The sequence below is a fragment of the Xyrauchen texanus genome, chromosome 40 (assembly GCF_025860055.1).
Source record: "Xyrauchen texanus isolate HMW12.3.18 chromosome 40, RBS_HiC_50CHRs, whole genome shotgun sequence".
NCBI classification, from domain to species: Eukaryota; Metazoa; Chordata; class Actinopteri; order Cypriniformes; family Catostomidae; genus Xyrauchen; species Xyrauchen texanus.
In genome coordinates this window covers 17659736-17803914 of record NC_068315.1, presented here as the reverse complement: position 1 = coordinate 17803914, position 144179 = coordinate 17659736, and the positions used below count along the sequence as shown (strand labels likewise).

Sequence of the window (144179 nt, the reverse complement as noted above, 5' to 3'; positions counted from 1 at the left end):
CCTATGACATCCCTCAGATATTAAATAAATTCATCTTTGTCATAATTTTTAAACTGATTTCACTGTAGTTAGACTGGAGAAAATGTGGTCACTTTAGAGCTATGAATGCAAGCATCATTTATCTGAAAAAAGGTATGCTTATAAGACATGCTTTTAACAGTTGAATTAGAAAATATTACGAAAGTATGAGATTTAGACATATGAGACTAAAAACAATAAAACATTTTGTGCTCACAAAGCTGTGCAAACTATTTTATAGGCTATATCAGGGACAGCAGCTCCTTTCTAAATCAAGTGTCCTATCCATCCATACAGTATGTTCTCTAAAAATACATATTTAGGCTTCTCTTCAAAGCAGTGACTGTCCTCTCCATCATACAGATCCAGGAGGGATCAATTATTCATGTTTAATGCACTTAATCAGGGGCAACACTATATATACCTGTAATCTGGTGTATCCTCCTCTCCAGTGCACCTGCGCTTTGGGCAGTGGGACATGAGATATAGTGACCGCAGTGTCCGGGCCTCCAGGCTCCTCCACTCATCACGTAGTCATAATTTGTAGGGTTATTCAAATATGTGTAAACGCAATACACCTACACCAGGTAAAAAAAAAAAATAAAAAAACACACACACATTTACATAAGCACAAACAGCTATAAGAAACAATGGGGCATCTGTATACCCAACATCCTTACCTTTGAAATAGGTTCTTATCTTTTTTTTTTTTTTTTTTTTTAACAAACATGTGCTCCCTTTCAAAGTAAGCTCCTGTACGGCTCACATTTCTGTAGGAAGAGAAGCAACTTCAAATGTCAACGCATTGCAGAGGAAAGTGAGGAATATTTTAAAACCCATGGGGTTTCCCATGTTTTCCCAGTGCACAGATTTTAGTCATGTTCCCATCCAGCTGACTGAACTGATGGGCAGAACCTGACAGACAGAGAAAGAGACTGATAGAGGCAGAACCAAAAGAAAGTCAAGGACACAGTGAATGTGAGGACAGAATAAAAGATTGAATGAAAGCTTTGGATGGCAAAATATAAAGCTGCCTTTGTGTATTTTTCAGATGACAGATATCACAGTGCCATTTGAGCCACTTGAGACCATTTCAAAACATTTAAGGGTAAACCAAGGTGACAAAACATCAAATCGCTTTTCAAATCACTGTTACATGCAATGCATAACTAAACGAAACGAAACCTCATTAAGTCTGCCAAATGCAGTCTGGATTAAAATAAAATAAATAAAGAGCCTTTATCCAGTAGCAAATCCTATTTTTAGGTGGCAAATGCCAATGTAGATTAGAATCAACTTCAAACATATACTGCCCCCTGCTGCCTAAAAGCGCCACTTCAAACTACAAGGCAGTAGCAATGAACATCATGAAGCCTTCGAATAATTTATATCGCAATAACAAACACACCACATGTTCCGATGATCCAATGAGAATACAATCAAGGGCTTTTTTATTTATGAGGGCTGCCAAAGCAAAAATAATGATATCCTGTTTGTTTCCTGACAATTAGTCAGATAAAGAAAGACCGTACACATTTTATAAATGCTTCTTTGCCCAATTCATTTTGTCTCTATGGTAACAAAAAAGGAGAGTAATGAAACAGTGCTCAAGGCCACGTTTTGTAACAGTTTATTTCTGGAGCTATTCTGTGCTGACATCTAGTGGCCGACTCATGTACTCAAATAGTCTTGATATGACCGTTGTAGCTTTTAGCACGTTGTGTCAATGTGCTAAAGAGGACCGAATGAAAAAGGCCTTTCCCTTGCATATTACATTTTATCTCAAACAATATTACACAAACAGGCAATTAAAAACTAATAAAACATGAACAGCAGCAGATAGTTTATTTGTGCAATTCTGTTTGGTGACACAGATATTACATACTTCAGCTTTAAGCTCAATCGACAGAATTTGTGTCTGAATATAACAAAAAAAAAATTATAATAATTTCGACTAGTCCCTCCTTTTCTTAAAAAAAATAAAATAAATAATTACAGTGAAGCACTTACAATGGTAGTGAATGGGGACAATGTGCAGAAATGTAAAGCTTAGAATTTTATAAAAGCACTCATTTTATGAAAACATTAATTTTTCCATAAAAATGTTTGAATTATTCAAGTTTTTTTAAAATTGTCATTAAAATTACATTAATGTTAGGGTTTGCAGCGTTACATCGTCATGGTAATGAAGTTGTAAAATTGTATATAACTTTACACAGAAAATGTTAGTAAGGAATTTTATCACATTAAAATCATGTTAACATGCATATTGTTTACATCTTGTGACTAAACTTTTGAAACAATGAGTATTTTAATGTTCACTGATTGGCCCCCATTCACTTCCATTGTAAATGCCTAACTATATACCAGATTTATCAATCAAAATTTATTTTTGTGGTAATCAACATTATGCCACAAATGCTATCAATTGAGCTTAACTTGTATTGAACCCCGAATATTCCAGCAATTTGTAACATTTATATCAAACGTTTAAAATAGGTACTGCAGTCCAAAATCTAAATATTGGAGAGATTTGACTCACCTGCCCCCTCCTCCCCAGACTCGAAACTCACGCGGGTTGCCTGGTTGAGGACACGCAACAGGAATGAGCATAACTGGCAAAGGCAAGTGACGAGCCTTAAAGTTCTTCAGCTAATGAATAGGTTTGCAATGTTTTTATTTATTGCAAATTATAAACCAGATTATGTGGATTTTTTATAACTTGGTCAATGTTAGCTAGATATATTGCTGACATGCTATATTTTCCCGCTAACTTGTTTCAAATCTGGCAACCCGGGGTGTTGAAATACTATTGGGAAATGGGACAGTGGGGCGGGATCACACAGGCCAAAAAACAAACAGAAATTCCGGCCCAGAAAGTACATTTCAAAGTAGAATATACTGGCTGTATCATTGTTTTTGGAGTAGCCAGTATTTCAACTTAGCATATTTCCTAAATTTCTGATAACACGTTATGATATTTGTAAGCGTTAGTACAGTAAATATATGACACTGCACCTTTAACACAAGTCAAAGAGTGCATTTGTCACAAGTCCCCTCTACTCTATTTATATGCCTAGAAACACTGTATGAAATTAATATTTCTCTCAATATACTGTATTGTATGAATTAATGGGATTCCCAGCAGTATGCCAAATATTCAACCTGTGAAATAATTTAAAGAACAGTCACCTCTGTGTGCACTATTAAGGAGTCTTAGGGGAAGTGGCCCAATTAAGCTCACCCAAGTCTAAGTTTGACATGTTTTCTTATATAAATGTCAACAGCCTTCCAATAAAGTGAGTATAAAACCAAAGATTACTCTCTCATCTAAACACTCATGTTGTTTTTTCATAAACCTACAAAATTAAGTTACTTTATTTAACTGCAAACGTGAAAAGTCCAGAGTGGGCTTATGAGGAACATGTGCCCCATATAAGCCCACATGTGTTCTTAGTAAGCCCATCATGCTTTTAAAAATATAAATGCTTCACATTGTACTAAATAAACACTTCAAATGTAATTTTTTTTTATTTAGACCTCAAACATCATAACCATTAAATGAAATTTTTTATTTCTGAATCTGGGTGATTTTTTTTATCATTTTATTCTCTGCCTATGCATTTTCTCCCTGCAATGAAAATAGATTAATTATGTACAGTTGACTAAGAAGTCAGTTTAATATGAGGTTCAGTGGGTGCTCAGTGAGCTTATTAGAAACAATAGGGGCCAATGGAAAATAAACCTAAATAATTTTTAAAAAGTCAAGGTAAACACAAAAAAAATATTCATGAATAAAAAACAAAACAAAAAAAGTACAATGTAAAACATGATTGTTATTGTTGTTTAAACAAATAAAATTATTATTATGCTTTTAAGCTGAGGAAACAGGCTTTTTATGTTCCTTATAAGCCCACATGAAAACAAAGTTATATTTCTGACTTATAATTACAGACAGGGCACTTAATCTTGTTTGAGCTCAAGAAGCTTCTTAAACATTTCCATTTAATGTGTTTATCAGAAGTTTTTATTCATTTGTTTCCCCTTTTACTGCATCTATGTTTGTGAGCATCACTCAGGCAGTGTCCTGCACTAGCTCCAATTACTCATGAAATACATCTCTTCACAAACAAAGTATTGCTGTTAAATACAAAGAAAATAAATAATATCAAGTATCATTTGATTTATTCATCTCTCAATTAAAAAACAAACAAAATTTAATCTCTGCAGGGTTTGTTCATCTGACTCCAGAAAAATTGCTTTTTTTGAGGTCATCAAAAACAGTGAGATTTTGGAGCAACTTCCAAAATAGCTGCTGAACACGGTAGCACACGTTCCCAAAGAACTCAAGAACAAAACATATGATTAGCTCCAAATAAAAAGTAAATCGATACCAACAAATGTGTGGATTTCCTCAGCAACAACAATTTTGTTCTCTTGCTTTGTCTTTTTTATATTTCAAAATAAATCAGTTAGTGGGCTTATATGGTACATGGGCTTCATTGGATCACTTCCCCTACTTTAAAAACAATTATTTAGCCTTGTGGTCATTAGCGCTTCTTGTAAATATACAGAGGCTCAAAGGATCACTTGATTTCATATTTTGGCATTGACACAGTTTTAAGTGGCTTAAGTGTCCAAATACATTTTTGGAGGCACTTATCACTCTATTACTTTACCTGCTTAATGTGCAGACCAATGTTATTGTAATACAATAGACCATTTTATGGCACACAATATTCAAAAAGACAAACCAGGAACCATCTTCAGAGTTAAAATTATGAAAGTGACGGAGAAAAGGTATAGGCCACAAACATGCAAAAGTAAGGAAACACCTAACATTTGGAATCTATCTGCTCACTGAGGGGAGATGGGTGGAAATGTGTTGAAGGGCCGATAGATGGCTTACACAGGCTATAGCTAGTCAAGGAGAACTGAGACTGACACATGAGCCCTCACTCTCGCTGATTCTAACCAACTCTAACCCAGTCAATATTTAAAAAGTTGCTGGCTGTGGGTAACAACCCAAGAGCATGGTCTTGGCTCATGTTGCACAAGCTGCAATACAGGTGTGCTGGCCTTACAGATCAGGCTTTGACTCCACTGAACTAGGTTTAGTTTTTTTCCTTTAGTGTTCCTGTCATCCAAGTAAACTGCCTCATTTGTGCAACTACAAGAAATCACCTTAGTTCACCCACAAATGAAAAATCTTTCATTATTAAAAGGTGAATTAATGCAATAATCAACATTCTATCATCTCAAAGTACTGCAAGTAATGCAGTTGAGAGTAAATAATGGCAGAGGTTTTCAGTTTGAGATGAACTATCCCTTTAAATGTCCATGAAGGTTTTCATTCATCCAAGTCACGTAGTGCTCATTTGTTCTTCAACTGTATCTAAATGTACTTTGTTTCACATCATCAGTTGCAGGATTTGATTATATATGGTATTTAAGCTTATTGCACTGTTGCACAGCATGATGTTATGCACAGAATGAATTGCTGTGGGAGTCACCTCAATGATGCTGTCAATCACAATGTGTAAATGTAAAGAGGAAACAGTCAGGGTAAAGATGTTAGAACAGTAATATAACTGACAGGTTTTCCAAAAAGCTCTGCTTCACCAGCAAATGCTACAAGACCTTTTAACATCTTGGCTATACATGAAAGGCTTTGCCATCAACGTGAATCGCAACATCAGTGTTCCTGACAATCAACTGGTGCTACCAACACCAAAGTTGATGGTTTGAATCCCAGGGAATCATGGATTGATAGAATATATCATTTGAATGCACAGTAGCTACTTTGTATAAACGCATCTGGCAAATACATAACTTTGCATGTAAATCACTATCCTGCCAAACCACAATACACAATATGAAAACATATGAAACACTAAACATACATGAAGAGCAGATCTCAGACTCATTGGCAACAGTATTATACCCATGACATGCACAATGATGAAATTCCTAATCGCACGCACAAATAGGCTACAGTATGCGAGGAGGTTCAATTCTAGGGATAGTCCTACTGAGGCCAAATAAATAAGTGCAAAATCCTGCTGATGAACTTCAAACTTTTAATTCTAAATAAATGACTGAGCTATCAATAATACAGTAATACTGAAACTGAATATCTAAGAGGATGAACAATGCCCTTTTGATTATTGTAATTCTGAACGTTTCATGTCAAATACATATTGAAAAGAAATAAACAGAAACATTGAACATGACTTATAAACAAGATGAAACTAGTGGATAGTGTTTTACTGAAGATAAGAACAAATATGGGATTCAACTTCACTTGATTTGCTAGATAAGGTGTTGCTACATATGCAGGATACTGGTTACCCTTTTTTTCTGACTGTAATCTGACATCACAATTAGAATGTGCACTGTATACATAACTTAAAACTGCTACAAAGAACACAAGGATATAGTACGTAAAACTATACAGGCAGCGAACGCTGCTTTCAAAGCAACATTTGTAGAATCTTGCACAGGAAGTATTATGAGGTGTGATTATTATGACTACGGAGTTAGTCACACCTCATAATTATGACGATGTATTACAGCCATGTGAAAATAAAATAAAAGATTTTGATAATAAAGTTATGGCATTACAAAATAAAGTCAAATGTTTTTAGAATCTAATAACATGTCTTTTACTTATTAGGTCATATAGTTTCAAAAATTAAGTCATTGCATTATGAGATTTAAGTCATAATAATTTGAGAACAAAGTCAAAATTATTACAAAATTGTAGAATTATGAGAATAAAGTTGTATTTTGCATGAAAAGTATAAATATTTTGCCTCACTTTCACGACAGAACAGATATAAAGCCAGCAGCTTCATTAATGCAGGAAATGGATGTGAAGTATCTACTTAAATCATACTTTAGCATAAGATTTATCAGTAAAGAATTCCCTGGTCTTTTGGTGCATTAGCACAGTTATTAATTGTATCTGGACACTACCGCGGTTCTGTAGGAAATTGAATTTATTCAAGGGAGAAAAAAAAAACAAAGACATTTACGCAGTCCCGTTGTGCTTGGGTGATGTTTGGTTTGCTTTTAGGTTTATTTTTGCTCTCAAAACCTAATAGTATATCCGAGGAGGGATGTTAACACACAATGTCTTGAAAAGGGCCTAAATGATTCACAGTTCCAGTTATTTTTCACTTCACTTGAATGTAAGCCCAGCATCTCACATCTCCCTTGATAGACGCCCACAGGTTGAAAACTCTTGTACTAATGCACACCTCATTCATAAACAGAGAGCTCACAAAACTTCCCACATTAAATTCAGCTCAGCTAACATAACAACAAAGTTGCACAGTCAAAGTTATCTCCCTGATTATTGGAGTTTACGGTCATCACTGACCCAGATGAACCACTTTTCTGTTGTCCACCAGATCACATTTGATGTTACTTTCCTCACAAGGAATTATTCTCAAATATTCCGACTTTAATTTCATATTGCTATGACTTTATTCTCAAAATTTGACTCCCAATATATTACGAAATACAACTTTATTCTTGTAAATATAGCGATGAATTCCTTGAACAGGACAAACAGCACTTAAACATCTCATCATTAACAGAATTATTCTGTACCTGGGCACATTACAAGAACATCAAGGCTGTGAACACTCACTAGGACATGCAGACCACAGTTCACACACACTGTTAGACTGCAGCTTTTCTCTTTAACAGTTGTCGTGTTCCCTTTAAAATCAACTAAAGCAAATCTTAGATGTTTTAGTCATACAGATTATATATACTAAAGGCTATGTAACATCCTACATGTACTATAGCACTGCTACCAACATATACATTTTTAAAACAAATAAGCATTTTTCTAGTTTTGTTTTCAATATAAAAACATTTCAACAGGTCTGCCTAAATATGCATAATGCTAGCACCTATGCAAACACTGAAACTGAGAGAAAAGAAGAAAAAAAAGAGAGAGAGTTGCTTGGATTAAATGTGAATTATGTAGTTAATGCTGTTTGTACACTCTTGTGCATAGTTGAGCCAAACTAGTCTGTCAATGGACAGATCAAAGTCAATGAAGAGACCCAATTCAGTCATAACTTAAAAAGTGAAACAGCAACTACTTTACAATAGCCTCTTCCACCCTATTCAGAGACACTGCACCCTTCTTCTCTCTCTAAAAACCTCACTGATGTAGCCCGGGAAGCACTTACTCAGACCCCCAAACTTTAATATGAAGAAACGACGAACCAGTCCTGCACAGCCTTATACTGTGACCTGAACCATTTTGACCCATCTGATTCATTGATTGAAGGCTAACACTTCAAATTTATTGCTGATAAGCAACACTGCTTTTGCAAGGTCTCTGGCTCCAAACATCCCCAGAGACCCCCTATAAAGCATCTGCTGCATTCTGCTGGTGATTCTACAAAAGTGTCTGTATATCTACCAAGTGTTACACAAAACAACTTGATTTCAAGTGACATCACAGCAGATTATTCATCCTTTCCAACCTCAAAGCAACAGAGCTTCAAACGAAGCCCTAAACCTCCCGCTACTTTTGCTCCTACAGAATATGTCACAAAGTGCTCTGTGTCAACAGCATGTACACAACCGATCCTCTTCTGCCAAAGAAAAAAGTGGGCTGACACATGGACAACAGGACGTAAAGCAGGTTAAGGGAGCCCTCGTAGTCCTGTGGCCTCGTCAGTATTTATTAATTCCAAAGAGACGGACCCCGTGGAACTGAGGCAGTTTGGGGATAAGCACAGTGAGCAGGGAAATGGTGTTGATGACGAAGTGCACAGTGTCATACTTTGTATAGAAACTGGTCAGGAAATACCTGTAGAGGACAAGGATGAGATCAAATCAGGCTTCAGACAAAAACATAAGATGCACAGCCTATAGATGTTGCCTAAGCAAGCACAGCACAACACTGCATCCAACAGGAACACGGGATGTGATTTCTTCATGCTGTTATACCAAGCAGTTCATCCATCCAATAAAAAGATGATTTAGAAACTCTTAAAATGAACACAAAAAAATGGTAGTAAACTGCTTTTACAATCAATAAAATTTGATAAAGCATCACAACTTCACAAAAAGTAAAACACCAAAGGTTGCTTAGTGTGTGTGTGTGTGTGTGTGATTGTATGCTTTCTATTAATGAGTTTAAATACACATATTTTAAATACGCATAAAATCACATATACAGTGAATTATTATTATTGTTTTACATATGCCAGCTAAGCTGCGGTCAGAGCGCAGGGTCAGCCAAGATACGGCACCCCTGGAGCAGGTAGGGGCCTTGCTCAAGGGCCCAACAGTGGCATCTTGGCAGTTTTGGGGCTTGAATCCCCAACCTTCTGGTCAGTAACCCTGAGCCTTAACGGCTGAGCCACCACTGCTTCCTCCCAAGGTATCTTTCTTACTTTAACATTTCAGGGATTCAAAGTCACCTTTGGGTTACTCACTGGGGGATTTGTAAGGCACTATTCTTTATAAAGCTGCTTTGGAAAAGTATGCAATAATTATTGTGAAAATTATTGCATACTTACAATAATATATTATAAATAAAATGAACTAAAATAAACCTGCTGATCCCTAGCTGTAGAAGATAGATCTTCACTATGGCAGAAAAGAAGAGAGGAGAGAATAATGCAAATGACCTGACTGACTAACAAACTGTTTCTAAATACAGCTCTCCTTGCCAGCAGACACCACAGGAAGTCAGCATCACTGCCTCTTGCTCATGGTCATGCATAGCAAGCTGTGAAAGCATTCACAATGCGTCTGCTCAATTCAAGCAGGGGAACAAATTGGCATGAACGACAGAATGAAGCTCATAATTGCTCAGAGTGAAGGAGAACACTTACAGTATAATAGGGGTGATGGTAAGAAACTTTCGGGAGGCGGTGAATTGGACCCCGTAGTCCATCTGCTCCCAGTGTGTCAGTAGCCGGGCCTTGCCTTGATCCGGGGTCTCAAATGGCGTCCCTTTTACAGTGTGTAGTAAGATATACATGCACTACAGTAGAAAGACATTCACAGTGAGATTGGAACATCATGATCTTTTGCATAATTATTCAAGCTTTATTGGCTGATGTTGTGACACTCTCAACAGCAAGAGCTGATCTCTTTCAGGAACAGCAACACTAAGAAAGTTGATACGGGATGGCACTGTAAGGCTGGCATTGGCTGAAATTACAGAACCTGGAGTCAGCAACTGAATGGGCCAAAATTCAGCAAGAAAACTAAATGCAGTTTAAGAACTCCTGCAGCTGGGATTTGTCATTAAACAGTGTGATTGAAACTATTTTAAGCCATTGCATCACTTAAAAAAGCATCTGTGCCACATTTACATTATGAAACTCCTTGCATTGCAGTGCCCTGTACTAACATCACATTCACAAGCTGGACACTTTTTGATATGCATGTGTGCACATGCTGTTACAGCTCTTACTATGTTGTGGATGAAGTTGGTGAGAGTCCAAACCACAGGCACGCTGACGAAGGGTATGCTGAGCAATGTGATGTGTAGGAGTCCGATGCCAAGCACATAAGAGAGCCATATGCCCCTGCTGTTCATCACGCGGGTGTTTGGATTCACCTCACTGTGTGCAGTGCCCACGTTCATCCTCGCGCAATAGAGAGACACTCACGTTTCTATTGCGCACTTTCTGAAAAGAGAAAAACGCATATGTTTAAAATGTCTCTTAGTTTCTCACAATTTGATATTTAAAATTCAATGAAACTTTTAAATCATATACCAACATGCTGAGTGTCCAAAAACAACTTTAAAGCTAGTTTACAAAACGAGTGGACAATACACGGGTCACTTACAGTTAAACATTATTCACGAATAGTGATAATCCTCGCGTAAATTGGTCGCAACCAAATAATCACTGTCTCTGGTTGTAATGTTTCTCTCAGGAAATCTGCAGTTCTGGAGCGCGCTCTTCACATCGCTGCGCATCTGAAGCCTTGCGGTTTTGTGTACATGACACTTGACACGCCTGTTTAGTTCATCTCGTTTGCTCTGAACCACTTCGATCCTGTGCAAACAGATGGTGACAACGCAAGACTTCATCGTTCACGTCATCGTTTTTGGAACTCACCTTTGGTAAGACGGAAAGTAATTCATCGGGCTGGCCGCTGATTGGATGCCACGAGTCACATGGAGGATCTACACCAATCAGCATTTGATGCGTTGAGAATTTGCTGAAAAGGCTTTTACGCCCCCATCGACGTCACAGAAAGCGTTAGTGAAGAGAGATTACAAGAGTGTGCAAAAATACCAAGATTTATGGGAATAGTAGTTTCTTAAAAAAAAAAATGACATATGTTTAGACATAATTGTCACAGGAAAACTTAAATGACTGTACAGAGGTCATGATTATTTTAGCTTAGAGTTGCATCTTACTAAGACAATGTCAACATTTATTTTGTATTTATTTGTAAATGGTCAGAAAACAAAACAATTCTGTCTCATACAAAATTGCAAAATCACTTAAAGGAATATTCCGGGTTCAATACAAGTTCAGCTCAACCAGAAGCATTTGTGGCATAATACTGATTACCACAAAAATTTATTTTGACTTGCCCCTCCTTTTCTTTAAAAAATACAAATAAAAGGTTACAGTGAGACACTTACAATGGAAGTCACACTAAATCATGTTTAAATGCATATTGTGCATGTCTTGTGGCTATACTTTTGATACAGTGAATATTTAACCATTCAAAAATTGGCCCAAATTCACTTCTATTGTAAGAGTCTCACTGTAACCCAGATTTTAGCTTCTTTTTTTTTTAAAGAAAAGGAGGGGCCGGTCTAAATACATTTTTGTGGCAATAAATATTATGCCACAAATGCTGTCGATTGACCTTAACTTATATTGAACCCCGAATATTCTTTTAATGACAACAGAATTCTGTAAAAACAGGACAGCAGTGAGAACCTTATTTATTATAATTTTGATATAGATTTTATCATTTCAGACACTACTGAATTCTATTAAATTTAGTTTCCTTTTGTATGGGATTTTATGTCTGCTTGTTAAAAAAAAAAAAAAGATTTCATGTAACAGTTTAAAAACAATTGTTTCATTAATGCTGTATGTAGACCTATTATCTATTACACTTTGAAGCCTTATTCAGAACATATATTACGTTATTCTGCTGCTAAACACCTAACTATTCAAATAAGAGCATCTTTGAGATTCTCCAACAGAATGAAAATTTAAAGGTGCACATAGGGTGGAAGAGGCTATTGTATTTTTTCCCTCTTTAAAATTTTTTTTACTACTGAAGAAATTAATTGTAATTTTGAAACATATGTATAAAATCTTGAATATTCACATGAGATGAGGACACAGTCATATCAAATAACCTTGAAAAAGCTTGTAAAAAAATGGAGAGGGTCCCTCGTTGGGCTGCTATAATAGGAATGCATGACCAGTCAAAAAAGCCACTCAAATAATCTCAGTAATAGCTTTGATATTCGACACTTGGATTAAATTAACCATGGCTTGCTGTGAATGCTGAGTTAAAGGCATCTGTAACTGAATTTTTGTTATTTTTGTTATGATGCTCCATTCAAGTCCAAGAAGACATATATATATATATACACACACACACACACACACACACACACATACATACATACACACACACACATACATGGTGCAAATCTAAATATAAATATGTTATATACAGTGCAAGGGAATGTAATGGCAGAAGTATAGAATGGAAAAATATAAAAAGACTAGACTGTGAATTGCACAGAATTATTGCGCAATGGGAAAAAACAGTTCCTGTGCCTGATGGTGCTGGTGCTCAGAGCTCTGAAGACTCGGCCTCAACTGGCAAAGGAAGTACAACCTCTGCTGGACCTTTTTCACAATGGAGTTAATGAGGTCTCCCACTTAAGTTCCTGTGAGATGGTGGTGCCCAGGAACCTGAATGACTCCACTGCTGCCACAGTGCTGTTTAGAGTGGTGAGGGGGGTCAGTGTTTGGGGGTTCCTCCTAAATCCACAATCATCTCCACCATTTTAAGCGTGTTCAGCTCAAGGTTGTTTTGATTGCACAAGACAGCCAGCTGTTTAACCTCCCTTCTGTAGGCAGACTCATCATCATCTCGGATGAGGCCGATGACAGTGGTGTCGTCTGCAAACTTCAGGAGCTTGACAGCGATGTCCTTGGTGATGCAGTCATTGGTGTAGAGTGACAAGAGCACTGAGTAAACTTTTATAGAATAACAACGAAAATGTGTTGTGTTCGTCTTCACAAAGTGAATCGCTTCATGGTTTATTTATGTCTTGTTTAATTTCCACTTCACATGCACATTCAAACATCTGAACACCATGTTTATGGTCAGGTAAACCACTCTGGAGACACCTTAGCGTCCTAAAACAGTAGAGAGGTGAAATCCTTGCATTAAGAATGTTCTATGAAAACAAGAGTCACAAATAACCTAATTTAAATAACATTTAAATTGCTTTATTTGAAGAATGGCAATACAGAGGTTTGTTCATGTAGTCTGCTTGTTTTGCTGTAGTTCTGCAACATCTCACTATGGCTTGGCCATTCCATCCTACATGTTGCATAATAGCTGTCAAACTAAGGCTCCAACAAATGCTGTAAGGGTACTAATTGGCTTTTAATGGACAATATCTAGTCTCAGGGCCAAAGATGTTCCTTCACTGTGAAATTTCAGCTCTGCTACACAAACTCTCTAATTTTGCCCTGTAGGAACTGAAACATGAGCCATGTGTCTGAATGACGTGGGTGCGCCTTCACTGATGATTAATCTGCAGCAAGCACACACAACTTCAAAGCATTGTGGGGTTGCTCTTACAATGCTCTTGGCGGGTTGCAACTACATTTTAAAAGCTGTTAAATTATGTCTTGGAGCACAAAACATGAAACTTTGATATGCTTTAACAATACAACCCTAAGGCCTTGAGATTTATGTTTCTTAACATGGTGTGAATGATTCCTTCAGCAAGATCCATGCCTGTTGAAAGCAGGCTATCTTTAAAGACATTATGTTTAGTCTGCTATAGAATCTCAGCAGCACTGTGTCTTACTGTCATCTGGGGGCAAAATGCTTGTGACATTAATTAACTTTTAAATGACGACTTTGTGCAGGATAAATCAGTGACTGCAGTTTAGATCAAATTTCAATTATGACAGTCAGAACAAGTCCTATAAATCAAAGAACTATATTGCATCCTTTCTCACCAAATGGCTTTGTATTCTAATCTTTGATGCCGTCACAATTTGATTCCTTTCATTTATTTATACTTTTAACAGATGCAGCCTTGTGGTTTCTTATGAATTAATTCTGCCATCAATGTGAAGTCAATAAGCTCAAACGTTAGCGTGTCAAGGGCATATACATTAACTTTGTTTAATTCACTTAAAAAAAAATATGTATTATAATGATTAAATATCTTTTACAAAATGTTGACACGTGACTGAGACCAACTTACAGAAAATCACATTTATACTGCCCCTCCGAGAGTAATTCAGTAAGTTAATTCACTGATTCAAAACGACAACTCGTGAGCTGGTGAATCACTGTTTTAAAAGTACCGGCTCATAAGAGTCATTTATTCTTGAATCGGACTAAACAATCACTGTGTTGTTTGTTAAGGACAGCCAGCGAACACAACGCAATAGAAAGGCACACTGTGTTGTTGTTGTTTTTTCACCACATTCAGTTCAGACTGCAATCTCATAACTTGGGTAAAATATCTTTTCTTTAGTGACGCAGGTAGATCAGAGGTGGAGCAAAGGAAAATTGGAGCAGGAAAACAAAAATGATACTGTTATCATGGCTAACACTGGAGTAAAAGATACGAAAGAAACTTTTTTTGTCCACCAGCCACAGTGGCTGTGAATGCCCAACTACACCAGCCACTTTTTTTTCTCTTTTTTTTAATTTCTTTTTTTACCAGCTCCTCCGGTTATACATGTAGCGGTATATAAAACACCACTTCAAGAGCTGTAGTAGGCCTAAATTATGATGACACGCATGACAATTAATTCTGTTACATGCATGTCATTTGCTTTGTATGTATTCAGCCATACATATTTTGAGTTAAGCAATGTTACATTCACAATGCGTGTAAATGCGAAGAGTAACTTAAGATAGTCTGAAATCATTTGCAGCGTTCTCATGGGCGACACTGTTGTTGCAGTTGCAAACTAATTTCAGGTGACTGAAACAGCAGCAACAGTGAGCTCTCCACGTGCGCGTGTTTCATGAGATGAGCTGCGAGTATGTGCGGCAGAGCGCGTGAATACACAGAGAATCAACAGCTTCATTCTTTCGTCTGTTCTTCAACATATAATCAAGTGTGTTTCTTCAAACACGCGTAATTGTGTCTGACAGCATTTCTTGGTCAATGTTTATCTGTTCTGCTGTTGCAAATAAAATAATAGTATGAATACATCTTACCCAAGTTAGAGGCTAAATCAAACATAGCCTACTTATTTATTTTTCCGCAAATCCACTTGTGGGCCGAAGTTGACTCCTTGGCCGGCCATATGGTTGACACCCCAAGTTATTTCATTTTTAAGTGCATTTATAATTTCTACTGTTAATCTTACAGAGAAAAACATCTAAGGGATTTTTTTCAACTAGAATTTGGAACATTCCCAAGCTGCATGTCTCAAATATTTTAAGCAAATCCTAACCTAACCATTCCTCCCCTTTAAAATATAGTATGATCACTCTTTTCCAAATAAAGGTATCTTTAAGTATTTTGGGGCTTTTAGGACCACAGCAGTCACATATCATAATGTAATGTAATTCTGCATTACACCATGAATGCTCAAGACCAATCACATCATTCAAGCATGTTTGTATAATGTAAAATGAATATCTGTGTTGACAGTACTGGAAGTAACCAGAAGATGTCAGTATCAACACAATGTTGATGTCTTCTGTCCTGTTAGCAATGATAAATGATCCATCCCCTTTACTCACATCCATCCATCCATCCATCGTCAACCGCTTATCCTGTGTACAGGGTCGCGGGGGGCTGGAGCCTATCCCAGCTAACATTGGGCGAAAGGCGGGGGACACCCTGGACAGGTCGCCAGTCCATCGCAGGGCCCCTTTACTCACAATGGTACTTTATTCAACTGTATATAGAAAGCAGATTTTATTTCTAAATCTCGCCAAATACAATGAGCAACTTGCTACCAGACCCTCTAATGTGATTAATCATATTCTGGAGCATTTATATTTATGTCATTGAGGATACTAACATGGAACGTTCTCAGAACTTTGGCTAATGTTTTTTTAAAATTTCTCTCAAAGTTATGAACAAATTTCCTTGCAATGTATATAAAAAAACATTGATAAACATTTTCAAAATGTAAATGAAAACATTATTCCTATATTCTTCGTGGAACGTTCTTTAAACGTTAATACATTGTAAAAAATTTGAGTGTGTTCCCACAATTTTCAAACGTTTTTCAGAATTTTCCAATAGCGAAAAACGTTCTTAAAACATTTGAAAAACTGGATGCTTTAATCGTTCTCAGAACTTTCAAATAACATTTTCACAACCTAATGGTAACATAAGGAAAAAATTCTTCGAACATATAATTTTTAGCAGGGGAAATCACACCGTGCATGACACTAAGATTTTCTCCCTCTGTCACTGGCTGCAAAGATATGGCCCCTGTATATCTTGAATTTATTTAATGTAGTTTACTGTAGAATTAACAGCATATGAACAGTTACTGTAAATAGTGGTAATTGACATGGGCTTTGATAAGTTAAAACAATATCTGAATATCTGAAACAATCCTTTGTTAAAGTGATTTATTAAAGCTGATAGGACAGAAAAATCGTAATCTGAGGTTCATTTGAATTGACTGTTGAACATAGACAATCCGTATCCAGTCAAATGTCATATTCAAAGTGTCTATAGCACTTGAAGAGTGACATTATTTCTACTTTTTAATTTTTTTTAATAAATATATATCCATCCATTCAGAACTCTCTCACATCTCTAAGCTTGAGGCCTAGGGTTGGATTGTTGTACTCTAAAAATAAATATGGTCTTCATGTCCTTCGTCTGATTTGATATTAGCTTAAGAATGCGTGCCAGACAATGTGCTTTGCTCTACGTACAAGGACAACAGTAACCTGAAATATGTAATATGCTTTTGTAATGTTTTCACTTTCAAGCTTCAATAACCGTGAGTCAAAAATTATTTCAATCCAGAGAGAAGAGGAAGAGAGGGTGTGTGACCCAAGCCGGTCTAATGATAGCCACACTGAAAAAAGCTAAAGTACTGACACTCCATTATTGTCCTATAGAGGAAGCTGTGGATTAGAACACCAAAGAATTTCAATAAAAGAAGTGTCTGTTGTGGTGCTGAGGGTCCTGGGGGCTGTGGAGCTTTAGGCATTGTCCTGGAGGGTGATTGAGAGTGAGAGGAGGGGAGTGGAGGTGCATTGTGCTTGGATGGAGCCTTTCTAAAGGTGGTTATTAGGAGAGAAATAGCGTGGGGGTGGCTGTTGACTCTTCATCTTGTGTGAACAAAGTATCAGGCATATGGCACTCTCTCTCACACTCTCTCCAGGCTTTCACTTTACGATGGCCATGAATACTGGGGTGAGCCCACGGAGAGCCCTGCCAAGCCTAGACCTGCGCGAAAGCTTATTGTCCGGCTTAAGTGAGGTTTAATTAAGCGAACTCTGTGTCCAGAGAGATGAGAGGCACTTTAAAGAGCCTGGGTCCTGTGGAGATGCTGAGCTCACCAGTGGCAAGGATGATGCATAGTATTGGGCTATTGAAGGGGAAAGTGTTTGCTGCTCTAATGAAAAAGGTTTGTTTGGGGGAGATGAAAGGGGAGGGCTCAAGAAGTGTCTGGGCTTTGTCTTCAGCTTACAAAGTAGAGACAAAAGCAGTGATATTATACAAATGCACCCATTTCCAGGACATGATTCTGCGACGGGGGCCCGGAGATGGGTCAGACTGCTCACTCTCAGCCACCTGTAAATCACACTATTAACAGCACTGGCACACTACAAAATGATTTTTGCCTCCACTTAATATAGGGAACACAAAGAAATAAGCATTGCAGTTCAATCCTTAGAGCAGGGGCTTTGGGATAAAGAAAATTTGGGGGATGTGGGCTCTGGGTATTAAGCGGATTTTCTCTGCAACTGTAAGAACAAGCTAATTCCTCAGACCTCCTTTATCTCTAACATGGTAATAACAAACAATGAAATTCTGAGGAAAAAAGGCCAAAGGAAGAGGAGGGGAGAGGGATAGACACAAAAGAAGGAGAGATGGAGAGAATGAATGAGAGGAAAGACGTGCGTGAGGAGAGGGTGGGCTAGGGTGTGTTAAGAAACTTTTTCGCTCTTGTGTTATGTGTGAACACTCTACTAATCCAGGTTTTATTGGTTGCCTGTGTCCATCCACACTGTCCGGATTGAGTGTGTGTGTGAGAGAGGATAGTGGGGGTCTGCTAAGAGAGAGGAAAGCCTGAGAAAGAGCCGGACCTGGTTACGGCCGTTTTCGGGTCGCCTTAGAAACCGACACCACAGGGGTCCCCTGTGTATGTCTCTGCATTCTCTGTGTATGCTGCTACCAAACACACACAGATTAATACACACATACACAAGTTAAAGCTGTTATGTATATGATATATTGCCAAGCAGTCCTATTTTAACTGATCGGCTTGTATCCTCTTTCAAGAGGTTTGCAGGTGCGTCAAAACCTTGAGGTATCTTCCGTCCATTCATCTAAATATTAAAGGTATAATCAACCTCAAGTTGTTCCAAACCAGCAGAGTTTATTTATTCTGTGAAACACAAAACCAGCAGAGTTTTAGGGGTCGACAGCCTCAGTCACCCTTCCTGAGACTGAACATTTTGCCTTTTGTGTTCCACAATAGAACAAAACTCCCTATCCCTTTTACATTAATAAACCTCATACAAAAACAGGAACAACAGAAAGCCAAAAGGGTATCTTTCCCAAATTATAGGGACTACTTTGAGGGTGTGTGGGATGATGTATTAGCCTGGCCCTAATAAAAAGCAGGAGTGTCCACAAACATGACTTAATGAGTGAGGATGAGAGACTCCTGACCCAAAGGTCAAAGCTCCAGGCCAGTCTCTTTATTCCCATTGATCTCCTAGTGCACTTCATTTCCATGCTCTAGGGCCCACTTCAGTAAATTCATTAAGTGCGATTGACACGAGTATCAAGACTTCCTCAGTATTACAATGGCACTTCAGCACTTCAGCACAATGGCTATGTGAGGAAAAAAGGCCTTGTTTGTGCTGTAGCTATGTCAAGCATCTCTATGTCTTTTGTCGTAGTTTCACACTGTCGCAAAACATGCCAGGGCTTGAATCCTTGAGATTCTCATTTCCAGAGAGTCCATCATGTCACAGCCTTATGGCCTTGACCTGGGAAACGTGGTTGCAATGTTGTTGAGATGTCGACCGCAGACCATTCCTTGCCTCCACTCATAAAGTACATTCCGATCACATTTTCCCAGCCAATCCTGGCGAGCAGATCAGCATCTGTCACTCTTCAAGAATGCAGAGTCCAATCAAACCGCTGATCTCGGCACAATGCAGCTGATGGAAAGCAGATCTATATTCCTGATGTCGGGACTCGGGAGCACTGTACTATGTACTCTGTAACCTGCACACTAATAAACATGTTCACCGGTAGCACAGTTAATTAGATCAATTTGAAGGATATATCAGCTTCTTACATACAAATTTTACAAACACAGAAAAATAGTTTATTACGGATAAAAATATATATTCTTAAAACGTATTCCAAACGTTACATTATGGTTCTGGCAACGTGAAAAGTAAGGATTCTTCAATTGTTACAATATTCCTAAAATATGAAAACTTAATATCCAAACTTCTTCGTCAGTTTTCTTTCTCAGAAAAAAATGCAAAGGAATGTTGTTTAAATGACATATGCATAATGTTGTTCTTTAAATGTTTTTTTTTCTCCTAAATTGCTAAATGTGCAAACCTTTATTGATTACTACTAACATCATAAGGATGTTCCATTAACCCTATTTTAACGATGTATGTTTCTAACCAAAGTTGTTGGAACGTTCACTGTTAGGTGGAATAGAATGATAAAGAAGAACTTTGTGGATGTCAGAATAACCTTCCATGCCTAGAAGCACAGCCTAGTCCATTTGATGTGGGGGAATCATGGCAAAATTCCAAATTGACCTCTAGGCCGCGGTCATAACTGTCTCTGTCTCTCTCACTGCGGTGGATGCACACAACTCATCTCCCTAATCTTGCTGTGCGTGAGAGTGAAAAAATACATAGAGCGAAAGTGAGAAGCTTCATTGATTTCAGGTTCAGAGTTTTATTAGAGTGAATTGATAATGGAAAATACCAACCAGTTCCAACTCTAAATTCTAATTGGATGAGCCTTGTATAATAATGATAATTAACTACTTAAATGAATATTCTATGTCCAATACAAGATAACCTCAGTCAACAGCATTGGTGCCATAATATTGATTACTAAAAAAAATATTTTTGACTCATCCCTCCTGTACTTGAAAAAAAGTAATAAACAAGGTTACATTGAGGCGCCTACAATGGAAGTGAATGGGGCCAGTTTTTGGAGGGTTTAAAGGCAGAAATGTGAAGATTAATAATTTTATAAAAGCACTTATATGAATTCTTCTATAAAACTTGTGCATTATTTGATCAGTAAAGTAGTTTAAATCATCATTTTTATGGATGTTTTAGGGTTTACAGTGTTACGTTGTCATGCGACAAAGTTGTAAAACTGGATATAACTTAACACAGAAAAGGTAAGCAATTTTATCACACTAAAATCATGTTAACATGCACATGTTTTATGTCTTGTGCAGTGGCCAAAAAATGACTTCTGGGTGGGCCACAATAAAAATGGGTGGTGACATTTTTTGCAGCTCACTAATTGCAGTATGTGTATTGTGAAAAGCGTTATACAAATAAAACCAACTTGACCTGATTTCCATCAAGTTACATTTGTTCCTTATCAGTTTCTCAGTTTTGCACATCATGACAATGTCAAGTGCTAATTTGACTAATTCTGTTGTCCAGTAGTCTTTTCTAATAAAAAAAATGAGAAATGTTACCATGTTATAAATATATATTCGAAGTCAGATAATAATCTTTAATATTTTGTGGCTACCCACTGGTCTTGTGGCAACACTTTTGAAACAGTGTGCAATTTAATGGTTACTGGTTGACCCCATTCAATTCCATTGTAAGTGCCATGCTGTAACCCAGACTTTTGCTTTTTTTATTTAAAGAAAAGGAGGGACAAATCAAAATTAATTTCTCTGGGAATCAACATTATGCCACAAATTCTGTCAACTGAGCCGAACCCAGAATATTCCTTTAATATAACCATATATTATTAAATGTAACTGTTTATTTAACATTGGTATTTTTACCATCGATGCAAACACAGTGTCCAAAGCCCCCTTTCCTGTGCTAAAATCACTGCACTTAAAAGGAACAGTTCACCCAATAATACAAATTCAGCTATCATTTACTCAAGTCATTCCAAACCCACATGACATTCTTTCTTCTGTGGAACACAAAAGGAAATCATTAGTTAATGTTCCACTGGCTGAATTAAAAACATGGCAGTACATATTGAATAATTGACCAAAGATGATGACTTACTCACAATGCTATATCATCTAATTGCTTTTCTAAATCATGCCCAAAATTAACTAAATCAATTAAATGCAATTTTCCCCATAAGTCACCACCAGTGTTTGTACCAGAAACTGGTCAGTTCACCTTCATCCAGGTGATTTAGGTAAATGAAAGACAGAGGCTACATTTAGGTATAATGCATTGTCATCTTTTAGTTCTGTCTCTTTCTCAGCACCACCTGCCCTTAGCCCATCCAAATGATAACAGTGTTTATGTAAAATATGCTGCCATTGGGCCACAGAACATTTCAGGCCTGACCCAGCCACACCACCTTTTATGCCTTTTTTATTGTGTTCCCTTTGAGTTCTATCGACACAAGGGGAGGAAGCTGCCATCAAAATTCTCCAAGACTTCTCAATGTGTGTGTGTGTGTGTGTGTGTGTGTGTGTGTGTGTGTGTGTGTGTGTGTGTGTGTGGCGTGTATTTATCACTTTGTGGGGACCAAATGTCCCCATAAGGATAGTAAAACCTGAAATTTTTGACCTTGTGGGGACATTTTGTCTGTCCCCATGAGGAAAACAGCTTATAAATCATACTAAATTATGTTTTTTGAAAATGTAAAAATGCAGAAAGTTTTCTGTGAGGGTTAGGTTTAGGGGTAGGGTTAGGTTTAGGGGATAGAATATAAAGTTTGTACAGTATAAAAACCATTATGTCTATGGAAAGTCCCCATAAAACATGGAAACACAACATGTGTGTGTGTGTGTGTGTGTGTATGTTAGTGTAAGCATTGCATGCACATGTATCCGGAACAATTAGTTCAGGCACGCAGTACTTAAAAATTAAGCGAGCCCCCGTCCACTCTCCGACGCCATCTCTGGAACGAGCTACACCGGACGAGCAGCAGGTCCGATTCACCACAGTCTGTCTGCCACAGCTGGGCTTCCTTGACATTAATACAGACAATATAGATCTTAATAAGACAAATCTACTTCTGTGAAACTCCAATCTTGACACCCTTTCATTCTCATTCCCTCCCTCCTCTCTCTCTCTCTCTCTCTCTCTCTCTCCCTCTGTCTCTTTCTTTCTTTGCTACATAACCAGGGGGTGGTGCATGATTGACAGATGGGCAGGAATAATAATTTTTTTTTTTTTTTTTGCATAACCTAAGGCCATGCTCTGTGATTGGCTTGCCAGCTGACATCTCCAAACCTCGCTTGTTGTTTTTTTTTTCCCTCTGTCTCTCTCTCTCTCTCTCTCTAATATTGGCCCTGATGATCCTAAGGGGGAAAAAGTGGGGAGAGAAAAAGATATGTACCTTAGGGAAGAACCTCAGTGAGAGGGAGGGAATCAGAGGACGGGTAGGAGTGTGTGTGTGAGTGTGTGAAAGAGACACTTACTCTCCTAACTACTGGGAGACAGACACACTTTACTTACCAAACTCAAAGAAGCAGAGAACCCAGGAGAATTTTGTGCCTACCTACACTTCACCCCAAAATTACAATTACTTTTTCTTAAGACTTGCCTGGTGGGACTTAATTTTCAGCCCCTCTATAGGAATTATATGATCTGATCAATAGACATTTCCAGCCACACAAGACATACCTCATGGATTTGTACCTGGTTGGATATCTCATGTGCATGTGGTTGTCCTGCTCTCGGGTGCTTGGAGGCTATCCCATCTGGTGGTGAGTAGCAACAATCCCCACTTACTGCATCACTTTCTCCAGTAGCACTGGGGAGAACGGTGGTCAGTGATCATTTTTCAGAGGGCAGTAAATACAGAACACTTTCAGTTGACTGCGTGGAAAAAAGCTTCTCTGCTCAATCCAAAGAATCTTAACCTCAGCCAGTGGAGAGATGGAAAAGGCTAGCTTGTCTTTTCCTTGCTGTCGAATTCTGCCCGGCTCCGTTTATCTTAAATATGAAAATCAATCCTTTGATTCGAAAGAGACAGACGCAGTTTTTAAAGCGGTGTTCAGTAGGAGATGCAGAGGGTTTGACAGGGTAAGTTTAGGTTAAGGTGTCAGCAAGCGAGCTGCTGGTTGGGGTATATTGCTGTCTTAGCTAATAGCCTCAGCATTCCAGCCGTGTTTGGAGTGTTGGGGCATTAGTGTTGTTGCACCTTGGCTTGGGTCTTAATAAATTCATTGGGGTTTAACCCTAGCATCATAACACCATAAACCTAAAAAATGCTTAGAACATCTATTTTTCTCTGACGTCTTTTGTGCAGTTGTGTACAACAGTCTAGTTGTGTATGAGATTGAGTTGAAATAAAATCATAATTATATTAATCTGTGTTCATAGAAATTCTCCAAATAGCCAAGTTTACACCAAATGATGGCTAGTTTATTTTGCAGTGTAAAGAGTATACTGAATTGATCTCCATAAATATACCACACATGATTTAATACTGTTACTTTCTTGTTTGTTCATTTGAAATCTAAGCATTTGTATCACAAAACTGAGACTAAAGTGATGTTTTCATTACATACTTCTCAATTTTACAACAAATTAATAATAAGAAGAAGAACAAGAATAAGAATAATAATAAGAATAATAAAATTAACTATTTTAAACCTAGAGAATATCATTGTGTGCTTTTTAATTAGTATTGACAAAAATATGTTTCTATTGTTATTCGTTTAAAAAAGTCAGATTTGATGTTGTGCTAGTACTGTTAAAACACTTATGTTCAGATGGTTTCACTACAGATTCTGAAGGGATCATATTTACCTCAGAATGGTGCTGATATGTCATAGTTCCACTAATTACCCCATCCACAATATGCCACTGAACTCACAGGGTTCTCTTGTAACATGAGGCTTTTTGCAAATATATTTGTGTAGGCGTACGACAAAAGCCCCCCTGGCTCATGATACAATACTTGTCAGAATTAATGTGCTTTAGTAGTCCCAGTTAGCATGTGGTCCCCGCTACACTCTTGTTCCAAACCACCAGCATTTTCTGGTTTCGTTTATGGAGCGAGCGCTGCCAAACATGCAGTCACACACATGCATTTACACATACAAAGGCCACGGGAATAAAGCGTTAATATTTGCATGGCTTTACACCCACAGTGTGACATTCGGTGCCACCAGACAACACTGACAAAGAGCAGAGGAATCTGTGTCATATTGACCTGCAGCTTTTCTCTCTAAAGTTGGTTTTTGACAGTGGTTTAAGATTCACCCAATGACAATGCATGATCTCTTTGATTTGGTAACAAATTTGAAGTGGATGGAGAGATGGCGAGAGAGAGAGAGAGAGAGAGAGAGAGAGAGAGAGAGAGAGATGAAAAAACACACACAGCTTCAGGTAAATGGGCAGATGCTTAGGGCAGAGACATAGGTGTCATCTCAGCTCTTGACTTCCACCTTAGGAAGTGCAGTATAATTGTTTAATTATAATTTAACTGTTACATTAAGAATCTATTTATACTCATACTAGTTTTGCTCGTGCAGCCTAATTGAGGTTGTATTGAGGTTAATTCAGTGATGATTCTAAAAAATATTTCTGACTTGAATCATGATAGTTATATTAGATGTTACCACATTTATAGGTTAACATTTTTTTTCAGTATATAAAGTGCGAGGAGCATTAGTAAACCTGAGTTTTTGACAGCACGGAAAGGGATTAATTAAAAATAGTGTGTACCCTGTAAAATTGTAAAATTGCTTTAACATTAAGGCACTATTTCTACCTGATCTGACCCTTAAGAATTACTGATGTTGTCAGATTGTTTCAGTGACATAAGATGTTTTACATTTTTACCTGACACATTATTTCTACAGTGTATGTAGCAGGTGAAAATATCTTTACTGCAGTTTAAAAAAGTTCGGTATCTCACTAAGGGGAATGGCCCAGGCGTGACCGATTGTGGAAGCACCAGTGACACAACATCTGTCAAGATTGACAGACCAATCGTTGCAGATTTTAAGGAGTCCCACCGCCCTATATAAACCACAGCTACCTGTTTCTACCTCATACTCACTCTCGTCCCTGTGGAAGATATTTGGAATCAGCCCTCTGCAGACACACCAGGATTTATTGTTCAAAGATTTGACGACGAAGCTTCTGATAACGTCCAAAGGCAATAAATCTTTATCTGTGAGCTTGTGGAGTGGCAATTATTTGTATATAGCGGAGTGAACTAACACGTCACAAAAGTTTATATCTCTTATTGTACTCTCAGCATTTTTCCAACTTTTTGTGGCACTCACTATGCTTCAAATAGAAGGAAAATAAGACAGTTATTAGTGTTCACGTTGAGGTGGACTTACCAAAAAGCTGGAGAGTTCAGGTGGGAAAGGCCTCCCTCCCCGCTTAAGTGCATTCAACGCATGGATCTCCGCAAAAGATTCTCATCCGCAATGCATCTCGTCACTGGGGGCTAAATATACTCAGGCTAAGATCTCCAGCCCAGAGGGTTGTCCCCATTGTTCATCCTTCTCGACCAAGATTAAAGGTTGAGGGTCACTGTCGTGGGCAAAAAGGACCCGTGTCTCTCTTCTCAGCCCAGAGAAGAGACAGTGGAGCATCCGCAGGCCCCGTCATGGAGCGAAATGATGGACAATGTGTCTCCATTTCTTCCCCCTCTGTTCGAGGACACATTGGCAGGAGAGGAAGATGATGATGGGGACAAAGTTTTGTCTGACATCCTCGAGGAGGACAAGGATGATGCACACAAGAGAAGTGCTCTCCATCTCCGGTTCAGTCCAAGATGGATTTGTTTGCGGTCTGTTGCAATGCTGCGGCTAAGCTCTCGATCAACTGTCTGTCACAGCCAGAGGGTACGGGAGCTGAAATGGACTTTTACATTGGCAAGAGGCTCCCATCTCATCTCCCCCCCAGTTAAGCAGTTCCTAAGCACTTCCTCCCAGCTGTCCCAGCCAATGTGGTGGAAATGAGGCAATATTGGGATAAGTCTTTTTCTCACCAAGTGCTGGTCAAAGGGTTCTCGAGGCTCGATGTCCAGGGAATGGGGTACATGGGGATAACAAACCCCACGTTTGTGCGCCATCTCAGCAGCAAGTGGAGAGATATAAGAACACATTAGTGACTCATTTGGAGAGCTTGGGATTCAGAATAAACCAAGAAACGTGGTGTCTTATTCCTTTGCAAGAAATCATATGTGGCTCAGGCTGAACTCTCATTTAGATTTTTCATTCAGCTTTGAGCGTTCCATTCGGAGGAATGCATAGAGGCGTTTCGCACCTGCATCTCCCATTTTCAATGGCGGAGATCGGTTTCTCTCAGGACGTGTCTCCAGCTGTTGGGATTGATAGCTTTAAAAGTGGCCGTGATTCCCCTCGTCTTGTTGCGAATGAGGGAATTTCAGAACTAGACAGCACCACTGCGCTCGGGTCGTCAGCGATGTCTTAGTCGCAGAGTAATCATCATCTCGTCAGAATGCATGAATGTTCTCCATCATTAGAGAGTCACATCTTTTCTCAGGACATGGTGCCCATTGGGTCCAATTTTAATGAGAAAAGTGGTGATGATGGACGCTTCTCTCACAGGCTGGGGCACTATGTTTGAGGGCAGAACAGTGAGAGGTGTTTGGATACCCACACTGAGGGAAAAGCATATGCATTTTCTGGTGTTGCAGACAGTGCTTCTAGCTCACAGACATTTTGTGTTTTTTCTCAGGAATCACCACGTGTTGATCAGGACAGACACCACAACGGTGATAGCCTGTATATAAATCAGCAAGTAGGAGTTTGCTCGTGCCAGCTTCACAGCTTGGCAGAGGAACTGATTGTGTGGAGCAATAAAAACCTGTTGTCAATGTGAGCAACGCATGTTCCAGGCGTAATGAACAGTAGAGCGAATTTGCTGTCCAAATGGTATCCTCTGTATGTAGAATGGAGGCTTCACCCTCAAGTGACGAGCCTCATCTGGCAGAGAATCGGTCAGGCAGCTGTAGATCTCTTCACATCGCAAAAAGACCCACAATGACCTCTGTTCTTCTCCCTGGTGGGTGATAATGCACCGTTGGGTGTAATGGTAAATGGTCTACACTTATATAGCGCCATATTAACCTTAGCGAGTGATTGAAACGATTCAGAGCACAAGGGCAGTCTCAACATGTTCCTCATATGATCTCAAATGGGGAGTATTTGAATGATGGTGTACGGACAGACATGTCGTTCCATACCTGTGTTCGGTGACAGATGTATTGCACATTCTGCAAGACCTTTTATATAAGGGTAGATTCTTTTCTATGGTCAAAGTCTATTTGGCCACTATATCAGCATGTCATGTGGACATCAACTCTGGAACTATGGGCCAGCACCCACTGTTTGTCATTTTATGAGAGGCGATTGGAGATTACACCCGATCTCTAAAATGGCTGTGCCGACATGGGATCTGTCTGTGGTCCTGAATGCGCTGTCTCAGCCCCCGTTTGAACTGTTAGAAGAGTATTACGTTAAAGCTGCTCTCTTTAAAGGCAGATTTTTTACTTGCACTCATGACTGCTAAACGAGTAAGTGAATTGCATGCTTTATCAGTTCATTCCTCGTGTATGTGGTTTGCTCAGGGAGGTCAAAAAGTAACCCTTAGACCAAACCCGGCATTTGTGATAAAGGTGAGCACCTTTGTCACAAATCGAGCACGTGCCGATTCGAGCACGTGCCAGTCAGTAGACTTGTTGCCTTTTCACCTGCTGCATTTTTCCTTCGCAGAGGAGGAGAGTCTGCATTGTTTGTGCCCAGAACATGCTTTGACTGCATATGTGCAAAAGACGAGAGCCCGAAGGGAGACTAGTCAGCTCTTAAGTTCATGGTCTGACTCTCTTAAGGGTAAACCTATTTCTCACTAGCGCCTCTCTCATTGGGTGGTGGATGCGATTGTGCTATGCTATAATAGCTTTAATCATCAAACTCCAGAGGGAATATGGGCTCACTACAACAGGGTTATGGCCACATCTTGGGTGCTGTTCCAGGGCATTACAGTTCAAGAGATTTGGCTCACACTGTCCTTAAGGCGAGAACACAGCATATATACATTTACATTTACATTTATGCATTTGGCAGACGCTTTTATCCAAAGCGACTTACAGTGCACTTATTACAGGGACAATTCCCCGGAGCAACCTGGAGTTAAGTGCCTTGCTCAAGGACACAATGGTGGTGTCACGAACCCCTCTCCCTCGCTCCGCCCCCTCGAGCTTCCACGCTCGTTCCGCCCCCTCGAGCTCCCACGCTCGTTCCGCCCCCTCGAGCTCGCACGCTCTTTTTGCTCACTCGAGCCCTCACGCCCATTTGGCTCCTACTCGCTCACATGCTCGTAGGCAATCTCCCTTCCTCGAGTTTCTCACGCGTTTCCAATCCCCCAGAACATTATGACCACCTGCACTCGCGTTATCTGCACTCCTACACATTAGTTTCACCTGCACTCGTCTCATCACCTGTCATGGTTTACACCTGCACTTGCCCATATATATATCCCTACCTATTGTATTTAGTTTCCTATTGTATTTAGTTTCTAGTTTTGATCTCCTCTTGATTACCCCCTTAGCTTGCCAGCTCCTCGTTCCCCTAGTACCCCTGTCTACTCCCTTTGTTAGTTTACCCACCTCTCGATCCTGTTTACCCCGGCTTTGACCCTCGCTCCCCTCGACTACTCTCCCGGATTTGCCCCCTTTACTCTCTTTGATTCCCCGGCTTTTGACCCTATGCTTCCCTTGACTACTCTTCACTGGATTTGCCCGTTTGTACTTTTGCCTGCTTTTATTGTTACAATAAAAGCAGTTTTTTGACTTACATTGTGACTGTCTCATCTTGTGTGTGTGTACGGGTTACAGAATAACCAACCTCACCGAAGACAGTCACAATGCATCACGCGGAGAATTGGCGCAGCTCACTAGAGCGGAGGTTTTCAGCGCACTCTGCCCCAGGATCTACCGGTGGGAGTCATGATCGCAGCTCACAGCCCAGGGCCAGCAGGTGCGTCGCGATTTTTGATTTTTGTCACCCTGCGTCACCTGTGTCTGCCCCTGAGCCCGTTTATGCTTCCCATGCATATTTGAGCGCCGTGAACTCTCCACCCCGGAGAGGTTTTTGGCTCTTCGGACGCTGACCAAGGGGTTTTTATGCGAGGCAGCGGTTGTGTAACTCATAACCCGCCCTCGACATTAAGGAGCCAGCGGCCCGACTCTTGGGGTTAGCGTCAGGGAGTCAACCCTTGGAGGTTTTTGTTATGGATTTTTGTGCCCTGGCGTACCAGGTGAATTTTGATGAGGTGGCTCTGAAAGACATTTTTCAATGTGGACTGAATGAGCCAACCTCATCATTCATGCCAGGTGGTCGCTGCTCTCTCAACCTGGCTCAGTTTATTGACCTCGCCCTACTGTACGCTGGTTCCTCGTTTACTGTGGGGGAGGCAGAAACTGAACCAGCGTTCCATACCACGGCCCCCGTCTTGAAGCCTACCACGGCCCCCGTCTTGAAGCCTACCATGGCCCCCGTCTTGAAGCCTACCACGGCCCCCGTCTTGAAGCCTGTCACGGCCCTAGTCCCAAAGCCTGTCGCGGCCCTAGTCCCGAAGCCTGACATGGCCCTAGTCCTGAAGCCTTACACGGCCCTAGCCCCGAAGCCTGACACGGCCCTAGCCCCGAAGCCTGACACGGCCCTAGCCCCGAAGCCTGTCACGGCCCCAGTCCCGAAGCCTGTCACGGCCCCAGTCTCGAAGCCTGGCACGGCCAGCGAGTCAACGCCCATGCCCGCCACGGCCAACGAGCCAGCACCCATGCCCGCCACGGCCAACGAGCCAGCGCCCATGCCCGCCACGGCCAACGAGCCAGCGCCCATGCCCGCCACGGTCGGCGAGCCAGCGCCTGTAGTCCACCCCCTTTATTGTTACAATAAAAGCAGTTTTTTGACTTACATTGTGACTGTCTCATCTTGTGTGTGTGTGTACGGGTTACAGGTGGTGGCTGTGGGGATCGAACCAGCAACCTTCTGATTAACAGTTATGTGCTTTAGCCCACTACGCCACCACCACTCCACTAGGCTATATAATAGTAGATACACTAGGCTATATAGTAGTAGATACACATTCTTATGTTTCTGATTTTCTTTTTTTATATAACAAATAAAATTATTCAGTTAAATTGTTAGGTTCTGTGTTTTCTCTGCTTGTGGCTTCTGCTTCAGCCAGCATATCTGCAATTTGGGAGTTGTATATATCCCTTAGTGAGATACCGAACGAGTGATAGAAAGAGAACTTTAGATTACTTGCGTAACACCGGTTCTCTGATAACATGAATTGAGGTATCTCACATCATCGCCTTCCATGCAGTTTGCACAGAGAAGAGATATGCAGAGAATGATGCAGCAACAGGTAGCAGTAGTTTATATTAGGGAAGTGGGACGCCATAAAAGCTGCAGCGATTGGTCTGTCAATCTTGACAGATGTTGTGTCATTGGTGCTTCCACAATCAGTCATGCCTTGGGCATTCCCCTTAGTGAGATACCTCACTTTATGTTATCACACGAGAACAGGGGTTATGCAAGTAACCAAGAGTTTTGCTATATAACCTAAAAACATTTGCTTCATATGGTAACATCTAAATTATCTGGGTTTATTCAAGCAAATCAACCTGACAAATTTGATTATACCAACGAAGGTCATTTTTATGGGTTTGATTAAGAAGAAACAGATCATTGACTTAGCAATGGAAAGTTGCCATTTTTTCCAGTGTGAGAACTGTAAATAAAAGCTAAACTAAACTGAAATGGACACATACTTACATTTAAGTAGCTCAAACAGTGTTTTGACATGGATAAGTGCTTAGTTCAAATTTTAAGAATAATTTGGTTTATAATGTCCATTTCGACAAATGTATTAATAAAAAATAAATTGTGCTTTCTCCTCTACATTCAAAATTGGTCAATGTATTGATCCTACCACTGTGTGTAGCCATACATTTATATGGCAGTTATTCCTAATAAGATTGATATATTTTGTTTTCAGTTGCATATCTTACAAGGTATAAAATTGTCTGTCTGAGAGTTCTGAACCCTGTTTTCAGCAGAATTTGTAATGCAACATATCTCTTATATTTAAAATGTACTGCTTCCTGTTGAATCCTCCCCTTTAAATATCTGAAGATCTGAATGGACGATGAGCGGAGTTGCAATAATCAGACCAATTTCTTTCCTAATCTTTTTCAACAGCTTACCAGGTCGCTAAAATCTGACTTTATCCTCTCAAGATGAAGTAATTAGGCTTAGTCCTAAGTAGAGTGTGCTACCGAAACCGATCAGCTTGTCTAGCTTTCTAAAATTTAATGTGCATTGCAGATGATAGGCGCGCTCAGACACAATCAGCAGCCACTCCAAAATACCAGACAGAAAGGAACAAGGTATTTGTGGCTTCATCCCACAACAACACCACAAAGCCACCACGCATTCAGATCCAGCTGGCTGTTTGCACTAACTTTCATCTGCTATCTATCAGGACTTCAGCTCAGTTACAACACAGCAGTTCAGAAGAGGGCTGACACCAAATGATCATGCCATGGCTTGACCTTGACCATGGCTTCTCTTTTCAGTGGTTCTTATTATCTGTAACCTTACTGAAGTACCCAACAATGTCTCAAGACCTAATGTCACTGGGGGGACTTTATCCCTTTACCACTAAAATGTCAACCATGATCCGTACATATTAAATGTCACTCTGATGCCATACGTATGTCTTTGGTGCCTTATTCAAATCATTTTGGAGCATTCCATTTGACCTAATGCTAAATGTAAATATTAAATGAGATGAGTTACTCATTGCTATATTTATTGATTATTTGCTCATTGTTATATTGCTGTGGGACATGAGTTGCTGCTTGAAAATAGAAGTACCATCAAAATCATCATAAAAACATACCATGTTATTTGTATGCTGTACTCCAGATTATCTGATGCAGTGGGATCCAACTATAAGTCTTTCAGCAACAATCAGAGTTCCCATTCGCAGTAACAGTCAGATCCTGATCCACGATAAATTAAACGTTTGAAATTTCCGCCTCAACACACTTACGAGAGCTTGTCAAATTCCATTGGCTCTTGTGTGTCATGGGACATCTGAAATTGCCCTCAATAAGCAATTCGACAGCTTGGAAACCAGGCATGTCAAATACCATTGGCTCTTGCATTTCATGTGACCAACGGGAAAATTCTAATGTTAACTAAATTTTCTAATATTGATTGAAATGCGACTGCCTTCATGGAGAGGAAGATTTTCAATTATTATAACCTTCTGCTTCTTTCTGGAGCAATCATATGGGTTCATACATTAAATGCAGTCCTTTTGGAATATTTGATGGTGCTTTTGACTAGTATGTGTTTTTTTTTGTTTGTTTTTTTTACTGTTCTTGTATGTGTTTGTATGTCTTTCATATTGTATGTTGTTTATATTGTTGCTATGTTCTTGGTTAGGTTTAGACATAGGGTTAGGTGTTAAAAAATATGTGTATTATAGTGTGATGTAAATAATATTTTTGTGACTACAATAACTAGCCTGTCACATGTTTATATTGTTTATAAGTGGTTGGGTTTAGGAATTGGGTTGGGTCTGGGATCTAAAATATCAATATGATAGTATAATGTAACTCAACTCGTATTTATAAGTATAATGAAACATATTATGTTTAAATTAGATAAATCCGAAGATTGCAGATCATGTGACGGAATCGTCCGAACTGAGGTGAAATAGCATGACAATGAGATTTTGATGGTGCAGGGGAAAAGTCGCTATGGTGATGTTTTCGTCATGAGACTGCCCTAGAAATACCACTCTCAACTGCAGAAGTAGACTGCTAATACTGCTCACACTATATACACTTTTACAGGAATAATTCTCACAAAAATGAGGTTCTGTCATCATTGTATGATTTTCTTTCTTCTGTGGAACACAAAAGGAGTTACAGCAGAATGTCCAAGCTGCTATTTTAAATGCAATGGATGTGAATGGTGACCAAAGCTTTCAAGGCAAGATTTTCCATGAATAATGACTTAAATTTCAGTCTGTTCAACACACAAAGCTATCACATTGTTTAAAAAGATTTGGGATATTGTACAAAAGTCATATGGACTACTTTCATTATGCTTGTCCTTGGTCCTGTATTTTGTCCTTTTTGGAGATTTGCAGTCACTGGTCACCATCCACTTTCATTACATGGAAGAGAACAGCTCTGATATTCTGCTATACATCTCCTTTGGTGTTCCGTGGAATAAATAAAGTCACTGGGGTTTGAAACAACATGAGGGTGAGTAATAATGACTGCAATTTCATTTTTGTGTTAACTATCCCTTTAAATATATGATTGTGTAAAATCTAAACAACAGAGCAAAATTCATGGTAAAATGTAAATATATCAGATCATATGGATTCAAGATGCTCTTTTTATTACCATAGCAAAGCAAAGCTTATATGGATTTCAATTAAGGACTTATAGCCTTTCATTGTCAGGAAAGAGCCCTTTCAGATGGAAACACACAACCACATAACATAAAACTTTAATTCTGAAATAATTAAAATTCAGAAGATTCTTTTGGAGAGAATACCCATGAAGGAGATGGCACCGGGAGGCCAGTCAGCATTCTGACCTGCTCTTGTGTCCTGCTGGCTTCAATGGGACTTGACACATCTCTGTGAGAGAGGAATGTCATTATGGGAATGTCATCCCCCCCTCCCTGCAAGTCAACCAGTGTCACTGCTTTAATGGTACCGCAAGAATATCCACAAGCTGCAGTTCAGTGTGAAAAGATCAAGGATGTTCAGGGATAATGGGTGCCACTTAGGAAAAGAAGAGTGAACACAGATAGCCAGGTCAGAGAAATCTTACTTTTGAAAAGTACTGCTATAATATTTGTAGCACATTCTATAGTCCAATATTAAAAGTGGTGTGGTTGCACACCGACGGTGTAAATCTAGTTGATGATTTCAGTAGTTGATGATTACATGTATATATGGAGATGTTTCCACTTTTTTAGATAGAAAAGTAACTGTTACTGGAAGTGCTTATTCTGAACACAATCATTAACAAATCCAAAAGTTTTGTCAGCCAGAATTCCAAGGGGCAGTTCACTCAGGACATGTTCTTAGGTTTTGTTGCTGTTTTATATTTATTTGTTATTTATTTTAGATTTTTTTGCTGACAAATCTTTACTCTTACTGACACACATGCAGAGAGGTGCCATATTAACCAAACTAGATTAAGAACATTAAGTGAAGAGGATAGCACTGTTCCCTTCATTCAGGGTCTGATGACAAGGGAGTTCTGCCTACATCTGTGCTCTCTGGATCATCAAGACCACCTAAGGTTATGTCATCCTATCACACATGCACACTCAGAAAACTTAAAATAGTGATAGAGGACAAGACAGATTGAGATAGCTGTGTGTGTGCGTGCGCGTGTGTGTGTGTTTGTGTGAGCATGTATTTATCACTTTGTGGGGACCAAATGTCCCCATAAGGATAGTAGAACCCAAAATATTTGACATTGTGGGAACATTTTGTCGGTCCTCATGAAGAAAACAGCTTATAAATCATACTAAATTATGTTTTTTGAAAATTTTAAAATGCAGAACGTTTTGTGTGAGGGTTAGGTTTAGGGGTAGGGTTAGGTTTAGGGGATACAGTATAAAAACCATTATATCTATGGAAAGTCCCCATAAAACATGGAAACACAACATTGACTAACAAAAACAAGTAGCAAATCATGGTTCACAGCTTTGACGAAAACTAAAAGTTATTAGGTATTTAAAAACATGAGATGAGGCCATCGATATGTCCTGCCCTAAATTCGGTTTCAATTGGAAATACATCAACACAGGAAAAAATACTGTGCTTATTAAGCCATTATTATTGGGTCTTCATGCAGACTAGACCTACTGTTAGGAATCAGCACTGAAATCTGTTTTATTTTGGATACTTCCAAAATTCAGACCTGATGATGTGACAGCCTTGGGCTCCATAAACAGCAAATCATTTTTTTGTAATTTTTTTTTTTTAATAGTTGAAGTGGCCCACACTTTTTAAGCCAATAAGAAAACTTGACAATCAGAAATACTCTTCTGCATTTGAGGTTTGACAGGTTAGCTCAGTCCAGTTAATCCCCGCTGGTAGATGCTGTAACTACACTGTTCTGGTGCAAAGAGCATCTTTCTCTATTAAAAGGCTATTCGAAAGTAGCTGTGTATTTAGACAAAATTATTTTTGCCAGCTAAGCATCTGATATTGATATGAATAGGAATGCTGGATAGTTCTGTCTAGGTAGGCTGGGCATTTTGCAGAAAGGATGATTGGGGCAGTATAATTCAGTGGTTAAGTCTGGCTTAAGTTTACAGCACCTACCACTGGTCACCCTACCACTGAAGCAGCATACCCCCAACTACTCTGCTAGCAATACAACACAACTCCAATTAATGCTTCAAATGAAAGCAATAAAGTTGTCTACACTGAAAATATTCAGACTCTTTGCATGTTCATGTGTTTGCAGTGCATTATTAATTATAACAGGAGCTCTCTAGTTTTGCCCATTGTGTTTCTGGCTTTCAATGAAGATTGGGTGTCAATAGGAATAGGGGAGGAACAAAGAGAGAAAACAGGTTTGAACATTTGAAAAGCTTCTGACATTTTTTCATCTGATAAGCCCAGAGCAGTTGAACTGCCAATCAAAAGTGTGGTGGGAAAAAACCCTAACTGTTGATGGAGCTTGTTTTCCTGTTCTGACAGAATGACTGAGAAAAAGCCCCATCCTCAGGCTAACAACACTTTCTCTTATGGACACATTCCCAAGTTTTTAAAAAGCTAGTGGAAAAGGAGCACAAGTCATATTAAGGCAACTGACCAAAATTAAACAAACATACAGTTAAACTGAAATGGATACAACTTATGGAATAATTGAAAAAAGAAAAGAAAAATCAAATTGTTTTTTGAAAGTTCATTTGAAACTTTCCAAACAATAATGTTCCATAAAACTCAAGAAAGGACAAACACACTGTATATGGCATTGTCTATTGCCCCAGGAAATTGTAAATGAATAAACTGTAGATGGACAGTGTCTCTGGCATTGCTGAATTTTTTTTACACTGAAATATTCACCAAAAGTGTTTTCTTGAAAGGTGCACATAAAAGGGCTTCAGTATAAATCAAAGGCAGCTTCAAATGAGATTGAAAGTGAGGAGTAGATTGTGACAGGATGCTTCTCTCTCTAATCCTTCTCCTCTCCCATATTTCTCTCTCTCTCTCTCTCTCTGAACCTCACTTCGGTCATGCAGCCTAAGGCAAAGATGCTTTCCATACATTTAACACAAAAAGGTGTACATTATTTTACAAATGTCATGTATGTTGTGAAGCAGAGGGAAGGGCAGAAATGTCTACTTAATGATATAGAGATCTTTGAGAGTGCTGTCCATTTTAACTGCTGTTTGGTTGATTTCAATACTTAAAATTAGGTGTCATAAAGTTCTAAAGGTCCCAAAGTTTCTCAGACAGGCACAGGTTCATTATGGGATTGGTAACTGACATTAAATAGAATCAATGGCATCCAGACAGATGCTGTACATCTAAGGTAAGCAAAATATTTTTGCCTTGTTACTGGATGATTTCAAAGTTAAGGGTGATGAACAATGATAATAGTGAATAAGGGTAACAAATTAGATTTTTTGCCCCTTTTTACATTTTGCAATATACTGTGATTATAACCCTCAACAAATGAGATTTCAACAAATGACAACAGCTAGAATTTGGTAATGTAAGCATACATTTGCATATTTGAGCAAGCAATTGTGAGGCCATCAATTGTGAAAAAAAAAAAAAAAACAACCTAATTGTGCATCACAAACAGTTTTCAACAGTTGAAGAAGATGGCCAGGAATGTGTGGTGAATTTCCCCTGACCTGTCTGGGGCCTTGGGTAGCAGGCCAAATCGGTGGCCTTGTAATGAACTCATACACAGCTTTAACAAGACATCGACCTTAAGAGCTCCAGAGGTCGGATGTCAGAAACTCACAAGTTCAAAGAGTTTCTTATTACTTCTGCCTCTGGACAAAACCAGAACACTCAGCAGCTTGCTCATAGACAGGTGCCTCATCTCCAACTATTTCTGGAAAAGCTGGTATATGCATGAAAGCAGAAAACATTTTCAGAATGATATTAAAATATTGGTTACACGTCTAGGCTGTTTTGGTTGTTTTGTATAGAGAGGAATTCCCTTTTCATATTCCTTGCAGCTGTGCTTTGCAATGGTCCATTAATGCTTGCGTCATTATTTTCATCTTCAAGCACTGCAGACACCACCCACCCAGCAGTATGGAAATTGAGCGAGAAAACCTGAAGGCTAGAGGTGGCCCTAAACCTGCTCAGACAAGCACCTGCTAGACCCTAAAGCTTCAGTAGCAGACTCCCAAAGACAAATTAGCAATTCGCATCAACCTAGTGTTTGTGTTCCCCACTCGTTTGTGGCAGCCGCACCCTTCTTTCACAGAGTCAAATATGATTCGATGTGTATTTGTGTGTTCATCACCCCCCACATTGAAAGGCATTCCCCATGAGAGTTTGTTAGTTCGCACGCAGCCATAGCAATGCAGAACATCCCTTTCTCATCCACTTCAGAGTCACTGGTGTGTATCGCTACCAAAAAAAACAGAACACTGGGAGGTACTTGAAGCATGCAATGCAAGCAGGTGCAGGTTCACATCAAAGCGCCACGTGGTTTAGTAATTGACTTAATCAGACATAACTATATCTGATTAAGCGCTTCTGCCTCCAAGACAACATCATCTTCATATAGTCCACTATACGAGGGCAAAGAAAGACTGATCCACTCCTTATCCACAGCTCAGTTCATCACACGCACACTAACACCCTAATCATCCACATGGGAGAGAGATTAATGGACAGTTACACTGCAAGCAGATGTGTAATTATGAACTATGCCACTTACTCACTCGGCAAACATAATAGAAAAACAGGCTCCACTTCCAGTAAGTTACGACGTAAGGGGCAGGGGTTTCAGTTAAGCACTTTGAAAATAATAATGCAAACTGATAGGAATAATACTGTATGTGATAGAGTATATTAAAGACATCCTATAACTATATAACTCCTTTGTAGGAAAACAATGAAAGCACTGATGTCTTGGTGATGTTATTGTGAACAGTGTCATCTACTGTTTCTGTAAAAGGGCTCATAATCACTGCTCTTGCTTTAAGTACAATGTTCATGGATTAAGGTCATTTATAAAACTAATAGTTCCAACTAAAAATTCTGATTGGATGAGGCAAGTTCAAAGCCATTGTAAAATCCAGATAAATGTTCAACTGCGACTGCACATTCTAAATTAAAGGGATATTTTACCCAAAAATGAAAATTCTACAATCAGTTACTTACCCTCATGTTGTTCCAAACCTGTATAACTTTCTTCCATAGAAGGTAACGGGAGGAATTCACTAAAAATGAACTGTGGCCGATAAAAGTGACGGTTATTTGCACGCACTGTGTCTGTGCTGGTTTAGTGCCCGATACACTAAATCAATTATGTAGATCAGGCAACGGCGCAAACGCACCCAATTTGCATACACAACTCCAATCTTGCGGGCCAGTAATGAGTGCAATGTTGCAAAGGATGCGGCAGATCACAACAATCTACCCTCTACTGTGATCCAGACACCTGAATGTTCTTTTTAACATGCCGAAAGAGCAGTTGACTACACCACGCATCTGAATATTTGCAATCATTTGATCATTATTTAGTATGATTAACAGAAAATTTACTCAAACAGCTCTTTTAAATAAAATTAATTGCTTTCATCTGGACGTAATCGCACGGTAATTGCGGAAGACATTTTTTTTGAATGAAGTACAATCTATAATGAGCCTATAATGAGCGTGTTGGGGGCCTGGGTAGCTCTGCAAGCGAAGATGCTGACTATCAAACCAGGAGTTACAAGTTCGAATCCAGGGTGTTCTGAGTGACTCTAGTAAGTCTTCCTACGCAACCAATTGTCCCGGTTGCTAGGCTGCGTAAAGTCACGTTGGGTTAACTTCCTCATGGGCGCCATAATGTGGTTCTCGCTCCATGAGTCCGCCACCATGAGGACTTGGGGATTGGGCACTTGGGGAGAAAAGGATGCATTTTAAGCTGAAAGGAATCACAATGGCTTAAATTAATATTCAGCGCAATTTCAGCGCTGATTGCACCTGTTTAAACTAGATTGCGGGTGACTAGTACACAAACACATGCAAAAGTTGCACAACTGTTATGTGAATTTACCCCAAAAAGATGTTATGCAGGAAAAAATTAGCAGTACCAACATTTTTCTTGTCTTCTGTGAAATAAAGTAATACAGTTTGGGAACGACATGAGGGTGAGAAGATTCATTTTGGAGGAAACTCATTTGGGTTGGTTGGTAACCGTAAACAGAATACAGCATACTAGGCTAATTAACTACTTTACTTGGAAGAATTGTTTATTCCTGTTATTAGTATTAATAAAATGTTCTATTGTTGTTTATTACTTTTTAGACAGTGACATCTTTTTATTACCTGAAACTTCATTATAGAAATTATGGGTAATTTAATTTTAAATTAAATTGCGATGACCCTGAATTGTTTTATTTTTAAATGGATTTTCAACTATCCAGTTATCTTCATTGTATTACTCATTTTATATATATCCCATATCTTCTGTGGCTTCCTTTTAAAATTTTAAGTAAAAGTACAGAAACATTTTCTATTAAAGGAAGTTTTGATGCTTTTATAAGAGAATGTGGTATAGAAAGGATATTATACTGTACAATGAAGCCTAAATAAGGATAAACATATAAACCTGTGTGGCTGTGCTTCCACTTTCACCTACATACGAATACAAACACACTCACTCTCACTGTCACTCGCATACACAAACACACAGCGCTATGACGGCAACTCACTGACAGGGTTGATGATGCTGTAACCCTCCCATCTGATGCAGCTCTATAGCATCAAAGGACCATGAGATGCGCAAGTTCCCTCGACATGAGATTCACCCGAGACTCCCGGCTCCTCTGATACAAAGACTCACCTCTCACACTGTCTCTGATACCTGGCAGACCGTTAACAAATCCCAGTTCTGTGTACATTTCACAACATCAAACGGAGAGAATGCGTGACTGGAGCAAGGAAAAGTAAAGACGAGAAGCCTCTGAGGGGGATTTTTCTCTCCTGACTTTAATGGTGAAGCTTTTGTGTATAAGGGGTGCAGCAGTACACTCATCTGTCAGAGAAACTGGCACTGTGATAGGGTTGCACCCTGTGGGGGGCCTGAGGTCATCAGTAGCGGCTGATCTCTAATCGGTAGGATCCTCCATTGGCCCACAGGGGAAACCAGGTAAACCTTTGGCCCAGAAGATAGCATCTACGCCAGGGCTGTACAGGCAGCATATCTCATTGTGCCCATACAAATCTTTGCACACACTGGATAACAACCTACCCAATGCAGTACTACATTAAAGCAACAAGGCACAAGAGGTCATGCATTATATACCACAGGTATAGGGTATTCTTAAGAATGATGCGAAACAGAGAAATTCACTTAAAAATTACAATTTTGTGTGACATCCTATCTACTAAGCCACCCTTATCTGGTTTGTTTTTTAAGGCAGCATAAATATATATTCTTAAACCTTGTTATAAGGCAAGACATAAGCATTTTTGACATTAGATATATGCTTGGTTATCTCTAAGTTTAAATTTGTTCTAGATCATTAGATGTGATGTGATGGTGCCTTGGAAGCCTGTCTGAGACCAGTTTTCCTTCGTACAAAAATGCTTTCTGTCAAGACATTGACTGACTGGGCAATGATGCAGCTGCTTTCATTTCATTTTTAGACACTGCTACAAAATGCTTTTAACACAGCTCAAACATAATTTACCAATTTTTTAAATGAAGTTACAGAATGCTATAGGGGACATAAATAGAAAACAGACATTTGTACTTATGTGTCACTGGGTTCAGATGTTTCTGCTGATATGTTTTATTGCGTTGTCTGTGAGAAAATGAGGATGTAACTCCTGATAGATTCCTCTGCTGTAGAACTGAACGTTTTCCAAATACTCATAGGATTTATGTGTGCATGTGCATATCGGAATGTGTGTGTTCTGCATATGTTAACAAACAATTCAATTCAATAAATATGCAACAGCGATGAGACCTGTGAGTAAGAGGGCAGTTGTTTATACACCTACGATTATAGTAAGCATGTTAAAACAAGGACGTATAACAGTAATTGTGTGTGTGGTTTCATCTTGTTCTTATTTTGGACAGAAAAAGAAGGCAATTAAAATTAATTACCAGAATGAAAGAATAATAGTTTCTGGCATAACTAGAAGATTGGGTCTGTTTCCATGAAGTGTTGATGAAACCATGTTGAGGCAGATGCCAGCTCACTGTTTGGAGCAGAGGGAAATCTCTTAGAATGTAAGCGATCGCACAGGTACTGCACACAACCACACACAAAGACTTGTCAAAACCCAAATGTCAGATGACAGATAAAGATTTGTATTAAAATGGGATGAGAAAATGGGATTTGTATTTTTATTAAAGGTGAAGTGTGTACTTGCTGTGCAAGTTGCCAAACGGAATTGCAAAAACAGGTTTCCCAAACACTCGCCCCATCTTCCACTGGTCGAACAAACAGATAGTCCCAACTTAAACTTAAGATACTGGTTGAGCCAATGTTCCTGTGTTGAGCCAGCTTGGATGCTTAAACAAACAGAGTAATGTTATTTGACAGTATTTTTAAACTGGGATAGTATTTTAACATTGAAAACTTATAACATATCATATCTGAGAAGTATACCCACTTTGCAAGAATATCCTCTTCCATTTGAGTTGGGGAGTTAAGGAGTAAATTGCACCATACTAGTCCTTACTTTCCTCCTAATACCCCTTTCACTCCGCAAACGGCATCGTGACTTGGTATCTCTGCGATTGGTGTTGCTGTTGGGTATTCCAACTGCTGTCGCTTTAGTATTATTGGTGGACTGCATGTCTGGATATAGTAACTTTGGAAATTCTGATTACAGATTGTACTGCCGGTAAAACTAAGATATCATGAACACGATGAACAATCTATCAATGTATGAATGTAACTCACTCAAAATTCTGACATGGTTTTCCAAGGATCATTTTTATTAGGCTATATCCATGTATGTTGTTACAGACAAATGAAATAGACTTACAGAAAATGTTATCTTCTCTGTCTTGCCTGCACTCGACTCCAGTATCTCACACTCACAGCAGATGGGAGACATCTTCACTCTCATTGGTGGTTGCTCCCGAAAGTCGCTCATCATTTACATAAAGTTAAACATTTCTCAAATTTGTCTTGCTCGCCACGACAACCTCTGTCGCCAATGGTCAATGTTGTTCCAGAAGTTGCTCTGTTGTCATTGAAAACGAATGGGATCGTGTCACTTTGTCACTCAAAGTCATCGGCAGTTTGAAAGGGGCTTAATTAGTCAGTGAATTGAGCACAACATCACCATTCAACTGGGTTCATCTACAATAACACCTTCCAAAATGGTCATAAATCTAGGGGTAACCATCAACAACCACTTCAATTTCATCTAACACATCTCAAAGACAGCAAAACCATGTAGATTTACACTCTACAACATCAGGAAAATATGACCCTTCCTCTCTAAACATGCCACACAATTCCTTGTTCAGTCGCTTGTCGTATTTAGACTCGACTAAATACTGTAATTCTCTTTTAGCCAGCCTTCCTGCATCCGCAGTTAGGCCCCTGCAAATGATCTAGAATGCAGCAGCACATCTGGTCTTCAACGAATCATAGAGAGCACATGTTACACCACTTCTTGCCTCTCTAAATTGGCTGTCGGTTGCTTCACGTACCAAGTTCAAGGCTCTGATGCTGGCAAACAAAACTTTCACTGGATCTGCTCCAGTTTACCTAAAATAATTCCTGCAGAGCTATGTTCCCACCAGAATTAGTGGCGTCTTGTTGTACACACAAAGAGGACTTTTGGCTTCACTGTACCTCAGTGGTGGAATGACCATTTAACTCCATCCATTAAGCGGATTCCCTCTCTGTCTTCAAAAAACAGCTAAAGACATCTTTCAATTAGAACTTGAATCACTTATGTTGTATTATTCCTCCTTTGTAATTTGCTTTGGATAAAAGCATCTGCCAAATGAATAAATGTAAATGTAGTCATTATTATAAGATCTCGGTTCTCCAGTAGAAGCCTCAGATATCACATGTATGCCCAGAGATGTATGCCCAGAGATGGGTGGACTGGAGTGGTGGTGGCGTAGTGGCAAAGCACAGGGCTGTTAATCAGATGGTTGCTGGTTCTAACCCCACGGCCACCACCATTGTGTCCTTGAGCAAGGCACTTAACTCCAGGTTGTTCTGGGGGGATTGTCCCTGTAATAATTGCACTGTAAGTCGCTTTGGATAAAAGCGTCTGCCAAATGCATGAATGTAATGTAAATGAGTAAGGTGGGTCTAATCTAGCTTTCCCTTCCCCTGCTTATGTTTCAGGTCCCTGGCCCTTGGGCAGCAGTACTCATCCCTCGGATCCCAACCCATCCTTTGTGGCTCAATTCCTGGCTTGGTGCCCAAACAACTGCGCTTCTGTCGCAATTACATTGAGATCATGCCCAGTGTAGCAGAAGGAGTCAAACTTGGAATCCAGGAGTGTCAGCACCAGTTCCGTGGCCGCAGGTGGAACTGCACCACAATTAAGGACAATCTAGCCATATTTGGTCCAGTACTTGATAAAGGTATGGCTTAGCAGCACACATTGAAATCAGAAGATATAACCAAACATATCATTTCTGAATTGTAATTAGAGTGAAGAATCAATTACGTCACCAAAAATAACAGTTTCATCAATATACAGTGGACCCCCAAAACATATTTGCCTCACTTGAAATGTTGATTGCATTGACAACATATTAAACCAAGTGGTATCTGCAAACAAATAACTGACCTCAAGCACATATTAAATGGATGTATGAAGTCAGTTATGTGTTCACACAGGTGTGTCCTATCAAAGTAAATACAGGTGTAGTTCATCACATTTTACAAAGTATGACTAACGGAAAGTGTCCAGATACTTTTTTCTATCCTAATTTTATAGACAATAGACAGAGGCGTATATCCATTGTATCTATTGTTTTGTGAACTGTTGAAACGTATGCTTGTGCTAACCTAAAATAAGTGTGACTTGGTTTGATATTATGTTATCTAATGCAATCAAATTCATTAAACTTTTTAACTGTGGCTTAAAGGATTAGTTCACCCAAAAATGAAAATTGTCTCATTATTCACTTACCCTGATGCCATCCCAGATGTGTATGACTGTCTTTCTTTAGCACACTGTAAATATACATATATATTTATATGTTTTGTTTTTTTCATGTATATATATAGATATATATATCCCATATAATTAACAGTTAAAATTTACATTATATTTAACAAGGGAGTACATGTACTTTTTATGGTAAATTATTGTTTAAAAAAAAATGGTGTTCTCAGAATTACCTGCATGACCCATTACATTTCATTATATTTTATAGGAATAGTTATGATCATTCTTATTTTTAATATCAGTTATGTACTTTGGGGTGTTCTGTGTTATATTTGATGTGGTTAGTTAATGTTTATTGCATAATGTTAATTTCACATGTATTACCCTGACGGTGCTAAATGTTTGTGTGAGTGACACTGATCACTGTCTCTACAAGTTTATTGGCCTTTGTTCCTTGAAGGGCCACTATTGATGAACTTCATCACATCATGTGCCCTTCTGTAAATACTATGATGATTAACAATACATTATAAAGTATAAAGCATGTTCATATATAAAGTTTGTCATTAAATAATATAAACGATAATACTGCACCATAAAATATACTGTAAAAAAAAAAAACTGTTATACTGTAAAAAAAACTGTAAAATGTACAGTTTGTTCTGAAAAGTTATTTTTCAGAAATAAAAAAACATCTTTCCTTTTTTATATTTTTACATAATTATTCTATCATTTATATTTTTTTTGTAAAAACAACAGATTTTTTTTTTTATAGTGCAGAACTAAATTAAGATTTTTAGAAAAATGTTGAAGCTCTGTAGGTCATTATAATGTAAGTAAATGGGTACCACCAGGCTGCTGCCTGTCTGATGGTCCAAAAGGCATATTTAGGCAGCATAACGATAATCCACACTGAAGAAAATCAATAGGTTGGTGTGAGAAACAAATCGATAATTAAAACTTTATTGACTGCCAGCAGTAGATGCATCAGTGACGTAAATGCCATGGCACGTTCACGCAAGAAGTCAGAAGTGCATACTTTGTATACAACAGAGGAACAAACATCACATGTGAGTCAGTTCATTTCAAACAGCAATACAGCGCTGGGCGGAACCAATGATTTAAAGTAAAAAAACATTTTAATTATCGATTTGTTTATTACACCAACCTATTGGTTTGTTTCAGAAGACATCATTTTGATCGAGTTATGTGAATTACATTTATTCTGACTAAATATGACTTTTGAACCATCAAAAACTCAGCAGCCTGATGGCACCTGATTGCTTACATTATAAGGACCTACAGAGTTTCAAAATTTTTCTAAAACTCTTAATTTGTTTTCTGCTGAAGAAAAGCATGTCATACATGTCTGGGATGGCATCAGGGCAAGTGAATAATCCTTAAAGTGTCAAACTACTTTTTGGGGCCACTACACGCTTAAGAAAAGAGTTCATGTGGAAATGGAACTTACTCAATTTCCATGAACCACTTGCCTTAAATCTGTGATTGATTGCATTCTTTGGGTTCTCCAGAAATGTGCTGATACTCTAAATGTGAATGGCTCTGCAAAAACATAACAATGGTGACACCGTTGACTTGTGAATGAAAAGAATAACTTAAAACTTATGAACACAAATCAAGGACAGGCCAGGACAAATGGCGAATTCACTTCAAATGAGTTGTGAGAGGAAGGATGCTAAATGGGTCACTCCTTTCCTCTGTTTTGCTCTCTCTGTCAAGAGCACATATATTGTGGATGGTTAAAATGCTGAAGTACTCAGTAGTAGTGCAGGACCTGTGCAGGAACAGGGACTGAGTGAGGGAGAAATGGAAAGAGCAAAAGAGAAGGGAGGCCAAATGCGATTACAAGCAATAGAAAAGGGCTAGAGGGTTCAGTTCGACCCCTACTGTGCATGAAGGCCAGTATGAACCATCCCTGTGTGCCTCTTACCGCCCGGCTCCCACGGACGCCCTATTCACACGCCCTTTTGACTGTGTCATGAAAGCAGGCTGAAAAAGAATCTCCCATCCTTCCTCATCATGGAGGAAGAGAGGAAGGCAGAGGGAACTGGAGAGGAAGGGGGGTTTGGTAATGGGCAGAAGATGAGGGGGACGGACAGGATGAAGTAAAGATAAGGAGGAAGCATTTGGATTGGCCCATTCATGCTGTGGGATGGGCTTTGTTAAGGATGGGCGCAGACTGGGCTTTTTAAAAGCTTTGGAAAGGAAGGTTATATTTTGGCATAATGGCTGGTATGAGATGTATGTGTGTTTTGTGTATGCATGTCACAGGGGGGGGTCGCTCCTTTTGGGAATGCCAGCCCCTGCTCTGGGCAGCGCTGAACTGGGCTATGGGGTGCGGGGTGCTGGGCCCTTTTGTGTGGGTAATACGGTGTGACAACAGAGAGACAAAGGCGGATTCATGGACCCAGCAGGTAGCGGGAGCTGCACTCTTCTTGGCCATTGGCCAGAGCTCCTAGGGCCCAGAGCTCATAGTTCTCTGTTATGGTGAACCTAGCTGGTCCTGCCAGAACCAACTGGGCCTCCTTCTGGCTGCGAACCCAAAGAGGTGTGCGCCCAAACACAGCCTTTATTAAAAAGGACTATTTGTGTGTGTGTATGGACATGAGCTTCCTGCAAGAATAAAACAAGAATACCAGGTCAAAATGAGCCTGCAAATTTATGAGAAAAAATATATAATGAAATTAACATCCAGAATGTACTGAATCCAATATTTTGCTCAAGATGCCAAGTCTGTGACAGTTGACATGAATATGACAGAACTCACTCTACCTACTGTAATTTTAGATGTTAAAATACTGTACTTTCTCTCATCTCAATCAAAATATTGCTCTGTTTGAGCACCTCAGGACCGACAGGAAAACAAGCACACAAGACTGGAAACAAGATGAACTGGCACTGGACAGCAAACATGAGGAGACTAAAATAGGGAGAGAAATCAACAGGTGAACAAGACAGGGCAGGTGTGACTAATAAACTAATATTTGGCAAACAAGGAGGTGGGGTATGACGTAAGGCGATACAGAAACAAAAAAAAGCTGTGTGCTCTCACAAGACAACAAAACAGCCGAATGGCTTGAGCGCACGTCATCAAGACAATAAGGCAATATATGCCAATGCCAACTGACAGATAATACAAGAGAATGCTTAGTAATGCCAAACAAAGCGATGCCACGCATTCTCACACTAAACGAAACCTTAGAGTACATCGTGAGGCAAACACCACGCAAAACACGCAACAGGCGATAAAAACAAAACAGGACACCTGTGCAAGAGTTCGGCCACACACCCGACACCTTAGACTGAAGACAGACATGGAGCACGAGTGTTCCCAACACAGGCCAAAACCGAACCAGACAGGAAGTCAGGATCCAGACAGTGTGCTCCTGACATGAAACAACACAGACCAAAGAGTGCACAGCAGGGAATACAACCGAAACCATGCGCTCACACAAACACAGACAACAAAACACAAGACAGTCATGGGATGATGATGTTCTGTCAGACAAAAACCCAGACTGACAGGACTGTGACAGTACCCCCTCCCCAAAGCAGAAAAAACAACAGAAAGGGAGGGAAAGGAAACCATGGAGGGAACTTAAAGAAAGGGGTGGGGTCCGGCAGACTGGTTGGAGGCCTCAGGGAAGAGGCGGGGTCTGGCGTCCTGGGAGGAGGCCTCAGGGAAAAGGTGGGGACAGAGGACTGAGCAGCGGCTGCTGGACAGGGGTCAGAGGACTTGGTGGCGGCTGTTGGGACAGGGGTCAGAGGACTGGGCGGATGCCGCAGGACAGGGGTCAGAGGACTGGGCGGTGGCTGCCGGAGAGGGGTCAGAGGACTGAGCATTGGCCGTTGGACAGTGGTCAGAGGACTAGGCGGCGGCCGCCGGACAGGGGTCCGAGGACTGGGCGGAGGCCGTTGGACAGGGGTCAGAGGACTGGGCAGTGGCTGGACAGGGGTCAGTGGACTGGGCGGCAGCGCAGTGACTGGGGAACGGCTTCCGTGGCCGGGAGCGCTGGCAGCCACTAGAGAACGACCTCTTTGGCCGGGAGCGCTGGCAGCGACTGGGAAGCAGGAGCCCTTATCCTCCTCCTCCTCCTCTTCCAGGTGGCCGGGAGCACTGCTGTGGGAAAGGCCTTCATGACCAAGGGAATGCGTAGCAACTCCAAACAAAGCTGAGCATACATCATGAGGCAAATACCATGCAATGCATGCAACAGGTGACAAAAACAAGTCAGAACACCTGTGCCACACACACACCCGACACCTTAGACCGAAGCTACACTGAACCTCAGCACAACATGAAGACAGCTCGCGACCTGGGGGCGCAACGCGAGCATGATGCGAGGCACACCCGCGTTCGCTAGAGACAGACAAACTATTGACTTGAGTGCATACTGCCAAAATAACATAAACGCGATGCACCCACATCAGTAACAGACAGACATGGAGTATGAGAGTCCAGATCCCGACACAGACCTGACGTCTGTTCACCAGTCATGAAACAAGACAGACCGAAGAGCGCATGGCAGAGAATACAACCAAAATTGTGCGCTCTCACAAAGACAGACAATGAAAAACAAGACGATGATGCCACGGTCCTGTCAGACAAAAATCCAGACTGACAGAGTGACAGGACCGTGACAGACACAACAATCATATGTGTTGGAGGGTCATTTAAAGCAATTCATTAAAATAACCTGCTCAATAAAAGTAATTTGTTCGTGAATCGGACTACAATAGTCTTGCTATAATTTTTGTTTTGAAGCACAGCCAGCGAACACAACGCAATGTGTTGTTTTGCTGTTATTTCGCGGTACACACTCTTTAATCCAATCAAATTCAATTCAGACTGCAAGCTCACAACTCAGGTAAAATACAACTTCTTATGCAGTGGAGCTAGAGAATCCGTAGCAGTGGAGCACCGCTGTTTACTGCATCATATGCCATCTATACACAACAATGTGAACAGCTGCTGTGTTTTGGTCACAAATTCACAATATGAGATGACGCAATGCATGTCTGGTACAATGCTCACACTGGAATGCAAATCACATTACTCTTTTTCCAGCACATTCTATGTGTGTGGGCTCTTCTTCGGATAATCTTACATCACTATGTCCCTTCCTGATATACTGGCTCAGACTCAGAGAATCTCCAAATTTAGAGCCACACAAATGTTTGTGTGATGAGGTTGGATGGGTAGGTTGAGCTGCAGTTTTTCCTGTGGGGTGGAGAATGGACCAAGAGAACTTGGTGAGCCACAGTAAGTGTGCTTTGATTGTGAAACTATGGTGTCTGGTTACATAATAATCTGTTGCATTCAAAGGGGCGTAACTCCATCTCTCAGCACATGCCTTCAGAAACCAAACACGCAGACTTATTGCTGGCTTTCACACACGTGGCCATGGGGCTCGGACGGGTGGGAGTTGAAAGGGGTAGAGAAAGAGAGCTCCTGTAACACTATCCAGAGAGAAACCAACACCTTTGAGATGACACAGCTAGCGTCAGTGAAACCTCAGCATGCATTAGCCACAACTGACATGAGCAACAATCGTCTCAGTGCCGTCAAAGAAATTGCTGTCTTTACAGCGATGCACTCAAACACTGCGTCAATATTCCAGAATCTATCAAAGAAAATGATCCATGCCCTTGAGGCACAGCACAGATTGATGGTTATCTGTCCTCCCATTTTTGGAGGGTCATAGTTAAAGAGGCAGGGATCTCCTTAAAAGAGCCTCAGGATAGATATCTGTCTTTTAGAACAAGGAAAACTCATGCAGTTGCTAGGAACAGTCAAAGGAACACAATGAACTGTTTAAACAAAAGATCACAAATGAAAATATCTCCCTTTCATTTGCCATTTCTTTTCTAGCCACAAGAGAGTCTGCCTTTGTTCATGCAATTGCGTCAGCTGGAGTGGCATTTGCAGTGACCCGTTCGTGTGCAGAGGGGACCTCCACAATGTGTGGCTGTGACTCCCACCATAAAGGCCCACCAGGAGATGGCTGGAAATGGGGAGGCTGCAGTGAGGATGCTGAGTTTGGGGTTCTGGTGTCTCGGGAGTTTGCTGATGCTCGCGAGAACCGCCCAGATGCTCGGTCTGCCATGAACAGACACAACAATGAAGCAGGACGAATGGTAAGAGACTGTGATGGCTATTTGAATATAATTGATTAGCATGGAGTTAACACTCATATTTCAATACAACATGATCTTCCTAAATAATTCCAAAATAGAATTAAAGATGATAATAATAAATACAATGAGTGCTATTTTTTTTATATATATATATATATATGTATATATATATATATATATATGTGTGTGTGTAATATCCTGTAAGCAGAATCACACATATTATAAATGTTAAAAACTTAGTTATTCCATGGAATACTTACAGTATATTTCTCCAAGATCAGTTCCAATGGATATCATCTTTACAGTTTTGAAACATAATATCATGCTATTTACTATGCCAAATGGTTACACCTGTAATGTGAAAATACACTTCCTACTGTATATGCAAAATACTGAAAAAGTTTCAAACACTCATGTTAATGGGTCATTGGTGTGCAACTATTTTATTTGACCAGATTTTTAAAGTCTTTAAAAATATATTACAAATGCAATTCGTTTAAAACTATTAATTAAATACACCTCTTCTATGACAAACATTAGTTCAAAGTCATTTTAATATTTTTTGGGGGGCATGTAGTGTAACCTTTCAGAGACAGTAAAAAAAGGTCTAATTAAAAGCAGAAATTATTGAAAAAATAAACGTTGGCATGAATAGTGCAGAATCATATTTTATTATTATTTCTTTGAAAATAATCAGTTTTAAATGTGATTTATCATACACCAAAACAAGTTCATGTGGTTTCACCAACATGTAGGTAATCATTTTGCTGAAAAATTAAAAACAGAAAAGACCCCTTTAGGCCATCATTACCCTTTTACTGTATGTGAAGTAAAAAAAACAAAAAGATTACATTATTTATTCATATAATTAAATATTTATAATGTCATTTTTACAATTTTACAATATGTTGACATTTTATTCATGGAGTAAACCTGTCTTGAAGAAAATGTCTTGATATTTGTGACTCAAAAATTCATGATATTTATAAAAAATATTGTTCACCTTGAAAATCATGTATAAAAACTTTAAAACTAATGCATTAAGTTCCATAAACTCTCATATATTCACTCTCATTGAACCTAATGGTTACACCACCTGACATATTTAAAGCCATTAAATACATTTATTTATGCTATTCATTTTTTTTTTTTTTTCAAAAACGAAAGATTTACATTTTTATCACCTCAGTCAACCTTATTTGTCATCGACCAAATCATGGGTTAATTTTCATTTTCGTGTGAACTATTCCTTTTTGCCAGCAGGATCAAGATAACTCAACAATGAACAAAGCTCTGCTTATGCCACTCCTTGCCCCACAGTTCACAAAGGTGTTAATGCACCACAGATCAGTCTGTTTTATCTTGATCCCTTTTCCTAAAGACTTTTGACTTTTTTCATGAGAAATTACTAGGTAATTACCTGCCTTATCCTTTCATGCCTCTCATAACCTGCATCTCTACTGAATTCCATGACAGAGGTGTAAACGCAGTTGGTGGTTTGAAACAGGCAGGGAGGGAAGAATAACACTGGGTTTCAGGATTTAGCACATCACTGCTGCTGTCATGTCTCAGAGCTGGAGTCTTTTGCACTGAAGGTGCTTAAGGGGCAATAGGCGAGACCACACTGCAACAGCCCGCCACTTTGATCAGTGCTCGACAGGAGTCGAGTGGGACCACAGGAGCAGGTAGTGATACAGGCGCTCCTGTCTGGACCACAGCTGGCTCACCTGCCTCACATACTCCATTGTTTCAGGGCAGCCCGCGGGACCCACCCAGGTCCTGAAGTGCTCGGGACATGATGTCAGTGGCCCCCAAACAGCCCCCCAGGGATACACAAACACCTGCCTTCAGCTGCAGCTGGGGAATTCTGCAGCTAAATATAGCCAGGGAATTAACGCAAACAAACCATACCAAAAGTAGAGAGTGCCTGTGGCATGCTCCATTAAGTGGGACTTCAGAAGAGAATTAGCTAAGAACTGCAAGGGTCTGTCTGCATGCTCAGCAGCTGAACAACACTAGTGGACTGAGCATGAGAGCATGTAAAAAAACATATGAACGTGATAATGCTGCAAGACGTGTCACAATCACAGCATATCAGAACATGTTTAAAGTTTAAAGAACAATTAAGCAGTGGGAATTTGGACCAATGAGATTTCAGAGTGGACAGAGCAACCCGGCGCAATGCTACAGAAACAGAAACCAAGCGGTTGCGGCTACTGAGTACAAAATCTCTGATTAACACAAGGCACTGTGTTAAGTGGATTTTATAAGTGAATACTGATTATAAAGGTGCTGTAAGCGATTTATTAATGGAAATGTATGCAAAAAATTGTCCTACTCCCTTAAAGATATTAATAAAATAAGTGTCCTGAGATATCTTCTGTGACAGCTGAAGACTTTGTAAACAGCAAACAAACATGTGTCTGCGGATTGCGAACATTGATGCTTTTCACCTGTCAATCATTTTGCTCGTTCTCATATGAAGAAGATCATTGAGGATATGATTCATAATGTTTGTCAGTTGAGGGAGCTATTGTGACACTGTTGAACAATGCTGCTCTTTTGCTCAGTTTTGGTATCAAAATGATCTTTGGAGGGCGGGGTTTTGGAATGAGGGGGCGTGGCTAAGTCCATGCTCGGCCATGTGAAAGTTTCAGAACACTATAATCGAGTACAGCACCTTTAAGTGTGCTTTCAAAACTGGGTACATTCATGTCAAAGTTTGGTTCGTTCGGTTGATGTGAATGCTGTTTTTCTGAACCTGGGTGGGATTCCACCTTAAAAGGCAATCTGGGGTACAACACAAGCAATTTATTACTGTAATGCTGATAATAATGAAACAATATCAATTTCAAATGTCTTCTCTTCTCCAGACCATCCTAGAAAACATGCACCTGCGCTGTAAGTGCCACGGGCTGTCAGGCAGCTGTGAAGTGAAGACCTGCTGGTGGGCACAGGCTGACTTCAGGCTGTTGGGGGACTACCTGAAAGACAAGTACGACAGTGCCTCTGAGATGATGGTGGAGAAACATCGAGAGTCCAGAGGCTGGGTGGAGACATTACGTGCAAAATACGCCTTCTTCAAACATCCCACCGAGCGAGACCTGGTCTACTATGAGGGATCGCCCAACTTCTGTGAGCCTAACCCAGAAACAGGCTCGTTTGGCACCCGCAACCGGGTTTGTAACGTGTCCTCGCATGGCATCGAGGGCTGTGACTTGCTGTGCTGTGGCCGTGGCCATAACACACGGACAGAGAAACGCAAGGAGAAATGCCACTGCATCTTTCACTGGTGCTGCTACGTCAGCTGCCAAGAGTGTGTGAGAGTCTACGACGTGCACACATGTAAATAAGGGCAACAGGTGGGAGGAGAGGGACTTGTAGACATTAAAGGATAGAAAGAGAGAAAGAGAAATGAGAAGGGAGAGAAAGAGGACAGCAAATGCAGATCACCTACACAAACGCAAACTCACATGATGCATCATTGTGATACACATATAGTAGTGGCACTTACCAGAACTCTTTACTAATGTGCCTTTTTTGATTTCCATGCCCTGAAAGAGGCTTGTTGGCGATGCCCACCATGATCACCATGGTTACTACTGCCATTACTCTCACTTTTTTTTTTTAGCTGTGGCACACCTTGCGTCTGCATAAGAACAAAATGCCTTGACTCTTCCCTACTGTTCACTGTTATCATTCAGACTATTTTATCTGTAACACCGTCTCTTTGATCATCTCCACTTACTGCCCAGGGGCTGAAATGGGATCTGTCCTCTTCTGCTTTCCTACACACACTGACACTAAGCACCCAGGAGAGAACAAGATGAGGGAGAAGGGTGGACTAGAAACTACTGGTTAACTACTGAACGCTGGGCCTTTAATATGCCCTGCTATACTACTGAATACAATGCAATGCCCATGCTTTCCCTATGTTATCCTGAGGTTCACCAGTCTTGCTGCACTCTCCAATATCTCCCATGGGTCATAACTACAGGCAGAAAGGTGACTCCTGGGAGGAGACATGGGCTCTTCAACAGGCTTCAAATCCCTGCATGTGAACACATCCCTATGGACATACTGCTCTTGTGCATATTGTACACTACAACAGTTGTGTAAACCACATTCCCTATTCTCATATATGTTCGACACATGGAATATATTGCTGTTTGCCACTTAAAGACTGCTGTATATCTGCTTTACATGGCAGAGGGATGCAATCGATACATTAACGAAAAAGGCTGTGGGCGGTGCAGTAAAAATGGGAAAAGTCAGTGTGGGTACAATTCTGTCTTCCTTCAAGATTTCGGAAGGGCTTTATGTGTAGCTGCAGAACATGTAGGTACAAAGCCATCAGTAACTCCTGGATGAATGCATGACAGCTGGGTTTGATGGGGTGAAATGCATGACAGCACAATGCAATGGCACACACTGGGCTCATGTGCACCCAACCAGTACATTTTGCACTTACAAAACTTCTAATGAATATACTAATTCTAGAGATTATGATGATTATTTGTAACATATTCTTTTTGATAAAGCTCCTCATAGATGACTGTGAAGGCTCTATTTCAACACTTCCCTGATGAGGAGAAGTTTGCATAGAGGAAGGAGAACAGGTAAACAAGAGGAGAATAGTTAAAGAAATATGAGGGTAAATAAAGCAGAGAGGTGAAGAGGGAATGGCATGATGCTGCTGTTTTGACTGATGTGGGACAGGCCTGAGTTCGAGAGTGTTTGATAAATGGAGAAGGTGTCAGGAAAGACTGGCTTCACAATGGTGCAACAGACTAGCAGAGGTTTCCATACAACATGTTCCGACAGTCCTATACACTCCCCATTAATTAAGTTTAACTACACAAAGCTGAAGACAGATGTTAGACCAGGTTCACATCCATACCAATCCCATAAGGAGCCCTCTCTAGCTGGCCACATCTATGCTCTATTTTCCATTTCTCCTTCCGCTATATCCAAAGTTTTGTACAAAGCCTTTTAATGTTCATAATTCCCTTTTTATTTTATAATCTGAAAATGTTATGTTTTTATAAATATTATTTATTACACAATGTATATATCTGTATGACTGAACTAAGATTATATATTTGAAGAACAACTTTGTGGTCTGCTTATTAATATAAGATGACTCTTGCTTACTCAACCGTATTGAAACATTTGTTGCCTAATGATCTTTATAGAGCAACACTTTAATATGCATTACAGCTAAGACTTCACAACAAATTATTTTCTCCATATTTACCATAGTAAAAAATATCAAATACTACTGTGTGACATTGGCATGCACCTAACAAAAAAAGGATCCAATGTACCTGATCACAAGCATTCCAATGCTGACATCATCCTTTAGGTTTGCAGGCAGACCTCTGGTTTATCCACTATAGTCCCTCCAGCAAATGACAGAGTAAAACAGTAGTACAAACACTAGCTTTGGATGGTCTGGAGTAATCTGGAATGAATTTAGATTATAGGGTGGTGTTTTGAAGGTGTAAAACTCACACATCTTATGTTCATGTTTGAATATTAAAACCACCAACTCGAACTGCAGCTGTGGGGAACCAGAAACCATGCAGCACATTGTCAACGAGTGTCCGTTAACTTATTTAAATGGCGGACTCGAGGCTCTACACCTGACTGAACAAGATGCTGTTCTGTGGCTGGGCACGCAATGCAAACGCTAAGAAACTGTATTAAAACTGCTGTAAGTAATTTTCACTTGCATAAAAAAATGCCATCAAATTGATTATGTAACCGTTAACTAAACGTAATTATTGAAACTAACAAGTTTTATTAATGTAATTTTGTTAAAGATTACACAATTAATTTGATGGAATTTTGTTATAAATGTGTAAACATTAAAAATAGGCTAAAACTTTAGTAATATCAACAGTCCCTCTCAGTTTTCTGAGTTGCAAACTGTAAGGAAAGTGGCGGACTAAACAGTGCTCATTGGCTAAATTATCCATTTCAGTTCAATAATTGCACATTTTCCTTCACACGTCGCAACTCAACTGAATGGAACGCAAGCCATATTTGGGTCGGGACAAGTGATTTAGAGTAATAATCTGGAACCTTTTTAAAATATTAATAATTTCGAATTTTAGATTTAAAGTAAGTGGAAATAGACGCTGCTAACATGAATGTTAGCTAATCTGCTTTAAAGCATAGGGAAACAATGGGAACTTCTCTACCAAATTTCTTAAACCTCAAGGAGAAAAAGAACAACTACAGATTCTTTGTTTGTAAATTGAGTCTTTATTGACATCTTAAATTCATTTAATTGGGGAATTGTTGAATACATAATTCATATTTCGATAACACATTACAGTACAGGTCTATTTGTTAATATTAGTAAACAACCTGAATAAACAATGAACCATACTTTTACAGCATTTATTAATCTTAGTTAATGTTAATATCAACATATATTATTACAATTTAATAAAAAAAATAAAAAATAAGCACTTTGAACTAATAATGAACATTTGTATTTCTATTAACAAATATAAGGAATGATTAATAAATGCTGTAAAAAAATAAAAATTGTTCATTGTTTGTTCATGATACCTAATGCATTAACTAATGTTCATGAATGAAACCTTATTGTAAAGTGTTACACATATTTCTCTTATGAAAAAGAATTCATTCCAAACAGACATACCATATAAACACAGCAAATATAGCAAGCTATTGTTAGCGTGCTGTTTTTACATGTAAAATATATTTTATGAGTACTCTGTGTGTGTGATATGCCATCTGAGATTAGTTAGAAGGAACAGCAATATTGATGTCAGTCAAATTCTGCATCTAAACTAGTTTCGGACAGATTTTAACAGTAAAAGTCATAATGGAGTGATATTGCTCTTCTTAAGTGTTCAGAGAAAAAGAGGGGGCTACAAACAGTGTATGTGTGTAAGCGAGAGAGGTAAAGAAGAGAAAGAAGAGGAGATTTCAAGGCCAATGTGAACTGTCCTGGCACTGTTGGCAGATTGGCAGAGGGGAGGTAGGTCATGGGGTTTACTTCATGTGCACAATACTTAAGGCCACTATGATTTCAAAGCTCGCCCCATTTGTAAGCCTCCGACACAAATAATGGGTCCGTCTCCCATTAGGCCAAGACGAGAGGCTTCATCTCTTAATATACAATTTACTATGTTCCTGACATGGAAATTACTGAGACCTAGGAAGGACGGACTGTTCCCTTTCATTTGCAAAACAAGTGCTCTTCTAGTCAGAAAACAATAAAAACATAAAACAAAACCTTACACATGCAAAGGCACAACAGTGAGCATCCATCTTTACTATTGGCAAGCACAACTGTTTCTAAGAGAATAATTCAACAACGACAAAGACATAAACAAGCAGAAGATTTGGTCAGAGAAAGAATCAGCACTGCTGAAGTGAGTACTGAAACAAACATAAGATGTAGACAACCTATGTCTACTTCTTGTGCCATTAAGGGCAATGTGAAAGATTTTAGGAGTAAGGCATCATTGATAGAAATGGTTCATGTCGGTATATACATATAAATATGATAAATTATAAACACCTTAAAGATCTTCATTTACATGAATGTACTATTTCTCAAACTTCGCTAAATCGCTAAAACTAGGCAATATACAAATGACATCTTGACACTTGTTCATTTCTACTGAGGAATCAAGAAACTAGTGTTGAAAAGGGTAGAGGCAGTGTCATGTAGTTGCCATGAAAACATGCAGTACAATATACAGTTGCAGAAAGTGAGGAATAGAGTGGTATAATTCAGACAGGTTGGCTCTCTCTCTCTCAAGTGCACACGTTGTTTTCCTGACTCCTTCTGAAAGGCATGAGACAACAAAAGAAACAGAAACTTGATAAAACAGTGTAGCTAAAACATAAATGTAATATTAAAGGCAGATAAAGATGACAAAGCTAACACAAAGACATAAAAACAAAATTGACCCTATTTAAAAGAATAGATAATTTACTCACCCTCATGCCATCTCAGATGGGTGAATGAGTTTCTTCTGCAGAACACATCTCAGCTACAAACATCCATACAATGCAACTGAATGGTGACCAAAACCTGAATCTTCAAAAAGCATATAAAGTCTACATTGTTTTAATCCACGTCTTCTGAAGCGGTCCAATCGGTTTTGGGTGAGAACAGACCAAATATAACTCCATTTTCACTATAGATCAACACCAGCAATCTCATTCACGATCATCGCTCTACGCATGCATCAAGTACTAGGAAGAGTAATTGAGCTTGATATCATGATCATGCTCAGAGCTTAAAATGGCAAGAAGTACAGTGAAAAAGGTGTTATATTTTGGTCTTCTCACCCAAAACTGATTGGACTGCTTCAGAAGATGTGGATTAAACAACTGGTGTTTTATGGATTACTTTTATGAGGACTTTATGGTCACCATTCACTTGCATTGTATGGACATCCATAGCTGAGATATTTTTCTACAAATCTTTGTGTTCTGCAGAAGAAAGAAATTCCTACACATCTGGGATGGTATGAGGGTAAAGAGTAAATTATGGGAGAGTTTTCATCTTTGGATGAATTATCCCTTTAACCTATTTTCTTAAAATAAATGCAACTTGATCTATATAGCTTATAAAACATGTCTAATCAAAATGTAATGCAAACATGAAATACCATTCCCAATGTATTTCACTTCTGTGTATTTAACTAATATGACTGTGGCAGGGCAGAGGGCGGGGCCGGGTCGTGATTCCGCACACCCGGCCCCTAATTAGGCTGATGAAGCTCGATGAAGTCCAGGTTACTCACCTGGACTGCCAGACTATATGGCCAGATGTTTATTAGAATCAAGTCTGGGGAATAACATGAACAACATGTTAACAAAAAAATTTAATATGGTTAAGGAGAAAAAAAATCTATTTTAGGCAAACGAGAAATGAACTTACCCTCCTTCTTCTCTCATTAGTGCCAAGAACTTGTTAACTCTGTATTCAAGAGGCATCTACAAAATAAATACACAAAAACATACCCACAGGGGAGAGGGGAAAATTAGAGATTAAAAACAATTAAATGAGATCTGATGAAGATTCTATTTTTGGTTACTTAGCCCAACATCCAGTCCACTTTTCTGGAAAGTTCTGACAAAAACTTTGTCAGCTATGTAAAGCATGGAGGGCTCGGAGGGGCCCTGAGTGTGTCTGTAAGGAGCTGTGGAGGGGCGGCAGTAAATGGCTGTCGTGAAGGGGAAGTGACAAGACTGGCAATAAAACCATCAGGTCACAAAGAACAGGTACCTGTTCACAAAGGGCAGGAAGACTGACAGACAACCAAGTATCCATCCTATTAAGAACACTACTTAGAACACACCTTACTTTTGATTGGTGTTCATTTTTTGTTTTCTAAATTGTGCAGTTAATATTCCTTTATAGACTAGAGCATGACTTAAGAATAGGCCCTTTAGAGGAAAGCACTGAGAAGACACGAGAGAGAAAATTAGTGAAGGTGTATACAATAACTTATCTTTTTAATTGCCTGGGGCAGATAAAGAGGTGGAAACTACTGAAAGAATAGAGGGAATGGGAGGAAAACACTGTGCTGCTTTTAGCATGTCCCAGCAGACTCAGTCTCATTCCTCTCATGGGGAAGCACTCAGCGCTGCCACATTACTGCATACCGCACCAATTACACAGCATCCAGCACAAACATGGCTGCAACTCCAATTACACCACCACAAAAACAAAAGAAAAACCAACAAACACAATTACAATTCGCATTAAACAAAGCACTAATCAATGGTGCACTACTGAGATATATAGCCTGAAATTAACCCAACAATGAAAATCGTATTTTCTAAAACACAGGTTTACAATGGAGCCAAAAACTGTTGATGCTAAAATGAGCTTTAAATAGGCATAATAGATCTGAAACAAAGATGGAAAAGACTGTCTCAAAACCACTGCTCAATTGAATGCGTTTTTAACAACATAAATATATTCTTTTAAAGTACATAAAACAGTGGCATCAGGTCTGTACCAATAGCGACACCAAACTGAATTGCAAACTGTTGGCTTAAGCAACACGACTGGGCTGGACATAACAACATTGACTCCATTGACTACCTGTTTGACCGAACAATGAAAATAGGGGAAAGACTTGGAAAAACAGTTATTGTTTTTAAAAATTCTGTTTAGTGCTGTTATTGGTGCAGAAATTACATGCAAAGTGTGTCATTTACTGTGTGTTAAAAACCTTGTAAATCCAGTCTAATATGCAACTTCAATCGATTTTGATTGAAGAGTCAACTTAAAATAATCAATTGGCATGTTGCTCTCCTTGAAAAGTTAAACACTTTGGCACTAGAGGTGTGAATCTCCACTGGCCTCACAATTCGATTACGATTCAAAGTGTAACGATTCGATTATAAAACTATTCTCGATGCATCACGATGCATCTTGTCCTTCAATATCTTTCTTTTTCAGTTTCTTCAAAATGTAGTTTTTACTCTCTATTTTTTCCCTTTCAGCTTTTTATTTAACAGCTGTTTTAAAAATCTGAATGAGTCACATTACGTAAACTGACCTTTTAAATTTAGTATGAGCTGTAAACAAAACACGGAACATCCACAAGATTAAATAAATGTTTCTATAGTTTAAAAGAGTATCTCAGTTTTTCAGTTTCTTTAGAACCTTATATTGAAAATATTGGTTCTCCATCAAAACACACTAAATACTATTACTTCAACTGATTATATTATTATTTCTATTTTTGTTAAAGCATTGTAAATCATTGAAAAGTATTTCATTATTGTTTAAAATTAATCTATGCCATGCTATTCATTTACATTTTTAAGCACAAATGGAAGTTGCTGGTCCAGGATGAGAGATATATGTGCATCTATGAGAGAGCAGTTGTCAGCTTCTACTCGCCTCACCGGCACAAGTGATAGTAAAGCGGTTTAAATGGCACGGTTGTTGCTTCAGAAATGTATCAAGCGTCCTGTATGCACTGTTCTATCTGTTTGCTCTGCGAGTAGAAGATATAACCTTTATCGTCTGTCATGACAAACAAGTGACAGGAAATGACAAAAGCCAATGATATGGAGAGCGCATAAGAGTAGAGAAAGGCATTTAATAAAATAAAATAAATGAAAACAATCACCAACATCTCCCGAACTGCTGCCTCGTCATTATTTTCTTCTGTGTTTTCCCCGTTGTGTGCAAATCAGTGCAATTATTGGTGCAAGCTTGTCTTTCATGTTGTTTGTTGGCTTCTTATCACAAATAAACTCTCCCATTGCTATGTGTGTGTGTTTGTGAAATAATTTCAGGATTGTAGTTTCACTCGGGCACAAATGGTCGTGTGTTTGATACAGCTGGTCTGCAAACAGTCTTGTTTGTGGACTTGACTTTAGTGTATGCACTTAACTTGCATCTTTGTTTCCACATCTGTCTTTGGTGTGTGCACCACTGCTCTGCCGTGATTTAAACTGAACTCAGAATCGATTCTGATTCTTTTGAGAATCGATTCAGAATCGTTTGCGTATGAATCGCGATGCATCGCTGAAATGATTTTTTCCAACAGCTCTATTTGGCACTATCAAAACATTGCTTTGTTTGTTTGAGTGTCATGGCCAGACTAACACAGCAATATAGTTCAACCAATGGCATTGGTAGGTTTGGCCAAGCATCAGATTGGCCAAGCATAGGAAGAAATTCAGAAAATCTGTTTGAAAACAGAATTATTTCTATTTCATTTGTAGGCGCTATAGGGAAATTAAACACTTCACCTTTAATACTGTACCTATAATTTACTCAGAATAATTGATTTATTAGTATGAAAATGTCTTTGTGCAGCTATCTTCATATCAGGATTTTTTTAAGAACAGGGGAAGGCTTCAATAAACTACAGACGCAGGTCACGTACACCAGCAGTGATGCGTACGAGCCAAAGTATGTGCAGATGAGGACCGCAGTGCTGTTAGCTTGTGTGTCGAGAGATTAATTCTGGAGAAGGCATATCTGGAGGGGCTTGCTTTCATTATGATGCAATATAATAGCTGAATTACTATCAGGAACTCCAACCACAAATGATTTAGCAGGAGAGCTGTGACTCAAAGACTCGTCTAGACAGAGAGCAGGGTAAAGAGGTCTTTCTGTCTCTCACCTGCAGTGACATCTCGATAAGCATCTGAAGCTTCTTAATGCCCAACCACACGGCTTGTCCTTTCACCTCTCTTGCAATAATTGCTCGTTCTTTGTCCTGGAAACCCCCAAGAAGCTACAAAACACAACAGAAGAGACAATCAAAGACTATGATTTGATTCTGATAGACAACTAAGCAGTTTACACTCCTTTGAGTTTTCTCCTTTGTTTTCTTCTAGAATGATTTTCTCAGCCCCTGGAGACCAAACCAGTCACTGTGATTTTGCCAAGTGAGATGTGTTTATGGATAAAAATATTATATAGCTCTCAACACACTTGTCAATGAATCTTAGACCCCTGGTATTAAGATCTCGGGTGATCCGATCACATGTGATCAGGTGAGACACATCACTTTTCACCTGGTCAATTAAATGCATCTCCTGTGACCACATGCGATCGGATTTGGAGAAGAGGCACATACACTTTTCCGATTGGACACATTCAGGATGGATTGCAATTGACACATCAAATATGATGCGATCATATATGTTTTTGACCACATTCGTCTGTGGTTTTTGTGATCCGAGCACAAAACATTTTAGACCCAATTTACACCTGTATTTAGCGCTGACTACATGTGATCCGATCACCAAATACGCATCATAATACAAGTTGAAAATGGGGTCATAATCCGAACCCTATCACTAATCCTAGCCATGAACTACCCCTAAAATAAGAGTGAAATGGGAATTTGAAAAATTGGTGTACAATCTTAATCTTGAAATCTGATTGTTTGATAGGAATGTTGTTCCAGGAGCAACAAGGGTGTTGATTCAGAAACAGATCTTAATGGCCGTTCACACACACAAAAATTGTGTCTGCATGCGCAATTTTCCATTATTTTTCTATGCAAATGCACTAGATGGATGTCTTTTGACCTTTGAAACATGCCAGCGTTTTTCATCTCATGAAGGAGCGCCATGTTTTTTTACATACAGTGTCATGTAAAATAGAATGTTATTTTAAAAGCACATCACTAGACACCAGTGTTCTGTTAGATGTTTTGTGCTGTGTCTATCTGCAAGAGCGTGTCTGGACTGAACAGCCCCTTACTTGGCAAAATCACTGTTACCAAACCAGCATATATCATATATCTATTTATGTCTTGCTGGGTTTCTAGATCTAGCTCCTTTTATACCTCCAGAGCCTCCATGAGATGTTCTCCTCTTGAGATGTTGGGGATGTGGATTGTAGTACTGAAAGTGTCCAACATGCCCATTTCCTGGAGAACATCTTTCCTGCTTGTTGTGCCGAGAATCAGCAACTTACGACCCTGTGATGTAAACAACACAAACATATTGTCTCTCTGTATTATAACAAGTACATTTGTGTAGAAATGACTTTGATTACTTTCATACACAACAACCAACTTATTGTGATACCAGGTGAGTATAATCATTGTTTAAGACATTTCTTCAGCCAAGACATCACCATTTACTATTTTCACACTTTAGGTCAAACCACCCTCATTAAAGAACTTGCGTGATTGTGCTACTACAGCCATGTGATGGAGTCTATCTAGGGTGGGGCAAAGAGGTGGGCCATTCCCAGAGGCCCCAGCAAGCAGAAAAGTTTATGGGTCGCCCCCCTGTGGCGCCAAGTCTAGGCTAGTGCATGCAGATGAGGTGCCACACAGGCTGCTGGCCTGCCAGATCCCAGCTCTCTCACAAACCCATTCTATCGATTCACCCAAGAACCGACTCCCTGCTGAGTGCTGCTCTATACAGCCCTAATCTAGAGAAACAGACCCTTGGCTATTCAAAACACCTTACAAACAAGCACAACACCTATTCCTGCCTGACATCCACACTCACTGACTCCATCTCATTAAATACAAGGCCTACACAACAGTACTGTACACTAGAAAAAAGCTACTCCAGCAATAGCATATCACTGCCCATATTATAAGTGTAGATAAAACATAATAGCTAAATTGTTTTGTGAGTGGTTGCCAGGGTGTTGCTATGAGGTTCCTAGGATGTTCGGAGTAGTTTTTAGCATGTTGCTAGATGGTTGCTGGTTGTATGGTTGCTTAGTGGCCAAAGTTAAAAAAGCCTAACCCTCTATCTCTATGATATTTTGGTGTTCTTTAATGTAAATCTATAGGGCTTTTTTAACAGTTTTATTAAATCTGAAGTCTGAAAGTCATAAATCTTAAGTGCTTAGAAAAGCAATAGTACATCTCTCACGCTGCATGATTTGAGGTATCATTCATATCTGCAGAAGAAATGTGCGAGTTAAGTTCTGCACCAAATTTAATACTTACGGTTCGGGGTTTTAAATAATTATGAACATTCGCAATAGTGATACAAAAGCCTCTAATAAATTGTAAATTGAAGCCATAAACTAACAATATCTTGCCTAAAAGACTAAAACTTTGTCTAAAAGTCTGAGAATAAAATATGCAGTCAGCTTCTCCTAAGCTGTCAGAGGGTGTCTTGAATTTTCTGGTAAAGAGGAGGTGCTGCTCCCTGTCTGTAAATGCCAGTAATACAGCATGTTGTGTATGGATGGGTTCTCACCCGAGGAGGAGGTTTCTTCAATAACACCAGCAGAGCCTGCAGCACCAGGTTAGAGAACCGTGGACCAATAGGAACAAAATCTGGGAAGAGGAGAAACAGAGACATTAAAACCCATGAAGAGAGGATAGACAGACTTTTGGGTAAGCATGTGGTGTGTTCGGTATGTGGACAAACAACAATCGGGCATTACATTTAATAATAATAATGTTGAAATAAAATACAAATATATAAATAAAAATTTTATATGGAGTATATGTAAAACAATATATATATATATATATAGTTGAAGTCAGAAGTTTACATACACTAGGTTTAAGTCATTAAAACTCATAATTTTTTCACAACTCTACAGATTTAATATTAGCAAACTATAGTTTTGGCAAGTTGGTTAGAAGGCAGTCTAGCTTTTTTATGGTGGTTGTGGAGCAATGGCTTCTTCCTTGCAGAGCAGCCTTTCAGGTTATGTCGATATAGGACTCATTTTACTGTGGATATAGATACTTGTGTACCTGTTTCCTACAGCATCTTCATAAGGTACTTTGCTGTTGCTCTGGGATTGATTTGCACTTTTCGCACCAAACTTTGTACATCTCTAGGAGACAGAATGCATCTCCTTCTTGAGTGGTATGATGGCTGCGTGGTCCCATTGTATTTATACTTGCGTAATATTGTTTGTACAGATGATCGTGGTGCCTTCAGGCATTTGAAAATTGCTCCCAAGGATGAACCAGACATGTGGAGATGCACAATTTTTTTCTGAGGTCTTGGCTGATTTCTTTTGATTTTCCCATGTTGTCAAGCAAAGGGGCACTGAGTTTGAAGCTAGGCCTTAAAATACATCCAAAGGTACACTTCCAATTCAGTACACCTCCTATCAGAAGCTAATGGCTAAATATCTAAAGACTTGACATCATTTTATGGAATATTCCAAGCCGCTTAAAGGCACAGTTAACTTAGTGTATGTAAACTTCTGATCCACTGGATTTGAGATATAGTCAGTTAAATATGAAACAATCTATCTGTAAACAATTGTTGGAAAAATAACTCATGTACTTTACATTGTCCTAAACGACTTGCCAAAACTATACTTTTCTAATATTAATGTGAAGTGTTTACATTTTTTGTTTGTTTTAATGACTTCAACCAAAGTGTTTTTAAACTTCTGACTTTGTGTGTGTGTATATATGTATATGTATATATATATATGTATATGTATATATATATATATATATATATACACACATACATACACACACACACACACACACATACACACACAGGCGGCCAAAAGTTCAGAATAATGTACAGATTTTGCTGTTTCGGGAGGAAATTGGTACTATAATTCACCAAAGCGTGAATTAAATTCACCAAAACGTGAACAACAAAGGTGGCATTCGACTGATCACAAAGTATAGTCAGGACATTACTGATGTAAAAAAACAACACATCACTATTTGAAAAAAGTCATTTTTGATCAAATCTAGAAAGACCCCATTTCCAGCAGCCATCACTCAAACACCTTATCCTTGAGTAATCATGCTATATTGCTAATTTGATACTAGGAAATCACTTGCCATTATATCAAACACAGTTGAAAGCTATATGATTCATTACATGAAGCTTAACATTGTCTTTGTCTTTGTTTTTGAGTTGCCACAGTACGCAATAGACTGACATTTCTTAAGGTCAATATTAGGTCAAAAATGGCAAAAAATAAATAAATAAAAATAAGGCTTTCTCTAGAAACCAGTCAATCATTGTTTTTAGGAATGAAGGATATACAATGCTTGAAATTGGCAAAAAAACTGAAGATTTCATAAAAAGGTGTACACTACAGTCTACAAAGACAAAGAATAACTGGCTCTAACAAGGACAGAAAGAGATGTGGAAGACCAGATGTACAACTAAACAAGAAGATAAGTACATCAGAGTCTCTCGTTTGAGAAATAGACGCCTCACATGTCCTCAGCTGACAGCTTCATTTAATTCTACCTGCTCAACACCAGTTTCATGTACAACAGTAAAGACTCAGAGGCGAAGGCTTATGGGAAGAATTGCAAAGAAAAAGCCACTTTTGAAACAGAAAATCTCAAATAAAAGTTTAGAGTGGGCAAAGAAACTACAGATAACTGGAAAAGAGTGTTATGATCTTATCCCCATTGAGCTTTTGTGGGATCAGATAGACTGTAAGGTGTGTGAGAAGTGCCAGATAAGACAGCCACATCTATGGCAAGTGCTACAGGAAGTGTGGGGTGAAATGTCACCTGAGTATCTGGACAAACTGACAGCTAGAATGTCAAGGATCTGCAAAGCTGTCATTGCTGCACGTGGAGGATTTTTTGATGAGAACTCTTTGAAGTAGTTTAAGAAGTTCTGACATTTCTTTCAGTGTAATAGTAATTCTGCACATTATTAATGTCCTGACTATACATTGTGATCAGTTAATGCCACTTTATTGAATAAAAGTACCAATTTCTTTCCATAAAAGCAAAATCTGTTCATTATTCCAAACTTTGGCCGCCAGTGTATGTATATGTATATATATATATTTTGTCAACTGTTGTGTGTGTGTGTGTGTGTGTGTACAGTATATAGTCCTGAACGAGATATAACATAAAACAAAGGCAACCTAAGTAAACACAAAATACAGATTTCAAATACATATATTTTTATATTGAAGCAAAAATGTATCAAACACCTATATCACCCATTTGAAAAACGAACTGCCCCCTTAAACTTAAAAGCTGGTTATGCCACCTTTAGCAAAACAACTGCAACCAAACACTTCCTATAATTGTAGATCAGTCTTTCACAATGCTGTGGTGGAACTTTGGCCCACTGTTCTTTGCGGAACTGCTTTAGTTCAGCCACATTGGAGGGTTTTCGAGCACGAACTGCCCAATTAAGGTCCTGCCACAGCACCTCAATCAGGTTCAAGTCAGGACTCTAACTAGGCCACTTAAATCTTAAATTTTACTTCTTTTGAGCCATTCAGAGGTGTACTTACTCCTATGCTATGGATCATTGTTTTGCTGTATAAATCCTGTTGTGCTTGAGCTTCAACTCACGGACTGATGACTGGACAATTCTCCTTTAGGATTTTCTGGTAGAGAGCAAAATTCATGTTTCCCTCAATTATTGTAAGTCACCCTGGTCATGAAGCAGCAAAGCATCCCCACACCATTACACTACCACCACCATGCTTGACCGTAGGTTTGATGTCCTTTTTGTGGAATTCTGTGTTTGAATTACGCCAGATGTAACAGGACCGATCAGTTCCACTTTCGACTGATCAGTCCACAGAACATTCTCTCAAATGTTTTGAGAATCATCAAGGTGTGTTTTGGATAATTCAGATGAGCCTTAATGTTCTTCTGGGTTAGCAGTGATTTTCTCCTTGCCATACTTCCATGGATGGTATTTTTGGCCAGTGTCTTTCTGATATTGGATTCATGAACAGTGACCTTTATTGATGCGAGAGGCCTGCAGTTCCTTGGATATTGTCCTTGGCTTTTTTGTGACTTCCTGGATGTGTTGTCGCTGTACTCTTGGTGGAATTTTGTACGGTCAGACACTTCTGGGAAGGTTCACTACTGTGCTAAGTTTTCTCCATTTGGAGATAATGGCTCTCACTTTGGTTCTTTGGAGTTGAAATAGCTTTGTAACACTTCCCAGAAGTATTTCAATCAACTTTGTCCTCATAATTTCTGGAATTTTGTTCAACCTTGGCATAGTATGCTACTGGGTGAGATCTTTTAGCCACTTCATGCTGCTGAAAAAGTTATATTTAGGTTTTGATTTTATTGAACAGTGCTGACAATAATCAGGCCTGGGTGTGTCTAGTCCAGCTGAACCCCATTATGAATGCAGTTTCATAGATTTGGGGATTTAGTAACTAATGGGGGCAAATACTTTTCACACAGGCCCAGTTGGTATTGGATAACTTTTTTGCTTCAATAAATAACATTATCATTTAAAAATTCTTTACTCAGATTGCCTTTGTTTTATGTTAGATTTTGTTTGAATGTTTGAAACAATTTTGTATGAGATATACACAAAAACAGAAGAAATCAGGATGGGGCAAATACCTTTTCCACAGCACTGTATAATATATATATATATATATATATAAATAATAATGCTGTTATTTCAAATAAAATCATTGGAGAAAAAAAAACGTACACAAGAGGAGATAAGGCCCTTCTGAATCCCTATAAATAATCAATGAAATGGGAGAAAGTAACAACTGCAGAACATCTATGTTGTTATGAGTCTTGTTACCTTATAGACCTATTCTGTCATGACATCAATTTGTAGGCCAAAATAGAAGGCTAGCTTACCATGGGTTCCCTTTGGAATTTCTTATTGATTTTGCAAATAGCAATTTCCCTTTATGAGCAGAAAAGTTTGGTGGTTAACAGTACAACTACATCACAACTACCGCAAGCATTTCAGTTTAGGTGCTTGACGAATCTGACAACTGTTGAATGTAAAAACTTGTGCTGTTAAAGCACACAAGAGTTCCATGTTCACAGTGCTTTGTTTTTGTGTAATGAGGAAGGACTCACCTAGCAGACGCTCTATATCATCCACCACCACACAGCTTAGCTGGGACTTGTAAGCATCCTCAAATACCTGGAAAGATGTAAACCATTAACCCACTATTAAAGGCCAGCGACTGTAACAGACAGCTGCTTTCAACACACACAGATCTCTTCATTTCTAAACTGCAGCAACAAGATTTCTACCTTCTTGATGGCCTGACACTTGGCATTTTCTGCAAAGCCGATCATTTTGTCTGGTGAGCAGATCTTGATGAAGGGGAACTGGGAGTCTTCTGCGATCTTAGCCGCCAGTGCGGTCTTACCACTGTGAGGAGGCCCTGTCATATCAGATTGCCGCATTAAGGTGGAATGTTATTCTCTCAACTATTTTGTGTACTGTATATGTGTGAGCCTTGCCTTCCAAGAGCACAGTTACTAGTGGTGTGCGTTCACTGTTCTTGGTCTGTTGTACCAGAAGTTCTCCGTCTCCCAGTATGTCAGACACAGCATTGCTCCATTTGACAATGCCGTTCATGATATAACTGCAGTAATCCTCTTGATTAGAACCAAAGGCCTGCACAGAAAGAAGAAAACACAAGGTTACTACATTAAATATTCAATATTCAGCAGAATGCGGGCAGAGAGATACTGCATAATAACTTCTCTATATAACAGTTGCTTTTATGTAGTGTCAAGAGCATATAAAAATTGCAAACTCCACTCTGATTGTTTGGCTTCTATGTAATTTCATGAGTCAGGCTGCACAGGTTCCCGACTCTGTCAGAAGACAAAGTCCAGGTACCAGGCTGCTGCAAAGATTGCTTATTCAAGGAAGGATATGCCAGTAATTTATGTTGGTCAGATGGCCACCTTTTAAGTAGGCAGTTCTTTGCCAGAATAATCAACAATGTGTATCAGACTTCACGTCAATAGTCACGTCTGGCAACATGAGATGTTTTTCAGTCTCAGTGGTGGATTTGGAGATATTTTTTGATTATGGAAAAGTATAATTTCAAAAATGGAGAGTGAACTTACAGGCTTGATGTCATTATTCAGAGAGGCCAAGAAGTCACTCCTGCTGACCTGCAGAGTCTGAGCCTTTTCTGTGTCAACCTCTACCTTTGTATTGGCCTACAAGAGCAAAAATATACAAAGATTCATCCACTTAATCAAGAAGAAAGGTCTAGAAGAAGGCCAAGACAGAGAGGGCAGAAGAGAGAGAGAGACCTATTACACCTGTATAAGCTCCCGTCATTATGTGTCAACACCATCAAATATGGGGGTGTGTGGGCTGTGCCATTTACAGACACACTTACCTAGCTATCTAAATGAGGACATACCATACCAGACATGTATTTTTTATTGAAAACTAATTAGAATTACAGCAGACCAAAACCCTACCCCTAAAAGAAAAAATATGATTATTTTTAAAATAACAATAATAAAAAGCATTACTTAATTTATTTAGGATTTGTCAGAATTATCGCATCTGGGTGCAATTGACCATTCGCTAAGCCCCGCCTTAAAAACGCTTCTGACCAATCCTCTCTTAACAACTGTTGCACTGCCTCCATTACTCTGACATGTGCTTGCTATTTTCCAATGACAACCTATGGGAGTAATGTGTGTGAGTACTTTTAAGCTGTATTTTGTCAAAATAATTCAATTGTTGCTGGGTCATTTGTAATACGAGTTACCCAGAGAAGATACCTGCAGTGTTTTTCTTTCTTATTTTATAACAATCTTTAAATAAATCCAGAGAAGAGCATGCTATGAATTAAAACGCGTCAGCCCTCATTCCCAATTTTATTTTCTTATTATATTTATATAGCGCTTTTCTAGGCACGCAAAGTGATATGCATAGTATAGAGGGACTCTCCTCAACCACCAACAGTGTGCAGCATCCACCTGGATGATGCGACAGCAGCCATAGATAAATTAACATATAACATCTGCAACGACGCCTATATTTCCTCCAAGGTAAATGAAAGCTAATAACTGAACATTATTTCATTTATGTATTGATTCAAGTCATAGTAAAAGCTATAGTAAATAAAAAGTTCAGTGCATCAAAATGAGTATGTTATGAGATATTATAAACCTCTGTTCGCTTACGTTAATGTTATTAGATGTGTAATAGTTTTTTAAATGAAGTTGATTCTGATTCACAGTCTCCACAGTTTTTCAAACTGTAATTAATTAGGGGGGCGGAGCATAGCGAAGGGTCAGTAAATCCACACACAAACACAAGGTGCATACACAGAACAGTTCTTATCTGTGAGTTCTTTTATTTTCTATCTTGTATGCACATAAAAACACATTTTTCAAATGCATTACACCACATAATGCTGCAATCTGATGTCGACTATATTTTATTTGTGTTCAAACCAATTTTTTTACTTTATCATGTTGACCTGAGTTGCAAATAGAGTTCTGTATTGGTTTGGTTTAAATTAGTAATATTTTCATCTGATTGTGTTGCTGCAGTGTGTATAAGACGATGAGATCAGACCTTGATGTGGCAGTTCATAGCAGTCGACTGGGCAGCCCGAACAAGCCCCTCCAGCTCTGCTCCACTGTAGTTCTTGGTTTCGACGGCCAGCTCCTTTATGTCAACATCTTTGGCCAGCATGTTAGACTGCCTCATCTTCTGTGTGTGGATATTCAGGATCTGAAGGCGGCCGGCTTCATCAGGCAAGCCTGGAGAAGAACAAATCCTTACCTTATTAATTAGCTAGAGAAAGAAAATGGATCGTGGAAATAGATAAACAGCATGTGCCAGTTTGGCACCAGGAAATTGCTTGACGAGCAGAGTTTACTGTCCTGTGTTGGGGCATTTTCTTTGAAAAAGGAAGTTTAGGCGGAACATAATAATCAATAGACTTTAGTTACATCATAGCCATAACAATAATTTGTTTGGACAAAAATCTGTTGTGGCAGGGCGGAGGGCGGGGCCGGGTTGTGATTATACACACCCGGTCCCTTATCAGGCTAATTAAGCATTCGAGAGGGATAAAGGCCGATGGCAGACGGTGGTGCGGAGAGAGAGAGCTGTCCGTCATGTGTGTGTTTGTCTTTTGTTTAAGTTCATCATTAAAACTATTATTTATATTGCCAAGCCAGTTCTCGCCGCCTCCTTTCCATCTATATATTATGTTACATCTGTGTATTGTAAGATGAGCCATCAATAACTGTAGTCCTTTTCTCCAGAAGAGAAAGATATTTTAAATGCTGAATCTGCTAGAAGTTCATTTTGTTGCCGTTTAAGTGTAAACTAGCATACAGATGGCATTATAGCTAAAACATAGAACACAATAAACCACAAAACTCTCCAATTTCATGGAGTCTTTGAAGAAATTAACCAAGATGGCTAGTTCTCACCAATCTCCATTTTGACCTCCAGTCTACCAGGCCTCAAGAGGGCTTCATCGATCAGGTCAGGCCTGTTGGTCATCCCTTGAATAGATGATGATTGAACAATGAGTGTAAAGCTAAATCAATGAACATTAAATATGCAACAAAAAAAATGCAAGGCTGATTTAACACAGTACAGACAAGACACGCTTATTCCTCTTACGTCTACTTGTTCTCACCAATGACCAGGATGTTGTTGAGCTGCTCTACACCGTCAATCTTGGACAGTAACTGGTTGACCACAGTGTCATGGACCCCTGTGCTGCCCGCCATGCTGCCACGTTGCTTACAGATGGCATCAATCTCGTCAAATATGATGATGTGTAGTCCGCTGTTGGCCCCCAACTTATAAAGCCAAAAAAGAAAAAATAGTATTATCATAGGCAAGCTAAAACATATTAAGAGCAGTGTGGCACAATCTATAAAATCTAGGCTGCAACCTGAAAGGTTGTAGGTTCAAATTCCACAAAGAGGCCCTTGAGCAAGCCACTGAAGGTTGTTCCAGAAGAACTGTCCTTGTAATTTGGGATGGCTCATGATGGCCAACAAACACCTAGTCAGATAGTGTCCGGCAGTGCGGTGCTTTCGTTATTAGGCAGTTTGCATGGTAAAAACACCTCAGCAAAAGTTGTGTATTTAAATGTCTTTCGTTATAAAACAGCCAATGCACAGACATGCACATTCAGAAGGGCATCTTTGGTCATTGTGTTGGGGGTTTGTGTTTCACCATTAGCATTGCTTTTTATAAATCCTGTGTCAATTTAAAATAGTCAAACTTGAGCCTCAATCCGTTGCACGAGCACTAGCTGTTTTTGAATGTAATAATGTGTCATATGTCAACAGCCCCAAAGAAGCTCATCTGATCAGGTGAACCGAAAAAGCCTAATTATACAGGGCTTTCTTAAGGCTGATTAATCAACTGTTTGTTTTTGAAAATATGTAGATTTCACATCCCTTCCCATAATACATGTACTTTACTTTGTGTAACTTTATATAAAAATGTCTGCTTTTAAAACAGAGAAGGAAAAGGGAAAAAACACCATCCTGAGATCCCATCCATGGTTTAATGCCAGGCTGGTGAATGGACTGTTCACTGAGTTAAACGCTGAGTTAACACTGTGACAATGGTTCACAATTAATACTTATCTTCTTGATCTCTGAGTCTGACAGGACCTGGGCCGTAACATTTAGCACAGATGGGAGGCCGCTATGAGTGTGCACGGCCTCCCGTGATTCAGGGTGAGGGGTTAGAGATAGCCGAACACTCTCATTAAGAGGTGATGAGTGAGCTCCTCAATGTCATGTAGTCACAGACTATCAGCACAACAGCATCACACAGAGCCAGCTATTCACTGACATCACTTTATGACAAAACACACTTTGGGTAAAAACAAACTATGATAATGTTTCGAAGCAAATACAAGGCTGTTTACAGTAATTCAGTAAGTATGTTTCAACAATTTGGAGTTATTTGTAGAGTTGTTGGAGGCCCCCAAAATCAGGAACAGGCTTGTATAAATACAGCTTCCTTCATACAAACCAAAGTTTGCCTGCCATTAAATTTTGACTGTTGGCAAAGAGCTCTTTCTTCAGAGTGTCGAATATCGATGGGTTCAGTATCTGAGCCAGATGAATGTAATGTAATGCAAAACGTTTGTGTGGTCATTCTAAGTAAACCGTATGTTTTTCCGAGTGTGTAGCATTTCAAAATGCTTTTGAAACCTCTTTTTGTCTCCATTGCGTTTCCCATTTTCTTACCCTCTTCTGCTCCTCCTCTGCGTCAGCAAACAGCTTTCTGATGTTAGCTTCTGATTCGCCTACGTATTTGTTGAGGATCTCTGGCCCGTTGACCACCTTGGGTTCTCTGGCATTCAGCATCTTCCCAATCTGACGTGCCATCAGGGTTTTACCACAGCCAGGTGGCCCAAACAACAAGATCCCCTTCACGTGTTTACAGCCTGTGGATAGAGAAGGGGTTTGTGGGGTGTCAAGACAACATTTACTGTACAAACACAAGACTGTCTTAGGGTTGGAGATCTCCCAAGTCTAGGAAACATAAGACATTGCAAAAATGGCAGTAGTTCCCAGCTGGTTTTGCTTCAGAACCCAGATTTTACATTGGACATCAAGTGTGACAAAACACAGAAACAAATTTGTATCTCATACAAAGTAAACAAAAATGTGCTAAACCCTCCTATTGTCTTCAGAAAATGCACTGTCCTTTTTGACCAGTATTAAATATTATTAAAAAAAAAAATTCAAAATGGCAAATTATTTTTTTTTCATTTTTGATGGTACCAAAGTGTATAATGATAGGGAGAAATATCTATATTGTATTTTAATGGAGTAACAGTTTTTTTTTTTAAATGACAAAATAAAAAAGTAAAAAAACTTGACAAACATTGGCCAAGGATATCTCTATTTAATTTTATTTCAAATCACTTTTGGCATTTTATTTTATCCTAGTTATATTACAACAATCTCTGATCTATTCTGCTTCTAGAAAATCAACAGTGTACATTTTAGAGTTACAATATTAATACATATTTAGTATCTATTTCACAAATGAATCTCAATAATTTGAAATATTTTTTTTATCAAAAGTGATACATAGATGTACAAAAAACTATTTTAAGGCTGTAAAAAAATCCAACTGGTTCCTTACATACAGGTAAAAAATGACCAGTTAAGAAAATGGAAGTGTGACAGGGCGGAGGGTGGGGCCGGGTCGTGATGCTGCACACCAAGCCCCTAATAAGGCTAATCAAGCCTCCGAGAGGGATAAAGGCTGACTGGAGAATGCAGTGCGAGAGAGAGATGTTTATGGCAGCTGTCCGACACAGTTTTTTTGTTTAGTTCTTCATTAAAACTATTCTTTATATCGTCAAACCGGTTCCTGCCTCCTCCTTTCCATTAATCCCTTTACAGGAAGGAACAATTTGTTATACATTTTTGATGGTCCTGACAAAATCACAACCAAAACTAAGTGGTATAAATAGCTTTCTTTACAAATTAAAGGTCACAAATTACTCTTTAAGGCAATAGGAGGGTAAAAAATATAATAAAGTTTAATTGGATGCACAGCCTTTTGACATTAACAACAAAAGATATGAGAAGCATTTTCTCCTCTGTAAGGCTGATAAGCATATTTATATTGCTCTCTCTTTTTTCTCCCCAATGTGGAATGCCCAGTTCCCAATGCACTCCAAGTCCTCGTGGTGGCGTAGTGTCTCACCTAAATCTGGGTGGCAGAGGACGAATCTCAGTTGCCTCCATGTCTGAGACCGTCAATCCGCGCATCTTATCACGTGGCTTGTTGAGCGTGTTACCACAACTCACCACGTGCCCCACCGAGAGGGAGAACCACATTATACCACAAGGAGATTAATCGGGCCAACTGGTTGCTTAGGAAGCCTGACTAGAGTCACTCAGCATGCCCTGGATTCAAACTCATGACTCCAGGTGTGTTTATTTTGCTCTCTTAACTGTCCGATTATTTTATGGTTAGTTGCATTTTAATATTTTTCCTTGTTGTCAAAACAGACCTAACAAGTTGAGAACCACTGGTATACAGCGTGCACACACAAAAAGTATCAAACTCAGTAAAACTGCTTTCACAGTATCACACAGGGCTTTTTTTTTTTTTGAGAAATGACATTTGGATCAGGCAAGGGTCGTTTCTCAGACAAGAGCCCTGTTTTTGGTTAACAACATCTGTTGGCTGCCATTTGGAGAGAGCGGGAAGGCTGCAGATAACCAGGAGGCCTGAGATGGGAATCAGTATGGCCATTTACACCCGATGACAGACTCCGGTTGAGGGAGGGCCAGAGTCCAGACTCTTCATAGAGGAGAAGAACGAGGCCATGGCTGGGCAGGCTGAAATGACCTTTAGGTGGTAAGAGTTTTGGGAGAAACTGGGTGTATTGGTGTAAACTCCCACCCAAGCTCCTTCAGATAATAACATACTCAGACACACACAACTTCATTCAGCACCTGGGCTCCAAAACGAACCCCAATTAGGTGCTCACCTTTGCGCTATCAAGACTCACCATCTCATTAGAGCAGCCAGCTGCTTGAGCCAGAGGCCAACTCCAGCAGCCATCACCACCCACAAAGGTCATCTCTCTCTCTCTCTCTCTCTCTCTCTCTCTCTCTCTCTCTCTCTCTCTCTCTCTCTCTCACACACCACTCTATTGTAGGCTATGTCTGTATGCATACATGCTTAAAGCTGAATTGTATCATTTCTGCAACACTAGCTCCACCAAACAAAATTGCAAAAACTATCACGGTCTTCAAAAGGACTCCAGAAAACTCCCCCATCTTTAGCAGCAAAAAATAAAAAGAAATAATAGCACAAAATTCAACTTTTCCATTTGCTGAAGAAATTGTAAGTGGTGCTAGCAATTGTCAATCGTGCTGCCACTATCACAGAGTGTTGTGGGTAGTTGCCAGGGCATTGCTATGCAGTTGTAAAAGTGGTATAAATGTTTTTAGCATGTTACTATGTGGTTGCTACAGTGTTCTGGGTGGATTTCTAGATGCTTGCTTCCTGGACAAATACAAAAGATCCCCCTAAGTCTTTATGATACCAAGATTCAAATATATGGCTTTAGTTCCTCTTTCAATGTATGAGTTTTTCACAAATTTTACCATCCACCAGGCAAAAATAGCAAGTTCAACTGCTAAGAAAAGTAATAGCACACCTCTCCTCAATAAGCCACATGATTTGAGGTATCATTCATGTCTGTAGTACAAATGGTGCAGAACGAGTTACGACCAAAGTTAATACTTATGGTCAGAGGTTTGTTCAAATCCCTAACCTGCAGTATGAGCAACAGTAAGTGATTTTTGCCTAAAAACTTTTGGCTGCAGTTTGAAAACAGCATCAGTGACTCTTTATATCTCAGTAATCTTATTACAGTTACTTGTACTACATATTCATATTTAAATTAAGCAGGGGAAGTTAAAGTGATGGCACTCCCTTTCTGGATTGATTGACATGCATGAACATGCTCTTTGGAGAAATGTAGTCTCTTTCTCACTGTTAAGTTACGACAAGATGTTTTGTGAAATAGAAAAACTTGGATATATTGTAATACAAGTCAAAACACGTGACATGGAAACCTGGCTACATTATTCTATGGGGATACGTCCTTTGATGCATTTAGTATAAAGTGCTCCCATGCTTACCATGAGTCCTGCACTTTTTCCAATTGCAGCGTGCTCTGTGGTCTCTGCAGTTTTTCAAATGTGTTTTCTACTGCCACTGAGGAAGGTTCTCTGTGCCACAGTGCACATAATCAACTTATCGATTATAGTTTATTTGTTGACAACAATTTTTATCATCAATTCTTAACAATTAGCTGTTGCAGACAAAGACATTGTCTAAGACACAGAACAGAATGCAGACAGCAGCTTCAAACCACAAATGATTCTCCATTTTAATACTTTCACAGTAGGAGTCTGATGGGATTTTTTTCTGTTGAATAGGACCGTTAACAAATGTTGAACTGTTTAGAGGGTGCATATAAATTTTAAACAGTCTAAAGCCACTACACAATCAGACTGCAGTCACAAAATATTCAAACTCGGCTTGAATGTATGCCAATGGCAAAAAAAAGAGAGAAGACAACATAACCTTTCTGGGTTGATGTTTTCTAAAACACAGAGATTGAACACCATCACATTTATGTCAGTACAATCTTTTAGCTGCCGTTATTTATTTTGGCTGTGTGTGTCTCTCTCTCACTCTCACTCTCTCTCATAATGTAGTTGGAGCATTCTGTGATTCATGTTGCCCACAACACGCAGTTCCTCAGCCTCACCGGCCACTTAAACCAAGGGGGGGTGTGGTTGGACAAAAATAGACAGCCCATGATGTGGAAAAGAGAGAGAAGGAAAGATATATGTCTTTCTAGAAACAGAGATTCATATGTTTGTAGCTTCACAGTTACAATCACATGTAGCAGTCAATAATCTATACAACCCTTTTCAAGCTGGATTTTGTCCATTTCACAGCACTGAAACAGCTCTCCTGAAGGTTGTTAATGATCTTTTCCTCTCTGCTGACTCTGGGTCCCTCAGTGTTCTGATCCTTCTTGATTTGAGCTATACGTTTCACTTTCTGCCACAACACTCTTCTCTCTCACCTCTCAGATATTGACATCACTGGCACAGCTCTGTCCTTGTTTTCTTCTTACCTCACTGACAGACAATATTTTATCCAAGAAGACATACAAATCCCCTACTGCTCCTCTCACACAGGGTCTGTTCTGGGTCCCCTTCTATTCATAATTTATATGCTGCTAATTAGTCAAATCATCCGTCGTCATGGTCTCGGTTACCACTGCTACGCTGGCGATACACAGATTTATACATCCACTCATTTTGATCTAATTCACTCAGTTAGCTCACTTACAGCCTGCATTAATGACATAACATTTTGGTTAAACAGAAATTCTCAAATTTAATGTTGATAAAACAGAGATCTTGATTTTAGGACCACAAAAACTCACAAGAAATACTGATATTACTATAGAACATCACATCAAACCCTCCAAAACCATTAAGAATCTGGTCATCACTTGTTATCCATCTCTCACTTATGAAGCTAATTTCAGATCCATCTCCAACTACGCATCATTGCTCGACTCTGACCCATGCCTAGTTCAAAGGATGCTGAATCACTAGTTCATGCATTCATAACATCACATCTTGATTACCGCAACTGCCTCTTCATCGGCCTACACGGTAAACACATTGCCAGATTGCAATATATCCACAACTCCGCAGCTAGGGTTCTCACAAATACCAAGCGGTCTGCACATATTACTCCTATTTTGTTAAATCTCCTGTCATATTCAGTTCAAAATACTCCTTTTAAATTTCAAAATCTTCATGATCTGGCACCTCTCTACTTACGTGGTCGGATACATCCATACACACCATGACATTCTCTTCATTCTTCTGACTCCAGACTGCTCTATTCCTAGATTTTGCCAATCGAATTTTGGTGTCAGTTCCTTCAATGTAATTGCACCAAAAATGTTGAATTCGTTTATTTGCTGAATAACAGAAATAAAATAATGTGTCCCTGAACAAAGGGTGGTCAAAATCAAAAGTGACAGACAGTATCTGGTGTGGCCACCAGCTGCATTAAGTACTGCAGTGCATCTCCTCCTCATGGACGGCACCAGATTTGCCAGTTCTTGCTGTGAGATGTTACCCCACTCTTCCACCAAGGCACTTGCAAGTTCCTGGATATTTCTGGGGAGGGGGGTGGCCTTAGCCCTCACCCTCCGATCGAACAGGTCCCAGACGTGCTCAGTGGGATTGAGATCCAGGCTCTTCACTGGCCATGGCAGAGCACTGACATTCCTGTCTTGCAGGAAATCCCGCACAGAATGAGCAGTATGGCTGGTGGCATTGTCATGCTGGAGGGTCATGTCAGGATGAGCCTGCAGGAAGAGTACCACATGAGGGAGGAGTATGTCTTCCCTGTAATGCACAGCATTAAGATTGCCTGCAATGTCAACAAGCTCAGTCCGATGATGCTGTGACACACCGTGGGGCGTGTGTTCACCTCCAAATCGATCCTGCTAATGCTCAATCCTTTGATGATAAACGCAAGTCTGACCATCACCCCTGGTGAGATAAAACCATGACTCATCAGTTAAGAGCACTTTTTGTCAGTCCTGTCTAGTCCAGCAAAGGTGGGTTTGTGCCCATAGGCGACGTTGTTGCAGGTGATGCCTGGTAAGGACATGCCTTACAACAGGCCTACAAGCCCTCAGTCCAGCCTCTCTCAGCCTATTGCGGACAGTCTGAGTACTGATGGAGTGATTGTGTGTTCCTGGTGTAACTTGGGCAGTTGTTGTTGCCATCCTGTACCTGTCCTGCAGATGTGATATTCAGATGTACCGATCCTGTGCAGGTGTCGTTACACATGGTCTGCCACTGCGAGGATGATCAATTGTCCTTCCTGTCTCCCTGTAGCACTGTCTTAGACATCTAGAATACAAATCTAAAGCTTTTCTGAATACATCAGTGCCCACAAATCTTTTATTATTATGTTCCGAAGATATAAACAAATAAGTTTTGGGTATGGTCTAAAATGACTAATTAGCCTCTATATTGTGAGCACAATTTTCAAACTTAACAAAACTTTGTACACATGGACAAGAGAACATTCTAAGGTAGCATGCCGAGTTTCATTCATTGATTTATGCTAGGGAGCACTATAACTTAAGAAAATCCTAATTTTGCAACTGTGCTCAAAACAATTGAAAGGCAACACAAAAATAGCTGTCCACAGCATCCATAAAATCTTTTGTCAAATTTGATTATTTTGGACATCTCTTCATATGTGCATGGCCCCGATAGTTACCGCTTGTGGCTATATTACTATATTTATAAGGGCTGAAATGGCTGCGATGCCCGTTCACCACCAGCCACCGTACACCTGGGAGTGCCCCCGCTCAACTCATCTGGCATATTGTAAGGACATATGTGGGTTAAACTCTTTAGAATGTGAAGGGCTATGCTCGAAGAATTGTGTGGTGACATTTATGCTTTTTGGAATTTTACCTTTCCTTTAGTTTGTAATATAGCTTTTTGTGCATGTAAAAGGTCTGCAAAGTTACAAAGCACAAAGTCCATGCCAAAGAGAGTTACTCTCTCCCACAGAAAACACTGCTCCTGAAATGCCTGGATTGCAGTCCATCCATTACTAACGTGACATAGCTACATCACTATGTAACACATTTGCATAATGCCCACCTCAGGAATGCACTGCTCAGGAAGCCTTGGAAGATGAAACTCCTTTTTGGTAAGGAGTGTTATATTTCTGGCACAAGCTCTAAGTGGTTGACCAATCACAACAGCCTGGGCCAGCTGACCAATTAGAGCAAACTGGGCTTTTCAGAAAGGGGGGCTAAAACAGAGCATTTCAGACAGTGAGTGAAAGGAGGTGCTGCAGCAATGTACAGTATGACAAAAATAATGTGTTTTTGAACAATAAAGCATGTAAACCTTTTCTAGTAGATCCCCCAAAATACAATCATGAACCTGTAAATGAGCATAATATGGGCTCTTTAATCTATGAGAGAGCGACGAGGAAGAGGGCGGGTCTGGGCTGGGCCGTGAGGACACACCCCCGGCCTTGAATCGGGCTACTCAGCTGGGAGGGGGATAAAGACGAGCCAGAGGCGACAGATTGGAAGCAAGAGAGAGACGCACGTAGCCGCACTGCATATGTGTCTGTCCTTATGTTTTATGTCGTTTTAAGTTAATTTATATCATTAAAGTCTGTTGACTGTTCAGCCGGTTCCCGCCACCTCGTTGCCTACTGTTACAGAGTGAAAGTTTTTAATAACATGGCAGTTACTGAGATTAAGCGAGTAGTATTTGGCTGTTCATGTGATCTCAACATTGCAGCCCCAATGATGGGACCCTCTCCATGTAGAATAAAACAAGCTTTAAAAAGCAAAACGTGTTTTTAACCATTTATGCGCATGCGTCATCGTATTTAGGGGTGCATCGATCGATCTGAACTAAATCGGCCGATCTTCGTCTTAAGTCTGTGATCGGCCAATCGTGCCTAGAATAAGGGCCAGAAAAGATCAGAATCTTTTTTGCAGCACGCAGGGAATCACACATACACTGCTTATCTAATGAATGAGTGCTTTCTCAGCCCTTGATGCATGACAGTGTGGCCTCTGGAGTGTGAACTGTTGCCAGTTCTAAGTATTCACAAACTTAAACTTACAGACATGCTGTTATTCTGATGAATATGCAGGTTTGTTTTTAAAAATGTGTAAAAATTACACGTGTATGAATATTAAGTTGCCCATTTTCTAGATTCATTACAGTAGTAATTCTGACTCGCTGCACTGTGAGCACGGAGAGGATAGAGAGACTACAAATGGGTATAAAAATTAATTAAACATGAAAATACAAATCAGAGTACATGTGATGTACCGTGAGCTGTGACAATCAAACGTTGTGTTGAGCGATAGAGACTGTTTGAGAGATCATGAGCACTTTCAGCTTCACTCCCTTCAATATGCTCACTCACGGTGTTTAAATCAAACATGCGCACTCTCCAGGTGCTCTCAATATCTCAGTAACTCATCTCAGCACTATTCTGTGAGGATCCCAATTTAAATCAGATTAATGTTGGTCACAATACCACTAATCACAGCGATTACATTTGAACCATAACGACACTGCGTCTTCACACATTTGCTTAATAATTAGTGATTTGTGTTACAGCAAAATGTTCAAGACAGTAAACAAATCATAAATATGAATGATTTTCCACAGGAGCAGTTTTAGAGCTTGTAATGGATATACTTTTCTTATTTTTGAACACATCTCTACTGTGTGTGATGCTCTCATGGTTTTACTGCTTACCAGTATGTCATACTGGTACATGACATACCAAAGGTGCTTCAACAAAGTATTGAGCAAAGGCTGTAAATACTTATGTACATGTGATTTTTTTTGGTTTTAATTTTTAATACATTTGTAAAGATTTCAAACAAACTTCTTTCACGTTGTCATTATGGCGTATTGAATGTAGAATTTTGAGGAAAATAATGAATTTAATACATTTTGGAATAAGGCTGTAACATAACAAAATATGGGAAAAGTGAAGTGCTACTCTCCGCGATCCACGCACAACATAGCACGCACCCCATTGAGAGTGAGAACCACTAATCGCGACCACAAGGAGGTTACCCCATGTGACTCTACCCTCCCTAGCAACCGGGCCAATTTGGTTGCTTAGGAGACCTGGCTGGAGTCACTCAGCACACCTTTGACAGGACTCCAGGGGTGGTAGTCAGCGTCAATACTTGCTGAGCTACCCAGGCCTCATTTCACAATATTTTTAATTGCTACTGTTACTTAAAACTTAAGGCAATGTTTACTCCATTCTCTATATTATTACTCTTTTTTTTTATAACTATCTCTTGAATAATTACTTAAAACTTGCAATGTTTAGGAGAAATACTTGAAGACTAATTTTTTTATAATTACACCAATATTAAACTTTTTAAATAAAGGTGTTTCCAATCGCAATTTTGTAATTTTTCAGTGGTTGGGGTGCTGTGGGAAAAAACAAATACTATAAATGTGTGCAACAGTTTTAAAAAGTTTGGGAACCACTGGACTATATATTCATCACATGAAGAGTTTTGCATGTGTATATTTCACCTAATAAGGTTTATTGATAAGGAATAAATAAGGTGAACAAAAGAAATATTGGTAACTATCGGCATAGGTTTATGCTGATAACAAATTGTGCCAAAAGCAACTATCAGCACCAATTAATCTGTAAAACCAATATATTGGTCTACCTCTAATCTGATTCCAATCCGATTCCAGTTTTCACTTGCATTGAGTAATCGGATCGCCTAAAACGGATGTTAGTACAAGTTGTAAACGGATGAAACAGAAAGAGAAAATTGTGAGCATGGGACAAAGACAAAAACTCACCCATCTGCTCCACTATATCTGGAGGAAAGACTCGAGATGCAAAGGCCCGGCGGAAGATGTCCGAGAACTCCTTGTCCAAGCCTCCAATACCCATGCGCTCAAAGTTCCAGTCAGGGTTGATAATAGACTGGCGAGAGCCTCTAGTCTTTGCTTTTCCTTTAGAATGAATGAACAAGAAAGTATCGGTTACTGAGGAACACCAAAGAAACATTTAGGAAAACATCAGATTTACTCTTTCAGATTTACTTTTCCCTCATCAAATTCATACTCTTCGTGTCAAACTATGTGAAGTACAAAAAAGTTGATAATTAAAGGTGACAATTAGGTGAGACAGCTGGGAAGAAAACCCTCATTCTCTTTTAACCATGTGTTCTGACTGCCATCTTGTGGTATAGTTTGGTTGTTACACAATCTAAACCCACTAAAATCAATCTATCGTTGTAGTTAGCCATGACAGGTCAACTAGTGTTAAGAAAGCCCCTAATGATGTATTATTAGCAGCTGCCAATGGTGAAAAAACCATAATGAGTCCTTGGGTTACCAGAACTAAACCAAAAAAGAAAAACAAAACTACAACAGGGAGTTAATAATGTGGTAACAAAATGCCTTGAAAGGTATATGAGGAATCTAATATATCCAGAATATCTACTGTAATTAAGCCCTTGAGGTAGAGGAGTAGATTCATCTGTTAGCTTAAGGAAGTACAATGTACAGGTCCCAGAGAATGACTTTATACACTCACCTAAAGGATTATTAGGAACACCATACTAATACTGTGTTTGACCCCCTTTCGCCTTCAGAACTGCCTTAATTCTACGTGGCATTGATTCAACAAGGTGCTGAAAGCATTCTTTAGAAATGTTGGCCCATATTGATAGGATAGCATCTTGCAGATGATGGAGATTTGTGGGATGCACATCCAGGGCACGAAGCTCCCGTTCCACCACATCCCAAAGATGCTCTATTAGGTTGAGATCTGGTGACTGTGGGGGCCATTTTAGTACAGTGAACTCATTGTCATGTTCAAGAAACCAATTTGAAATGATTCGAGCTTTGTGACAATGTGCATTATCCTGCTGGAAGTAGTCATCAGAGGATGGGTACATGGTGGCCATAAAGGGATGGACATGGTCAGAAACAATGCTCAGGTAGGCCGTGGCATTTAAACGATGCCCAATTGGCACTAATGGCCCTAAAGTGTGCCAAGAAAACATCCCCCACACCATTACACCACCACCACCAGCCTGCACAGTGGTAACAAGGCATGATGGATCCATGTTCTCATTCTGTTTACGCCAAATTCTGACTCTACCATCTGAATGTCTCAACAGAAATCGAGACTCATCAGACCAGGCAACATTTTTCCAGTCTTCAACTGTCCAATTTTGGTGAGCTCTTGCAAATTGTAGCCTCTTTTTCTTATTTGTAGTGGAGATGAGTGGTACCCGGTGGGGTCTTCTGCTGTTGTAGCCCATCCGCCTCGAAGTTGTGCGTGTTGTGGCTTCACAAATGCTTTGCTGCATACCTCGGTTGTAACGAGTGGTTATTTCAGGCAAAGTTGCTCTTCTATCAGCTTGAATCAGTCGGCCCATTCTCCTCTGACCTCTAGCATCAACAAGGCATTTTCGCCCACAGGACTGCCGCATACTGGATGTTTTTCCCTTTTCACACCATTCTTTGTAAACCCTAGAAATGGTTGTGCATGAAAATCCCAGTAACTGAGCAGATTGTGAAATACTCAGACCGGCCCGTCTGGCACCAACAACCATGCCACGCTCAAAATTGCTTAAATCACCTTTCTTTCCCATTCTGACATTCAGTTTGGACTTCAGGAGATTGTCTTGACCAGGACCACACCCCTAAATGCATTGAAGCAACTGCCATGTGATTGGTTGATTAGATAATTGCATTAATGAGAAATTGAACAGGTGTTCCTAATAATCCTTTAGGTGAGTGTGTATATATATATATATATATATATATATATATATATATTATTTTTATTTTTTCCTCTGGGTCACGATTAGCTAAATATTGTACGTATTGTACACTGCCTGGCCAAAAAAAGAAGTTGCCGTTTGGATTAAAATAAGCAGATCCTTAAGATCCTATGATTGGATCATTATTGCAGTGATTAATATGTTTCAGCTGGCAACAGTTATTTTAACCCTAACTGATGCAGTGTGTAGCTTCCCATTTCTTAAACAACCATGTCGGAAGACATATCCCGTTTTCGTGAAAAAGATGTTGCAGTGTTTCAGAAAGGGCAAATTACTGGCCTGCATCAAGCAAAGAAAACAACTAATTATTGAAATCACTGGAATTGGGTTAAGAACTGTCCAATGCATTATTAAAACCTGGTAGGATAGTGTTTAACTGTCATCAAAAAATCTTGAATGATCGTGATCGGAGATCACTAAAAAGTCACATTGTAAAAAATCAACAGTACAACTCACGACTATGTTTAATAGTGAAAGAGCATTTCCACACGCACAATGCGACGAGAACCTACATGATTAGGACTAAACAGCTGTTTGGCCACACGAAATCCACTCCGTGGATAGTGAGGCTAATCAGAAAAAACAACTTCAATTTGCTTGGTAGCATAAAGATTGGACTGTGGAGCAATGGAAAATGGTCATGTGGTCTGATGAGTCCAGATTTACCCCATTCTAAATCAATGGGCGCATCGGGGTAAGAAGGGAAGCGCATGAAGCGATGCACCCGTCATGCATAGTGCCCACTGTACAAGCCTCTGGAGACAGTGTTATTATCTGGGATTGCTTCAGTTGGTCAGGTCTAGGCTCAGTAACGTTATGTGGCAATGAAATGATGTCAGCTGACTACCTGAATGTACTGAATGACCAGGTTATCCCATCAATGTATTTTTTCTTCCCTAACAGCATGGGCATATTCCAGGATGACAATGCCAAGATTCATCAGGCTCAAATTGTGAACGAGTGGTTCAGGGAGCATGAGGAATCATTTTCACATCTGAATTGCCACCACAGAGCCTTGACCTTAACCCCATTGAAAGTTTTTGGGACGTGCTGGACAGGCTTCAATACAAGAAAATGAATGTAACTCTGGATGGAACTAAATGTTGTGATGTTGCATAAGGCCATGACGAATGCACGCCGAAATCAAAGCTAAAGGCGGTCCAACGAATGTATTAGAGGATGCAATGTTTTTTTGACCAGGCAGTGTATTTAGAAGTGTTCTGAAGACACATACTGACCGATCTATAGCACATTATAATAACATATGTAAATAAGGAGCTACAGTATGTATGCATAAGTGTGTCTGAGTCACAATGGGTGTTTGCAAGGTAATCACTAACCAATCAAATTTAGAGATGAGCTCTCTGCTTTCTCAAAAATCACCTGACTGTTGCCGTGCAACAGACCAATCTCTATCTGAAAAAGGAAATGGAGACAAAGACAATTAAAGCAATTTTAATTTTGCACATTTTTAAAACGTTAGGTAGCGTTAGGTAGTTGCATTCAAATTTCATAATGTGTTAGGTACCTTCTGTTTCTTGCTAGAGTTTTGCTCGCCCCTGAGGATGCTGGGATCCATGGCCTCAATATCTTTTATGACCAGCCCGAAAAGCTTATCACAGCAGCTGAAGACAAACTGTCAGAGAAACGATACAGACTGTATTTGCAATCTGTGCTGCAATACCCAAATGCTACAAAATGCTCGTTTTATTTAAAAGAACAAAATGTTATAAGCAGCTAGCAGTCAGTCTGAACTAGGGCTTTGGGTCATGTCTTTAATGTTTTACCTGCTGGCTTATGCTAAAAGCCTGTGCGTTGAAAAACTGGATAAATTCAATTGCCATTTTATCAGAGTCATAAGGGTTGCTGTCGATGCTCTTCTTCTGCAGGAAGTCAATCTCTAGCGTCATTGTTCCCACATACTGTCTTGATGGGTCAAAGTTGTACACGGTGACTGTAAGCAAGACAACAGACAGATGGGGGTAATAAGACAACTAACTGTTGAGGGTTTTTGTTTGAGGTTTGTTCTATTGATTTGCAAAATAAATTAACGTTGACTTTTTGGAGAAGCAAATTTTATTAAAATCCTGATCAGCAGGCCAAAATAACTCCATAAAGGAATAATGACTGCCCACCAGATCACTGAGCCTTTATCCTCCTTCAATCCTATTTGCACTATTTGTAACCATATGCTAATAGACCAATGCAATTCAGTGTTGATTCAGAGTATGGGTGTTCTTTATTGTCACAAGAATAACTGAAATAATGGGAAACAACTGAATAATGAACTATACATGTACCTTCCACATCCTGGTTTAGAGAAAGTCCAGCCCATTTCCTCTAAGACACAGAAAGCATATTAATGAGTCTCTATTATGGTGCAATTATACCAATATATGTGTATAATTCATTAGGGTTCTGTCATGTACAGGTTAAAAAATCAATACTCTTAGCTAAGGAAATGTATTAATAAAACAATTAAATAAAGCTAATATTTGGAAGATCATATTGCTAGAAGCCACACAAATACATTAGTGTAACTTTCTCTAAGATTGATGGTCTTATTTTGCAGCACATTAATGAAAAAGAGCTAAAAGTTTCTCTAGTTTGAGTTTCATTTCTTTGCTCCAGTCTCTTTTATCAAAAAATATTCTATCTTGCCATAAAGTGAGACCAATGTGAGAAAGTTATTTTTGTACCTGAGAAGTCTGGCTGCTGTCATGTCAACAGAAAAGGAGTAGCAGGCAAAAACAGCGCAAGTGACAGATATTAAGAAAGAAGCTTGCTGAAAGCTGAATGCAACAGTGCAACCACAGAAAGCTCATAACAAAAACCAATCCATACAAACGCATCTATTCAGACTTGTTAAAACATTTCAGAAGGCAAATAACATATTACAGTGTTTTAATAGTTAACGAACACTACAACAAAAGCTAAATCAAAACATATGTTAACTGAAATAGAAATGAAAAAAACTAACATATTTGGAAAACCTGAAACTAAATTACATTTATATGACTCTGGAACTAACTAAAATAAAAATGACCAGTTTTAGACACAATGCACATTATGAAATTTGAAATCCTTACAACTCAAATTTATTAAAAAAGAAATGCCACTGGATAGCAATAACATTAGATGGCAAATCACTAACTAAATATTTGTATAATTTAATTTAACATTTTATTCATACCAGTCATTAGCTTTAGCCGCCTTAAAAAACTTTAACTGAAAAATGTAATAAAAAATGTATAAATAATAATAACTGAAACTAGAAAAGGCAAATGGTAACACTTTATAATAAGGTTATATTTGTTAACATTAGTTAATGGATTAGGTATCATGAACAAACAATTCAGAATCATTTTACAGCATTTATTAATCTTTGTTTATGTTAGTTAAAAAAAATGATCTGTTCTTTGTTAGTTCATAGTGCATTAACCAGCATTAACAATTACAACAGTTGATTTAAAAAAAATTGGAATTAACATTAACCAACATTAATAAATGTGGTCAAAATTTTGTTCATTGTTAGTTCATGTTAAAGAATGTGTTTAAATAATGCTAACAAACATGTTACCAACTAAAACTAACAGTCATATACAAAAAAGACTAACTTCACTAAATTGACAGCACAAAATGGAAAATAAAATAGAACTAGAAAATACATTAGAAACTATAAAAACCCTGGTCAAGAACATTACTGAAAGGTATACTCTGTGCATATTGTGTGTCATGGCACTTTATGAAAGCTTTATGTGGAATGATGACACTACGTTGTACCTGAGGTAGACTGAATGCAATGGTTCCAGGGACAATGCTTGGGTGGGTTTTCACTGTGAAAACAAACTTCTGAGTTGGTGTGATTTTAATGAGCAAGTGCCTAGAGAGATGGTAAATAGAACATCTGATTAGATAAATGAACATTTCGATTATTTGTAGAGGTATACGTCTCTCTTTGTAGAGGTATACGTCTCTCTTTGTAGAGGTATACGTCTCTCTTTGTAGAGGTATACGTCTCTCTTTGTAGAGGTATACGTCTCTCGAGTACTCACTGTCCAGGTTTGAAGTCCTTCTCACTTGCAACCACACAGTTGGTGAGAGACAGTTCATCTGTTGGGCATCTTGCTGCTTGCATTAACTTTGAAGGAAAGAAGAAATACAAACAATTAAATTCAGCTTATTAATAAACCCCAGTTAAACAGAAAAAAACCCTCCAGACTTCAGTCTTGTAGATTAAATCCTGTAGGCTGTATTACTATTATTTTCCAAAGAAAAAAAAAAAATGCTTCCTTTAGTAGTTTAGTCTATTCACTAAAAGCATCCAGCCTAGATTTCAACACTTAACTCCTGTTCTCTGCTAAACTATCTAGTTTCATCATGGCAGTCACTCACTGAATAAGGCATCACTCCCCCATTACTTCTTCTGAAGCCTCTGTCAATATTCAGTCAACCAGCTTTCCATCTCTCACATGAAGCAGGTTATCTACCATAGTACTAAAGATATACTGAACATATAGTAAATATGTGTGATCTCACAGGATAACTTAAGGCCTGCATTAAACCTAATGAGTGTAGCTTTACTGATGGGTGTGAGGTGGACACCAGACATTCTGAAACTCATGTAATCTCCTCAAACATACAGCTAAGCCTGTAATGCACATTATGCTGTTTAATACACTATGCATCACTGTGTGTTTGCACCATATTATCTTATTTCTATGGTTTGCAAAATATGGGTTATACTTCTGCAGGAATATTTTTAACAAGAAACAACAGATGAGACAGAGGGCTGAATTGCATTGGTTCTATGATGGTCTGGTGCGGTCTAACAGCTCATTTCATTATGATACATTGCAAAGAATATTGATCACAGCGGCTGTCTCAAAACCTAGCGAGAGACCTACCTTAACAGCATTATTGTTCACAAATGTTGTCTAGGTAGCTCACTAGGATTTGAGACACTCGATTATAAGCAAATTTGTGATATTGACCATGTTACTAACTCCTTTGTACAAAAGGATCCAAATTCCTTGCTTCCAGCGAAGATGCTCTTTGGAACATTCTCAAATCATGCTGGGATAACATGGACCACAAGGTTTTAAACAAACTTGTGGAGTCCATGGCAGTAGAGTACATAGTCTGGGACATACTAGATGCAAAGGTGGATCCTCAGCCACTAACAGATACTATACTAATTGTGCATCCTAGGTACTAAAACATTCTGAAATGTATATTATAATTTTTTTAACTCTACGTTTCACTCAAACTGTTGCCTGATAATATAATTTGAAATGAAAATTTAAAATGGAAGTGTTTTCAGTAGTGTCCTCAGACTTTTGACTGAGAAATTACAGACTGATTAACATTCAGGAGAACTGGTGACATGTGTTTTTAACTGCATTTAAGAAGTTTGCTGCTAATAAATATTTTTGTCAAACATACAGTGAAAAAAGTTTTTCGCATATCCTAGCCAAGCTAGGGTCAGAGCGCAGGGTCAGCCATGAAACGGCACCCCTGGAGCAGATGGGTCAAGGGCCTTGCCCAAGGGCCCAACAGTGGCATCTTGGAGGTGCTAGGTCTTGAACCACCAACCTACTGATCAATAGCAACCCATAGCCTTAACCGCTGAGCCACCACTGCCATTCTTGTTCAGCCACCACTGCACTTCTTGTTCAATGTTCAAGCGAATGTTTGGTCAATATTAACTACTTTTTGGGGGGATTTTTTTGGTTTTGATCCTGTGAAAAGTCATAAGATGTGATGTTGGAATCGTCTTCCGATCCTGAGTGCAGAGTATGAATGACGTGTACAGTGCAACAATTGACGAACACAACGCGTATGAATGGAGCTCGCATATGTGGACGCGGAGTAGAATACGTTTCTCGAAATGATTGGTAATTTAAATGCATTTTTAAATCAAGTTTAAACAAAAAGCAATACTCACCCGGCCAGCCATCTTTGCGTTTATCAGGTGATTGTCACGTAATTCCGCAAGAGCGAAAGTTTGGGTGGATGCTGCCCCTATCGGCCACTCTAAGATATCACATGTGCAGTAAGTCGAAAGCTCTGGTCGAAAGTAAAGAGCTACTAAAATAAATGCAAGATATATGCTAGCTATGTAAAACGATGATACCATTTTTTTCAAGTATATTTATTTTTATAGGTTTTTTTTCTCCAATAAATGACTAATCATATACTATACATATACCACATACATATACTATGTAACTGCTGTTCTTTCGTGTTTTACTTGCCTTTGGTCTTTGTCAGGAATACACTGAGGATATGAATATACTGGTTTCAACTGAGACAGAATTTGTTTATTTATTTATTTAGCTGCATCAACCTACTCCAAATAAAGCACGTTATACTGTACATTAACTGCATCGATGCACTTTGTCCCTTAGATGGCGCCAGAGGAAGATGCATCTTAAATGCACGGAGCAAAAGTTCATTCATCTATCCTTCACTCTTTTTCCTCCAAACATAACATGGTCATTATGTCCAAAAAGTAAAAAAATAAATAAAAACTAAATCATCAAACCAGATGAATTTTCTCTAAAAATTAAGATCTTTGTCCCCACTTCCAAACTGTAGTATGGCTTGTTTATGACAGTTTTGGAGCAATGGCTTCTTCCTTGATGAGCAGCCTTTAAGGTTAAGTCGATATAGGACACGTTTTACTGTGGATATAGATACTTGTCTACCTGTTTTGTTCAGCATCTTCACAATGTCCTTTGCTGTTGTTCTGGGAAACATAGTGCATATAAACTTCTGACTGACTGGAATTGTGACTATAGTCAATTAAAAGTGAAACAATCTGTCTGTAAACAATTGTTGGAAAAATTACTTGTGTCATGCTCAAAATAGATGTCCTAAACGTCTTGCCAAAACTATAGTTTGCTAATATGAAATCTGTGGAGTGGTTGAACATTTTTAATGATTTCAACCTAAGTGTTTGTAAACTTCTGACTTCAACTGTAAATTTTACTCCCTGCCCAGTAGGTGTAGATATGCATGAAGAATGGAAATTGACATAAACAAAAGAAGGATGTAAAAGTGAAATTGGAGATTTATGGTATAAAATGACTTTAAATATTGCTTGTTTATTAAAGACTTAAATGTTGTATAGTTTCTTATCCACACCTATCACTTCTAATGACACAGATTTAACCACTTGATTCTTATGGATTACTTTAATGCAGCCTTTGTATATATATTTTGAACCTTCAGAGTTCTGACCACCATTCACTGTATTGTATGGACCTACAGAGCTGAGATATTTTTCTTAAAAATGTAATTTGTGTTCAGCAGAAGAAAGTAAGTCATACACATCTGGGATGGCATGAGAGAATTAAAATCTTTGGGTGAACTATCCCTTTAAATTCAACTGTACAATACATATATATCCTATTTACATGTACCACAACACACTTGTGTTTACAGTACACACAAGCTAAATATCACACATTCATTGCCTCCATTAACAAGACTAACCATGCAGGTTTATAAAGAATGTACCACCTTAGTCATCTTGATCAGAGCACATTATATTTTTCCCAATCAGCAAAAATCAGAGCATGTGACATTTTAACCAACAGGCACCATTTAACCCATCTGATCTTTTTAACTGGAATTTCCGTAGTCTGACATTCTTGAAACAAGTGCTGAAGATCACAGGGATGCATGCTCATGCACATCCGCACACACACACACACTTCTCTGAAACAATATACATTACATAATAGGGTCCCTAACAAAACAACTGAATGGAACATATTGGGCCCCCGGTAACCACACCTACATGAGATTTAGTTTATCATTTGCCCAAATAATTTTTTTTTAGTTCAGGGTGTTTCTGATCCTAAAAAGAATGTAATACATCAATAAATCAACTCTTTAAATTTTACTCCCTGCCCAGTAGGTGTAGATATGTAGAATGGAAATTGACATAAACAAAAGAAGAATGTAAAAGTGAAATTGGAGATTTATGGTATAAAATGATTTTAAATATTGCTTGTTTATTAAAGACACCTACATGAGATTTAGTTTATCATTTTGTTCAAAGTGCCAAAATGACTTTTTTTTTAGTTCAGGGTGTTTCTGATCCTAAAAAGGATGTAATACCTCAATAAATCAACTCTTTCCATCAGTACAGAGTCTGTATTAAATGTCCATCATTTAAAAGACTGTTCCCATTTTAGGAATTCCAGGATGCCAGGATGAAGAGCTTTCAATCTATGGTATACTCCGAGTCTTGTTGGTAACAACACCCGCAGCTTGGATAACCCGATAGCGCTCTCGGAGGTTGCGCCGTCTGACATGCTCATTGGTGATCTCCAGAACATTTGCTTCAGGAAACCAGCCTTTCTGTCCGTCAGATAGACGGATCCCCTCATACCATCCTAAAGAAGGCAAGCAGAGATTACATAGACAAACAAAAGAGGTGAAATAGATTTAAACATGTTAGATCCACTTCTGCTGAATGAAATGTATACTGTGTCTCACCTTCGGTGGTTTTCCGTGTGATGTTGACAATCTCTGTAGGCTCCAGATTTAACTCATCTGCCTGAACTGCCATGTACTGTTCCACACACTGTACTTGAGGACAGTCTGTTCCACAAAGACACACACATTTTTATTTCCATGATGGGGACTTAACATTGTCTTTAATGGTTGTTATATTGAACATTCCACTATATGTATGATATTTACATATATAAACCTAACCCTTATAAAACCATTCTGCATTTCACATTTTCAATTAGACACTAATTAGTATAATGTCTTAGAACTAATCAGTTTTCCTTGTGGACATCACCTGGCCCATACACACATGGGTGAGTCACAAATGGATGAAAACACATTCCTCTAGTAAGAGATCTTATAAGCTGTAAACAAAAGCAGGCTATGCCAAAGATAGCATTAGAAAGAAACTTATCTGATGAGTGAATCTGACAGTGGTGAATTCTCAGGGCCAGCAAAGCCTTCTCTGCTGGCCTAACATGCCAAATAAATAAATATTTTTCATTCTTTCATTCTCAGTCACCTTTCTGCCTATGTATTTTTAATCGCACAAATAGAGAAAAACAAAAAGTATTTTATTCCTTGATGCTTACAAGTGAAGTGTGACAACTCACAAATCACATGCCCAAAGCAGTGTATGAGTCTGAACTCCACCATGTCAGGAGGCCTTCTAGCTGGCCTTGAGTGACGCAATCACACTTTAAGTGGCGTAATTTGTAAGTGAGCGCGAGATCTTGCTGATAAGTCGACTGTCATTACTGACACTATTGCCATTGAGAAAGAGATCCTTATGGATTTAAAAACACAAGATGTTCTGCAAGACCATGTGACTGCTTAATTTATTCAACAGGAAAGGGGTCTGATTTTTACTCCAAGCAAATTGGTAAGTGCTTTTTGCATTGTTATAGCAACATCAGGAGTTTTCTAAGTGTAAATTGGGCTGCTGGAGCATTCAGTGAGGGATCAAGTTTTGAAAAGTAGCCCTGCGTTCCATTCAACTCGGAAAGTCGGATTTTACAACTTCCCACTAGGAAAAGTGCAATAGAATGCATCTTAAAGTCAGAATTACATGTTGTTGGCTTGTGCAGAAATTCTCAACACAAATTTCGCCAAGATGCTGGGGCATGATGTCACACAAACATGTCGACACTGGAGATATACAAAGTGATATACTTTATTAAGTAATTATATACTTTATTAAGTAATATCAATAAACGTGTTCCTTTCCACATTACACGCTATTAAAGCTTGTTTAACAAACACCAGCAGAAACAGGTGTATAAAACATCATAATCTCTTTTTTTTATCGTACACCTGTAGCACAAGTGCTAGCACTGCAGCATTGTTTATCAGTTGGGTTGCTAGGAGACATCTCTAATGAGAGTCAAACCCCTGCTAAGCTAACAGGAGCATTGCAGTTTTGTTTCCTTAACCATCATCTTCCAAATATCGGGGAATGGAATGCAATTATGGTCGGAGGAATATCAAGTAGGAATATCCCACATCAAACTTGAATGGAATGCAGCATAACCGTGTATCCTGATGAAACGAAATGTATTGCAATATTATTAGATCGATTTTTCCAGGTATTATAGACCTCCTTGGTGGATTCATATTAAAAATTATGATTTTAGAATGTCTGTTTGGGAGAGCATCATTTCACAAAACAGTCATGCTGCAGATAAGATTAGGCTTGTTTGAGCATTAAGTGTTGTTTCAAGTTCTGGCTTTCGAGTGTGGACCTGTTTTTAAAATGTCAGTTGATATTATTAGTTAGCTGAGACATAATGTATGATGCCCTAAGGCATAGGGTGTCTTATTCATTGTGAAACTGTGTTTTCTTAATGGCATGAATCACATTGAAGGCCTAGAAAATTAATGCATGGCCCACCACTGCAATCTGAAGAGATAATATCAAAATAATACGCATGCACACACATATCCACACTCACCCCAGTCCTCATATATGACTTCCTCTTGATCTTTATTTGGGTCATTGGGATTGGGGAATACTGCCAACCACCTGTGTAGGTCAGATCTGATTGGAGAGAAAGAGGAAACAAATCCATAAAATCAGCGGAAAAGCTTTATACAGTTTAACTCCTATATTACTTCACATTGTGACTTGTTTGACTGATTAGAAGCTCTTAAAAATTGCATATTGATTAAAAACATAACACACACAATAAACATACAAATTCACATACACACCAATCACACATGAGTAAAATAAACAGAATATGTTTGATTTATAATTCCACGCACTGTGTGGGAGCCTTCAAAACTCTCTCCATCTGACGTCCCTGGTGATTCTCCAGCAGGGTCAGACAGAAACAGTTCTCCAGGCTGGACATAGGTGTGTCTTCCCCCATAGTCTGCACCTGGACCAGGGACCGATGGGCATGATCTAGGACTACATACCGCTCAGCACTGCAACACAGGCAAAGAGGCAAAAACAAGTGAGAAATGTCTGATTCACCCAATGAAAGCACATTCAAGCAAGTTAGAGTTGCAAAGTTTTTAAAATACTCTGTAATCCTACATGTTAATAGTTATACCTATTTCTATCTCTTAGGGGCCATTCACACCAAATGCATTTTTGCATCCATCTGTGCTGTTTTTTAATTGTTTTTATATGTAACCAACCATGCACTAGACAGTATAAAATAGACGTACAGGTACATGTGCAAGTGGTAATATATGTACATGGTAGGGGTATGTAGAGTTATTGAATTAAATATGAGGGAATTTACATACACTGGTGGACAAAAGTTTGGAATAATGAACAGATTTTGCTGTTTCAGGAGGAAATTGGTACTTTTATTCACCAAAGTGGCATTCAACTGATCTCAATAAGATAGTCAGGACATTATTGATGTAAAAACAGCACCATATCTATTTGAAAAAAAGTTATTTATGATAAAACAGGCCCCATTTCCAGCACCCATCATTCCAACACCATATCCTTGAGTAATCATGCTATATTGCTAATTTGGTACTAGAAATTCACTTGCCATTATATCAAACACAGTTGAAAGTGATTTGGTTCATTAAATGAAGCTTAACATTGTCTTTGTGTTTGTTTTTGAGTTGCCACAGTATGCAATAGACTGGCATGTTTTAAGGTCAATATTAGGTCAAAATGGCAAAAAAGAAACTCTAGAAATTCATCAGTCAATCATTGTTTTGAGGAATACAAGATTTAATTCAAACGTGTACACTACAGTCTTCAAAGACAAAGGACAACTGGCTCTATCAAGGACAGAAAGAGATGTGGAAGGCCAGATGTACAACTAAACAAGAGGATAAGTACATCAGAGTCTCTAGTTTGAGAAATAGACGCCTCACATGTCCTCAGCTGACTGCTACATTGAATTCTACCCACTCAACACCAGTTTCATGTACAACAGTGAAGATTCAGGGATGCAGGCATTATGGGAAGAATTGTAAAGAAAAAGCCACTTTTGAAACAGAAAACAAAAAGAAAAGTTTAGAGTGGGCAAAGAAACAGACATTGGACAACAGATACCGTAATTTCCGGACTATTGAGCGCACCTGAATACCGGTGTTACACATAATTTAGTGCAGGTGTAAGCGCCCTTACTGCTTTTCTCTCCCGGACGGGCGCTTGACCACGCCCCCGCTGCCACACACGGCTTGTAATAAAACATTTGCAGTAAACAGTAGCCTACCAAGTCATTGGTCACTATCTTCCTCGTCCTGTGCACTGAAACCACTGAAGTCATCTCCTTCGGTGTCGGAGTATAGCCTCAGATTTAGTTGTCTTTTTGCACTGAGTCAGTTCCTCACGCTGCTGTTTCCAGCGTCTTATCATCGACTCATTAAGACCAAGCTCCCGTGCAGCAGCCAGATCAATCGCCTTCAACTTGAAAGCAGCATCATATGCGTTTCTCCATGTCTTTGCCATGGTGAGGGTGACAAAATGACTACCGTAATCAGAATGATGGGAAGTTTGAGCGCGCTCGATTTAATCTAAACAGTAAACAAAAAAAGTTGTTTTGAACTTAACCCGTTCGGCAATTGCATTGGTCTAATGAAAGCTTCACGCCGGCAAAAAACTGAGCACGTCACAGAATGTTTTTTTTTATTTTTTTTATAAAATTTGAAAGCGGGAAAAATCCATATATTAGCCGCGTCATTGTATAAGCCGCGAGGTTCAAGGCGTGGGAAAAAAGTTGCGGCTTATAGTCCGGAAATTACGGTAATCGGAAAAGAGTGTTATGGATCTTAAACCCATTAAGCTTTTGTATGATCTGCTAGACTGTAAGGTACGTGACAAGTGCTCGACAAGACATCTATGGCAAGTGCTACAGGAAGTGCGGGGTGAAATATCTATGAGTATCTGGACAAACTGCCAGCTAGATTGTCAAGGATCTGCAAAGCTGTCATTGCTGCACATGGAGGATTTTTTTGAGAAGTTTAAGAAGTTTTTTCAAATTGTAATAGTAAGTTTTCACGTTATTAATGTCCTGAATATACATTGTGATCAGTTGAATGCCACTTTGGTGAAAAAAAGTACCAATTTCTTTCCATAACAGCAAAATCTATAAATTATTCCAAACATTTGGCCGCCAGTGTATGTACAAGACATAGTTATACACTATTGCACTATGGGAGTCCTGAAGGCAGTTTGATTGTTCATATGGTAAATGGTAAGAGGTTAAAAGCTGTTCTTGTACCTGTTTGTCCTTTTCTATGCCTTGTCAAGTTAAAAAGAAATGTAACTTTGAAAAACGCATCAACACCTGTGTTTTCTTCTATTAGTTGTGCTGCGTCTAGCTTTTTTTAAGCGATAAAATACTTTCAGTCTGAAATACCCCTTAGTGTGTAGAGACACATCTCTTAACTTTTATTCAATTTAGATTTACAGGGACATTGCACATTAACATTAAATAAAAACCATTTGAGAAAAAGTAACAAGATAAAAACAGGAATATGCTACTTAAAACCAAAATGAGAATATTCTCTTCCATGAGAACATGACTCACAATTGTTAATATAATTTCAATCAATACGGAACTCACAATCAATTTTGGGTAAGTTACTTAAAAAAGTAATCTACCATAAATTGCTAATTACTTACTTAATCAAAAAAGTAATCGCATTACTAATTCAGTTATTTTCTAAAAAACTTTTCACAGAAAAAGGTTTGTTTTTCCTCACAACGGATTCAAAATAATGTCTATATTTCATTGTTGCACACAAGCCATACACCCAACACATCACATTTTTCTCTATTTTTAAAAAATATATATTTTGGATAAATAATGCCATTTAAAAAATATGTGAAACTATTAGCTGAGGGGCCAGTGTAGCTCAGCAAGTAAAGATGCTGACTACCACCCCTGGAGTCGCAAGTTCGAATCCAGGGCGTGCTGAGAGACTCCAGCCTCTCCTAAGCAACCAAATTGACCCTGTTGCTAGGGAGGGTACAGTCACATGGGGTAACCTCCTCATGATCGCTATAATGTGGTTTGCTCTCATGGGGCGAATCACCCGGATTGAGGCAAGTCACTATCCCACCATGAGGACTTAGTGTGCATTGGAAATTGGGCATTCCAAATTGGGGAGAAAAAGTAAAAGTAATTGGCTTAATTAAAGGTCAGTAACTGTCATTTAATTAATACAAGAATTTAAAATGTAATGCGTTACCCTGCTTTTTGACATAAAAGTAATTAGATTAACATAAATATTTACTCTATAATCAGATTACACCCAACAATGCTCACAATTATTACTGACCAAAACACATTCTTAAACTGTTGTTTCAGTTTTGTTTCAGGTGTCTCATTTTTCGTCTCTGTTCTGGCTTGTACTTTTCTGAGCAATTTAGAAACTTTTTACAGTGGCAATTGTCATGTTACTGTCACCTTAGGATGAATGGCTTGTGTTGTATTCCACACATTCAAGCCACATTGGATAATATTGTTTGCTAAATGAACAAGTAAGATGTTAGAAATAGACGTTTCCCTCATGAAGCTTAAAAGTTTCAAACTTGTTAGAACAAAGTAAAACTATTAACACAGACAGGTTTTTCAGCCTTTTACCTTTTCTTGCTGGCAATTACAAGCAGGTCGTTGAAGAGAAAGAGGTAGACAGGGGTGAATTTGGGGCGGAGATTCAGGAATGTTCCTCCTCTATTTATTTCCTGCAAATCTCCACGTTTCTCCAAGTAACGTGTTTGAGAGATAATTGGCAACGCCTGAAGAACAGATTCAATGATGATTAAAAATGTGCTTAAAAAATACAATCTGCTTTTTTATACAAAATATAACTGCTTACCTTTAGCTTGTCAAACTCCAGCATACCATTAATCTGAATGAGTTCCTCCACCTGTTTCATTTTCCCAACCTGAGTATTACATTCTTCTATGATCTGTGAGTATGCGGATAACAAGTTATTTAAGATTCAGAGAAAACTTCAGAATAGTCATGAATAATATGCAACTTCACCAAAAGATGATGTTTATATCAACTATTTAGCATCCTCATATTAATAATCATAATAAACTTAAATGTTAATATATTAATAGAAACAATTTTATAGGCAAGGCAGGTTTATTTATATAGCACATTTCATATGCAATGGTAATGAATCAAAATGCTTTAGAAACAAATGATAAAACGGGGAGTACATAAAAGTCACTTTTAAAGTCCCTAAAGCACAAGAATAAAATAAGAATAAAGAATATCAATTTTATTTAAAAATGTATTAAAATCTATTCAATACATTTATATGAATAATATTATTAACATCAATTCTCATATCTCGAATTTTTGTAAATGGCAACAGTAAAATATGTTTGGCTAAATTATCATAAAGAGACAAACATCTTAAAAGGACAGATCAAAAATGAAAATTCTGTCATCATTTATTTAACCTCATGTCGTTCCAATGCCGTTTGCTTTATTCTTATTCTATAGAACACAAATGGAAAAAAGATACAATGAAAGTGAATGGGGACTGAGACTAATATATGTCAGAATGCCTAACACCTCCTTATGTTTTCCACAGCACAGAGTCATACTGAGTCATTCAAGTCATTCGGGTTTGGAACAACATAACGGTGAGTAAATGATGACAACATTTTCATTGTTGGGTGAACTATCCCTTTAAACATGACCAAGCTTCTTCTTTCATGACAATAAGAACAAATAAACAAAGTTGCTCAGTCTTTCAATGCTTTTTATTTCCTGAATGCTATTTATTAGTTATCTCTGACTCCTTAACAAACCATGGCATCTAAATATCATTTAATTCAAACTTATAGTGACCTGACCTCCACTCAACCATGTTTTCCACACTCTCCCCCCTTTTTTCCTTTCTTCTTCCTCCCTAATGGGCTATTCTGGGAACAATGAGCTCTAGTTTGATGCAAGCATGAAAAAGTGATCATAATAGAAAAACACAGGGTGCATTATTAACAGTGAACTGTGTGATGTTTACCTTGGACACAGAATCTAGAGCTTTAGATGCTGTTTGTTCCTTATCTGTACCTACAGCCGTTCTTTTTAGGATGTTCTGTTGGGATAAAAATTTCTTTTTTTAAATATAATCTTGATCTTGATTCTGTTCATATTACCTCAATGACTCTGCTTAGTTCTAATGCAGTCTTGCAACCATTTATATAATTGTGGTTTATAAGATTTCAATACAAATATGATTAGTGGTGCAAGTTATTGGGCCTAAAACATCAATATCCTTTGAGAAAAACAAAAATAGCTAAAAAACAAAACAAACAAAAAAACTCAAAGAGGTTTGTTGAAGAGGATATTATAAAGGCAAAATCAAATTGTGGATTCACATGCTATGTGAATTCTTATTTCACCCACCTCAATGAGCATTTTAATGCGTGTGATTCTCTGGAAGGGCAGCAATAGGAAGGACATGAAGGGCAGTCGCTGACACTTGGGTGACTCTTGGAGTCGGGTGATCACAGTCGCAAACTGGGTGTTAGTTTGTCTGTGATAGAATTAGGCAAAATAATGTTTGAGAGAGTATAAAAAACATTGAAATAGGCAATAATCTATCAAATAAGAACACCTTAGGAAAGCTGTGCTCTTTACAACAAAAGCATAATATACAGGCACAATAAATGATAAAACAATGGCATAAATTTCCTTGTTTATGTATATTGATGTTAGATTTAATTTACATTAAATTGGTGTAGGTCTTTTCCTGATAAATCTGGTTTCGAACATAGTCTATATATGCAGGGAAATGGTGTTGGGAATGATAGTGAATGATATCACAGATGTCTGTAATGATAATGTTCTCCTCTAGTCTGTCCTCCAGGTCCTTCAGAAATCTGTGGAAATATGTCAACAGACAAAACAGGCTGAGGTATTAAAAAAAAAATCGACTTATCTTACACAATACACTGCATTGTCGGAGCTTAAAGGAATAGTTCACCCAAAAATAAGGATTCTCTCATGATTTACTCACCCTCATGCCATCCCTGAATGTGTTTGACTTTCTTTCTTCTGTTGAACCCAAACAAAGATTTTTAGAAAAATATCTGAGCTCTGTTGGTCCTCACAATGCAAGTGAATGGATACCCAAATTTAAGCATAAAAGTAACCCATAAGACTCCAGTGGTTTAATCCATGCCTTCATGAAGAAATATGATAGGTGTAGTTAAGTAACAGATCAATAGGTAAGTCCTTTTTTACTATAAATTCTCCTCCCTGCCCAGTAGGTGGCAATATGGACAAAGAATGCGAATCACTGAAAACAAAAGATGAAGAATGTGAAAGTGAAAGTGGAGATTAATCCACTACTGGCCACTGTTGGGCCCTTGAGCGAGTCCCTTGACCCTATCTGTTCCAGGGGCACTGTATCATGGCTGACCCTGCACTCTGACTGACCCCAGCTTAGCTGGAATATGAGAAAAATGTATTTCACTGTATATTTGCAAATGTATAATGTGTGGCAAAAATATAGGCTTCTTCTAAAAAAGGACTTAAATATCGATCTGTTTCTCACCCACACCTATCATATTACTTTTGAAGATAGAGTCCTATGGATTACTTTTATGCTGCCTTTATATGCTTTTGGAGCTTCCAATTTTTGGTCACCATTCACTTGCACTGAATGGACCAAGAGAACTAAAATATTCTTATAAAAATCTTAATTTGTGTTCTGCAGAAGATAGAAAGTCATAGACATCTGGGATGGCATGAGGGTGCATAAATGATGAAATAACTTTCATTTTTGGGTGAACTATCCTTTTAAAACTATTATAAGTGGATGACGATAAATATATCCCTCTCCCGGGATTCCAGGTTGTCATAGTTTCCTTCTCTAATGATAGATGTAATTACCAGCAAATTCTACTATCTCAGCAAAATTCTAATGAGTAACTTGTTATTTTTAAATTTGGCAGTACATTAACAAACTCTTTCATGTGTTAATCATGTAAACAAACAAAGCTAATTTCTGATGTTCAGGCAGTGCTGTTTCAGCTCTTATAAACTCAAGACATCTTCCATTTTCTTTTCCAGTGGGTGCACACATACACATACTGACACTTACCTCTCGCTGACCTCTTGTATGCGCAGGATGTTTGAGAAGAGTGTTTTTTTGTCTCTGATAATGAGAGTTTCACTCAAGTCACTTGATTCCATAAAGTGCTCTGTTAGAACACGCAGAGACCGCAAGTATGACATTTCTGATGTTATCACCTCAAACATGCTCTGCAACAGTGAGGAGAAACAGAAACACATTTTGTTTTAATAAATGTAATCTTCTAAATCTCAACAACAAAATTGTAATATTTGCTGAAATAGCTGAATCTTTTTTGGCAAAATTAAAAAAAAATTCTCCCCCCAATTTGGAATGCCCAATTCCCAATGCGCTCTAAGTCCTCGTGGTGGCAGAGTGAACGGGTGGTAGAGGACGAATCTCAGTTGGCTCATGCCTGAGACCGTCAATCTGCGTTTCTTATCACGTGGCTTGTTGAGTGCATTACCGCGGAGATGTAGCGTGTCGAGGCCCACGCTATTTTCCGCGGCATCCACGCACAACTCATCACACGCCACACCGAGAGCGAGAACCACACATTATAGCGACCATGAGGAGGTTACCCCATGTGACTCTATCCTCCCTAGCAACCGGGCCAATTTAGTTGCTTAGGAGACCTAGCTGGAGTCACTCAACACACCCTGGATTCGAACTCGCACTCCAGGGGTGGAGATTTGCTTCTCCAGCAAATCTACTCTGCTTCCATCTCTAATTCTCTCATGAGGCTGCGCTCACCTTTCTGAGGTCACATTTCATCCCAGAATCAAAAGAAAAAAAAATATTAATAATGTTTTGCATGACGATGCTATTAGGACCATTAAGGTTTTATTCATGACAATTAAGTACATATAATAAAGATATTTGAAATGCAATTCAATTGAAATACAATGAAATATTTTTTCGTAACAATAATAATAATAATAAATAATGAATCATTAAATATTACAAATGTTAACTGTAATATAATATATATATATATATATATATATATATATATATATATATATATATATATATATACACACACACACACACACACACACACACACACACACACACACACACACACACACACAGTATATGTATATACATTAACATGAACACAAATCAGTTTTCTTCTCATTATAGTAAAGAGAATGAAAATGTACCATTATGCTAATGTTAACTGGGGAATTGTTTTCACAATGCAAAACATAATAATAGTCCAAAAAAAAAAAAAAAAATAAATATATATATATATATATATATATATATATATATATATATAATATTTTTTCTCTTTTCCTCTCAAATTCATTTTCCCATGTTTATATTCCTCCCAATATTCCTTTTCTTAGACTCACTCTTCACAAAACATGGGTTCTGAAGCATGTTCTGGCAGAATTTCTGCTCACCTCTTGGTACTTGCTCTCTTCTGGGGTAAGGGTCTGCAGGACACCACTGTCTCGTACTGCTGGCCGTTCCTGCCACAAATTGTTCTGATTGAGAGTTGAAATGGGACTGGATCTGGGACCTTCAGCTCCTTTCTCTGCGCTGGTTGTAATGTGTGGCCTAATCTGGAAGTCTATGCTGGTCTTACTGATGTTACGGCACACTGTCCTCCTGATCTCCTTGGATATAAAAGTTTTTGTGTAAAACTGATACAAGTAGTCTGCCAGGTCCAAAATATCAGAGGGAGAAAGACAAAAGAGTTTTTGTCAGATGATAATTCTGTACCTTTTTTTTTTTAGGAAAATAATTTGAATAGAAGTACTTCAATCAAAATCTATGTCTGTTAATTAAATTATCATTTTGTCAGGCTCACTATGTAAAATACGTAACTGTGAGATTTTACAAATGCATGAAAAATTAATTTATTCCTTTCCTTGGACTAACTGCACAATATTCTTATGGGAGAATATCACGAATCCATGCAGGTCACAATGTTACAATGCAAAAAAAAAAAAATCTTAATAGCCCTAAAATAGGCTTTGTTTTCTTTAAACAAGATAAAATTATTTCTTTAGATTTTGGGATGAAATTTAACCTGGACATGTTGACAGTTTTCATAAGATTCACCCTTATAGTGTGTATATAATAGTCACCCTTATGGTAGTTAGTGTGCACAAGGTCTGTTTTTACAAAGATTTCTGTTTAAATGTATTCAGTCAGAAAATGTATACCCTCGTTCATCCTGGCTTCTAATTCAACAGATTGTTGCTGACGTGGTAACTGTGGAGGGCTGAGGATGAGACAGAGATTGAGTTACACACACAGACTTCTGCAAATATGACAGCTGTGTGACTGTAGTAATAAATCTTAGAAAGCTTAACCAAAAACTTTGGAAGGATGGAATAGGTGTGAAAATAGTACTTCTCATTGGTTCCACATTTTTCCCCATCAGCCCCTGCACTGTCATTCTCATCTGTTGATGGTAGGGAAGGAGAGGCCAGGAATTATGTTAGATAAACCAGTACAGAAATATTCAACAAATGTCTGTCTGAAACATTTCCTTTAAAGTCAACATGAAATGCAGTTTGCAACCCATTTTACTTCCGTAATCTGTAATAAAACAAAAGAAATGTAAAGTGTGACTTGATTTTTTTCCATCGGGATTTGATTGGATTGAGAAAAGTGGGCAATACATAACAGAATGGAGGCAGGTGGTCGGACGGAAGAAAGAGGGAGAAAAGCCGAAAAGTCATTGTAGAGGCGTAGAAATTTATTACATTTTTAAAAACTTTATGAAGGCAAACATCGACCTGTCCAGGGTGTCCCCCGCCTTTCGCCGAATGTTAGCTGGGATAGGCTCCAGCCCCCCGCGACCCTGTACACAGGATAAGCGGTTGACGATGGATGGATGGATGGATGAAGCCAAACATTATTTTTACTTGAAATATGCACCAATGAATTGTGTGAATGCACAACAAGGGACAGTTCAAACATGTTGTGACTTGCAAAGAGACTTGTTGATGTACAGCGAAAATGCAACAGACGTTGTCCAAATGTGCAACGACACAATGCCCCATTCACTTCCCTTGTATGGAAAAAGGAACAGCAACAACATTTGAAGTTTCTCCTCTTGTATTCCATGGAAAAAAGTAATACACATTTGGAAAAACATTAGGGGGAAAATTATGACAGAATTTTACATTTTGGCTGAACTAAATCTTAAAGACCAGGAATGTGCATTAAGAATGTGATAAGGGTCAATTTTGATTTCATGTTGACTTTAAACATAATATTGCTATCGTGTGCACCTTTAGAATTACTACTGAGGCATCTACTATTCTCAAAGGTCTTGGATGGTGGTGGTGGTGGAGCTCTTTGTGGTCGAGGACTGGCAGGTGGACTGCATTTGGAAGGGGGCAGCAGAGGGGAGGCAGGGCGTGCAACAGGTGGAGGCAAAACAAGGCGAGGCGCGCACCTGTTATCCAAAGGCATTCGAGGAGGAATGGTTGGAGGGGTTTCCTTGCTTGTCAGAGTGTCTGACCCCTTTTGCAGTCTGAGTGGAGTGACCAAATCTAAGCTAACTTCATAAATGGATTCCTCTTGTTCCAAAGATTGGGCTTTTGTGGCGTTTAGAGGGGTCTGGGGAAACGGGAGAACAGAGGCGATCAGTGTTTTAGGACCAGGGTCTGATTTCCTCCTCAGCTGCTGTTCTATGAGGCTGCGGGCCTCCTGGAACTTGTCTTTATTTGTTACCAGTTCCTCACTGTTGTTCTCACCCTCAGCTAAAGATTCACTCAAAGATTCCACCTCCATACTTGACTTGTCCTGTTTTCCTGCTTCACTTTCTCCTTCTCCTCCTCTTTCTTTCTGATCCTCCATGTCACTGGTCTCTATCTCAGAGTCCGGTCCCATCTCTTCAACCTCACCCTCATTTTCCTCTTTTTCACTTATTGGCACCCATATGAGCTTCATGCCAGGCCTCTGCAGGTGACAAACACAGCTGCAGTTCTTCTCACACTGAGGCTCCGGAGGAGAGCTTGAATCCTGTTCTGCTTGAAGTTTGCCACCCTCTTTCCCATCAGGAGCTAGAAGATATGGATTTAAGATAAGATTAGGCTTTCCTGGTGATTCCGACACTGTTTCAAGTTTTCATAACAAACCATACTATTGTCATTATGACCCATAATCCATAATCAGATATTGTACAAATACCTTTTTTCTGTTTGCGTGGCTTTTGAGTGTTTCTGAGTTTTTCAGATTTATCAAATGAAATCAGTTTTGTGCATTTGCAAACCCTTCAAAAAAGTATGTTCGACATAATGCAGCACCAACGCAAACACTAAATCAAGAGCAGGGTAACAAATTAACCAGGGCCTGTAAAAAAAATCTCAGAAAGTTACAAATACTAAAAACAAGATACTTATATTTGATTTATTTAGTTATATTCTATTAAGTTACTGGTTTAGTGTTCGTGCAGACACCATAGTGACTTGTAGCTGTAAGAGTTGCTTTCATAATTTACTGTATAAACATCTTTGTTTAGATAGAAATGGATAGCATGGTTTGTGTTTTTATATTTTATAATTATGCCCTCTTAAAAGAAAAGAAAAATCAATTTCACGGAAATCAATTTCAGTGGGCAAATAATGCCTCTTCATTAAGTTAATTGTAACACTTAACAGCACCAAAACATGCAACTCTTTGTAAGTTGCATACCAACAATGGTGTGTCACTGAAATATATAATAAGATGTCTACAGTGACGGTGAGCTTCCAAAGGGAAATTCCAGATGAGTGTGTTTGTAATGGGGCACATCTCCACATTCAAAATGGTGTCCAATTCTTTCACTGTAACAGAGCGATCATTTTTCAATTTCACCCTCAGGGTCTCTCTCATGCTGTTCTGTAAAGATTTATTACTTATTTTCAGGCTCTCCTATTTTTTTTCTCTGCTTCCCACACCTTTTGTTGTTGATGTCAAGGGCTTTGTGTCCAATCAAACTGTTCAGTATTTTGATGTAAATTCATCTGTCACTTGGTAATATGGATAATACTAACACAATATTTGGCACAGAGTTTCCATATATGATAGGGTGGTAACTCTCACTTCTGTTGCTTATGCATTCACAAAATTGTCAATTATCCTACTCAGCCTTATATGTAATGTGAAAGATTTCTGAGTTTATAGTAATATTTATACATCTATAAATATATGCTTTTGTGTGATAAACAATTGTGGTACTGTGAATGAAAATTCTAGGTACAGAAGCAAAACTACTTGAAGGCCACTGCTCAAGGCCCAGTCCATAAAAACACATTTCATGGCTTTAAAGGTGCACAACGCCATTTTTTCTCCATTAATGTTTTAATGTTTTAAATACATTTATTTTAATTTTGAAAAATATGTATAAAATCATGACCACTCACATAAGATGAAGACTCCAGTCATATCAGTAACCTTATAAAAGCGGTTTTATTCTACATGGGGAGGGCTGTCATTTTAGAATCACATGACCAGCTGTATACTACAGACTCGCTTAACCACAGTAACCATCTTGTTATTGGAAACTTTCACTCTTGGATTAAATGAATCATGGCTGATTGCGAATCGTGAATTTCTACAATGGCATCTGTAACTGAAAAAGATTGATTTTGAATGATGGTGCATCCACACCACTAGATGTCTCTGTAAGTCTAAGATGACATGAACTAAAAGTTACTGAGTGCACCTTTATCACAGGATTCAGTGAAACATATGCTAAAATGGGCTTAATTAAAACTCTTTGGCTGTATTTCTCTGCCTTACTATCGGCATTCATTTTTCATTCAATTTTTTTACATCAAGATATCATATCCTTGCTCACCTTTTACAGATCTTTGACTACCATCTTTCTTAGTTCCCTGCTTCTTCTTGGATTGTTTAAGGTGTTGCTCCACCTCGGTCTTAGAGCCTGGTGTTATAAGTGCTGTCAACCTCTGTATGGAACCTTTGCGCTGGGTCTGTACCTCATTCTCCTCTTTAACTCGCAGCTCTTCGACTGCCTCAAATACATTTTGCTTGATCTTGTTAAATGCTCGTTTTAGCCCTTCTGCCATTTCACTAGACTGAAGCCTGTTCAGCTAGTATTGAAACTAGACTAGCTGACCGTATGAGAAGTCATATGTCAAGTTGAGGGTGGGACAACTAATTTTATGACACCAGTAAAACAGACAGAGCAATAAAGGCCACTTGCATGTTAGCTGCAGTACACACATACTGGCTCAGTTCACACTGTTCTGGTTATAAAGAGTTTTATAAACAGCACATTTTCAGATACTCTCTAAGAGGAATTTGAAGGAGGTACCATTTTACGCTAAATCTACCAATTTAAAATCGACTTAATTTTAAGACATAATATATTGAGTAAAGTGAGTGAGTAAATTTAACTAAAACATTTCAGTTAATACAGTAACTTTTACTTACAAATCTTATTTTAATGATCAAATTTAATTGAACATTAGAACATTTCATATTTTGAATTTTCCATATTAATACAAGTTTAATCATGAACCAAATTACATCAGAAGCCTTCCACAGGAAAGCTAAATGCTATGTAATCTAAATTTGTGATAGACACAAGATTAAGAGCTGCACATGCAGATTTCAACACTTGGTGCACAAATACTATAACGGTAACAATCAACATATCATTTTGATAATAATGAATGGGTAGTTTTGAGTTGAAAATTAAATTCAGGTTTCAAAAACAACAAGTTGCCTAAGTGTAACAACAAAATCAACAATAAAAATGGTGTAACTAAACTTGCAAACAGTGAAACAATGTAAGCTCATTTTTTATTCATGCCCAGTGCATGCTGGGAACACCAGCTCTGAAAGGTTAAGTAAAATTTACTTATTTATTTACCAGTGAAATTTATTAAAATCAGTGAATAACTATGACAAGTTTTTCTACTTTAGGACTGAAAAATGATGACGTATTGTAAAGAAAACAAACAATTATAAATACTATTTACTTATAAGATTCACTTAATTTTTACATGTTTGAATTTAGTACAAATGTAGAATTTACTTCATATTTTCTAGTTCATGCTTAAACCAACTTACTCATTGTAGAAATTCAGTATTTAGAACTTAAATACCTAACATTATAAATTAAATTCAATATATTCAATTCAATCTAATTGGCTTCAGGATGGGTTGTTTTAGCCCCTCTCCAAGCCCCATCTGTCTTTCTTTTCAGCAGATGACATACACTTTATAATCCCATGAAAAACTGTTTACCCTGAGTGGCCAACAACAACAAGATAATGAACTCTGACATGTTATATATGCCTAAATGTTGCTTTACTTAAATTCAAAACTACATGAAAACTCTGGGTAAAAGAAAGAGCCAGAACTGAAAACCATGTTATTTTTATAATTTTACTTAAAATAAAAAAGGCACAACAGAAGCTTTTTTTTTAATATAGTACATATATTTGGCATTTTCTGCCTTTATTAGATAGTTAAGTGTTGTGGAAGACAGGAAACGACAAGGTAGAAAATGGGGAACAGAACTGAGAAAGGACCTCAAGTCGGTCTTCAAACTCGGTACACCCCTGCCGCCACTGCACTACAGCCGTGGCCAAAAGTATTGGCAGTGACATAAATGTTGTGTTTTGCAAAGTTTTCTGCTTCAGTTGTCGTGGTGTTGATTCACATTGTTTCTAGATTATTGTGCAGAGTGATCAGATGCATTTTAAATGATTACTTTATCACAAAAACCCAAATTTCACTGTTTTTTGGCCCTGGCACAAAATAACCAGCCAACATAATTTCACTAATCATATCAGCTTTTTGGATTGTTTAAGGTGTTGCTCCACCTCGGTCTTCGAGCCTGGTGTTATAAGTGCCGTCAACCTCTGTATGGAACCTTTGCGCTGGGTCTGTACCTCATTCTCCTCTTTAACTCGCAGCTCTTCGACTGCCTCAAATACATTTTGCTTGATCTTGTTTAATGCTCATTTTAGCCCTTCTGCCATTTCACTAGACCGAAGCCTGTTCAGCTAGTATTGAAACATAATTTCACTAATCATATCAGCAGCACCTGGGAAAGTGTGAACGAGTACTAGTCAGGTGAAATCCCTATCATTCTGATTGGATTATAAGAGCAGACTGATTACTATAAAAGGAGGGAAGAGGTGCTTCCAATCATTGTGTTCTTGTTAGCAATGGTTACCTCTAAAGAAAGACATGCAGCCATCATCGCTTTGCATCAAAATGGCCTCACATGCAAGGAAATTGCTGCAAAGAATATTGCACCTGAAAGAACCATTTACCGGATCATCAAGAACTTCAAGGTGAGAGGTTCAACTGCAGTGAAGAAGGCTTCAAGATGTCCCAGAGTGTCCAGCAGGCGCCAGGACTGTCTCTTCCTGAGGAGTCAGCTACGGAATCGTGTCACCACCAGTGCAGAGCTTGCTCAATATTGGCAGCAGGTTGGTATGAGTGCATCTGCACGCACAGTGAGGCGAAGACTTTTGGACAATGGACTGATGTCAGAAAGGGCAGCAAAGAAGCCACTTCTCTCCAAGAAAAACATCAAGGACAGACTGAAAATCTGCAGGAATTACAAGGATTGGACAGCAGAAGACTGGTGCAAAGTTATTTTCTCTGATGAAGCCCCCTTCCGACTGTTTGGGACATCTGGAAAATCGATAGTCCAGAGAAGAAAAGGTGAACGCAACCATGAGTCCTGTGCCGTGCCAACAGTGAAGCATCCTGAGACCATCCATGTGTGGGGTTGCTTTTCATCCAAGGAAGTGGGCTCTCTCACATTTCTGCCCAAAAACACTGCCATGAATAAAGAATGGTATCAAAACGTCTCACAAGAGAAACTTCTCCCAACAATCCAGGAGCAATTTGGTGATGATCTGTGCATTTTCCAGCATGATGGAGCACCATGTCACAAGGCAAGAGTGATAATGAAGTGGCTCGGAGATCATTACATTGAAATTTTGGATCCGTGGCCTGGCAACTCCCCGGATCTTAATCCCATAAAGAACTCGTGGTCAATCCTCAAAAGGCGAGTGGACAAGCAGAAGCCCACAAATTGTGATAAACTCCGAGCACTAATAAGGAAAAAATGGATCGCCATCAGTCAGGATTTGGCCCAGAAGCTGATATCCAGCATGCCATAGCGAATTGCAGAGGTTATGAAGAACAAGGGTCAACAATGTAAATATTGACTGTGCCTATATTGAATGTTTTTGCCAATAAAATCCTTTAAAACTCATGAAATGCTTATCATTGTTTTCCAGTATACCATAGAAACATGTAAAAACAATAATATACAAATACTGAAGCAGCAAACTTTGCAAAACAAAAAATGTATGTCACTGCCAATATTTTGGCCACGGCTGTATATCCTACAAGGCTATGGCGGCTCCAAAATAAGACAGAATCTTATAAGAAAAAATTATAATTTTCAATTGCCTTGACTATAAAGAACATAATTTAAGAAGAACAGCTCACAACCCTGATGTATGCCACAAACAAAGCTCATATTCAATATTATCTTCAATGTTGAATTGTAGATAGGCAAATTAGCAATTTGCATTCCAGGACATATTTTCTCCGATCAGCCAAGATTACAAGCAACACAAACAGAGAGCTGCAGCTTACCCTCACAACACCCACTCAGATGAAGAGATGAGATGAAAATTGATTTCAAAAACCATTTTTATGCCTGTTTCTTTCTTTATCTATCTAGTTATTCCTTAGAGAGTGGACAACTCACTCATACACAGCAGCGCTTACATTGACTACAGCAGTAAAATACGTTTAAGATGCTTAACTGGTCTCCATGGAAAGTTTTAGAGGAAATGTGACCTGCTCTAACATTTTGACCCTGAAAGACATTTTGAGTTTTATGCAAAATAGTAAAAAGGAAAGTAAAGGAAGTATTATGTTTACTGTACCTGATCGGCCATCAATAATTACAGCAGCTAAGTCTCCTTCTTGCCTAATCAGTGCAGAAGCCTTTTTGTATTCCACCTCTTCCATCTGGCCAGTGGAATTTTGCCTTGACTTTGGAGGCAGAGGTGGTGCCATGCCAGCACTGGTCATAGAAGAACGCTTGGCTATGTGTCTTGGCTTTACTTTAGGAGGTTTTTGTTGTCTCCTGTCCATGATGCCACTCTTTGCTGTACCTCCACATGGAATCTTCTCTGGCTCTGGATGGCTGAACTTGCTGACTATATTTTTTACTTTCCCAGAGCTCTGAGAGTCTGTGCTGTCCACAGATGAAGCTTCCAAGGTATTGTTGGAAGGCTTTGAAGGAATCGGGGGTCCCCGTTTAACCTCTGGTCTTTGAGGTAGCTGTGGAGTCTCTGGAGCAGACATCTTGGCTGTTTTTTTATGTTTTAACTAATGCAACCCGGCCAAAATGAGGGTCTTCAATCTTTATCCTGCATTAATTAAAAAACAATAAGAACATTAAATATAATATTAGATATTATATAACATGATTGGCATTAACTTTATTCTATGTCATTTTATGACATTAACTTCGGCATATTTCTGTCATCTAACTTTGCAGTGCTTTCTTTTAGAGAAAAAAATATATATTTTTGTAATTTTCCTAAATTTTCTAAACATCCTTGAAACAAGATATAAAACTATGAAACTTAAGAAACAAAATGGCATATTAATGAATTTCGAATTGAGTTTTTCTTTCTTACCACATTGGCATATTGTTTCATAAACCATACCTCAATAAATTGCCTTACAATTAGGCTTAAAACAAGACAAAAAAATTGACAACAGGGTAAGAAAGATAAACATATATTAAGATACATTCTCTGAAAACAAGTCTTTTTATCTTTTGCTTGTCCAGTAAATTTATCTTGCTTTCAGTATACATTTTTTTAAATATTTTTATTGGAAAGCACGACAAAAATACATTTTAAGATATATTTTTACATTCCTAATAAGTCCTTTTTGTCCAATAAATTCCTTTTTGTCGTAAAGGTGACAGTCAGAACTATCAGTTTACCTGGTAACTTATTAAATAAAATCAAACAGCACAGAGATCTCTGTACAGAGCAATAAATGGCATGCCATAACACTGGAATTCTCTCAGTACAGGTTTGACTTCACTGGACTTTGCTATTAAATCATCAGGCTTCCTTAAAGGACTATTCCAGGTTCAACACAAGTTAAACTCAATCAACAGCATTTGGCATAATGATTGATTACAACAAAAATGAATATCGCACGTTACTCCTTTTCTTTTAAAAAAAAAAGCTAAGTTACATTGAGGCACCTACAATGGAAGATAATTTTGTGATAATCAACATTATTTCCACAGACGCTGTAGACTAAGCTTAACTTGTATTGAACCCAAAATATTAATTTAACTAATATTTTCTTCTTATTTTCTCACTTTCTTCTTATTTTTCTCAAAAAAGTTAAGAATGTTCTTATTTTTTATAATATATTGCAATTTGAAACATTCTTTCAAACTTCTTAAAATTTTAATGATTCCAAATTTGTATTTGTATATAATTCCAAAGTTCAACTCAGACTGGTTCTTCAGTGAAATAGCAAGCCAGGTTTATAATTAGTGGCTTGTTCTTTGACCCTTGGAATGCCAAAAGTCTGCCTGCATGTCTTAGGAATGCATGATCGGATTAAAAATGCATGAGCAGATGATGATTAATGGAATATATGAATCGTGATCTGTTTTATGCAAAAAGTAATGCAAAACAATACCAATGACTCTAGACTAGTCTTTAATAGGGGCTTAAATTTCTTAGTTTGGCCAAATCGTATTCGGAGGAGGATATTGGAGGGGTAAAGGTGTTGTTTCAGTGTTGCCTTCTGTCAACAGGTCAGACTGAAATTGAGTCAAGTGGAGTGAATGACGCCACAGCACTCAAACAGCCTCAGCAGGTCTGTCAAGTTCTTCATGATATCCTGAATATAGAAGGCTCAACATCAAACATACAAGTTTATTTGGGAAGAAGAAAGAAATGCATGGGCTGGAATTGGTACCATTAGAGGAGTGATAATGTTTATTCATTTTATACTGCCCTCTGATATTTCAAACCTCAGTGAGGTGTAAACATCCCCTAAGGCATCCCGAGACTATTTTTAAATGTACACACAATACTTCCCCTCCAACCTATAAACATTCTTGGGATTGACTTGAAACATCCTCCTTTCCTGTCCTGTTGTGAACCAGCTTTGCCTCCAAGATTCCTAAAACCCCTTGGGATGTTCTGATAGAAAATAGACCATCTATTCCAGATTAAGTTGTGCACCTTGTAAGATGGACCTTGATTAACATATAATGGAAAATCTAAAGAAATTCTTGCATTCTAAATAAATTAACTGTCAATTATTGTTGTGATAACCAAGAATGGTAAAACATTGAAAATCATTTAAATAAGGTTTCTAATCACAAGCACCTTGTCCAACTGTTGCGTTGTCAAACATCAGACCTGATCTTTCATCATCGATGACAATAAAAAGTCAGAAATACATGGTTACCCATGTATAAGACAACAAACATCCAAAAGTCAATATTTCTCCTATGTTCTTAACTTGATCAGCAATGGTGTTCTTTTTTTGTTTTTTTTTAAACACTGATTTACAATTAAGACAATATGTAAAAAACACTGGAACTGTCATTGATTTAGGCACCATTGCATTTGGACCTATCATTGATTTAGACAACTGACAGACATCTGTGACACCAGTGTGTGTGTGTGTGTGTGTGTTAACCCTGTTGAAATGTTTTACTCCATAGGTGGGCTGCATAAAGTGGTTGCTTAATCAGATAAACTTGAACTCATTTTCTATTGTACGTACTCTAATAGCCTAATACAAAACTACTCAGTGAGTGCTTTTAAAATCCACGCCTGTCAATGTGAAGTGAATCCATGTGCATATTACATCAGACTACTCACCAAATGTGTCTCGCTCGCCCTTGTAATCCATTTAGAAAAGTGATTTGCTGAAGAGAAAATGTGAAATTACACTCGCGTGCTCCTCATCTGTGGGGGAATAAGTGTGCACAGATCAGTGTATGACCAGTTTACAGACGTCCATGGAAAAGGTTTTTTAATACATTTAATTAAAATGACAGCAGTAGACGGCAGTCCGAAGCGAACTTTATTTCCGCAAGGATTTGATCAGACGTTACTTTCGTCTTCCTTCTTTTGTTGTTCTCTCCGGTAAATCCACACGCGCATCTCCAGCTCTTTGTTTTCCAGCTCGTGAGCGTGTACTATGGAACAGCCGGACAGTGACAGTGTTACTGTCATACTGTGTTACTGGTTATTACTAAAGAATAACCCCCTCCTCCTCCTCCTCCCATCCCATTCATCAATTCTTCTAGCTGTCTGCCACCCAGCGGAGAATCAGATTCTCTCTGGTCGAGTATAAAATGGCATACTAGTCTTGCTAGTTCTGACATAGACAGATATGGCAGTAGTAGCAAGGTTAAAAAAAAAAAAAAAAAGTAGTAGTAGCAAGGGTATTATGGGTAGTATGCCATTCCATACGAGAGTTATTACAGTTTGGGATTTTTTATTTAGTTTTTATTTCTATTTTATATTCAATTTCTCATAACAATTTATTTTTGTTTTGGTTATTTTTCACAGTTAATCTGTTCAGTTTTTTTTTTTTTTCTCAGTGTTATGTAGTTTCAGTTTAGTTAATTTATATTTTAGTTTTAGTATTTTTTTTTATGGCTGCCAAAGCTGAGCGTTTATTAATTTCAATTCTCAGGGAAGTCTTGCGTTACCTCTATCTAGTGGTATTTTTATGTTTAATGTGGATTATAAATGTTGCAAATTTTATAATACAGGGTGAACATGGGTAAAGGGACAAAGGTGACATTTTAGCTTGATCCACATTGTATCCATATGTATTTCCTTAAATGGTTGAATGAATTATTACTGTATAAACTAATATTTGGGAAGTAAACAATCAAAGGAATAATTCACCCAAATATGAAAATTGTCTCATCATTTACACACCCTAATGCCATCCAGATGCCCAGATGTCTTCTGTAGAACACACATAAAGATTTTTTAAATAATATTTCATATCTGTAGGTCCATATGATGCAAGCCAATAGGGGCCAAAACATTAAAGCACCAAAAAGCACATAAAGGCAGGATAAAAGTAATCCACAAGACTACACTTGTTAAATCCATATCCTCAGAAGTGGTATGATAAGTGAAACAGATCAATATTTAAAAAATCTTGACATCAGCTGTCTCCTTGGCAATCAGGATTTCAAGCTCAATATTATTTCCCAGAGCCATAGCACTCTGCGGACTCTTCAAGTAAGTGTAATCGAGCTTGAAATCATGATTGATCCTGTACACTGCAATTTTAAGATGTACAGTGAAAAAGGAGTTACATTTTGTTCTGTTCTCACCCAAAACATATTAGATCACTTCAAAAGGCATTGATTAAATGGATAATGTTTATGCTGCCTTTATGTGCTTTTTGGAGATTCAGATTTTTAGACCCTGTTGACTTGCATTGTATGGACATTGAGAGCTGAGATATTCTTCTAAAAATGTGTGTTCTGCAGAAGAAATAAAGTCATAACATCTGGAATGGCATGAGGGTGAATAAATGATGAGAGAATTGTCATTATAGGGTAAACTGTCCCTTTATTTGTTGAGGTTTTAAAGTGATGATTTTACTTTGGGATATGTAGCAGAGCTCATTTCATGATCACTGGCGGGAAAAGCAATGGTAAAGAAAATTACAGAAATTTGAGAAAATCTTGTTAAGATAATAAAAAAGTATAAGTTAACTTAATGTTATGCGAAAGTATATATGAATTTATACAAATTTATTGCAAATAGATTTTCAAGAGAATCATTTTTCCTCTGTCCCACTATACTGCTTAACAAAATCGGTTTCTTTAAAGGTATAATCTTAATTTGTGTCATTAAATCATAATTCAAAGTGTCAAGAAATGTAACATTTCCAAAAGTGTCCTGCTTTGCTCATATTCACCGTTGTAGGCTATAACAAAAACTAAAATTAATTTGAGATCTATTTTATTTTAGTTAGTTTTGGAGTCTCTCTCTCTCTCTCTCTCTCTCTCTCTCTCTCTCTCTCTCTCTCTCTCTCTCTCTCTCTCTCTCTCTCTCTCTCTCTGTGTTTGTGCGCTTCTGTGCTTGGAAAATAAAAAAGTGAAAAAAATTAAACAGTCCAAAATGTTTGAAGCTCTTTGACTTGGTTGATGTTGTTAAATTAATTCTAGAAAATAAATGAATAAATAATATAGAGATAAATATATTTAACCACTTAAATGATTATTAAATAAGATTCATTATTTAATAGGTTAAATAAATAATAAAGGTAAAAAAAAAAAAAGTTATCTAAAAAAACAACTGGTGGGGTATGAACCTTGCACATCTAAAAAAAAATTAACCACTTGCCGAAATTGTATGTATTTTGGTTGCACAAGTGACATGATATTCCTCTGAACAAGAGGAAAAGAGGAGATATAAAAAAGTTGTTTCCCTAAAGATAATAATTTACTTATTTTATTTTTATATAATTACACACGACAGATAGGGCAAACCACGTGTGTGTATATATATATATATATATATATATATATATATATATATATATATATATATATATATATATATATATATATATATTTTTTTTTTTTTTTTTTTTTTATTTTAACAACATTTTTTACAACAATTTACAACCTATAAAAACGGAACTTACTGATTTAAAAGCGAAAGAGTAGTGGTGCAAGAGAAACTAAAACAATATTCAGATCATAGCCTATAACATAATCTACTTTTTATCCAGATTTTTATTTAAACATGCACGTTATACAAACATTTAATAAAAATAATAATCATATTAATTATTATTATTATTTAAGAAAACACATTCTACAAAGATATTTTAAACACCCCATTACTCTGTCTGGACTTTGTCCTTTGGTACTTTATACAAATATTCCCGTATTATTTTAAATCAACCACTAATTTAATTTTCAAGTTTTAATAACGTCGATATCAGTTGCCGCCGATGGCCGCCTCAGTGTAGAGCTCTCCAATTCTTTTGTTGTTTTTGTTTGTTTGTCCTGTGTTTAGCAATCTTTTACCAGTCAGTTTTACCAGGGACGAACTGCTGAACATTCGGCAGCACATACCAGATAATCTTTTACATAATATACTGTTTTTTGTTCTTTACATAACAGATTGTAAAAGATTTGCACTACGTGTGTGTATGTATGAAGGTGTGTGTATGTACGTATATGTATAACTATTTATATTGTATTCTTTTTTGTTTTTTGTTTTTAATTATCTATGTCTTGCTGCTGTTTTTGGTATTGTTTGTATTGTTGTACACTGGAAGGTCACCAAGACAAATTCCTTGTATGTGTAAGCATACTTGGCAATAAAGATGATTCTGATTCTGATTCTCTAAATATGATTTTAATTTCGATGACCACATAAAATAAATAAACAAATAAGCAGATAAACATAAAATCGTTAAAAGAAACTCGTGTACTACATCAGATAGATACATCATCCATGAATCAGAGATTCGATTCAGTTAGAATAGAGAGTCGATTCCCAACAGAAGCGTTTACTGTCAGCAGTCCAGCGGTTAGCCTTTTCTGTCTGATAAGGTGAGCAATTGTTTTTGTTTCCCTTGACCTTGCCACATATCGCAACGTTGTATTGACAGAATATACCTAAACATGTAACTGCGTATCTGATGTCTGATCAGCGTATTTTAAACAGTGATATTATATTAGCTTCGTAGCTATCGAGCTGCTTTACATGTAGCAGATTAGCTGGTCAGCTGAACTCTTACATATTCTGTACATATATGCTGCAAGATACTACGTTACTACCACTATATTGACTGCATCTTCACTTGACCGTAATATTCGAGGTTTAAACGTTGTTATAAATGAAAACGGCGATGTTATCTGTCAAGCAGTGTTGCTGTTAGTCAGCGCTGTCACCTGCTCCTGTATTTGTTTACACAGATCTGCTGCTCTGCAATGAATTTGAAGATGACATGGATCACGCATGCAGCATGTTATACAATATACATGCATTTTATATAGAAGGCAAATGGAGAGAGATCGTAATATAAAGAAGATTACTTTTTCATGTTTTGCTGTTTTTGCAACAAAAAAAAATTGACATGCAGGTTATGAAAATATTTATTTGCATGTGGCATGCATAGGTTCTTCTCACAGCTGATAAAGAATGGTCTATTTATTCCCCCTTTTTGTGCTTTATGAATGACACAAAATAGACAGAGTGGTCCTTTCGTTTGGTTATCTCTAGGATTCTAATCTAGCATTGTAAAATGCTGGATTGTTAGTTGTAAAGTATGTCAATCCCATGTGTAAATATAAAAGGTGTGTGTATTTTTTTTTTCTTGACTCCAGTAAGCAAAAACACCCACACACCAATTAAATGCATAGTCACCTGAGAATTAAGTTGAGGCTATCCTTAGCACCAGATCTCACTATTGCCTCCCACAGGACAGACCACTGTGATTTTGCCCCCTCCCTAAACAACCACAGAGGGCCTTGCCATGAGACACTGTTTTTTTGTGCTGTGTATGTAATCACAAGGCTGGTTATGATCTCTCTTTGTTAACCTCACCCACACAGGGCTGAACACACAGACTGACACTGAAGAGCTTACAGTAGCATCCACCTGGACGGACTTTCTGGTTTTTGACCCTTTGCAGGTGCGTGAAACTTTCGTATGTTTCGTAGGTGGCGAGATTTAGCATTTGCATTTCGGCAAGGAAATATTATTATAGAATTAAGGCATGTTTGGAAGAAAAATAGCAAACAAGAATTTGCATATTTTACAGAATTGAATTTGGATGTTTGTACATTGCAAAGTAGTATAGCATTGAATACGATTTCAATGATGTACAGTTTTCTGAGACATATTTCCTGAAACTGTGACTGGTAGGTTTTTTTGCATTGCAAAACATCTCTATTCTAAACATTGTGTCATTCATCTTACCAAGTCCAGGTGTTCTTTATACATATCAATGATCAATAATCATTACATTAGTCTAACTCACAAAAGGCTTTTTGTTTACAGCTGCAGCAATCATGTGTTTGGTCTTTAATTGGAGAGCTCAGGTGGAGAGAAAGTAGCAGTTGGGCTCAGGGAGAGATGCCAGTGTGTATCAGGGCCCTGCTGGGCTGCAGGAACCACAGAGAATACAGAACAAAGCACGCACAGAAAGTCTATCATACAAATTAACGTATTTACTTTTACAGTGTTAGTGCTGTGGTTTTTTTTTTGACAGATAAATGTAGATGGAAATTTGCAAGGGCAAACATACTAAACACTGCCAATATTCTTTGCTAATGGTTTATCTGTATACTTTCTGTCCACCACTCCCTCCTTTTTTGTAATCTCTGCAGGATAGTGGATCAGGTCTTGAAACATGAGCTCTGTGGCAGTGTTGACTCAGGAGAGTTTTGCAGAGCACCGCAGTGGTTTGAAGGACATTAAGATCATGGGTATGACAACTGTGACAAAAATATATCATTAGGTTCATAAAATGTATATGGAGTCTGTATTTCTGCTGTACGTTTTTCTGGACAACCCTGTTTGAGTTCCTTATTCATCAAAGTAACTTTATGATGACCAAAAATCTCTTCACACTGTTTTGATTAAAATGTAATGAACAGGGTTTGTATGGTCGAGGAAAACCTGGAAATATCAGGGAATTTTAAAATTGTGATGGAAAACTGTGTTCAGAAATTCACTGAAATTAATGTAATCCTAAAAACTCATGGAAATTTCAATAGTGACCAATAATTTTTGTGACTTATGCTCAGCTCTTAAATATTTTGTCTGCTAGAAATAGATCTTTGTGAGTAAAATCTCTACAAAATCATTAAAAATCCTTATTAAGTAATTACGAACAACCGGAAAAGTCCTGGAAAAATTTATGGAAATTAATTGGTCTAAAAGTGTGGGAACTTTCAAAGGTGAAGTGTTTAACCATAAGTACCAGTAAGCCGTTCGTGGGTTTACCTCCCCAAAAGTAAAACACTGAGCCTCCCAGGCACTATCAAAACATTGATGTTTATATTTTGAGTGGCCCACTCAGCTCCACCCATCCCTTTCTAGCTCAATCTATAGAGTTTGGGGCGTGGCTACTTGCAGTAAACTGTTCAACCAGGAAACTATGAAAATACATGGTAGATGTGTTACAGAGGGCATGAAACTTAGCTTTGCCAAAATTCGAAGATTTGCAAAAATACAAAGAGACAGAGAACAGAGTAAAACCAGAGTGAACATTTACAAGGTGGAGGACTTGAAGGGAATTTTGGGGGTCCGATTCATGCTGTGTTGCTTCTCAACAGGTAAGCTACGCTCTGGTATTGCCACACAAGTTGCTCATTACTGTCGAGCTTCAGATAAATTATTATGATTCTCAAAATATGTATTGTTACATTTATTATTTACCAAGAACTATCCTAACTCTTGTGCTAGATCCCTATTTTTTCATAGGGAATCAGAGAGTATGAAAGGGCATGATGTGAGCCTAAGGAGTGTTGGCAAAGGTTGTTTGAAAACATATTTTATTTTTGTAATTCTGTTTGGTGCCATTAGTAGCACAGAAATTACACACTTCACCTTTAATGATAAGTTCTTGTGTATGATTTTCACTTTCTATCCTTTCTTTTTGTCTATTGTTAGGTAGTGTGCCAGAAGATGAAGCATATATACCCACCTATCTGGAAGCTTTTCCCCCTTTACCCGACAAGGGTGCTCTAGGGGAGAAGACTGGTGAAGCAGCAGGTGCCTGGAGCAAAATCCGACCCATCAAAGCCTCTGTCATCACTCAGGTAACAAATTTTAAAGGAGTAGTTCACACAAAAATGAAAATTCTTTTTTTACTCACCCTTATGCCAGATGTGTATGACTTTCTTTCATCTGCTGAATACAAATTAAGATTTTTAGAAGAATGTTTCAGCTCTTTTTGTCCATACAATTCAAGTGAATGGGTGTCAAAATCTTGAAGCTCCATAAATCCCATAAATCAGCATAAAAGTAGTCAATAAGACTCCAGTGGTTAAATCAATGTCTTCAGAAGTGATATGATAGATGTGGGTGAGAAACAGATTACTTTCACATTCTTTCTCTTGTGTTTTTAGTGATACACTTTCTTCATACATACTGCCACCTACTTGGCAGGGGGAGGAATTTCAAGCAAAAATGACTTAAATATTGATCTGTTTCTCCACACCTATCATATTACTTCAGAAAATATTGATTCAAACACTGGAGTCATATGGATTTCCTTTATGACGCCTTAATGTGCCTCAAAAATGTGGCACCCATCCACTTGCACTGTATGGACCTACACAGCTGTGATCTAAAGATCAAATTATCTTCTAAAAATCATAATTTGTGTTCTGCAAAAGAAAGTCATACATATCTGGGATTGCTTGAGGGTGAGTAAATGATGAGAGAGTTTTAATGTTTGGGTGAACTATCCCTTTAACACTCCTTGGGTGGGTTTATAGTAAGCTGCTAAGGACCTGGAGAAATGTTTTCTTGTCGGGCCACCATATCTTCTCAATGTTACGGATGTCTTCCACTAATTTTACTCCATCTCTTCTCTACTAATCTTTTTTTTCAGGTGTTCCATGTACCTCTTGAGGAGCGGCGCTATAAAGACAACAGTCAGTTTGGTGAGGGTGAGGAGGCGAAGGTGTGCCTGGACATCATGCAGAAGACCGGGGCACACATTGAGCTATCTCTGGCTAAAGACCAAGGCCTCTCCATCATGGTGACTGGAAAACTAGACTCGGTCATGAAAGCCAGGAAGGAAATTGTGGCCCGACTGCAAACTCAGGTGTTTGTTTGATGCTTACTCTTCTTATTAAATCCATTTTGCTGTTATAACTACATTTAAATGCTGAACTCCTGTGTTTAGGCCTCAGCGACTGTGCTCATTCCAAAAGAACATCATCGATTTGTGATCGGAAAGAATGGGGAGAAGTTACAGGATCTGGAGTTGAAAACAGCCACCAAAATAGCCATCCCCCGCTCTGACGATCCCAATGCCAATATTTGCATCACTGGCACCAAGGAAGGCATTGAGAAAGCCCGCCATGAAATGCAGCTCATTTCCGCAGAGCAGGTAAACAGTGAAGCAACAAGCTCATGGTGAAATGATCTAAAAAAAACGAAATCATACTTATTAAAGGTTTTATTTTTCAATACTTCACTGTCTTTTTCAGGATAAGCGTGCTGTGGAATGTTTATCTCTTGAGAAAGCTTTTCATCCATTCATTACTGGTGCATATAACCGACTCGTTCAAGAGTTGAGTCAAGAGACTGGAGCTCGTATCAGTGTTCCACCGCCTAGTCTGCCCAAGGATGAGATTGTCATTACCGGTGAGAAGGAAGCAGTTGCCATTGCGATTGCCCGCGTTCGGGCCATCTATGAAGAGAAGGTGATTTCATTGTTTTAACGACTTTGTATTGTGTGCACACAAAAAACGATTACATACTCTCTTCTGCTCTCCACAACCAGAAGCAAAAAACGACCACAATCTCAGTGGAGGTGAAGAAGTCACAACACAAGTACATAGTTGGCCCAAAAGGCAACACCCTGCAGGAGATCCTGGAAAACACAGGGGTGTCTGTGGAGATGCCTCCTCTAGAATCTGCCTCTGAGACCATCATTCTCAGAGGGGAGCCGGAAAAGCTGGGCCCGGCCCTCACCCAGGTGTATGCCAAGGTCAGAAGACAGATCTTTGAAATAAGTTTTTGCAACACAATATTTTTAGCGGTGCCATTGAAGCCTAGTTTTCACTTGAGTTTGGTGTGAGCCATCACAGAACCAGTTGCACAAATGATCTGCTCTGCTTGGTATCCCTGGAGGCCAGATTGTGCAGGCTTCCCTCGATATCGCGAATATATTATATTAGAAAGACTTGCTACAGTGACCTAAACAGCAATGAGGAGCCATTTATAGTATTACCTGTGCTTATATGGGAAACCATATACACGCATTGCACTGTAAGTATATGGTCCATAAAAGGCTTTAAAGTCTAGACCTTCAGGGCTTATGGATAAATTATGGACAAAAGTTTCTCTCCTCTGTACTTTATGTTCTGTTTAAATGATATTTGATATTAGGTAATAAACTGGATAATAAATATAAAAGGCTCATGTAAATAAATAGGCTGATCAACTTTTTTGGGGTGGGGGGGTGGACTTCTGGCCTGTGCACAACAGCACCACTACTGGAAAAAATCCTAGCGGAAACACTTTCCATACATAGACAGCTGTTCACATGCCACTTGTGCATTTTGCAGGCTAAAAGTGTGATAGAGTTGAAGGTAATTGCTCCAGCCTGGCTCCATCGATTCATCATTGGCAAGAAAGGACAGAACATCAGCCGCATTACACAGCAGTTGCCTAAGGTATTCAAAAGTGAAATAAGAAATCAGTGCACGTTTGTTGTTATTAGATTTGAGATACTGATGTTAAAAATCGCAAGTGCTCCATTATCTGTTTACAGTGAGTTTATTAAACAAATATAATTTGTACGTTGGAATCAATAAATTAATGTGAATTTACCTTATACTGTATATTGTATTTCGCCACAAAGTTAAGCACTGTTCTTAAAAACTCAAAATGTTGTAACCTTTATTAAGACTCATTGACAATGCCCCATAATGTGAACCTGCTACTCTTTGTCCTCACTAGGTGCATATAGAGTTTACCGATGGAGAGGAACGGATCAATCTGGAGGGACCAACGGAGGAGGTAGAACAAGCCCAGGCTCAGTTACAGGAGATCATCAAAGACCTGGTCAGAGAACCCTCATATCTCTCATATCAGTTCATTTATTATATTTAAAATGAATGTAAAAATGTGTTTAGAATTACATGCTTAATATAATTGTTTCAATGGCAAGGGAAATTTGGTTCTGAAGATTTTCAATACAGTTTGATTTGCAAGTTTGACTGTATTTAAAAAATAATATATATATATATATATATATATATATATATATATATATATATATAAAAACATACTTTTAGGTGCAATCCTCAGTTTTCCTGTTTTTATTTTCCTCTCTTCAGATGGCAAGAATGGACTATGCAGAGATTAACATTGACCAGCGTTTTCACAGACATCTCATTGGCAAAAATGGGGCCAACAGTAAGATGAATTAACTGAAATTATGCATCTGGAACCATGTTTATGTTTATAAACTTTGGAAATATACATGCCCTATGATGACAAAGCAAAAAAAGAATGGTCAAATTGTGGTTTTTCATGTTATTAGGTAACAAACCACATGAAATGTCAAATGCAACAGTTGCAAATTATTCTTCATGTGTCATTGTTGTCAAATAACTGGGGGAAAAGTAAATTACTATGTTACACACTTTTCTTTAAATTATATTTGTTCTGTTAGAAACAGCAAAGTTTTGATCAATGAATAGAGAAGGTAAAGGGATGACAAGATAAATGAATTACTTGGTGCTCTTCACAGTAAATCGGATAAAGGAGCAGTATAAGGTATCAGTGAGGATTCCTCAGGACTCTGAGCACTGTGGGCTGGTTCGTATTGAGGGCGATCCTCAAGGAGTACAGCTTGCTCGCAAGGAACTGATGGACATGGCCCAGCGTATGGTGAGACAAAATTAAAGAATTTTGTTCATATTTCTCGAGGATTAGAGCATGTCACACAACCTGTTGGCATCTGCCTAATTTGGCTAGCATCTATCAAGTGACAGATGAATTTGAATACCAGAGTTTGATTAGATGCACAGCCTTTGACGTCAACAACAAAAGATATGGGAAGTGTTTTTTCCTCCATTTTAAGACTTTATACGTTTCTTTAATTTGCTATTCACATAAGCAGATGAGAACCACTGGTTTAAAGTGCTCGGTCAGTAAGCTTTTAATATTTTTCCATTGAGTGGCTGAAGATATTACTTTTAAAAGCTTTCTATTCTTTCTTCTGGCATAATTCCACCAATGGCCTCTGTGGCACTCTAGGAAAATGAACGCATGAAAGATCTGATCATAGAACAGAAGTTCCACCGCACCATCATTGGGCAAAAAGGAGAAAGGATCAAAGAAGTTAGGGACAAGTTCCCGGAGGTGCTCATGGTTTTTTCATCATCGTAATAGTGTGTTATATTGTGAGAGCTTTTAGATTATATTAAAAACCCCATGAAATGAATAGAGTTTTGTGTCTTTATGTCCATGTGTGGTTGCTTTGATGTCATCTACCTGCTACTTTGTTCTCCTGAATGCTCCTTTTAGCAAATACACACATGAAGGTGCTGCAAGTGATTTTTTTTTAATTAAATGAAATGCTGAAAACACCTCTTTTACCTGTCAGAGATCACTGAAAAAGGTGCCATGAAATATCACACCTGTCTCTGTAACTAGAGATGTTTTGTTTGTGAATGCATCTGTCTTTTTGAACAAATCTTTCAACTCTATACACTGACTCATATATCTTGTTCACTGATGTCTCTCCCTTTGAGCTATGCCAATAAGATCTAGTTGGAAGCGCAAGAGAGCTTTGGTGGCTTTTCATGCCTGTTAAGTCTCGCTGTAGCACGGGCCAATAGTATTATGTGTTATGGATGGAAATGTTGTGCTTTGTTGCACAGTGTAAGATATTTAGGCTTTTCTTGAACTTTTTCTCTGTCTTGGTAAAAATTTAGCCCAACAATTGTCAAACTATAGGGAAAATAAGACCTGCCATTTGTGGTGAAAGCAGTTATGGTGTTAAAACTCCTTCGTTCATTTGTAGACATGCAAATTCCATTTGTGTTGCTTGTGTTGTGTATTTTAAGACTTAAAATGTCATTGGTTTGACCCACTGAACAAATACACCCCTTTACTGAACCAGTCGGTCATGTCATACGTGAACAAATTGAATGTACTGGTTAACTCGTTCGCAAATTAATTAAATTAATCAGTCAGAGGAAGAGCTGCATGTCGTTCATTCAGTCTTGTTCAAGAAGAAAAGGGGCCGGATGAATTATGAATAAATGTGAGTGATGACCACACATAACAGTGACATATGAATGTTATTGAAACTCATAATAATGTTTTAGGCATGTGTTTTGAATTTTTTTTGTATAGCTTGAAAAAAAAAAAAGTCGTTCTCAACAGTTCAGAACATGATAGATATGCTTTCTTGTAATATGTGGGGAAATGCTTATGATGCTTAAACACCACAGTGCTGAAGCATCAGTAGAATTGTAGACACGCAAATTTTAATAAGGGCTATTTAGACTTTTTCTGTTTGTGATTGACTGCTTTTGGTTCAATACAATCATTTGGAACCATCTTGGAGTGCAAAGGTGTGACTTGATTAATTACTCGGTAAACAAATATTTTTGGTGAATGGAATCAAAAGAATCAAGTCACTGAAATTAATTAAAATCCCTGCTACTATCTGTTACCCTAGGCTGGGTAAACAGTATGGGAAAAAATGTCCGCGGGCTACAGTCAGATCGGTTGTTTAACCAATCAGAAGCCTGTCAGTCATTTTGCATGTTCACGGGGCAGTCCATAAATAATAATATAAGTGCTGGTACAGTGTCCTGCTCTTGCAAAATGCTCAGAGGAACCCTCCCCCTTTCCATTTGCTCCAACACAATGGTCTCTAGTGTGTTTGTGTGTGTACTCCTGTCTTTGTAATCCGGGATTTGGAAAGAGGGGGTGTGACTAATTCAACAGCTAATCTGATGGAAGTTTCAGAACGGCTAAAATCACTTACAGCACATTTAAAAAGTACAGCCTTTCTCTTTTGAGAAGAAGGACCAAAAATATGGATGACTCAAGTTGCGCTACACAGATGAGTGCCACTCTCCCTTCAACTGACCCACAGATAGCAGATGATGGTTCATGGCTGTGAGGTAACCCATGCCTTATGGCTATCAAAAAAAGGGTTCAATTTGTCTCACTCGAACAGGGCAGAGAATGGCACTTATCAAACCATTTCATGGGGTCTTTAACCACTTTATATTATAGTTTCTAAACTTAAGAAAGTGATGTTATTGGAGCCAACAACCCTGCACAACACATTTTCTAAAGCATCAATTGACCTTTGGTTTAATTTCTGCAGGTCATTATCATCTTTCCAGACCAGCAACAGAAAAGCGACATAGTGCAGCTCCGAGGGCCCAAAAACGAGGTTGAAAAATGTGCAAAGTTTCTGCAGAAACTCATCGCTGAGCTGGTACAAGTGTTTTCCTCCAGCTTCCATTTGCTCACAGAAATAATCTGTTCTTAGATGTTCAGAGCATTTCACAAGACAGATTTGCTTTTTCCTCTTACCTGTAATGAAAGTCAAGGGAATTTTTCAGCTTTTTGGGGGGGGAACAGTATGTTTAATAGATATTCTCTGTTAGACTGACATTGAGCTGTAATGTTTAATTATATGTTCATCAGGTTGAGAGCAGCTTCTCAATATCTGTACCCATCCTCAAGCAGTTTCACAAAAACATTATTGGCAAAGGAGGTGCTAACATTAAAAGGGTGAGCTTTTTCTTCAGATTGTGAATTATCATAATCACCTTTTCCATACTGTAGTTGATTTTGTGTCTGATTGATCCTTTTTCTGTTTAGCATGTCTCATTTTCTTTTAACATCCTTCTATTATGCTTATGATGGTATTTTCAATTAGAAAGATTTCTGTTGCTGTGTAATTTGGTGTAGATTCGTGAGGAGACCAGCACAAAAATTGATCTCCCAACAGAGAACAGCAACTCTGAGATAATCGTGATCACTGGCAAGAAAAGCAACTGTGATGCTGCACGAGACCGGATCCTTGCCATTCAGAAAGAACTGGTGAGAGAAACAGAAAACTAGAGAATGGGTTATGAGGGCTGGAGATGTACATTTTTTCAAGCCTCCTTGATCTGTCTTCCAAGGCCAACCTGAAGGAGGCTGAGGTTTCCATCCCAGCCAAGCTGCATAACTCTCTGATTGGATCCAAGGGTAGTCTCGTGCGCTCCGTGATGGAAGAGTGTGGGGGCGTTCACATCCACTTCCCTTCAGAGGGATCAGGGCTGGATAAAGTCACCATCCGAGGCCCTGCAGAAGAGGTGGAGAGAGCCAGGAAGCAACTGCTGCAGCTGGCAGAAGAAAAGGTGACTAGTGCAATGAAGTTATGTAGAGGAAAAGCAATAGATTAAACTTGGATAGGTACATTTGTGAGTGGTGCTTGCTAGAGAAAAACTCATTGCCATAATGTCAAAGAGCACACCCTCTGGTAAATTTTCAATGTAAAATCTTTGGGATTTTCTTTTCTTGCTAAAGCAAGCACCACCTATTAATTTTCATGATCAGCTGATTAGAATGTAGCTTATAGTCATTCACTTTATGTGAGACATGTGTCTGTTTTCCCACCAGCAAGTCAACAACTTCTCAGTGGAGCTTCAAGCCAAGCCTGAGTACCACAAGTTCCTGATAGGCCGAGGGGGAGCTAATATCCGTCGTGTGCGGGATCGAACTGGCGCACGAATCATCTTCCCCTCGACTGATGAGACAGAACAGAAGCACATAACCATCATGGGTAAAGAGGAGGCTGTACGGCTTGCCCAGAAAGAACTGGAGACTCTCATCAAAAATCTGGTAAGCTTGGCTTTGATCTATTTCTTTGTGCATGATTGAGTGTTTATTTAAAAGCATTTCCTTTTTTTCTTCTCTTTCCTGCTTTGATTCTTCATCTGTCATTTACTCTCAGGATGATGTTATTGAAGACAGTATGGTTGTTGACCCTCGGCATCACCGTCATTTTGTCTGTCGGAGAGGGCAAGTGCTTAGAGATCTGGCAGAAGACTACGGAGGTGTGGCCGTTAGCTTCCCACGCACAAGCACACAGAGTGACCGCATCACTCTCAAAGGGCCCAGAGAGTGTGTGGACGCTGCTAAGTATCGCATTCAGGAGATCATTCGAGAACTGGTAAGTTTTACATCTGTTCTTGGATTTAAATTTCTTAGACAGCAGTTAGATCTAGTCCTCCTGATTGAACAAGGGGTGTTCCAAGAGTGCTGATATTTCAAATGACAGTGCTTGGACATTTCACTGTTTGCTTCACACCACTTGTCTGTGTTCAGAGCTTTCTATTTTCTGTGTTTAGCTGCCATTCTGTGTGTTACTTGTGCTTTTTTACTGAATATCATCACAGCTGTAAATCAGCCGTAGTCACAAGGCTACAGAGAATGTGATATTGCTTAAAGGGATAGTTCTTCTTGAAAATTATCTCGTTATCTACTCACACTCATGATATCCCAGGCGTGTATGATTTTCTGTCTTCATCAGAACACATTTGAAGAAAAATAAATAATATAAGAAATATATATATCCGCTCGGTAGGTCCTTAAAATGCAAGTGAATGGAGATATGATTTTTGAAGCTCCAAAAATGTCATCTGTACGACTCCAGTGGTAAAATTAATGTCTTCTAAAGTGATATGATCACTTTGTTTTTAACTCTAAATCATTGCTTCTGGTAAGATTCACAAGAGGGTGGAGATGGTGAGGGTGTGACATATTCGTGTTGCCATGTTACAGACATAATCTCACATTCTCCTATCAGTTGAGACATCCAGGAAAAGCACACAAGCACACCATTTTGAGTTAAGAAACAGATTTAAACCAAAACTAACGAAGCTTCTGTACAGTATTCCTCCTACTCCACTGTAAACAGCGCTGTTCTTCAATGTGTGTCGCACATGCCAGTGTGATTGTCACACGAGCATATCGCTGCTGACCGGAAGCGATGATTTAATTAAAAAAGTACTTAAATATTGATCTTTCGAAGACATTAATTTAACAGCTGGTGTCATATGGATGACTTGCATTTTAAGGACCTACTGAGCTGAGATATTTTTCAAAACATTTTCAAACGTGTTCTGGTGAAGAAAGAAAGTCACACCTGGGATATCATTAGGGTGAGTAAATAATGAGAGAAATTCCATTTTTGGGTGATCTATCCCTTTAAGTATGGCAGAAGTTGTCACAAATCAATTACAGATGTTTCTGCCACCATATTTGGCAGTACTACTTATAGTAATTTATATCATAGTGGTTTGTGTCCGAGCATGACAGTGTACTTTTCTACTAGGAATATCATATTTTTTAGACTGCCTGTATTTAGAGAGTATTGTTGTGCTCAAACTTATATTGTCCCACTAGTATTACTATTAGACAGCCTGTGAATGGAATCTCAAAAAAGACAGCTGTACAAACAGCCCATATTTCACTCATTGATGGGTCATGAAGTGCTGGTGTGTCCTTAGGAGTCACAGGTGAGTGTGGAGGTGGCGATTCCCCAGCGGTACCACAGAGGCGTCATGGGACCAAAAGGCTGCAGGATACAGCAGATTACATGGGAGCATGAAGTCCAGATCAAATTTCCGGACAGAGATGAGTCTGCAGGTCTCTTCCTTATGCTGGACCTTCAACATATTTCAGCTATTTTATTATTCCTCCAATTCCTGACGATGTCCTTGTACTTCATAAGCTGTATTGTTTGTTCTGTTTGTGGTTGGTAGCTCAGGAATCTGCATCTCAAGAGAATGGCGAAACGGACAACATCCTTCGGAAGTGTGACATCATCACTGTTACAGGGCAGGCTGAAAAGTGTGAGCTGGCACGGGCAACTTTGCTTGTAAGGAATTCACTCACTTTTTCCTATTGTGGACTGGTTTTCATTTTCTTTATCACCCCTTTTCTTTCCTCATCCTCTTTGTGTGATGCACTAGGCATTGGTTCCTGTAACGATTGATGTTGAAGTTTCCTATGACCTTCACCGTTACATCATAGGACAGAAAGGAAGTGGAATAAGGAAAATGATGGAGGATTATGAGGTAAAGATATAGAGGCATAAAATATGGGTCATTCTTACACACTTCCTTTTATGCTTTTATTCAAGGATTCTCTAAAATTACAGTGTTAGTTTTTGCAAGTGGTGTTGCAATTTCTGTCTCTGAATGGCAAGTATTTTATTGTCCTTGTAGTAAAAGTAAATAATTCGACCACAAATACCTCTTTTCCAACAAAATTCTACTGGCGTGCCATAGCACGAGATCAGGCACCAGTACCTGGCAATAGAGGAAGACCAATATATTGGTTTTACAGATTAATCTGTGCCAATAATTGCTTTTTGAAAATATTGGTTATCGACAAAAATCTATGCCAATTGTTTTCTTTTTTTATTCCTCCGTATTCCTGGAAGATTCTACAGTTAGAACATATTGGTTCTACAGTGTAACAGCAACCTATAAAGGTGAAATAATAACAATCATGTAGGGTTTTGCTGTATCTAAATCTTTAATCATTTACAATATTCATACAATTACATATTCTCACTTCAATAAATATTTTGTTATTTTTAATTAGATAATCAAGTGTTCTAAATTGAAGCGAGATCATGCAAATAAAAATTTGGAAATGTGCATCTACATCGCCGTCTGCAACTTTATATTTTGTGAATAAATATAAAAAACTTTACTCTGAAATATACATATGTATATACTGTATACAGTACATACACAAAACCCTTCATCCAGTTAAATAAATAGGCTATAAAATGATTAATTTAATAAATAAATAAATATAGAGCATTGTATTGGAGCCAATTCTTCATTTCAAAATAAGAGGCCCATTTGTGTTTCGGGCTTGTTTATAGTTAAAAGTCCCACATTATGCATCAAATCTTCATTTTTGTCCTGGTTATTATTGGGATTTTGGTTGCACAGTAAACTGCATTTGAGATTTTATTTATCTTGTAGCCTCTATGTCTATGCCTGTTATAGTATGGAAATTATTATTAATTTTTTTAATCTATTGACCGATTAATTGGTTATTGGCCTTTTCCACTACCTTTAGTTTTCATTATATGCATAATCCAGTATCAGTTGGCCTCTACCTGGCACCTTGTTGGTAAAAAAAAGAGCATAATAGCATAAATGAAAGGTTTAAACCCTGGCTCTTGTACTGTTTTAGGTGAATGTTTGGGTTCCTCAGCCTGAACAACAGTCAAATATCATAAAGATCACAGGCCAGGTGTCCAGTGTGGAGCGGGCCAGACAGGGGCTGCTGGAGAGAGTCAAGGAGCTGCAGGCAGAGCTGGAGGATCGGGTACAACGTCTGCGCCCCATGCACACACACAAACACTGCCATACACAATGCTGCTATACAACATACTACATAATAGCATAACAACATTGCCATGCACAGCCAATATTAGAAACATAAAATGTAATTTTTGAAATTGACACCTTTTAAATCCGATTTAATATTTAATTAATCTGTCTGTCTGTAGGCATTACGGAGCTTTAAGGTGACCCTCTCGGTAGACTCCAAATATCACCCCAAAATTATTGGCCGCAAAGGAGCTGTCATCTCCCAAATACGCAAAGACTTCGATGTCAGTGTACAGTTTCCAGACAAGAGCGATGAGCAGCAGGTGTGTATGAGTCTTGAAAGCTTGAGAGATTTCCTCATTCTTTCAACCAGACTGGTTCTTCTTGTATTTTTTTCTTATCTTATCTTTCATACCTATCTGCCATCTATATTTCTTTCTCGGCTTGTCAATCTGTCTTCACGCATCTCTGCCTCCCTCTAGGATGTAATAACTATCGGGGGTTATGAGAAGAATGCAAATGAGGCCAGAGCAGCTATAGAGCAGCTGGTGGCAGTGCTACAGGAAATGGTGAGTGAGGACATCCGGCTGGACCGGCGGGTCCACGCTCGCATCATTGGAGCCCGTGGCAAAACTATCCGGAAACTCATGGATGAGTTCAATGTAAGTGCTGTGTATTTGCTAACAATCATGTAAGGATGAAACCTTGGAGTCAGTAGTCAGTTTAATGGAGTAGTTCACCCAGAAATGATAAATGTGTCATTATTTATTCACCCTCATTTTGTTCCAAACCTGTATGACTTTATTTCTTCTGGAGAAAGCAAAAATAAACATTAAATAAATATACATACAATAGCAGTTGATATTGACTTTTTACACTACAAAAAGCCCCAAAAGTGTTATAAAAGTAGTCGACAGAAGTCCATGTGACATCCACGGGTCATATTCCAAGTCTTCTGAAGACATACGATCACTATGTATTGTGAACAGACCAAAATTTACGTAATTATTCACTCTTAAATCATATCATTGATCATCTCATATATACAGTATCTCGCAAAAGTGAGTACACCCCTCAGATTTTTGTAAATATTTGATTATATCTTTTCATGTGACAACACTGAAGAAATGACACTTTGCTACAATGTAAAGTACATATACATCTTGTATAACAGTTTAAATTTGCTGTCCCCTCAAAATAACTCCACACACAGCCATTAATTTCTAAACCGCTGGCAACAAAAGTGAGTACACCCCGTAGTGAAAATGTCCAAATTGGGGCCAATTAGCCATTTTCCCTCCCTGGTGTCATGTGACTCGTTAGTGTTACCAGGTCTCAGGTGTGAATGGAGAGCAGGTGTGTTAAATTTGGTGTCATCGCTCTCACACTTCCTCATACTGGTCACTGGAAGTTCAACATGGCACCTCATGTCAAAGAACTCTCTGAGGATCTGAAAAAAAGAATTGTTGCTCTACATAAAGATGGCCTAGGCTATAAGAAGATTGCCAAGACCCTTACACTGAGCTGCAGCACGGTGGCCAAGACCATACAGCGGTTTAACAGGACAGGTTCCACAGAGAACAGGCCTCTCCATGGTCGACCAAAGAAGTTGAGTGCTCAGCGTCATATCCAGAGGTTGTCTTTGGGAAGTAGACGTATGAGTGCTGCCAGCATTGCTGCAGAGGTTGAAGGGATGGGGGGACAGTCTGTCAGTGCTCAGACCATACGCCGCACACTGCATCAAATTGGTCTGCGTGGCTGTCGTCCCAGAAGGAACAGCAAATTTACACTGTTATACAAGCTGTACACTCACTTCTTTACATTGCAGCAAAGTGTCATTTCTTCAGTGTTGTCACATGAAAAGATATAATCAAATATTTACAAAAATGTGAGGGGTGGACTCACTTTTGTGAGATACTGTAAATTGTCCAAATCAAATATGGCAACACGGCAATTGCATTAAATGTGATTGTTTTTTGTGTTATGACGTCATTAAGTTAAGCCACGAGATGCACAAGAACCAACAAGGTTTGATGTGTCGACATATTTAATACTTTTTTATAATATATTTAGTGTGCTTTTTCCTAATGAACTGCTATTGTATGGAAAACAGTGATCGCAGTCCAAAAAGTCCAAAAAGAACAGAAAAGCACCTTAAAAGTAGTCCTTAGGACATGTGTGCTCTATTCCAAGTGGTTTAAAGTACTACAATATGTAGTGTGAGGAACAGAGTGACATTTAATTCATTCGCTGAAAATCTTCACCTTCACCATAGCTCCGAAATCGTATCCAATCATGCTTATATTAACATGTAAAATTTTGGGTGAACTAACCCTTTAAACATGAAAAGGTTGTAAGTTTGGATTAAATAGTAATTTAATTAAATCTAGTTAAATTGCTTGAAACTAATAAATGGCATGAGCGTGTGAATGGATGCAGAGGTGTCTTGCTAATATTAATTATCTTTTTTATTTCAGGTTGATATACAGTTTCCCCAACCCGGTTCTGAGGACCCAAACAAGGTTACCATCACAGGACTCCCAGAGAATGTTGATAATGCCATAGATCATCTGCTCAACCTGGAAGAAGAATATGTGAGTGCAGAATAAACTGCAAATACTCTGGTTTCTGCTGGCACATCATTGTTTTAGTTTTTTCCATTCACTGTCAGTCATTCATTATTTCTTATTCTTAATTAGATGTTGACGGTGACTGAGACAGCGACTATGGCGGCCTATATGAAGCCTCCTTCTAAGGCAGTAGGGGCTGGAGGCAATTATGAGGATAGAAAAGCCCTGGCTAAAGGCTTTGTTGTGCGGAATGCCCCCTGGAATGCTCAGGGCAACAAGGTAATCTTTAAAAAAAGAAACTGAAAATTAGTTAACTGCATACTTAACATATCTATAGATTTTTGCATAATCAGTGAGATTATATGTTAAAATGTATATGAATTAAGTTTTTTGCCATTTTTATTCACCTTCATTAGTTTCATATTGCTTAATTTGTTTAATTGGAAAGAAATATAGATAGCAGACAGGCATGAAAGAGTGAAAGAGTACAAGTAGAAATACAAGAAGAACCAGTCTGGGTGAAAGAATGAGGAAAGAGGTTTTCCAGAAGGACAACGCCAAACCACATGCTGCCCGAATTATAAGTACATGGCTGCATAAGCAGAGAGTGCGAGTGCTAGACTGGCCTGCCTGCAGACCTGACCTTTCTCCAATTGAGAATGTGTGGCACATTATGGATGAAGAATGGATGACCTGCATAATAGATGAACGGGGGAACATTCTGCTTGATAAACTTAACAAACTTGTCTTCAGAGCCCAAATGCTTAATTAGTGTTATTATTAGAAGGAATGGTAAACACTCGACAGTCCCAGTTTTTCTTTTTTAGCGTGTTGCATTCATCTGATTTGAAATACAGTTGTGTTAAAAAAAAAATAGCAGTACAACATCAGTAACCTGATGAACCACTGTTAATAGTAGTAGTGATATTTCTGCATTGAAAATAATTTACTTGTAGATGTAGTAGTGTAATAGAAAAACAACAGACCCAACTGTCATGACATGCATGCTGCTTGTTCTGCGTAATTGACTCATTCATTGAAAGGGGCGTGTTCAAAATAATAGCAGTGCGGAGTTTAATTAGAGAATTCATTCATTCTGTGAAAAAACAGGGGTCATTAATTGTCCTTTATTAAGGAAGAAGGAAAGCAAATGTTTCACACATTGTTATAAAATATATTTCCTTCTGAATAACTAAGTAAAATGGGCCGTTCCAAACATTGTTCAGAGGAACAATGTAATTTGATTCAAAAGTTGATTGGAGAGGGGAAAACGTATAAAGAAGTGCCAGAATTATAAGATGCTCAGCTAAAATTATCTCAAATGATTTAAAATGGTAACAAAAACCTGAAACACGTGGAAGAAAACGAGCAACTACTGTTAAAACGGATCGAAGAATAGTCAGAATGGCAAAGATTCAGCCAATCATCATCTCCAGAAAGATCAAAGCTGATCTTATATGACCTGTAATTACTGTTACAGTCAGAAGACGTTTGATCGAAGCTAAGCTATCAGCAAGAAGCTCCCGTAAAGCACTATTGTTGAAAATACACCATGTGCAGAATCGTTTAAAATTAGCCAAGGAAAACATCGATTGGCCCAAAGAGAAATGCCGTAACGTTCTGTCATCGACAGTACGTCAGGTGACCGCCGGGTATTTTATTCAAGCCACGGTACACTGTGAAGACAGTGATGTATGTCCATGGATGATCATTGATGGTTTTTCATACTATGGTGTTGGGCTTATTTATCATATACCAGGGATCATGGATCAGTTTGAATACATCAAAATACTTGAAGAGATTATGTTGCCCTATGCTGAGGAGGAAATGCCCCTGAAATGGGTGTTTCAAAAAGATAATGACCCCAAACACACGAGTAAGCGAGCAACATTTTGGTTCCAGACAAAAAGGAGTGGCCAGCTCAATCCCCTGACCTCAACCCCATTGAAAACTTGTGGGGTGACATTAAAAATGCAGTTTCTGAAGCAAAACTGAAAAATTCCAAGGAACTGCGGAATGTAGTTCATTCATCCTAGGCTGAAATACCTGTTTCTAGTCACCAGAAGTTGGTTGACTCGACGCAATGCAGATGCGGAGCATTTATCAAAAACAATGTTTATTGCATAATCTAATTTAGTTGAACTAAATATTGTGTTTGAAGTAAAAAATGTCAACACTGCTATATTTTTGAACAGATTAATATTCCTTCTATTTGCTTCCTGTAAAAGAATAATGCAGACTTGATAAACTTGAATGCTTTGATTTGGAATTGAATGTGTAATGTTTCCACTACATTTGAAATATGAAATAAATGCTATTAAAAAATATTTGCACTTTATTCACTTTTATTAATGCACTGCTATTTATTTCTATTTTATGTCTGTTTATTAAAAAAAAAAAAAAAAAACACAAGGTAAAACATCAAATAATGTGTAGTTCTGGTGCTTTCAATATAGCACAAGCTGAATAGAATTTACAAATCACTCCTTTTGGTCTTTATTAGCATTTTCCATACTGTCCCAACTTTTTGGAATTGGGGTTGTAGTTTTAGGTGTAGTATAGAATGTCACACCGCAGGATGTGACAACTTCCCTAAGTATTTTGTCATACTGCACTTATTGTCCTAGTTTTCATGCTTTTCTCTTCTATATGACATCCAGGCACCAGACGTGATCAGTTCTGAAGAGTTCCCCACATTTGGATATGGAATAACACCAAAACAGACATCTGCTTGGGGGCCCAAAAAGTGGTAAACTAATGGAACAGTTTTGACTTGATCTTTCTCCAGATCTCACCATCTCTCTTTAAGGCTCCCGTGAACGAGAACATTCCTGATTGTTCATCTTTCTCCTGGAACGTTTAGTGCCCTTTGAGGAATTGCTTTTGTCTTCCGCCTTTGCAAAAATGGTACTTAGCATTTGGTGGATAGATGTTCTTATCACACTTCAACTGTCCACGGATGGTCACTCTTCAGTTCCTGTTGTGCCAGTCTCATTTAAAGGAAATCACAGAAACAGATCCTCAAGTAGCAGTTAGCATTTTTATACAACTGCTGTTTGGTGAATAGTCTCAAGGTGGGCGAGACAATGGCAAGACACTGGAGAATGAGGCAGACATTTCTTACTTCTTGGACTACTTCTGACTAGAGAACCCCTAGTTCACTGTGTATGATTTCTTTTTTACATCCTTGATGGTTTTTACTGGTTTTTATCTGTGTGTTTCACATGAATGCACTCTGTTTGCAGCAGCAGAGTTGGGTGCTTGAGCTTTCACTATGTACTGTATGAAAAATGATGGTTTTAAAATGCATTCAGCCACAGATACAGAAACAATTATTGAACACTAGACTAGAGTCGCACTGTAAAGTTTTCCAATACTTATGACCGATCAATACTGAATCTGTTTTTATATATTCTTTCTGTATTTATTTGTGTATTTATATGCTCATGTTATTTATTGATTTTGCTCATTGACTGAAAATTCATATGGTAGAGACTGAATGGATGGGTCTGTGTCTTCACTTAAAGCATAGAGATGCTTTACATGTTATTTTTAAGTATGCTTCGTTTCTTTTGCAGCAGGAAGTTGTTTTTGTGTGGTCTCATCGCAGTCTTGCAGCTCATTTACAAGTTCTGTGCTTGTATGATTTCTGTTTATTGTTATTGTTTTCTGTTGTTGTTTACAAGGTTTTTCTCTGTTTTGTCATTTAATTTGCTGTTCATATGTGTAAGGTTAAGACAAACTTGAAACTGGGAATATTAATTGAAGTCTTAAACGACAGGTTCCCGAACAAAGAATTTTCTGGAACATCATAATTTATTCAATATTTAATACAAATGACTTTAGAAGAAAGAAAAAAAACTAGAAATGTAGTATAATGCCAAACACACTGTGTTTTCAAATGTAATATTTTAGTTTTTGATAGAATGGTCATCTAACTTGTTGAATGATTGTTAAACTTTCAAAGTAAAACTCTCTGGAACATTTTCCTGATTATTAACAAACTGCTAAAAACTCAATGGCATGTTTTTTGTTGTTGGTGTTTTTTGTTACGAGGGTCACTCCCTGTCCTCCTAGTTGAGTCTGTGTTTTAATCATAGTGTGTGGTGTGATCGTAAACTTGGGCACAGGTTGAGTGAAGAACCATCAACAAACAACTGAAGATAGAAACACTATTGGCCTTAAGAAGCAATTGCCATTGGATATTTTTACCAATATTTCATGGCATTGATATGCAACACTGCAATAACATGTCTGTGACTGAAATTTCCTACTCCAAATAAAATTAAATTCATTAAAATATTGCGTTTTGTGTTTTTTTTACGCTTTAAATTCTCATGGTGGAGTAGTGACTCGCCTCAATCCAGGTGGCGGAGGACGAATCTCAGTGCATTTTAGCATGTGGCTTGTTGAGCGCATCACCGCAGAGATATAGCTTGTGTGGAGACTTAACACTATTCTCCGTGGCATCCACACACAACTCACCACGCACCCCACCAAGAGCAAGAACCACATTATAGCAACAATGAAGAGGTTACCCCATGTGACTCTACCCTCGCTAGCAACCGGGCCAATTTGGTTGCTTAGGAGACCTGGCTAGAGTCACTCAACACACCCTGGATTGGAACTCATGACTTCAGGGGTGGTAGTCAGTGTCTTTACTCCAGGCCCCCAATCTGTTCTTTGTTTCTTAAAGTGTTAGTTCGCCCAAAAATATTTCAGCACTGTTGGTTCATACAATGCAAGTGAATTGGTGCTAAAATATTTAAGATCCAAAATCCAGGAATCATAAGTGCTCCATATGAAGGTGTGGGTGAAAAACAGATCAATATTTAAATCAAGCCATTTTTATTTGTATAGTGACTTTCACAACACACATCATTTCAAAGCAGCTTCACAGAAAATGAAACTGTAATACTTATAATGTAGTTTGACTGAGTCCTGCTCAGTCAAACTACACTTTCACATTCTCCTTCTGATTTTGGTTATTTACATTCTTCGTGGGTTAGGGTTATTTACCCTACTGGGCAGGGAGGATAAT

At 38.5% G+C, this 144179-nt stretch overlaps 5 protein-coding genes across 8 annotated transcripts; 2 read left to right on the top strand and 3 right to left on the bottom strand.

Annotated features, from left to right (window-relative positions):
* Positions 1-3958: 3958 nt before the first annotated feature.
* LOC127633480 (ORM1-like protein 3) lies at positions 3959-11105 on the bottom strand. The gene is made up of 4 exons (XM_052112624.1): positions 10858-11105; positions 10478-10694; positions 9891-10042; positions 3959-8857 (listed from the first exon to the last, which is right to left on the bottom strand). The coding sequence occupies exons 2-4, from the start codon at positions 10649-10651 to the stop codon at positions 8722-8724; spliced, it is 462 nt and encodes a 153-aa protein (XP_051968584.1). The 5' UTR covers positions 10652-10694; positions 10858-11105; the 3' UTR covers positions 3959-8721.
* Positions 11106-23160: 12055 nt separating this feature from the next.
* On the top strand, positions 23161-56168 carry LOC127633605 (proto-oncogene Wnt-3-like). Its single transcript, XM_052112825.1, has 4 exons — positions 23161-23390; positions 44259-44500; positions 50927-51192; positions 54066-56168. The coding sequence occupies exons 1-4, from the start codon at positions 23311-23313 to the stop codon at positions 54543-54545; spliced, it is 1068 nt and encodes a 355-aa protein (XP_051968785.1). The 5' UTR covers positions 23161-23310; the 3' UTR covers positions 54546-56168.
* A 1341-nt stretch (positions 56169-57509) lies between these two features.
* LOC127633798 (vesicle-fusing ATPase-like) lies at positions 57510-93343 on the bottom strand. The gene is made up of 22 exons (XM_052113114.1): positions 93312-93343; positions 91420-91505; positions 91148-91247; positions 89665-89704; positions 89152-89318; positions 88893-89000; positions 88705-88780; positions 85365-85520; positions 75624-75823; positions 74045-74210; positions 73833-73907; positions 72964-73151; positions 71487-71582; positions 70869-71025; positions 70656-70789; positions 70476-70542; positions 65908-65987; positions 64524-64658; positions 63348-63461; positions 60131-60186; positions 59994-60037; positions 57510-59026 (listed from the first exon to the last, which is right to left on the bottom strand). Exons 1-21 carry the CDS (start codon positions 93321-93323, stop codon positions 60007-60009), a joined length of 2244 nt encoding a protein of 747 aa, XP_051969074.1. The 5' UTR covers positions 93324-93343; the 3' UTR covers positions 57510-59026; positions 59994-60006.
* A 336-nt stretch (positions 93344-93679) lies between these two features.
* On the bottom strand, positions 93680-118659 carry LOC127633797 (ephexin-1-like). Its single transcript, XM_052113113.1, has 16 exons — positions 118321-118659; positions 115327-115815; positions 108676-109452; positions 107789-107840; positions 107599-107657; positions 106831-107087; positions 105449-105609; positions 104070-104222; positions 103747-103876; positions 103361-103435; positions 102197-102289; positions 101962-102116; positions 98159-98323; positions 97846-97931; positions 95876-95980; positions 93680-95772 (listed from the first exon to the last, which is right to left on the bottom strand). Exons 2-16 carry the CDS (start codon positions 115748-115750, stop codon positions 95606-95608), a joined length of 2859 nt encoding a protein of 952 aa, XP_051969073.1. The 5' UTR covers positions 115751-115815; positions 118321-118659; the 3' UTR covers positions 93680-95605.
* Positions 118660-121981: 3322 nt separating this feature from the next.
* On the top strand, positions 121982-143438 carry LOC127633499 (vigilin-like). Of its 4 annotated transcripts, none has more exons than XM_052112652.1 (29): positions 121982-122045; positions 123051-123130; positions 123499-123632; positions 123828-123926; positions 125116-125264; positions 126062-126277; positions 126359-126565; positions 126666-126881; positions 126962-127168; positions 127749-127856; positions 128143-128247; positions 128523-128601; positions 128939-129078; positions 129448-129552; positions 131540-131653; positions 131866-131952; positions 132133-132264; positions 132348-132566; positions 132829-133050; positions 133163-133381; positions 134721-134859; positions 134976-135091; positions 135186-135290; positions 136429-136563; positions 136748-136891; positions 137051-137230; positions 139046-139162; positions 139268-139417; positions 141799-143438. In XM_052112652.1, the coding sequence occupies exons 4-29, from the start codon at positions 123851-123853 to the stop codon at positions 141889-141891; spliced, it is 3780 nt and encodes a 1259-aa protein (XP_051968612.1). In that variant the 5' UTR covers positions 121982-122045; positions 123051-123130; positions 123499-123632; positions 123828-123850; the 3' UTR covers positions 141892-143438. The 4 variants fall into 4 exon arrangements, with proteins under 4 accessions (XP_051968612.1, XP_051968611.1, XP_051968613.1 ...); XM_052112651.1 differs by having other exon boundaries at positions 123499-123645; XM_052112653.1 differs by lacking the exon at positions 123499-123632.
* The last annotated feature ends 741 nt before the right edge of the window (positions 143439-144179 follow it).

What these genes read in the sequence shown, in the direction of transcription:
- LOC127633798 (XM_052113114.1), bottom strand. An exon ending in ATCTCATGGAGGCTCTGGAG is followed by an intron (nt 63,462 to 64,523) that starts GTATAAAAGGAG and finishes TGTGTTTTGTAG; the next exon opens with CTTCTTGGGGGTTTCCAGGA. An exon ending in CTAATGAGAGAAGAAGGAGG is followed by an intron (nt 60,038 to 60,130) that starts GTAAGTTCATTT and finishes GTTATTCCCCAG; the next exon opens with ACTTGATTCTAATAAACATC.
- LOC127633480 (XM_052112624.1), bottom strand. Translation starts at nt 10,651, where the DNA reads ATGAACGTGGGCACTGCACACAGTGAGGTGAATCCAAACACCCGCGTG. An exon ending in CCAACTTCATCCACAACATA is followed by an intron (nt 10,043 to 10,477) that starts GTAAGAGCTGTA and finishes TTTCTACTGTAG; the next exon opens with TGCATGTATATCTTACTACA. An exon ending in ACCATCACCCCTATTATACT is followed by an intron (nt 8,858 to 9,890) that starts GTAAGTGTTCTC and finishes TGTCCTCTACAG; the next exon opens with GTATTTCCTGACCAGTTTCT.
- LOC127633797 (XM_052113113.1), bottom strand. Translation starts at nt 115,750, where the DNA reads ATGTCTGCTCCAGAGACTCCACAGCTACCTCAAAGACCAGAGGTTAAA. An exon ending in AGTCATATATGAGGACTGGG is followed by an intron (nt 95,981 to 97,845) that starts GTGAGTGTGGAT and finishes TTTGTGGAACAG; the next exon opens with ACTGTCCTCAAGTACAGTGT. An exon ending in CACACGGAAAACCACCGAAG is followed by an intron (nt 95,773 to 95,875) that starts GTGAGACACAGT and finishes TGCCTTCTTTAG; the next exon opens with GATGGTATGAGGGGATCCGT.
- LOC127633605 (XM_052112825.1), top strand. Translation starts at nt 23,311, where the DNA reads ATGGATTTGTACCTGGTTGGATATCTCATGTGCATGTGGTTGTCCTGC. An exon ending in GGAGGCTATCCCATCTGGTG is followed by an intron (nt 23,391 to 44,258) that starts GTGAGTAGCAAC and finishes CTTATGTTTCAG; the next exon opens with GTCCCTGGCCCTTGGGCAGC. An exon ending in ACAATGAAGCAGGACGAATG is followed by an intron (nt 51,193 to 54,065) that starts GTAAGAGACTGT and finishes TCTCTTCTCCAG; the next exon opens with ACCATCCTAGAAAACATGCA.
- LOC127633499 (XM_052112653.1), top strand. Translation starts at nt 123,851, where the DNA reads ATGAGCTCTGTGGCAGTGTTGACTCAGGAGAGTTTTGCAGAGCACCGC. An exon ending in TGGACATGGCCCAGCGTATG is followed by an intron (nt 129,079 to 129,447) that starts GTGAGACAAAAT and finishes GTGGCACTCTAG; the next exon opens with GAAAATGAACGCATGAAAGA. An exon ending in GGAATGCTCAGGGCAACAAG is followed by an intron (nt 139,418 to 141,798) that starts GTAATCTTTAAA and finishes TATGACATCCAG; the next exon opens with GCACCAGACGTGATCAGTTC.